Source organism: Cajanus cajan, chromosome 10 (assembly GCF_000230855.2).
Source record: "Cajanus cajan strain Asha chromosome 10, NIPB_CcT2T_4, whole genome shotgun sequence".
Taxonomy (NCBI): Eukaryota; Viridiplantae; Streptophyta; class Magnoliopsida; order Fabales; family Fabaceae; genus Cajanus; species Cajanus cajan.
The window spans coordinates 34,453,975-34,595,620 of NC_138526.1; the positions used below are offsets into that span (position 1 = coordinate 34,453,975).

General features: G+C 32.1%; 9 protein-coding genes across 11 annotated transcripts; 5 read left to right on the forward strand and 4 right to left on the reverse strand.

Annotated features, from left to right (window-relative positions):
- Nucleotides 1–19,755: 19,755 nt before the first annotated feature.
- Nucleotides 19,756–20,483, reverse strand: LOC145949193 (uncharacterized). Its single transcript, XM_020378024.3, has one exon. The coding sequence runs from the start codon at nt 20,360–20,362 to the stop codon at nt 19,922–19,924; it is 441 nt and encodes a 146-aa protein (XP_020233613.1). The 5' UTR covers nt 20,363–20,483; the 3' UTR covers nt 19,756–19,921.
- A 4,249-nt stretch (nt 20,484–24,732) lies between these two features.
- On the forward strand, nt 24,733–25,482 carry LOC109813770 (uncharacterized). Its single transcript, XM_020378027.2, has one exon. The coding sequence runs from the start codon at nt 24,851–24,853 to the stop codon at nt 25,274–25,276; it is 426 nt and encodes a 141-aa protein (XP_020233616.1). The 5' UTR covers nt 24,733–24,850; the 3' UTR covers nt 25,277–25,482.
- A 220-nt stretch (nt 25,483–25,702) lies between these two features.
- Nucleotides 25,703–30,265, reverse strand: LOC109813750 (Tetratricopeptide repeat (TPR)-like superfamily protein). 2 transcript variants are annotated; one of them, XM_083065433.1, is made up of 2 exons: nt 26,588–30,265; nt 25,703–26,112 (listed from the first exon to the last, which is right to left on the reverse strand). In XM_083065433.1, the coding sequence occupies exon 1, from the start codon at nt 30,077–30,079 to the stop codon at nt 27,941–27,943; it is 2,139 nt and encodes a 712-aa protein (XP_082921559.1). In that variant the 5' UTR covers nt 30,080–30,265; the 3' UTR covers nt 25,703–26,112; nt 26,588–27,940. The 2 variants fall into 2 exon arrangements, with proteins under 2 accessions (XP_082921559.1, XP_020233590.1); XM_020378001.3 differs by having other exon boundaries at nt 25,703–26,502.
- Nucleotides 30,266–62,040: 31,775 nt separating this feature from the next.
- GSL04 (glucan synthase-like 4) lies at nt 62,041–76,865 on the forward strand. The gene is made up of 41 exons (XM_020378000.3): nt 62,041–62,497; nt 63,401–63,501; nt 63,708–63,823; nt 63,934–64,021; nt 64,167–64,265; nt 64,381–64,500; nt 64,639–64,731; nt 64,814–64,905; nt 65,116–65,242; nt 65,698–65,835; nt 65,910–65,986; nt 66,081–66,243; nt 66,694–66,810; nt 66,900–67,017; nt 67,957–68,285; nt 68,714–68,766; nt 68,870–68,930; nt 69,028–69,109; nt 69,187–69,236; nt 69,477–69,563; nt 69,648–69,779; nt 69,862–69,953; nt 70,032–70,116; nt 70,221–70,381; nt 70,556–70,679; nt 70,782–70,873; nt 70,950–71,118; nt 71,290–71,441; nt 71,776–71,882; nt 71,966–72,088; nt 72,170–72,238; nt 72,355–72,523; nt 72,612–72,723; nt 72,803–72,922; nt 73,014–73,129; nt 73,537–73,620; nt 74,175–74,287; nt 74,382–74,611; nt 74,781–75,626; nt 75,730–75,915; nt 76,342–76,865. Exons 1-41 carry the CDS (start codon nt 62,239–62,241, stop codon nt 76,576–76,578), a joined length of 5,889 nt encoding a protein of 1,962 aa, XP_020233589.1. The 5' UTR covers nt 62,041–62,238; the 3' UTR covers nt 76,579–76,865.
- Nucleotides 76,866–80,771: 3,906 nt separating this feature from the next.
- Nucleotides 80,772–88,087, reverse strand: NTMC2T6.2 (Calcium-dependent lipid-binding (CaLB domain) family protein). Of its 2 annotated transcripts, none has more exons than XM_083065070.1 (12): nt 87,848–88,087; nt 87,136–87,210; nt 86,088–86,231; nt 85,790–85,882; nt 85,555–85,686; nt 84,495–84,647; nt 84,359–84,400; nt 84,163–84,211; nt 83,507–83,599; nt 83,242–83,425; nt 82,173–82,296; nt 80,772–82,033 (listed from the first exon to the last, which is right to left on the reverse strand). In XM_083065070.1, the coding sequence occupies exons 3-12, from the start codon at nt 86,163–86,165 to the stop codon at nt 81,014–81,016; spliced, it is 1,968 nt and encodes a 655-aa protein (XP_082921196.1). In that variant the 5' UTR covers nt 86,166–86,231; nt 87,136–87,210; nt 87,848–88,087; the 3' UTR covers nt 80,772–81,013. The 2 variants fall into 2 exon arrangements, with proteins under 2 accessions (XP_082921196.1, XP_020233597.2); XM_020378008.3 differs by having other exon boundaries at nt 87,463–88,086.
- A 12,638-nt stretch (nt 88,088–100,725) lies between these two features.
- GLY3 (glyoxalase II 3) lies at nt 100,726–104,886 on the forward strand. Its single transcript, XM_020378031.3, has 9 exons — nt 100,726–101,120; nt 101,793–101,921; nt 102,415–102,522; nt 103,115–103,249; nt 103,445–103,486; nt 103,623–103,682; nt 103,753–103,806; nt 104,408–104,432; nt 104,541–104,886. The coding sequence occupies exons 1-9, from the start codon at nt 100,926–100,928 to the stop codon at nt 104,621–104,623; spliced, it is 831 nt and encodes a 276-aa protein (XP_020233620.1). The 5' UTR covers nt 100,726–100,925; the 3' UTR covers nt 104,624–104,886.
- A 4,149-nt stretch (nt 104,887–109,035) lies between these two features.
- Nucleotides 109,036–109,530, forward strand: LOC145952454 (uncharacterized). The gene has a single exon (XM_083064818.1). The coding sequence runs from the start codon at nt 109,036–109,038 to the stop codon at nt 109,528–109,530; it is 495 nt and encodes a 164-aa protein (XP_082920944.1).
- Nucleotides 109,531–120,054: 10,524 nt separating this feature from the next.
- LOC109813776 (large ribosomal subunit protein eL20z) lies at nt 120,055–123,550 on the forward strand. Its single transcript, XM_020378032.3, has 4 exons — nt 120,055–120,389; nt 121,333–121,408; nt 122,777–122,891; nt 123,213–123,550. The coding sequence occupies exons 1-4, from the start codon at nt 120,146–120,148 to the stop codon at nt 123,270–123,272; spliced, it is 495 nt and encodes a 164-aa protein (XP_020233621.2). The 5' UTR covers nt 120,055–120,145; the 3' UTR covers nt 123,273–123,550.
- Nucleotides 123,551–130,822: 7,272 nt separating this feature from the next.
- On the reverse strand, nt 130,823–134,952 carry LOC109813753 (11-oxo-beta-amyrin 30-oxidase). Its single transcript, XM_020378006.3, has 5 exons — nt 134,647–134,952; nt 133,653–133,870; nt 132,360–132,601; nt 131,791–132,178; nt 130,823–131,396 (listed from the first exon to the last, which is right to left on the reverse strand). The coding sequence occupies exons 1-5, from the start codon at nt 134,933–134,935 to the stop codon at nt 130,971–130,973; spliced, it is 1,563 nt and encodes a 520-aa protein (XP_020233595.1). The 5' UTR covers nt 134,936–134,952; the 3' UTR covers nt 130,823–130,970.
- Between the last annotated feature and the right edge of the window lie 6,694 nt (nt 134,953–141,646).

Sequence of the window (141,646 nt, forward strand, 5' to 3'; positions counted from 1 at the left end):
TCTCTCCCCTATCTTTCCTCTTTTCCCGCTCTTTCACTCGTACACCACAACCATTCATCTTTTTCCTCCCTCCTTGGTCACCTTGCTCCACCTAACTACACTTTTGCATTTCAATTACCTTTTGTGAAGAGGGAAATGTTGGGATAAAATTTCTTAAGGCAAATAGAAATTTTCCATTAATCAATATTAAGAACCGTTGTCTCAGATTACAGAGTTAATGTTAATAATACGTACCTGTATCCATTGACGTTGATCAAAAGGTTGCAGCGGAATAGTCTTTTGGTGCAATGATCTTCCTCAGCCAAATCACTGGATTCCTTGATGGGACTTGATGTTACTCTTTTGATGGGGAGACAGAGACGTGTGTTTCTGATTTGGCATATTGGGGACCATGACCATCTTTATGATTTTAAACCTATTAGGGTTCTCATTAACCCCTAATGGGCCAAATCTGGTTTCCACTTATTTGGACCCATATCAATTTTTTTCTGTTGGCAGTCTAAAGGCTCACTAAAATTAGATCACTTTTATTGAGCCCAACTAAATGTAAATAACTAATATAAATACTACAAATAATATATGTAGCCCACAATAATTATTAGAAATAAAATTTCTAACAATCTCCCACTTGGGCTTTATATTCATTTAAGTATTTATATCACAAAAAATCTTTAGGCGCGCAACCGTATGTTATTTATTTTTAGACTCCCCTTAAACAATCTGGTCCATCTCGTACAACAACAGGGAACCACTACAGCTTTCATCACTATCTAATGTGACTAAACCATAATGATCACCACAATTGTATGCACTCAATGACATAAATCAAATATGGATAAGTGGCATAGAAATTACATGCAACGTGATCTTAGTCATGTCTATTTCCAACTGGTCCAAACTTTATTCTTTATAGAGATCCATTCAAAACGCAACATATATATATTGCACAAAAACAAGTTCAGAATAAAATTATAAACATCAACTTTATTTCTGTAGAAAATCCAAATAATACAAATATATGGAAAAAATAAAAATAAAGAAGACACAACATAAATGAGACTCCCACTAAACTAAGGTACTATAAGGAATTACACCCATATGAGCAGTGTGTTCATGAAAGACTTTAGGCACCAAACCTTTAGTAAGTGGATCAGCTAGCTAGCATAAAATTAGTCCCTATATGTTCTATAGAAATTTGCTTATTCTGAACTCTTTCCTTAACAATCAGAAACTTTATATCAATGAATTTTGACTTGGTTGTACTCCTATTATTATTGGAATAAAGAACTGCAGAGTTATTATCACAATAGATTTTCAATGGTCTTTCAATGCCATTAACCACACGTAAATTAGTGATAAAATTTCGCAGTCATATCCCATGGTTGGATGTCTCAAAACAAGCAATGAACTCCGCAGCCATGGTTGATGAAGCTATAATAGTCTGTTTAACAGACTTCCAAGAGATAGCTCCTCCAGCCAACATAAAGATGTATCCAGATGTGGAGCGTTTACTGTCTTAACATCCGGCAAAATCAGAGTCTAAGTATCCAATGCTCTCTAAACTGTCAGACTTTTGATAAGTGAGCATACACTACAAGAAAAATGATAAATTGCGACGGACAAATTGCGACGGTTATCTAGAAACCGTCGTCGCTTTGATATTGCGACCCTTCATACGACGGTTTTTCAAAACCGTCGCAAAATTGTTCAACATTGCGACGGTTTATCGTAAACCGTCGCAAAATTTGTTTAACATTGCGACGGTTTATCATAAACTGTCGCAAAATTTGTTTAACATTGCGACGGTTTATGATAAACCGTCGCAAGTTTAACATTGCGACAGTTAATCATAACCGTCGCAAATTTAACATTGCGACAGTTAGTCATAAACCGTCGTAAAATTTTCAGCATTTTTTTTATTAGACTTTAAAAGTTTTTTTTTTAAGTATTATGTATATTATCTTAACGAACTTATATTTTATTAACAATTTTATATATACTTTCTTTAAAAATATAAAAATAAATATGTTAAAATTTATAAAAATCCAGTTTAATTTATTTATGATATAAATATGTTTTTAATATCTAATATATATTTTTAGATGATAATTTATTTTAAAATATATCTTATAATAACAATTCTAAATGGAACATAAATCTTCTGATTTTTCTTAGTTTGATTTTTTTAATCAATATATATAATTTTACTATTTTGATTTTTTCAATCAACGTATACAATAAAGAAAAAACACAAAAGATAAACATGCATAGTAAAAATTTTATTTTATCAAAAAACTTTTTATTTTAATATATTACATTATATATGTGAATATTAAGACATATATATATACATATATATATATATATTATAATTAAACTTTTTTAAAAAATTAATTCATTATTAAGAAAAAAAAATTTATTACATGAGAATTAATTTCTTTCAAAAATTTGATAGATATAAAATAAATAAACATTTTTTCTGAATCTATATTTTTATTTTATTAGAATATAATTTTTATTTTTTAAAATATATTATTTTTTTAGATAAAAAATTATGTATATGTCAAATAGTAGTGGGGCAAGTGCCCACTATTCCAAATGTACATCCGTCCCTATATATATATATATATAATATAGGGGGTTATAATTATACCAATGTAACTTTTATTAAGTATTATGTTGTTCAATAACTTTATATTAAATGTGTATTTTGTAAATCCAACCGTTAAATTGAAAGTTCATATCACTTTATAAGTGTATATCAAATTTTGTTAAAATTGAACAACAACTGGAAGGTAATCAAATTGTTTATATTTTAGTGTATTTTAAAATGAATATATGACATCAATTTTGTTTTATAAAAATGAAGTATCAAACCATCTTGGATTAATATAAAGTTTTGTATATATAATCTTTGAGAGATATGAACTTTCAATCTAACAGTTGGATTTACCAAATTCACATTTAATATAAAGTTATTGAGCGGTGTAATACTTAGTAAAAGTCACATTTAATATATATATATATATATATATATATATATATATATATATATATATATATATATATATATATGAGAGGGTTTATAATTACATCAGTGTAAATTTTACTAAGTGTTACACAACTCAATAATTTTATATTAAATGTGAATTTTGTAAATTTAACCGTTAAATTGAAAATCTTTTACTGTTAAATCATATATACAAAATGTTAAATTAATCGAAGATGATTTCTTATAAAAACAAAATTAAATCTGTCAGAAAATTTATATTTTTGATGAGAAAATTTTTGTAGGAAAAACTATATTATTGATGAAATATTTTAGAAAAATTTATATTTGTCGAAAATGTAAGAACTGGTTTTAAATTTGATATGAAAATATTATGATATAATTAGATAAGATTTTAAGTTAGTATTTTATTAATGGTTGATAATTAAAAAATAAAACAAGGATAAATATATTTTTTGAATTTTATATGTTTGATTTAAGATAACTTACAAAATAACTCTTGGTAAAGTTATTCCGCTCAATAACTCATCGTGTGTGTTGAATTTTATTGATCCAATTAATTGTTAATTTAAAAATTATTAAATTTTACTAATAATTAATATAAAAAAATTAATTAGTTTTGGAATAAATTATTTTCTAATTAACAATATAATTAAAACATTAATTATTTTAAATTATTTAACTAAAAGCTTATTGACAATTTACTATATGATCTTAATATTTTTGTATAACTAATACTTGGTTTTAAATTTGATATGAGAATATTATATATAATTAGATAAGATTTTAAGTTAGTATTTTATTAATAGTTGATAATTAGAAAATAAAACAAGGATAAATACATTTTTTTTTGAATTTTATATGTTTGATTTAAGGTAAATAAATATATTAAATTAATTAATAATTTATTTAAAATATTAAAATAATTTATAAGTATGTAATAAATAAATATTTATAATTTTATAAATTATATTATCATTATAAATTAAAAAATTTAAATAATTTAAATTATAATTTTAAATCGAAATAAGTAGATGTTAATTATAAAAGTAAGTACATATAAATAAAGAATAACTAAATATATTATTATTATTATTATTATTATTATTATTATTTGTAATATAAAATTATTATATATTATTATTATAATACAGATATGAGATTGTATATTTGAGGATGACTTAAATGAATTAATCTGTACAAGTTATACTGACAACATACATATACATTTCGGTAGCTTACTCATCAGAACTTCACAGTTAAGCTTGCTTGACCTGGAGTAGTACAAGGATGGGTGACCTTCTGGGAAGTTTCCCAGAAATTGCACAAGTAAGGATAAAACATGCTAAACAGTGAAATATCGTGAAATAAAATCCTTGAAAGGCCAAATATGAGGATTGTTACATTAATAAATTTATTAAAATAAAAAAAAATTATAATTTTTGACTGTTAAAAAAAGGATTGTAATATTAATTTAGAGGCAGTTGGTGCGACAGTTGATGAAAGGGTCGCAATATTAATATAGAGGCATTTGGTGCGACAGTTGATGAAACGGTCGCAATTCCAATTTTGCGACGGTTTGTGCAACGGTTCTGATAACCGTCGCAAAATTGCCTGGTGACGGACGACTCTGCAACGGTTCCCAAACCGTCGCAATGTTGTCTTTGCGGCAGTTATAACCGTCGCAATGTAGGTCATATAACCGTCGCAAAATCGTCATTTTCTTGTAGTGATATATCCTTTTGTTCTCTTCAAATAGCACATTACACGCTTTACTGCTTTCCAATGCTGCATCCCAGGATTACTTAAGTATCTGCCCAAAACTCCCACTATAAATGCAATATCGGGACGAGTACAAACTTGAGCATACATTAGACTTCCCACAGTTGAAGCATAGGGAATCTTTTGCATCTCATTTCTTTCAAGGTCATTATTAGGGCATTGTTTGAGGCTAAATTTGTCTCCCTTGGCTATAGGGGTATCTCCTGGTTTACTATCTTTCATGCCGAATCTATCTAAAACTTTATCGATATAGTTCTCTTGTGATAACCTTATGATACCATGAGAACGATCTCTTAGTATCTTAATACCTAATACAAAAGAGGCTTCACCAAGATCTTTCATTTCAAAGTTCTTTGTTAAAAATCTCTTGGTTTTGTGCAATAAGCCTATATCGTTGCTGGCAAGCAGTATATCATCGACATATAACACCAAGAATATATATTTACTCCCACTAAACTTATGATAAACACAATCATCAACTATATTTGCCTCAAAACCATATGAGGTAATAACTTGATGGAACTTGTGATACCATTGATGGGAAGCTTGTTTGAGACCATAGATGGATTTCTTTAGTTTGCATACCATGGACTTTGAGTCACCAGACACAAAATTTTCTGGTTGCATCATATAAATCGTTTCTTCAATGTCACCATTTAGAAACGCAGTTTTAACATCCATTTGATGGAGCTCTAAATCATAATGAGCTACGAGTGCCATTATTATTCTAAAAGAATCCTTTGAAGAAACCGAAGAAAAGGTTTCTTTGTAATCAATACTTTCCTTTTGAGTGAAACCTTTAGCAATTAAACGAGCCTTATATCTCTCGATATTACCTTTTGAATCCCTCTTGGTTTTAAATATCCATTTACAACCAATAGGTTTCACACTTTCAGGTAATTCAACGAGATCCTAAACATCATTGTCTTGCATAGATTTCATCTCATCCTTCATGGCATCAATCCACTTTTGAGAGCTAGAACTTTGCATAGCTTGACAGGAGTTGATTGGATCATCCTCTGTTAAACCAATGCCATCCTCATGTTCTTGAAGAAACACAATGTAATCATATGGAATTGCACTTTTCCTTTCTCTAGTGGATCTCCTTAATGGCACTTCTTGAGGTTGTTGAGCTTGCTCTATAGGTATTTGAGGGAGAACCTCAATATTGTCCTGTGTTGGGACAATGTCAGGAATAACTCCATGATTGTCACCTATTACTAGGGTAGGTACTGGAATAGTAATAGGCACGAGGACTTGATCACTGTCAATGACAAGTTTTTCCTCAAAGACAACATTTCTTATGTTCTCTTCCTTCCCAAACTCAACATCCTCAAGGAATCTCGCATTCCCCGTCTCAAAGAATGATCTAGTAGTGGGATTGTAAAATTTATAGCCCCGAGAGCGTTCAGGATAACCAACAAAATAACATCTAACAGTCCTTGACTCCAGCTTGCTTTCATGTAGCCTATAAGGACGCGCTTCAGCCGGATAATCCCAAATGTGTAAATGTTTTAGACTTGGCCTTTTACTCGTCCATAGCTCATAAGGAGTTTTGTTAACTGCTTTACTTGGTACCCTATTTAGGATGTAGACTGCAGTCTTAAGCGCTTCTCCCCACAATGACTCTGGTAAGGAAGAATGACTAATCATACTTCTCACCACTTAAGAGTCCTGTTTCTACGTCTGCAACACCGTTCATGCTTGGTTTCCCAAGCATAGTATACTGAGGAACGATGCCACATTCCCTTAGGAAAAACGCAAAAGGCCCTGGACGTTGTTCACCTGATCCATCATATCTACTGTAATATTCACCACCACGATCAGATTTGACGGCCTTAATTTTCTTTCCAAGTTGAAGCTCAACTTCAGCTTTAAAAGATTTGAAAACATCTAGGGATTGGGACTTCTCATGAATTAAAAATAGGTAGCCGTACCTTGAATAATCATCTATGAACGTAATGAAATATTGTTGTCCATTCCAAGATGCCGTAGGGAATGGTCCACAAATATCTGTGTGAACTAATTCCAAAACGTCCTTAGCCCTTTCGGCACCTAATTTTCTAGAATTTGTTTGTTTACCCTTAATACATTCAACGCAAACCTCAAAGTCTAACAAGTTAAAGGGTTCAAGAATCTCATCCGACACAAGCCTATGAATTCTTTGTTTAGAGATATGGCCTAAATGCTTATGCCATAAGGTGGCTGAGTTCTCATTTATTTTACGCTTTGTACCACGAGAATCAATGTTAAAATTTTCTTTATTGGAACTAACTACATCTAGTAAGTATAAATTATCAATTAAAGAACCAGAACCGACAACATTTAAATTTTGATAGAGGCTAAATTTATTATTTCCAAATGAACAAGAAAAACCAAATTTGTCCAAACTAGAAATAGAAATTAAATTCCGCCTAAAAGACGGTACAACAAAAGTCTCAAATAAATCCAAATGAAATCCAGTTTTTAACTGTAATCTAAATGTTCCAATAGCCTCCACTGTGACCTTGTTGCCATCACCCACATATATAAATCTTTCATTATCACTTGGCGGTCGGCTCCAAAGGCAACCCTACATGGATACACTAATGTGAGTAGTAGCACCAGAACAAACAAAAGAGAGAAAATTACCTTTCTTTACACGCCAAGAGGCGTACTTGGGACACTCTTTTTTCATGTGCCCAGGCTTCTTGCAGAAGAAGCAAGTAGGTGTGTTCTCATTCTTTTTGACTTTCTTTTGCTGAGAAGTCCTTTCTACAACATCCTTATTATTCTTTCTCTTCCTATTCTGAGAGCTTGACACTAAATGAGCACTTTCAGTCTTTTCTCTTTGTTGCCTTTCCTCCTCTTGCACACAGTGAGAAATCAATTCATTCAAGGTCCATTTATCACTACAAAAAAAGTCAATTTAGCCACCGAAATTAGCGACCGATTTTTTTTCGTCGCTAATAGCGACATAATTAGCAACCGAATTTGATTTGGTTGCAAATTTTATTTAGCGACCGAATTTTTTACTGGCGAAAATCGGTCGCTAAATCGATCGCTAAAATAATAATTATTGATTAAAATAGCAACGGAATGGTTTCGGTTGCTAAAAAAATAAAAAAATTATTATTTATAATAATTTTAGCGACCAAATTAAAATCGGTCGCTAAAAAAATAAAAAATATTATTATTTATAAAAATTTTAGCAACTAAATTAAAATCGGTCGCTAAAAAAATAAAATATTATTATTTATAATAATTTTAGCGACCAAATTAAAATCGGTCGCTAAAAAAATAAAAAAATATTTATTATTTATAATAATTTTAGCGACCAAATCAAAATCAGTCGCTAAAAAAATAAATAAATAAATATTATTTATAATAATTTTAGCGATCAAATTAGAATCGGTCGCTAAAAAAATAAAATATTATTATTTATAATAATTTTAGCGATCAAATTAAAATCGGTCGCTAAAAAAATAAAAAAATAATTATTATTTATAATAATTTTAGCGATCAAATTAAAATCGGTCGCTAAAAAAATAAAATATTATTATTTATAATAATTTTAGTGACCAAATTAAAATCGGTCGCTAAAAAAATAAAAAAAAAATATTATTATATAATAATTTTAGCGACTAAATTAAAATTGGTCGCTAAAAAAATAAAAATATTATTATTTATAATAATTTTAGCGACCAAATTAAAATCGGTAACTAAATATAAATTTTTTAAAAAATTTAGAAATATATTTCTTTTAAATGAAAAAAAATATAAAAATATAAAATATTATTTTTATAATGATAAAAATATTATTGATAAGAAATAAAAATCAATACCCTCCCAATAAAATTAATTTGATTTTTAAAATAATACAAATTATATAATTTAAAATAGATAACTAATATATCATGATGTATTAAAAAATGAGAAACATAATGCTATAAATGAAAATTAAATAATAATCTTTTTAATTGAATCTTTTTTAAAAAAATAGACTAATTTAAATAATAATTTATCTAGAAAATTTATTTATTTTTCTCTTGAGAAATTTATTTCTCTTTTACTATGCTTAATATTTTATTACATTATTAGATAATATGAAAATACATAATTTATTGTGCTTTCCAATTTTGTTAAGATAAATAAATTTTTTTTCATAAATCTTATTTTATTTTCATTATTATTTTTAAAATTGACTTAAACATCTAGTTCAATTGATATAAACACGTTAGTTCCATTAAATTAAAATAATTGGCTTATATAAGGATTAATAAAAATTTATCAAACAAATCTAAAATTGATAAAATATAATTAATGTTCCATTAGTTTAATAAATAAAAATTATAAAATAAATTATATATATAAAAATATACACCAATAACACATGAGATCAATTACTTAAAATACGTTATATCATCTATCTTCGATTATGCTTGTAGTACTTTGGGGTAGATATCGCTTCTTTGAGGAGACATGATTCTATTATTATATATGAATATGATCCCACCATGGGAAACTGATTCAACAACAACCATATTTTGAAATATTTTTATTTTGTTTAATGATAAATTAATTTAATATAGAAATATTTATTTAAAATATATCTAATTATACATATATATTTTAAAATTATATTAAATAAATATGTATATAATAGTTTATCTTAAAAATAAATTCATTTAGATATTATAAAATATTTTATTTTAAACATCAATTAAATAATACCTTGCTACTTATAATTTATTTAAATATTTATAAATGAATATTACATTAACTCCATTGATTATTTTAATCCTTGTCTTTAATTTTATTATATATAAAAATTATTTACCTAATATATTTTGAAATTATTTTCATGAATCTTATTTTATTTCAATTGTTATTTTAAAAGTTAGGCTTAATCATTCAATTCAATTGATATAATCGTGCTAGTTTTATTGTTTAAAAGCAATTGACTTATACAAAAATTAGTAAGAATTTATGAAACAATTATAAAATGAAATATTTTTTAGTAATTTAAAAAAATTATTATCCTTTGATTTTAATTTACTCATAGATGTTCATAGTATTTAACTTATGATATATACACCTCCTTTTTATTACAATTACACCTGCTTTGTTTAAAAAGGCTAAAATTGCTGACAGTAGAGCTCGAATCCATACACATACTTACATGGAGAAAATCTTAAGTCTTCCCCCTTAACTAATTGGGCAAACCACCCTCTGGTTCTTTTTGATCAGTTTTTAATACATCACAATGCGTTTCCTTGCTTTTTTCTCTATCAAATAGAATACGTGACTGTTTTAATAGAGTTTTTTTTTATTCGCACATTTATTTTAAAGTTTCATGTATAAAATTTCAATGCAAATTAACATATTTTATAACTAATATATGGTTTTAAACTTGATATGAAAATATTATGATATAACTTAATAAGATTTTAAATTAGTATTTTATTAATGGTTGATAATTAGAAAATAAAACAAGGATAAATACATTTTCTGAATTTTATATCTTAGATTTAAGATGAATAAATATATTAAGTTAATTAATAATTTATTTAAAATGTTAAAATTTAATTTATAAAAATAATATTTTAAAAGAGAAGTGTTATAATAACACAGGTGTAACTTTTACTAAATATTACATCGCTCAATAACTTTATATTAAATGTGAATTTTATAAATTCAACCGTTAGATTGAAATTTTTTTACTCTTAGATCGTATATACAAAATTTTATATGAATTCAAGATGATTTGATACTTCATTTTTGTAAAATAAAATTGACGTAACATATACATTTCAAAATATATTAAAATATGAGCACTTTGATTACCTTCAAGTTATTGTTGAATTTTAACAAAACTTGATATAAACATATAAAGTGATATGAACTTTCAATTTAACGGTTGGATTTACAAAATTCACATTTAATATAAAGTTATTGAACAATGTAATACTTAGTAAAAGTTATACCAGTGTTATTATAACCCTTCTCATTTTAAAATATAAAAATTATTATTTAAAATTTTAAATTTATAATAGATAATTTAAATTGTATCATAATATTAATTTTAAATAGAAATAAGTAGATTGTTAATTATAAAAATAAATAAATATAAATAAAGATTAATTAAATATAATATAATTATTATTGGTAATATAACTATTAGATATATTATTATATTTTTATAACGGTTCGGATACACCGAAATGAGAGGGATCCAAAGACAGTATAAGTATGAGATTGTATATTTGAAGATGACTTAAATGAATTAATTTGTACTACCTATACTGACAATATGCATATGCCTTTCTGTAGCTTATCTCATAAGAACTCCACAGTTAAGCGTGTTTGACTTAGAGTAATATAGGGATGGGTGACCTTCTGGGAAGTTTCCCAAAAATTGTGTAATTAAGGACAAAATATGCTGAAAAGTGAAGTATTGTGAAATAGAATCCTTGAGAGGCCAAATATGAGTATTTCGTAGCGACCGAATTTGCAATGTCTATAAAATTTAATAAAATAAAAAATAAATTTTTAGCGACCTATTTAGTGACCAATTTATTCGGTCACTAATTTGGTCCCCATACACATTAGCGACCAAAATTATTGCAACCATTTTGCGACCGATTTTAGCAATTTAGCGACCGATTTTGGTGGTCGCTAAATCCAATTTTTTTTGTAGTGATATCTTTCTGAGTATTATAACTCACCTTGAATTGTCCAAAGTGTGTAGGAAGAGAAATCAAAACTAGATGCACGAGCAAGTCATCAGACAACTCTAACTTTAGTGCTTTTAGTTTTGACGCGAGATTAGACATTTCCATAATGTACTCCCTTATGTTTCCTTTACCTTTGTATCTCATAGAGATAAGTTTAGCAAGCAAATTGCTTGCATCAGCTTTCTCATTACTGGTGAAATACTGCTCAACGGCATCAAGGAAACCTTTAGCATTGTGGCTCTCAGAAATAGAGCCCCGAAAAACTTCTGGAATAGATCGCTTCATGATCATCACACATTTGGTTTGAGCGTTCCCACTTTTCAACCTTATCCTCATCCGGGTTTTCCGGATTTGGAGTGGGTTTCTCAGCCCGAAGTGCAAGATCAAGACCATGCAGCCAAGAATTATCTCAACTGCTTCCTTCGAGGCCTTAAAGTTTGTCCCATTAAGCATAGGTATACAATTAATTTGAGCAGATAAGTTAACAGCACTAGCAACAGCAACTGTAATAGAACAGAAAAAAAAATTAATTTAATTACATGCTCACAGTAAAATAAAATAAATAAAACATGCAGATTATTTACATAATAGACCCATTACAAGATACCGAGCACAACATTAATTCTTTGTCTTTGGACATACAAATCAACTTGTTAGTGGTACTCTCAATGCAACGATCAAATATTGACAATTAATTCTGTCAAATAATAGCCTTTCTTTGGACCGACTATTATTCACATGATTGTAACTTTATAATTGTCACATATTTATCATCACAAGCATGTTATTATTTGACCAAATTGTGTCTTCCTTTGGGATGAACACAAATCGCATAAATAATCTCATACTAACATCTATTGTAATTTTTAATCAAATTAATTTCTATAATAGGGATTGCTTTGGCAATATATTACATCAATTTAAATAATTAAAAATTACCTGATAAATTAATTAATAAAGAGGGTCTATAATCTGCCAACATTCGCACTCAAATTTGATATATATAAAAAAAATATCAATTTAAATTTGAACATAATATCAATCAAATTTCAAGAAAATAATTCTTACGCGAATGCCATTAAAAATTCGATAATGTGGAATTCAATATATTAATCATATAATTTTCCCAAATATCATTTAATATAACAACAATGATTTTGACAAAAACAAAAAAAAAATCTCACTTCTGGTGGTACTCAAAAGATCAAACATAATATTATTTTCCCATTTCTGGTGAGAAAAATATTCTTTTATTTCATTGTTGCACAATTAACTCACTTCTGGTGAGAAAATATTTCTTTATTGCATTGTTGCACAATTAACTCACTTCTGGTGAGAAAATATTTCTTTATTGCATTGTTGCACAATTAACTCACTTCTAATGAGAAAATATTCATTTATTGCATTGTTGCACAATTATCTCACTTCCGGTGAGAAAATTAAAAATTCAAAAAATTTCTTCATTTGACAATGTCTTCAGGATCATTGCAAAATTGTTACATATACAAATACATAACATTCACAGAAAAATCTCTTTAATTAAAAATTCAATTTTTAATCGATCTCTTTATCTGTATAATCAATTAAACCAAATTGAAGCAAAAAAATGACCAACGCATTCAAATAAACGTATTATCAATGAAGAGAGAAAATTTTTTTGTAACAATACGCTTTAGAACCCCATAACCTAATAACAACGGCAGCTCTGATACCACTTGTTGGGATAAAATTTTTTAAGCCAAATAGAAATTTTCCATTAATCAATATTAAGAACCGTTGTCTTAGATTACAGAGTTAATGTTAATAATACGTACCTGTATCCATTGATGTTGATCAAAAGGTTGTAGCGGAATAGTCTTTTGGTGCAATGATCTTCCTCAGCCAAATCACTGGATTCCTTGATGGGACTTGATGTTACTCTTCTGATGGGGAGACAAAGACGTGTGTTTCTGATTTGACATATTGGGGACCATGACCATCTTTATGATTTTAAACCTATTAGGGTTCCCATTAACCCCTAACAAGCCAAATCTGGTTTCCACTTATTTGGGCCCATATCAGTTTTTTTCTGTTGGCAGTCTAAAGGCTCACTAAAATTAGATCACTTTTATTGAGCCCAACTAAATGTAAATAACTAATATAAATATTACAAATAATATATGTAGCCCACAATAATTATTAGAAATAAAATTTCTAACAGGAAACAGTAGTTGCGAAGGGGGTGTGAATTGCCTTAAACATGATCACTACCAAATTGCCTTAAACATACATGAGCTGCTAAATAAATATCGTAGGCCTAAATGTGAGTCAAATATTAAATCAATCATGTCAAAAACTTCTTGAGTAATTAACAATTCACCATTGATTATATTGTTGCTCCACCTTTGAGAATAAAAAGTTTACTTCACCCCCATAATGAGCGGCTTAACCATTATTATTATGTGAGTTAGAGTTTTAGTTTTCTAATAATAATAATAAAAATAAAAATAATAATAATAATAATAATAATAATAATAATAATTATTATTATTATTATTATTATGTAATGCTTATAAAAGGAAACATATGCAAATGTATACTAAAACAAGTGAATGAATTGATCAAATTGAATGAAATCAGAATTAATTTATAAAACTCTTCCTCCCTCTATCTCTCGATTTTGCTACGTGAGTTTGTTATCTCACCCATAACAATTGGCATTAGAGCTTGAGAACCTGGCATGGTGATAGTGTGAGTGAAAATAAATATTTGAGTGTGTGAAGAACAAGAGAGTTCTCACTTTATAAAAAAAATAGTTATTATATTTTTGAGAGAGATATGACTATTAGTTACAATGATATTTGGTCTAGTCCCAAGCTAGACAAAAAAATTAGATTATAGCTATTGAAAAACTTTGATGACTACACATTTGAGAGCTCACATTATTTGGATTTTTGTTGTATTGAGATTAGTAGAAGGAGTTGATGATACCACTAGGAGGGGAAACAAGTTGGCACTATCATAGATTCATCAAGGAGTAGATTATTTTATTTTTGAAAAAACTATAAATGCTAGAACTGTCAAAAAAGCATGGAATATTTTGAAGTTTTCATACAAAAGAGTAGAGAAGGCTCAAAAATCCAAGTTACAATCTCTACGTATAGAAGTGTTGGGGGTTATTTTATGATATTTGTTTGAGGAGATATTTTATGAGGGTTATTTTTTATAATGTTATTATACAAGCATACTCCATAATGATGACATATTGTCTGCTTTGGGCCTAAGCTCTCACGGTTTTGCTTTTAGTCATCACCCAAAAGGCCTTTCGATCATTGAGGTATGTTTATGCTATATAAATTATTATTTGTTGTCTTATTTTATCGATGTGAGACTCACTACAAAAAATATGCAATTTATTAGCGACCACCAAAATCGGTCGCTAAATTGCAAAAATCGGTCGCTAAACTTTAATCAGTCGCTAAAACCCTGGTCGCTAAGCTATTTAGCGACTGAAAAATTTTCGGTCGCTAAATGGTTGAAATGATTTTGGTCGCTGAAGTGTATGAGACCAAATTAGTGACCGAATAAATCGGTCGCTAAACCGGTAGCTAAATATTTATTTTTTGTTTTATTAAATTTTATAGACGTCGCAAATTTGGTCGCTATGAACCACTCATATTTGGCCTCTTAAGAATTTTATTTCACAATACTTAAGTTTTTAGCATGTTTTGTCCTTAATTACACAATTTTTGGAAACTTCCCAGAAGGTCACCCATCCCTACATTACTTCAAGTCAAGCACGCTTAACTGTGAAGTTCTTATGAGATAAGCTACCGAAAAGCAAATGCATGTTGTTAGTATAAGTAGTACAAATTATTTCATTTAAGTCATCCTCAACTATCCAATCTCATACTTATATTATTTTTGGATCCTTATTATTTTGGTATATCCGGACCGTTATAAATATATAATAATATATATATATAATAATTATAATACTAATAATAATAATTATATTATATTTAATTAATCTTTATTTATATATATATATATATACTTACTTTTATAATTAAAAATCTACTTATTTCTATTTAAAATTAATTTTATGATACAATTTAAATTATTTATTATAAATTTAAAAGTTTAAGTAATAATTTATATATTTTAAAATCAGAAGGGTTATAATAACACTGGTATAACTTTTATACTAAGTATTACACCACTCAATAAATTTATATTAAATGTGAATTTTGTAAATCCAACCGATAGATTGAAAGTTCATATCACTTTATATGTTTATATCAATTTTTGTTAAAATTAAACAACAACTTAAAAGCAATCAAAGTGCTCATATTTTATTTGAAATGAATATATTAAGTCAATTTTGTTTTACAAGAATGAAGTATCAAATCATCTTGAATTCATATAAGATTCTGTATATATGATCTAAGAATAAAAAACTTTCAATCTAATGGTTGAATTTATAAAATTCACATTTAATATAAAGTTATTGAGCGATGTAATACTTAGTAAAAGTTACACCGATGTTATTATAACCATTCTCTTTTAAAATATTATTTTTATAAATTAAATTTTAACATTTTAAATAAATTTTTAATTAACTTAATATATTTATTCATCTTAAATCTAAGATATAAAATTCAAAAAAAGTATTTATCCTTGTTTTATTTTCTAATTATCAACCATTAATAAAATACTAATTTAAAATTTAAATATAAAAATTCATTTAAAAATAAAGTTATCATAAGTTAGAAATATATATTATAAATATGGATCAAAATAAATAAGAAATTTTAAAATTCATATACTCTAATTAAAAAACAGCCTAAAAATTCAATCATAAAAAAAAATCTCTAAATATTTTTTCACATAAATAACTATTGGTATTAATTATGTAGGAGTGCATATAAATATTTTTTTAATATAAATTAATGACTTTCTCTTACAAAAAAAAGAAAATGGGATTGATACTCAACAAAAATATTATCATCACTTTTAAGCAATTTATAAATTTTTTTAAGTTTTACTTAATGACCGAATAAAATTTCGTCGCTAACTTTAACTAATATTTAGCTACCGAATAGAATTTTGTTGCTAATTTTAACTAATATTTAGCAACCGAATAGAATTACATGGCTAATTGTAACTAATATTTAGCAATTGAATTTAATTCGGTCGCTAAAAAAATCAAAATTTCTTATTTAGAGACCGAATTCAATTCCGTCACTAATTTTAACTAATATTTAGCGACCGAATTAAATTTCTTCACTAAATTTAACTACTATTTAGCGACCGAATTCAATTTCGTCACTAAATTTAATTACTATTTAGCGATCGAATTCAATTCCGTCGCTAAAAAATCAAAATTTCTAATTTAGCGACCGAAATAGCGACCGAATTCAATTTGGTTGCTAATTTTAACTAATACTTGGTGACCGAATTCAATTTTGTCGCTAAATTTAACTACTATTTAGCTACCGAATTCAATTTCGTCGCTAATTTTAACTATTATTTAGCGACCGAATTAAATTTCGTCGCTAAAAAAAATCAAAATTTATAACTTAGTAACCGAATTCAATTCTGTCGCTAAATTTAACTACTATTTAGCGACCGAATTCAATTCCGTCACTAAAAAAAATCAAAATTTATAATTTAGCGACCGAAATAGCGATCGAATTTAACTCCGTCGCTAAATTTAACTACTATTTAGCGACCGAATTCAATTCTGTCACTAATTTTAATTACTATTTAGCGACCGAATTCAATTCTGTCACTAATTTTAATTACTATTTAGCGACCGAATTAAATTTCGTCGTTAAAAAAATCAAAATTTATAATTTTGCGACCGAATTCAATTCTGTCGCTAAATTTAACTACTATTTAGCGATCGAATTCAATCCCGTCGCTAATTTTAACATATATTTAGTGACCGAATTAAATTTCGTCGCTAAAAAAATCAAAATTTATAATTTAGCGACTGAAATAGAGACCGAATTTAATTTTGTCGCTAAAAAAAATCAAAATTTATAATTTAGCGACCGAAATAGTGACCGAATTTAATTTCGTTGCTAAAAATAAAAATAAAAATATTTAGCGACCGAAATAGCGACCGATTTTCTAGCGACGACTTATTTTGGTCGCTAAATCGGTCGCTAAATCAGTCGCTAAATAGCGACTGATAAATTTTAGTCGCTAATTTCGGTCGCTATTTTGCAATTTTCTAGTAGTACAAACCCAACAAGAGGGAATATGAAAGATACGAAATTAATGTCCAATTCTGTATTTGTGGAACAATACTTTTCATGTGTTACAAATCTCGTCAATAAGATGAGTGTATGAAGAAGATATTCTTAATAGTAAAGTGGTGGAGAAAATTCTTAATTAGAATGATGTCGATAAAGTTTGATCATGTGGTGACTATGATAATTGAGTCTTGTGACATATGCACTATGATTGTAGAGAGTTATTGTAGGGAAGCATTGAAAGTCATGTGACAAGAATTTTGGAGGAGACGAAAAAAGTAAATGAAGAAGCTTTAAAAAGTCAAGTAAATCTCAACAATGTAATGAATATTCATAATAATGTATGTGAGATGTGTAAGATTAAAAAGAAGCATAGAGGATCGATCATTCTAAACTAGAGTATCTTGGGGGGCAAATTATGGCTATTAGAGATAATTCATTTAGATTTGTGTAGGATTGAGATCCCAACTCCAATATTTTCGTACTTTCGTTGATGACTTTAATATAAAGACATGTATATTTTTTTGAAAAAAAATCAGAAGCATGTGATGTTGTTAAAATGTTTTAAGACATCTATAAAGAAGTAAAGTGGTTACAAAATCAAAATGTGAGCATAGACTTCAAAATTAACTTGCAGAATCTAGGGTATAAATAATTTGAGATGCAATAATTCCTAAGAAATAGTGAAACTAAATTACCTTAATGGCAAGAATTCCAAGCATGAAAAAATTCACTTTCTCGACCCTCGTGCTTAAATGGCAATTATGACCTTTAGATATGGTCAATTTCGGATAGAGGAGGCATTTGAAGATGCTTAATTAACCAAAGCTTGAATGGTACCTCCTTCAACGATCACGTTCACAATTTCCTCTACAAACAAACACGCACATCGAATGGAACACATGCGTTGTTGTACAAAAACACCAAAGCAAAAATAAAGAAAGTGAGAGGAGATAGATTTATCGTTTTTGACGAGATCAGTAAGGGTGTGTGTGGTGTACTTGGCAGTGGGGTCAGAGAAAGTTGAATCAATGACAAATTTAAAACCTGCTCCTCAACATTAGAGTGGAGGGCATTGCAAGCGTTGTCAGTCGAAAGCACGTAGATCTGTCACTCCTCCTTGAGCTTCCTCTTCTACCCTTTCCTCTTTGAAAGGCATTGGTCTGGTCGCCTTTGAAGCTCTATCGATGAGAGAAGAACGAGAAGAGGAACTAGATGAATAAGAAGGTAGTCCTTCTCTCTCTCACACACATGACACTGTTCAAAATTGAGGTGTCCATAAGTTTCCTTAGTTTTTAAAATAGGGTTTTCAAGAAATGATTTTATAGATAATATATAAAATCGCTTATTTTTGGAACCGATTTTGAACATAACATAAAAATAATCGATTTTAACTGTAAAATTAGATATCACTTAATGGAAACTGCCACCTTATTCACCCTCCCTGAATTCTTTCAACCCCCCTCGGTTCTACAAACCTAACAACCTACGCTCCTAAACTCACTGTTTTGAACAACCACACCAACACCCTACACACCAGATCAAAGATCACCGACAATGTCAACAACCTGACCTTAGAATTCACGTTCCTCTCGGATCCATCGAACGCGTGAAGCACTATTGCCTCCGTTCGACAAGGTGGAGCATGTTTCTATGAGTCACGTGGCGGGCCACACCACAAATTAAGGTGGTGTTGTATGAACGGTGAAGGATGAGCTTTAGGGCTAATACAAAGAAAGAAAACTGATGAGTATAAAACTGATTAAGTATATTAGTTTACTTTTTAAAAATGCTGGCTCTCCAGGGATCAGTTGCAAAATTAGTTTGAGTTAGTTATAACTTTTCATACAGAAAAGCAATTATAAGTTTAATAAAACTAAAAATAAAAAAGTAATAATTAAGTCACTAAGAATTAACTAATGATGTGAGTTTGTGTAATTTTTGGAAGTTCATAAGTTCAGTTATTCATATCAGTACAATTTCTTATAGTATATGCAAGTATAAATGAGAAACCCAGGAAAATCCATTCTAATTAATTTTCAGCTAGGTATATAATTAATTACATGAGAAAAAGTAAAATAAAATTAAAAGGTCTTGGCAATAATATGTAAGGACATCTTCACAAGTTTTTCTAACAAAGTAATCCATGTTCTCTTCTGTTTCCATGTATATTAATTAATTTCAGAATACTTCATTTGGCTCTCTTGTGCCAAATAATTCTCTCTATATTGTTGCTCCAAGAAAACTCCATAACACAGTTGAAACTCATCAATTTCATAATTTCCAGCTTCATATGCCATTGCTGCATGCTCCATCATTTCATCTCTACAAGGGATCCATGCATTCATCTCATCAAACGGCAAGGAAGAGATCAATTCCATGTCACCCCAATGATCATCTAGGCCACTGTCTGACGTGGAGCAATCCTGATCATCCACGTGTCCCATCTCAGTGTCACTGATCTCTGCCTCCAATGACTGAATCATGCTCACAAGTCTATCATCGCCATAGTACTCTTCTTCTTGTGTTTCTTCCAATAGAGACATGAGAAGAACATTGTTGGCGTCCGAGAACTCAAATCCTAATTCAAACACACCCTCTGAGGAAGACATGTTACAATGCAAAAAAAGGAGTGACCTTTTTCCTTTTGTTTATGAAAATTGTTAAACAAAGAGAACTAGAAGCAATTATAGAGCAATAGAAGATGCAGGCTAGGATGGCTTTGAAAGATGAAGAAAGGTCCTTTATATAGGCAAATCAAAGGTACATTAATTAATTAATACAAGGTGGGGTTGCTTTTGCTTGCTATGTACTGTAAGCCAATGAACAATAAACTATGTAATGAAAGATAAGATTCGTATAATTGAGCAAAGAAAATATTCAAATACGGACCATATTCACATATCAAGAAGAATATTGATTGACTCAAGTAATTACAATTTATATTTTTTAACTAAGTTGTTTATAGTTTAAATCTTAATTTAGAATATGAAATAGATTTTATTGAAAGACAAATACTCGTATTGTGAATCATTATAATTTTTTTTATGAAAACTCGTAATCATGAATAATAATAATAAAAAAAATCATAGTTGTGATGGAAATAAATTATTAATGGTTTGACCCATTGATGTCTAATTGTCGAGCAACAGATGGAGGCATTCCAGGTGGGCAATATATGATGATATTATAGGGTAGCCATAATGCTCCCACTAATTAATGGTTGCAACCGTGGGGCATCATAAGCCAGACAATATGGCCACCTAATGACCCATAATTAATTAACCCAAGTTCGAAAGGAATTTGTAGGAGCCATCCATAATTAATAATTTGTATGAGTGTCGGCTATGTTTTGGAAACCACAATGTGATGATGCTAGGAAAGAGTGGTGAAATGATTTTATTCTTGATTAATATAATATAAGATATTTCAATGTCAAATAGCTAGTTCCCGGAAGAATTAAGTCATATGTAATTTTCTTTTTAAGTGGACCTCATGCACCTAAGAGGGACCTCTATGATATAATAATACAAGTGGAGGATTGTGACATTAGAAAATGTAAAAGGAGTATATCGAATTGAATACCCCACTCAACCATATTAAGTACCCTCGACCATAAACACCTATATGCGATACCCATGCAAGACTTTCGGTTGAATTGAATTGGAATGGACCAGCACTAGAATTCAAAGTCACAATTAATAGATTTGAATAAAGAGTATATATCTTTAGATATAAGCTTAAAAGTATTTTTGAATTTTTTTTTTATAAAAAATATTATTTATTTTTAATAAAAAATTCTCAAGAAAACTTAATTTGTATCTAAATAAATTCTAATTAAGTATTTAAATTGTTTGTAAAGTTGATCTTGAGAATTTGAAGTCTGAACTCAATAACAAAATTGAAAAGTTTTTCAAGATATTTTAAATAAAATTATTAACTTGTTTTTTTTTAAATTAACTTTATTTTATAATAAATATGCATGGTGTACCATCGAAAGTTAGGGCTTGAATTCTCATTTTTCAGAGAAATATCACATTTAATTTGTCTCACATTTGGAAGAGGATATATGCATGCCAGAAAAAAAAAATGTGTTTACTGATTATACCTATTTCTCTTAATAATGCGTGTCTGGTGTTAACCTTGATTTATCTCTCTTAAATAATATCTTTTGGAGTTTATGTCATGAAACACTATATATATTTATTCTTTTAAGAGCTCAACACCCAAAAAAAAAAAACACTATATATCAATCGCAATGTATATTGATAACTATTTATGCTGACCATGATTTAATGTTGATATATGACTTATTAAAATAGGATCTAGCATTGTAATATGATATGTCAAGTGGTTTACAATGCATGGTGGCAAAATAATTGATGTGGTGTCTAAATCTCTTGATTTTTGAAAGCTTCATTGAAGATGCGTCCTATACACATATTGAACCACCGGCAAGCACACAAGGCACGTATGTGTATAGTAGTTTCTGAGCACGTGGCACCCACGTGGATAGGTTCAACTTTACAGATTCCATGTTTGTTTGGTATGAAACCGAAACTTGCACGATTAGTCCCATCTGTATATGCATGCATGTTACATAATAATTAGTTTTATATATTTATATTCCTGTTTTAGGGATAGAGAAAGTCTTTAATTATTTGTAGAGCTAGCTACGTGCATGTTGTTGTCCTTATTATGCATGCACGCGAATTTAGGTGTCTGTACAAATTTATCTCGAGTAATGAATGATATATCAACGTCTACATATACATTCAATAATAGGAAATTGATATTTGGTACGGAATTTTGAGATAGGAAAAATTATAAACGCTAAGCTTTATTATGCACTTGTGATTGATTAGTTTAAAATTTGTCTATTTTCGTGCAAACGCTTTTCACACTATATAGTTTCTTATTTTATGAGTTTTGAGTTGAGAAAAATATGGTCAAATTGAATCGAAGTCCACTCAGTTCAACTCATTTTCAACCCTACCTTGCATGATCAAGTGGGAATCACATGTATTTATAGGTTGTGCTCTTTAACTGATATCGTACCCACCTTTTTTCAGAGAGTGGTGTGGATATATGCTGCATTTTTCACATGCCAAGGACGAAATGTGCCTTTGTTATGCACATGCCAAGGCATAAGTGATGTTTGATAGACTTACCTGAAATAGTCAACTAAAAAAAAGGCATAAACACTTGTTATGTATAGTGCCTACTGCCTAGTACCCCAAACAATCCAATACTTATGCAAGTTAGCTCAGATATGCATATTTTAAATTATTGTTTTAGAGCTCAAATGGTGTTTGACAATTCTATATACGAAAAACAAAGTTATTTATATTTATAGATGCTTAAATAACTTTGACAGAGAACCTTCTTCTCACTAGTGCAAGGAGACCTTTCTACATAAACTATTTTTGACATTTTACATTAATTGTGGAACTTCTTGTTGTTCCTATCGATGATGAAAAGAGAAAATTTCATTAATTATAATACAATCGTCAATTGATTCTAGAAATTCTTTTAAAAAAATGATTTATTTTTTACTATCTCAAACCTGTAAACAAGTTCCGGACAGACTATTTATCATTAATGGTTGAAAATGCAAATGAAAGTAAAACAAAATTTAAAGAAAAACTACAAATAAAATTAACAATGTGAAATGAAAACGAAAAATGAAACCAATAATGGAAAAAAATGACATACCTGATAGTAGTGAGGTCTAGACTTGGAGAACAAAGGGATGGAGATCGAAAGCAAGCTTGACAAGGGAAGAGTGACAAAATGAGGGAAAAAAAATGAAGTAAAAACAAAATTGAAAATGACACAAGAATGAAATGGTGAAATGGTGTACATGGTGAATGTCCTTGGAAGTCGTGGATGATGATGAAATCGCAAGAAAAGCTAGTCAAAGATCGTTTTAGACCATCATCGACAATGTTGGAGAAGATTCAAATAAGATTTGAGGAAGAGAAATAGGAGTGCACAAAAGTCAAAAATATGATTTTGCAAATGATTTCAAAGACTCCTTTACATCGGTTATAGAATATTGAACCAATTTACATTAGTTATTAAATCTATAACCAATATAAAAAGACGACATTTTATATTGATTCTATTATAATAGATACAGAAAAGTTATTAAAAAATTCAAGGGAAGTCAATATTATTTTAAGTTTTAAATGACTAATATATTTGGTTTAATAAAAAGAAGCTAACTAATCCCCTTTGGAATGGCGAATCATATTTGGAAGAATAACCTCTTATAATTAGTTTCCGATTGTGTTTTTAACAGGTTTATTATATGTGAAATGTGATTAGAAACCGAATTTTTTTTTATAAAATATGTTTTTAGACCAAAATGTTGATAATAGTCTTGTCAAACAATAAAATGATGATGTCCATCAAGAAGCTATATATTAAGCCTAAAATAGCTAAAAGAGAGTTAGCTAAGACAACTAGTTGAACAAATTCATAAAGTTAAGATGGGTTTAGAAGTTATTAATGGACATGTTTAGCTAATACAATATGCTTTATCATGTCACTCATTTATATCTTTGTGAAAACATTTTGGTTAATTACATTATTCCGTTCAAACTTTTCTTTATTTTTTCAATTTCTTGTGTTAATCATTGATCTTTTAAGTGGGCATATTGTGATGCCCCACTGTTGCAAACCTTAGTGGGTGCCTTATGGTATGGGTAGCCTAACTAATACCATATATTGCTCACCTGGAATGCCTTGATCTGTTGCTCGACAAGTAGACATCAATGGGTCAAATCTTTCATATATTTTTTTTCCCATAAAAAATATATGAAGAATATTATCCTAATTAGCACAATTATATGAATCTTATCTTTCATCACATAATTCATGATTGATTGGCCTAGTACAGTAGCAAAAAAGCAAAAGCAACCCCACCTCGTATTAATTAGTGTACCATGCATTTGCCTATATAAAGGTCCCTTCTTCATCCTTCAAAGCCATCCTAGTCTGCATCTTCTATTGCCTTAATTTCTTCTAGTTTTCTCTCTTTCACCATTTTCACTAACCAAAGAAAAAAGGGTCACTACTTTTTAACATATTGTAACATGTCTTCCTCAGAGTTTGAATTAGGAATTGAGTTCTCAGAGGCCAACAATGTTCTTCTCATGTCTCTATTGGAAGAAACACAGGAAGAAGAGTATTATGGCGATGATAGACTTGTGAGCATGATTCAGTCATTGGAAGCAGAGATCGGTGACACTGAGATGGGACACGTGGATGATCAAGATTGCTCCACGTCAGACAGTGGCACTGATGATCATTGGGGTGACATGGAATTGATCTCTTCCTTGCCGTTTGATGAGATGAATGCATGGATCCCCTGTGGAGATGAGATCATGGAGCATGCAGCAATGGAATTTCAAGTTGGAAATTATGAGATTGATGATTTCCAATCGTGTTATGGGGTTTTCTTGGAGCAACAATATAGAGAGAATTATTTGGCACAAGGGCCAAGTGATGCTGTATTCTGAGATTAATATATATTAGTATTATACAAGGAAACAACTGAGAACATGAATCACTTTGTTATATTATGTACATGTTATTGCCAAACTTTAATTTTATTTTAACCTTTGTTTACTTTTTCATCCATGTAATTACCCAGCTGGAAATTAATTAGAATCACTTCCTCAATCGTACTTGAATATAAGAAATAGTGCTCATAATTATTTCTCAAGTAGTATGTTTTTTCTTTGTACATGCAATATGTGATCGACTGAATTTATAACCTTCTACAAATTACATAACGATCCGTCTCATTAGTTAATTCTAAAATGACTTATTACTTTTTTATTTTTAGTTTTCTTAAAATTATAATTCGGTTTTTCTCTATGAGAAAATAGAATTAACTCTAACTAATTAACTTTACAACCGAGCATTTAAGAAGAAAAAAAACGTACTTTGCAATTCAGACTTCTCTATTTTACAATATTTTTATGACTCAAAGTCAAAATACTCAATTGCATACTCACAATAATACAATATTTGCATCTCCTTATCCATATTCAATGTTGTGGTATTTATCTCTTCAGTATTCCCATGTGATTGATCCCCAGCAAGAAACTGAAGAACCTTATCTTTCATAGTAATTCAACAACAACCTGGATTATTTTTTATTCCATTTAAATTCTGGGCCTTTCTAAGTGCCCTTCAGTCTTTTTCCCCACAGCAGAGAAGTTGGATAATAGAACATAAGGCGTTGCATTTATAGCCTCCAGCTCAATAATGTTTTGTGCCAAAAGATTTCCAAGGTCAAAACACAACACTGTCACATTCTTGATAATTACAAAAGGCCAATTCACCAAGACTGCGTCATGACACAAACAAAACCTGACTTAGGCATCTGGCATCATGTCTTCACGTATAACACAACCAAGTGGTAACCTCATCTTTTGAAGTTAGGATTCTCTTTAGCAATGTAATTAGATCACACATATAACAACTGATTTCTGTACTGATGTTACATAGACACAATTACAACAGGACAAGAAAAAGAAATCACATCTCAGATAGTAACATTAGGTTCAAATATTTAAATAAATGGATAGTGAAGAAAGTTAAAAACAGTAAGTGTTTATGTTGATGGCATGCATGGAAGAGACGGAAGCATGATAATCTATTGGCTTGGCAAATGGCAAGGACTGGTTGGTTTATAGGCAAGCCTGGGGTGTCTATGATTCAAAATCAAAGCCCGCACCTCCAAGAAAGATAGTAAGGAAAATTATACATGATCCATTGGAGTAAATTGGAGTGTGAAAGTAAAACAAAGTTTAGGTGCAAACCTGGAATCCAAATCAACTATATGTTGCAGAAGCGATTAATGTCTTCCATATTGTTAATTTCACTGACAAACTTCTATGCAAACACCAGAAGCGGTTAGGATTCAGTATTTTTGTAATCTTAAGAGGTGACTCATATAGCATCCTAGAAAACATGGAAAAAGGTTTTGGCTTCATATATGAACCTAACTAGCAAGACTAATAATGATCAGCTGCTAGTTCTAGGCTCTATGAAAAAAATTGTCCCACCTCCTTGAAGTCTTCCAACTGCAGGACCCAATCTACAGGAACAATTGAAATAAAATCTTCATCAACTTCTCCAAACCTCTTCATAAAATAAAGAAAAAGCCTAATCACAGACTTGGGTAAACAGAAGCAGAAGTGTATGTTCCTGTGTGGATTCATAGCATATAATATAAGAAAAAATGGAATAAAATAGACGGTCAAATGCATAAGGTTATTTGATTGTTTGAGGAGAGGCGGTCAGGGGGGAAGAAAAAAAGAAATGATCTTGATTCTGGTGTGGTATCGGTGTTTCTCATCAAGTGGTCACTGGCATCAGGACCTTATGGACCGTTAACCTTTCCCTAGCTTCAAATTCAATTTAATGAATCCCTTTCCTGTTATGTTGGCAGTAGCCTAATACCATTTTTACAAGTTGCACCTGCAAATAATCATCAGTGTTTATTAGCTGCCAAAACTAGAAAGCACAGAAAGATCATGGTACAATGAAGTTTCAATTAAAACAGGTGTTATTTTGTAGATTAAAGACAAAGTAAAATGTGTAAAATTGGATGCAACTTAAAACTGCCAACATGCATATTCAACTACCTAGAAGCTGAGCTGTTTTTAACAAAAAAAATGAATATTCTAAAAGTTATTTTAGTCATAATAAGTATATAGAATGGAAAACCGGTGTCCTTATTATGAGTAGAGGGTTACATGTTTGAAAAACAGCAAAAGTTTTATCGAAATAGAAAAACCTTTGTTATCACAAAGGTGAGCCCAAGTAAATTAATAAAATATTCAAATGGCATTGTTAATAGCAGCAACAACCACAAAATTCGTATACAACGTACAATACATGCACAAGTGAATTAGTGGAGACTGGAAAGTCTGAAATTCAACAAAGAAGTTACTTTGATTAAGCTTCATTCTTTTTAATATATGTGTAATCAAACAGAATATATCTACATGATAGGCATTCTAACAGATGGTTAGGGACGAGAATGTTTCACAAGGTGTATCCAAGAATCTGTCGATTGAAAAGAAGCCTCATAGCTTAGGCAATGATGACACTGCAGCAGCACAGAAGCTATGTTTGTAACTGAAAGAAACAAGACTTTCAGTCAGCAGTTAGCACCCACAATGATACAACCATTGCATCTCCTTATCCATAGTCAGTATTGTGGCTTTTATCTCTTTAATATTTCCATGTGACTGATCCCCTGCAAGAAACAGATGAACCTTATCTTTCATTGTAATCCAACTACAACCAGGACTTTTTTTTATTCCTTTTAAATTCTTGGTCTTTCTTACTAAGTCACCGTCAATCTTTTTCCCGGCAGCAGAATACAAGTTGGATAATACTACATAAGGAGTTGCATTTTTAGGCTCTAGTTCAGTTATGTGTTGAGCTGCAAGCTTAGCAAGGTCAAGACGTAGGTGGTTCTGACTTGCACCAAGAATAGCCCCCCAAACCCCAGAATGGGGCTTAAATGGCATTGATCGGATTAAATCAATCGCTTCATCTAGCAAACCAGCACGGCCAAGGAGATCAACAATACAAGCATAATGATCAACTTCTGGCTCAATTCCATAACGTGATTTCATGGTGTTAAATAAGTTCCATCCCTCTTCAACTAGTCCTGCATGAGTACAGGCCGAAAGAACAGCAAGGAAAGTAACATGGTTGGGTTCATGGCCTTCACTCTGCATTTTTCTATAGATACTGAGAGCCTCTTCGCCAAAGCCATTCTGTGCAAACCCATTGATGATTGAGTTATAAGAGATAACATTTGGTTCAATGACATCCAAGAAAATCCTATAGGCATCAATTACATTCCCAGACTTAGAGTAAAATGATATTAGAGAGTTTTGTATAGACAGATCATACTCTAGGTTCATTTTCAGAATACAAGTATGAATCTGAAGCCCTTCATTCAGTGCCACCAAAGCAGCTGCAGCTGCTAGAACACTGCTAATAGTTAAAGGATTAGGCCTGCACCCTTCCCAAACCATCCGAGCATACCAATGCAAAGCTTCCTCATAATCCTTATTATTCACAAACCCAGATATAATAGCCGTCCAAACAAAATCATCCTTCTGAGGCAACATATTAAAAAGCTCTATAGCATTTTCAATTCTTCCACTCTTGGTAAAGCCCACAATCATGGCTGTCCAAGAAATCAAGTCTTTCTCCGGCATCCTCTCAAAAACCCTAAAAGCAGCTTCCACTTCATTGTTATGAATATACCCTGAAATTAAAGAATTCCAAGTAACTATGTCCTTGTTGCTCACGGTACAAAATACTTTATCTGCCATGTCTGTGCAACCAAGCATGCAGTACATAGTAATAACAGAATTACTCAAAACATTGTCAAATTCAAATCCCATTCGTGAAACCAACCCATGTATCTGCATGCCCTCTGGCATCCTACCACAATTTCCACAAGCTTTAAACATTATAGTCACTGTAGTGGAATTAACCTGAACCAGACCTTCCCTCCTCATGTCCATAAACAAACAAAACCCCTCTCGAAACAAACCTTTCCCCATATACCCATCAATCATTGCACTCCAGGAAACCACATTTCTCTCAGGAATCCTGTCAAACAGGTCCCTAGCAGCAGCAACCCTCCCATCCCTGCACAACCCATCAACCATGGCAGTCCAAGAAACCACATCCCTCTCAGCCATGTTCTCAAAAACCCGCATCGCCTCGTTAACCTCACCCATCTTCAAATACCCATTTATCAACGCATTTGAGCAAGCAGGGTCCCGGAACTCATGTGGGGCCTCACGGTACAGCTCCTCAGCCATGTGGAACTTCCCTGCCTTCACAAAACCCGTGATCATGGCAGCATATGACACCAAGTTGCGCTCAGCCAACACTGAAAACAGCTCATAAGCTTTGCCTACATTGCAACCGTTGCGGATATAAGCAGAGATCATTGCATTATATGAGACAGTGGTTCGTTGCGGCATTTCGTCGAACACTTTTCGGGCATTTTTTATTTGACCGTTTTGAGCATAGGCAGTGAGCATGGCAGTCCAAGAAGCTGTGTTCTTTATGGGCATCTTGTGGAATATTGATTCTGCTTCTTTGACGTTGCCGTTTCGTCCATTTTCTGCGATCTGAGTGTTGCATTGAATCAAAAACTTGCTAGAACTACCACCATTTTTTACGTAGTTATTATGTTTCTGATTAAGTTTGAATTGGCAGAGATTGAACTTGGAGATTTGTTGGTGTAAGGCTCTGGAGTGCTGCTTCATATTATGGAAGGAGATTAAAGCAAAATATACGCTAAATTTAGGTTTTTTATTTTTTCACAGTATCCTCTTTCGTGGTGTTGCATTTTCTGGAAGGAAAAGTTTTTCACTATTCACCTGCCATCATGAATTCTTAACTATGATTGTAAGACAAATTCTAACGCCACATATCTTCCACCATCATCAACAAATTTCAACGATATATTACTTTTTTTTTAAAATGCATGGTTATTGGTTAAATTAAATCTTTAATTTTCTTTTATTTTTATCTCTTTCTTTCCATGAGAAGGGTAGATTGAAAAACTATAAAAATAGACAAAAATGAAAATCACATTATATAATTTAGTTTAACAAGTGTCATCAATGTAAATCATATTTATCTTCATCTCTTCCGATAGATACATTATTTACACTTTTTATATTAAAATATTAAATAAATTATATTTTTCTCTCTTAAAAATTTAAGTATTATATTATTATTTTTATATTATATTAACTTAACATCATTAAAAAATAATTGATTTAAAAAATACTAAAGTATTTTATTATTCATAAAAGGTTATACTTTTAATTTAATTATTCATAAAAATATACTTTTAATTAAAATATATTTTAAAATATTTTTATCACAAATGCAATTCCTCTGGTTTTTGCCATCCCGCAGTTTGTATCATGCATATGTTCATAGTTTCTACTGTGCTTGCTAGAAGTGACTCTGAAGGAAAAGTACGATTGGATGATTTATTGCTACTTTGGACAATGATGAAAAACAGATAACAGAAGATAAATTCTAGGGGGCATCTTGCACAACAATTTCAGAGTATATCCAACACTAGCTTAGGATACTTAATTAATGGAGGTTTAATCACAGCAATTGCCAATGGCTTAGGATATGAACCTCTTTTGAACCAACTTGATGCACTTCCAAGGACCAGGAGCATTAATTTTGTTACCTGTTCTACAATGAATTGCATTTCCTTAGATGATAATGAGAGATACTATTTTGTGATTTCCCAAACTGGAGTTCACCATCCTCTGTCAAACCCTCACTACATAGTGAAGAACCCAAAAACATGAAAATTTCCATTGGAGGGACCAGAGGGGATACCCCAAGAAAAAGCTGAGCAAGAACACCATTCCCCTCCTCAAAACCCAAATGATGAAGAAGTGGATAATGCAGCTATTTTAGCGGCTATTCATGACATGGATAACCACTTTGCAATAAATGGATGACAGTTAACAACACTGCAATTACATGGTGGATATGATGTATAATTGGCACTTCTGATGATTTCCTTCCACAGTGAGATCTTTCTTTTCAATTAAGATTCAATGCTTAGGGGCAAGCAATTGTTTAAGCTTAGGATTGTAAGGGTCATGCATTTAGATGCTTATTCATGCTTGTTTTTGTTCTTCCCATGCATTCATGCAAATCTCAATTTGAACTTAGAGCTCGATAAATTTTGATAAACAAGCTATCCACTTAGGAAACTAGTCTCATACAATAAGGTAGGCAGATTGATAGAATCTTGAGGTCTCAACAAAAAATGTTCTAAACCTTAAAAAACTAAATAAAAAGAAAAAAAATATGGCTTGATTAGCTAGTGGGGAAATGTTTGGTATGTAGCCTTGAACCCCTTTAAAGCTATCGGTTCAAAAAAAAAAATTTCTTTCATTCTGATTAGCTAGTAGAGAAATGTTTTGGTTGAAAAAAAAATAAAATAAATAAATAATCTATTCATATTTTTTCCCTGTTACATTGCAAAAGTATTGAGTAATGTCTAAATTCATTTGCCTATTCATATTTATAAATGTTTTCTTAACATAATTTTGAAAGAATGGTTCCAAGTGAGAAAAAGAGACCCAAAACTAGTCTTAGAAACTTAAGACGCTAATTGGACTTTAATGACCATAAAGAATTTAGTTGGATAATTTGCTTATATATTGCTAATAATGTCTCCTACGTGGATTAACTCAAATATTATGATTATTGATTAAGGATAAGTAAAAGTTTAACTTTGAGCAGGTTATTTGATGTTTTGAATTTTTTTTATTATGTTTTTGTTTTAAGTTTTTAAATAAATAGAAGTACATTCATGCATCATATAATGTAGTTATTATAGGAATTGCTTTTAAACTCAAATTTTCTTTTTATGCTCATTACATTTCTATTTTACTTTGTTATTTACATATATTAAGTAAAGATATGATTTCTCATCAAAGACCAATGAAGAAAGATAAGAGAATAAGAGAAAAAGACAAGTAAAAATAGAATTACAGTCGTGATTAGAGGGTCACACCCGTGATTGCCTTGAAAGCTAGTAAAAGAAACAAGATAGGAAAGTTTAGGATCGTGACCAGTGAGTCACACTTATGACCAACCCAACAACACAAAAAAGAAAAAACATCAAAGATTGAACGTGTCACAACCGTGACTCACCCATTATACTCATAACAAGATCCAATTGTTACACATTATTTTTAAGGATATCTTGTTTTATTTTCATTAGGACCTCGTTTTTGACTTATCTTTATTTTTTTCTAAGTTATAAATTAGACTATTAGAATTAGGAAGAGAACTTTTGATTTAATGCTTTTATAAAGAGATTGAAGAGGAGGAATTAATTCATGTTGGTATTTCTCTAATTCTTAGGTTTGTTTCTTTTTATATCATTTTTCTTTTCCTTTGGGAGAACTACTATGAACATAGGCAAGTAGTTTCTCTTTTCTTTTTTTGGGATTGGAGTTAGCCCTTGAGAACCCTAATGTTTTTATGAATTATTCGATTATTTATTTTGTTCTCTTCTTGATCTTATTTCTTTACAATTTATATATGCAAAACGATCAATCTTTATTTTCATAATTCTATATATTTAGGGAAGTATTGAGAGGTGAACTTAAATATTGGAACTTAAAGAAATAGACTAGGACTTTAAACCATGAGTGTAGGTTTAATCCTTCTAGGATAAACTAAATTAACATAAATGTTAAAGGGTTTAATTGAACATAGCCATCACGGGAGTAGGAGCCAATTCAATTAAATACAACTTTTGTATCTTGAGAGGAAATGAAGAATGTCTTAGATTAATTTACCTTCAAGTAGAATAGATAAATATTTGAGTAAAACATTTAAATATATAAGAACTCATTGAATGAACCCTAAATCTTGAAAATTTCGCTTGTATTTGAACTTTGTTATTATTATTTTTTATTTCTAAATTTTAATTACGATCAATTTTAGAATTACACTCAACATTGACCTTTAAAGTATTTTTAAATTTTATTTGTTCAATTTAATTAAATATTAATAATTACATGATCAACCACGTAATTCATGTGGATTCAATAATTTATTACTTAACAACAATCATACATTTGAAGTCTTCTCACATTAAGTACCTTTTTAAGACTTGTTTCATTGATGTGATGGAAATGTGAGTCCTCTATCTACGAAATATGTTTAACTAGATTTATTTTGTCATTTTATCAAAAGGGTTTTAATTATTTGAATAATTTTTTTAGCACACTGCAACAAAATTGTCATACAGTGACACACACCCTATAATGACACTATATATGTCACAAAAAATTACTTTTACCCACACAATAACTATAATATATGTTAATATGTTATTAAAAAGTGTGGATATAGACTATAGTGACACACAAAATATATTGTTAAATCTCATTTAAAATCAACACTAAAATTGTGTGTAACTATATGTCAAATAGACATATACCTACATATATTATACCTATAATGACACTTTTTATATGTCACTACATGTAATATTTCTTATAGTGGTATTTATTAAATGTATTAACTAGAAGGTACCACAAAAATAAATATGTAATTGATTAAAATATACAAACCTTTATTTTAACAGATCATAACAAGTATATCGTAATCGATTAAAAAAATTGTAATCAATTAAAATAAGTTTTCCTTTTCACAAAACAAATTAAGAAAACTTCTTGTAATCGATTACACTAAAATTGTAATCAATTAAAATAGGAAGTTTTCTTTTCAACAAAACAGGGCAAGTTTCTTTACAAACCTTTTGTAATCTATTAAAACAAAGACACCTGTACTTTTTTAAAAACACCTTTTAACTACCGTAATTGATTAATTATTTTATGTAATTTATTACCCTGTTTCAAAAGCCATATGTTTGTTTACGAAAACCTTTTTTCTTTGCATCACTTGTGCTTGGTTGATTTTAGCTTTTGTAAATAATTTTATTACTTTGATTAGCTAAGTTTTAACAAGGTATATAAACAATCTTTTGCTTCAAGCACTAGCACACCCATCTAACCTATCTAAGCCAAAGGAAGTAGCACACTGCTATTAAATTTGAAACATATATGAAGGAAATGATATCCATGATCAAGTTAAAACTAAGTCTCTTTAAACTTCATAACCTTTTCTTCATTCTTCATTAGTGCTATAAAAATAGCCCCTACACCAAAAAAACTCGAGGTTTCGTTAAATGGATATTTATGAATTTTGTTAATACTTATATATGAATATATATGAATATTTGTAATTTTTTAAATTAAAAAAAATAAAATAGATAAATTAAAAATAATTTTGAATTTGTGTTCCAAATTTTAATTCTTTTAGAGGTGTATTTTTATTTGACTTTATTTTACTATTTCACAAAAAAAAAAAAAACTTAAGATTTTATCAAATAAAAAAATCAATTATTGAATCAAAATATACCAAATTATCAATTGATCAACACAAGTATAAAAATAAATAATTGTAACTCAACAAAATATGAACTTACTACTTAACACAAGTAAAGATAAAAAAATAATTTAAAAACAATTAAGTAATATTACACAGCAGATACCTATTTACAAACAAGTAAAAACAACCCCATTTTAATTAATTACTCAGGGATACTCATTTAAGTTATTCAAGTATTATATCCATGTCAAAGTGTATTGACGAGTCGCGATTTTTTTTTTTTATCATCTCTTGATAAAAACACTCTTTGTTGATTTAATGGATTAAAGACAAAATTTTAAATAGTTAATTAAAAATAATCATAGTTAGAAAAATAAAATGTATAGTTCTTCCATTTAATTTATAAGAAATACAAAAAAATAAAAAATAATTGAATCAAATGAGTTTTCTCCTTTTCTTTTAGTTTTCTAAACATATTTTGAAACAAAATTTACTAAACAAAGTTTTTATTCCTCATCTCTAACACGATTTTCAAAGAAAATTTAAATTATCAAACGTATGTTTTTCTTCTTTTAAAAAACAGTTCCTAAAACTGGTTTACAAAATAATTTTCAAAACCAAAAAAGAAAAGTCAACCAAATTAGCAGAACAAGAAAACAAATGTTTCTTTTACTTGTAAAATAAACATAATTAATAACACATTGGAATTGAAGAATTAAATTATTTATTATTTATATATTTTTTTAATGTTTTGTGGGGGATACATAACTATATGTTTGACCAAGGAATGAAAATACAACTAATAATTAGGACCAATGCAAGAGTTGGCATATGCTTCAGCTTACTCATGCCAGCAAGGCAGCCTTTAAAATAAAAGTAGGGGACATTATTCATACAATTACATTACTTACATGTTGCTCAAGTAGACATGAATGGGAAATTAAGAAACAACTATATATTATATATTTATGTTTATACTATTACATTATTCACATGTTGCTGAGGTTTGACCTGAAACACAAGAGAAGGAGTGAAACGGAAAGTTAGTATATATAGAGAAAGATCCGAGGGACATTTTCTGCTTAGAGCAATACATGCAGACGCATATTTAGAATTGAGGTTATTTTTCTTTCCTGCATATGCTTCTCTTAATCTTTCACTCCAAATTAGAGCTTCATTTCCCTTCTATATATATATTATTAAAACCTATTGTGTGTTGCATCATGAATGTTTCAGCAGGATACAGATCGACCAAGAGATAAAGCTTATTTGTGTATTGCCTCTTTCACATTATCTACCACCAACTGAACATATATATATATATAACAGGTATTATATTCACATATCTATCCTATGTACCTCCTTTAACAAATTTATCTGATGGCTTTAATATCTTATATATCATTAATTTTCTTAAAGATCTCTTAACTTCGTTCACTTCTTTGGGACTTGCATATAGTTGCGTTAATAAACTTATTAGTTACATTGAGATCGAATTTAAGTTCTCATGCATGTTATTACTTTTCTAATTTCTTCTGCCACAATTACTACGTTGACCCTATATCGATTTAACTGATCTTATTTTTAAAAAGTTAAGTTCAGATTTTTCTGGATCCATTTGGTTCAGGTTAGTATTTATTGGATTGGTTCAATTTTTTTCACTCTTTTTCTCACATGTTTGCTAGTTGTGTAGTTGATCACGTTCATGCTCTGATAACCTCCAACCCACACACACCTTGTTTTTTGTCATAAACTATGTAATAATTAGAATCTTCAGAATATTTACATAGGAAGTGAATCATTTGATAATTTCAAGTCTAAAAAAAATGAATCTGAACTACCTAATTGAAATAGGAGGTTAAGATTAAAACTGTGATCTGAATATTCTTAATCTATGATACAAATTACTCCTCTCATGCACCTTTTAGCAGGTACACGTCTATTTATCTTTTATAATTATAATTTTAACAAGGTACATAGGCTATTACCTTTAAGATCTATAATTTCATACCTTGTATATAGTTCAATTAAAAATATAACATTTATCAGCTACTTGGTTATATTTTTAATACTGTTATGCATTTTTTAAATTTGAAAGTATTGTCCAAATTAATTTAATTTCCCATAATCATCTAGGATTGAGACTTCTCATTCTCATGTATCATGTATTGTCGTATCTAGATATGAACATAATGAAATATTATATTCCATGAAGCTTTTAGGGAAAAGACCACAAATGTCTACATGTATTAGTTCTAATATTTCTTTAGATCTTTAGTAGGTAATTTTCTTATGTTTGTTTGTTTTTCCTTGATACTCTTAACACATACTTAACAATGATAAATTCAAGGGTGTAAGCATTTCATTTGACACATAAGTATTTAGATTCTATATTTAGAGATATGACCCAAGTGTTTGTGACACAATGTGGCTGAATTCTCATTTAATTTTCATTTTGGATCACGTGAAGTTGTTTCTAGTATTTCATTATTGAAACCAATAAAATGAAAAGAAAAAAAAAACAAACAAACAAAATCAATGACATTTGAATTTTGGTAAACTAACTTTATTATTTTCAAATGAACAAAAAATAAAACTCAACTAGCTTTAAAACCATCCCATGGCATTGAGATATTATTTACTTTGGTAGAAACATTCACAACACTAACATTATTAATAGAGGTTTGAAAAAGAGAAAAATATTTAAAACGTGTTCACAAATACCAAACAAGACATACAATATACAAATAATCAAGCACAATTAATTCACCTAATAGATCCATGATACTTAGTATACCCTTAATTCTTATTCTTTGATACTTCATTTGGCATGCGAGATATTTTTACTTTACTGAAATGAGAATCTTAAATTGGAAATCTCAAATTTTCATGTTTGGTAGTTATTTAAAAAAAAAAAGATTTTCAAGAAAATAATTTTTTAAAAACCATTTTTATCTCACTTTCTCACAAAAACATTCCAATGAGAGGAGTGAGAATCCAACTTTTCGAGTTAGGAGGAAAGCTTATGTATATAAAAGACCATATCATCCCTTTTTAAAACAGAAAGTCTCCCTCTTTTTCTCTCTCTCTTTTCTTTTATTTTTCTTTCTCCTTCTCTTTCTCCCTCTCTTTTCTTTTATTACTCTTAGAGTAACTTATCGCCACAAGATCAACTTTAAAATTTTTGGTGTCTTGAATGAATCGATAAAATGATGTCCACTACAAGAAAAATGCAAATTACAGATGGATACAAATTTGTCAGAAAATTTATATTTCCGACAAATTTTACTGACGAAAAAAAAATCCGTCAAAAAATTTATATTTTTGACGGATATATCCGTCACTAATTTCCGACGAATACAAATTCGTCATAAAAATTATATTTCCAATGGATACAAATCCTTCGAAAAATTTATATTTCTGACGGATATATCCGTCGATAATATAAATTAAAATTTACTAAATTTTACTAATAATTAATATAGAAAAAGTAGGTTAACTTTGGAATCAAATATTTGTACACAATATAGTTGAAAAATTAATTATTTTAAATTATTTAACTAAAATCTTATTGACAATTTACTATATGATCTTGATATTTTTGTATAACTAATATCTAGTTTTAAATTTGATATGGAAATATTATGATATAATTAGATAAGATTTTAAATTAGTATTTTATAAATGGTTGATAATTAGAAAATAAAACAAGGATAAATACATTTTTTAAATTTTATATCTTAGATTTAAGATGAATAAATATATTAAGTTAATTAACAATTTATTTAAAATGTTAAAATTTAATTTATAAAAAAAATCTTTTATAAATTCAACCGTTAGATTGAAAGTTTTTTACGATCTTAGATCATATATACAAAATTTTATATTAATTCAAGATGATTTGATACTTCGTTCTTGTAAAATAAAATTGACGTAATATATACATTTCAAAATATGCTAAAATATGAACACTTTGATTACCTTTAAGTTGTTGTTCAATTTTAACAAAATTTGATATAAACATATAAAGTGATATGAATTTTCAATCTAACGGTTGAATTTACAAAATTCACATTTGATATAAAGCTATTGAGCGGTGTAAGACTTAGTAAAAGTTATACCAGTGTTTATTATAACCCTTCTCGTTTTAAAATATATAAATTATTAATTAAACTTTTAAATTTATAATAAATAATTTAAATTGTATCATAATATTAATTTTAAATAGAAATAAGTAGATTGTTAATTATAAAAGTAAGTATATATATAAATAAAGAATAATTAAATATAATATAATAATTATTATTGGTAATATAATTATTATATATATTATTATATTTTTATATTGGTCTGGATACACCGAAATAAGAGGGGTCCAAAGATAATATAAGTATGAGATTGTATAGTTGAGGATGATTTAAATGAATTAATTTGTACTACCTATACTGACAATATGCATCTATCTTTCGGTAACTTATCTCATCAAAACTCTAGAGTTAAACGTGCTTGACTTGGAGTAATATAGGGATGGGTGACCTTCTAGGAAGTCTTCCAGAAATTGTGCAATAAGGGCAAAACACGCTGAAAAGTGAAGTGTCGTGAAATAGAATCCTTGAGAGGCCAAATATGAGAGTTGTTACATATAAAGATTTTCGACGGATTAAATTTTTTCCAACGGATTTTTTTTCGACGCCTATTTTTTTGACGGATTTGCATCCGTCAAAAATCTGTCAAAAATAGAGAATTTTCGATGGATTTTCCTGCTTGTAGTGGTCCTCTCTCAATCATTTAAAAAAATTGGCATTTTTTTTACAAAACACTTAATAATTCATTCATGGTCAAGACTTTGTAAAAAACTATTATTTATAAAATTTAAAACAAGACTATTTCATCTACTTGTGGCTAAGGATGGCAAGAATACCTGCACCTGCAGATATCTGTGGATAAAATCCTCTACGGATAATAAATGGATAGGCTAATTGGGTACCCGCGGATAATGGGGACGGATAATTTTTTACCCGTTTATAAACAAGACGGGGCAGGTATGATGATATCCATACCCTCAGGTACCCGTTTAATAATATTTATTAAATATCGTAATTATCTTTGTACCACATAACCCTAAAACTACACTCTCTCATCTTATTTTCTTACAAAAGTGAGGTTGATGAAGTTACCAACATGTGTTAAGTATGTTATAGAATTATGTTGGATCAAATTTGATTAATTTTCTAGCTTTGATTGGAGCAATAAGATTTATTTATTTTAAGTTGTTTACTTTCATTTAGAATTATGAGATTGAATTATTGTAGCTTTGTGATATGAGACTTTCACTTACTTGTTAGATTGATGTATTTTAAGTTATTGATTATCTTGCATTTTTATTATTATTTCAACAAAATTAACGTTAAATACAAGTTCAAAATTAACATTTAACTTTTATTTTTGATATTTCAATGACATTAAATATAAACTTAAAATTATTTGTAATATAATTTTTTTAATTTCTTAAAAAATTTATAAATATCCATGGATATCCGTGGATGTTCAAGAAATTCATGGATACCCGCTTAATGGATACCCGCGTGGATATGGAGTGAGTATGAGACCAATTTTCATCTAGTGGGGCGGGGACGAGTTTACTATTACCCGCCCCCACGGGGCCCATTGCCATCCCTACTTGTGGCATAGTTGACCACAAATAAGTTTTTAACAATTTCAATTTCAAAAAACTTTTTTAAGCATATGTAATAGTTACATGAGCAATTAATGATATTTTATAAGTTGTACATGCATTAGAAAAAAAAAAATGAATGATTTCAAATAACTTAATATCACAAAGTTTAGTTTTGACTCAACATTGTTAAAATCCCTTTAATGACTTTTTTTTTATAATCATGTTATTTATGCAAAGTATTCATAAGTTTTATTGATGACTAATTTCTGTTGAGAAACTTGGTTTAACCATCTTTAGTGGGGTCTATGTAACACTCTCAAATTTGACGTCTTATTAGTTAATGACTTTATTCTACAACATTTCACATGATGATACTTGACATAATTCCTCATTGATGAGAGAACCTTCACTAGTCAGAACCTTTCGTGGATAGTCTTTTTCAAGATGTTTGTCTGCCTTTAGAGTCAACAAATATCCCCACAAACTAATACAAGACTTTTTAGTGTGTTTTATTCTCACTCGCGTGTTTTTTTTGGAAAATTTCTCAAAAAGTCACTCATCCTTAAATTTCTTAAAGTTAAGCACATTTAACTGTAGAGTTCTTAAGTGATGAGTTACTGAAAAGTAAATGCATCATGTTGGTATAGATAGTATAAATTAACTCATTTTAGTCATCCTCAATTTCACAATCTCACATCTATACAAATATATGAATCTCTCTTATTCTTGTGTGTCCAAGCTATTACAAGCCTATCAACTTCTACTTGATTTATCCTCGACACACACCGTATAAGGGGGGAGGATTTGCTCTAATATTACTTGTAACACCTCTTTAGATTTGACGTCTCAACGGCTTTACTCAATGAAACTTCACACATTGACACAATTCCTTGTTGGTCAAAACCCTTCGTGGATAGTCGTTTTCGACATGTTTAGTTTCCTTTTGGATCAATGATTGTTCCCATAAACTAATACAAGACTTTTTAGCATATTTTGTCCTCACTTGCACGTTTGTTGTGAAACTTCTCAAAAAGTCACTCATTCCTAAATTGTTCAAAGTTAAGCACACTTAACTGTAGAGTTTTTAACTGATGAGATGTCGAAAAGTGAATGTATCATATTAGTATATGTAGTACAAATTAATTCTTTGAAGTCATCTTCAACTTCACAATCTCACACCTATACAAATATATGAATATTCTCTCTCATTTTGGTGTGTTCGAGTTGTTACAAGTTTACTAGCTTTTGCTTGATTCATCCCCAAAACATATTGCACTAGGAGAGAGGACATGCTCTGATACCATTGTAACACCTCCTTAGATTTGACGTTTCAACGACTTCACTCCATGACACTTACACAACTCTTCATTGGTTAGAACCCTTCGTGGGTAACTCTTTTCAAGATGTTTGGCTGCCTTTAAGATTAAGGACTGTCCCCACAAACAAACACAAAATTTTAGAATATTTTGTCCTCACCCACATGCTTTCTAGAAAACTTCTCAAAAAGTCACTCATACCTAAATTGCTTAAAGTCAAGTATGCTTAGCCGTAGAGTTCTTAAGTGAAGAGCTTTTGAAAAGTAAATGCATCTTGTTAGTATATATAGTACAAATTATTTCATTTATGTTATCCTTAATTTCACAATGTCTCACTTGTACAAATCTCTAAACCCGACCCCTCTCATTATTCTAGAGTATCCAGGCTATTACAGTCTACTCTCTCAACCATTTTTTTTTTCATCTATAAGACTTGAACTTGAAACCTTATTAAAAAAGATCAAGTACAGTTTAAGGGATCAACTCCACTACTTCTAGCTTAGACAAATGGCGTATAGTTCTTTATACTACTCAAATCTTCTATTAAGTTAGTTAATTATTTGATTTACAAATATATAAAAAATAATACATTCTGAAAGACTCTCAAATAGACTCAAAATGTTTGATTGTGCACATATAGAGAGATTTTCACCATAGGACTTTTCAATTTCTTCATTCCAAATATTTTCGGCAGTAACAATAAGATTTGCAGATACAAATTGTCTATAATTTTCCAAATGCTTAATCAATTACCTTTTATATACCCACATCAAAACACATGTCTTTTGTTTGCAAACTTTTCCTAATTTTGTTGACGGTAGTTACCAACTCAACTCAAATAAGCGTAGCTAATAAACTCAAAGTTCTCAATTTTGTTAAATTAAGATTCAGTTCCACTCTATTAATTTTTGATCGATATCTTGTTTAACTAAATAAAATAGTTTCTCGTATGTTCGAAGCTTGAGATTTAATTTCATATACACTATTCACATGATTTTTACAACGTGTGTTACCAAGGGTTTAAAACTTCAAAAATACCTTGTAGTACTCCATTTGTTTTTTTTAGGTTTTTACAATAATTTACAATATCATAAAGTATCAAATAAGTTAAAGTTTTAACAACCACAAATTTGAGAGAAATCAAAGTAGGGTGTTCATCTGATTAGATAATCTGATAAATTTCACAATTCAAACTAAACTAACTAAATTGAATTGGATATATTTCTTATCGAATTATAATGAAATTTGACTTTTATTCATTCAATTAATGAATTTAAACTTTGTAAATCCGTTAATCCAAGAAACGAACGAAACAGCTACTAACTTATATTTTATTTTGTTTTATATATTTTGTTTTATCATTAATTTAATTATAAGAAATGTTACATATATAAATATTATATATGTGTACAAATCTATTTAATATATATTTACATATAATTTTAATATTAATTTTAGATAAAATTCAACCATATATACTAAATCAGTATAATGTATATTTATATTTTTTAACTATATATCAACATATATTATATCTATAATGTTGATAAAAGTAATTTATAATGACAAATATTATATTATGATAGAGTGTGTATTATACAACATAATTTTTTTTAGTTTAGTAATTAAAAATTACAAAAATGTTAAACAAAAGTTCAAAAATAGTAAGTTTAAGTAGTGTATGTTGTAACCATATTACCCAACCCTATGCAACTCTGACATTTTCAATTGAATATGTTATTTACATTCGTTTAATGTATATTTAAATTTAAATTTTGAGATAAAATCATGTATTTTTAATGTTCTAAAAAATAGAAGCATGCATTTTTATCTTCAAAAAATTCAATTAACCAAGATCAAATCAACATGATATTAATCAGATTGGTTTGATTTGAATTACTGATTTTTTTTATTTATAAATTCGGTCTAAACCAAATGAATTAAGATTGATTGGTTTGAAATTTATTATTTTAATCTAAATTCAAATCAAACCCCACCATAAATATCCCTGGATTAAAGTTGTCGTCCTCTTTCTCAAATTTACTGCCATTGTACAAGTGGGTTTCTATATAATATCTTATCTCAATAGCCACTAATATCACAATTGATGTCTCTTTGCATTTTGCACCCAACTACTCAGGCCCACATTTATGTTGCTACAATAGTGAGAATCTCATTTTTAGAGTCTACACCTTTTATGTTGGTCAAAGACTTGATATAGAAAGTAAAGTTTTTTATGTCAATTAACACTTAATAACTGACATAGAATATGTGCAACGTTTGGTGTGATAGATACTTGTGATACCCCTTATTTTTATATAAAAAATTATTTTTTTCTATTTCTATGTTATATAACCATACTAACTTTAGGTTTTAACCTATTAAAGTCTTCATTATTTCTAATGGGCCAAACTGAATTTTTATTAAGCTCGTATTAATTTCCTGTCATGAGGTCACTAAAAAGTATTACTAATATTGAACCCATTTATGTTAATAGCTAATATAATTAAATGTTAAAATTAATAAAATATGAGGCCCACATTAACTAATGAATGAGAAATTATAAAATTCCACATTAACTAATGAATGAGAAATTATAAAATTCCTAACATAATAAATATTATTTGAATGTCTTTTTAGAGAGATTTGTGATCACACCGTTCGAGTATTCTTCTAAAATATATTTTGTTTCAATCTATTAAACCTTTTTTTAAACATTTTAATTAATTAAACTATTGTACTCAATGTTCTTTATTTAGAGATTAATTATTAAAGATTAGTAAAAGTGGTTGTGCTCCTTAATTAAGGACCAAGATTCAATCCCTAATTTGAGTATGGAGTCGTGGTTGAAGGTATTTATTTTACTTTTATAGGATTTTACCTAATATGAAGAAGTTATACCTCCTTATTAAATAAAAAATTAGGTTAACTATTTTTTTCTTAATAAAAATAAAAATTTTTAGGTTGTTGAGTAATAAAACCTTGAGAAACTCACTCATTATTTATTTTCGAAACTTATTCTTTGCTAGTGTAAGTGAAACTAAACTCAATCCCCTTAAATAAGGTCTCATGTTCAAGTTTTGTGAATAAAAAAATATGTAATTTGTTGAAAGGAAAGATCCACTAAAGATGTCTAGTTAGATTCTCCAACATGAGTATTTCACATTAATAACATGGTTAACTAGAAAACATTATTGGTTAAAATTAAATATCAATTCTATATTAGAAAAATAGAATATTTGAATATATTCATGAAATAGTACAAAACTATCACTTAACATATAATTAACTAATTATTGATTATATTTGTTGGTTTTTCTTTGCAATTCACAACTAGTGCTAGGAGTGGCGATGGATATTATTGTCTCAGTTGCTTCTCCAATTGCTAAGCATCAAATTGGTTACATAATCTCTTATCAAGAGAACCTTTAAAAGCTTAAAATTGTTATTCGAAGGTTAGAGGGAACTAAAACCAATGTGCAACACTCTGTTGTAGAGGGTGAAAGGAATGGAGAAATGATTGAAGCTAATGTACAAGATTATTTGAAGGAAGTTAATGACATCATTGTTGAGGCAAATAAACTTGTTGACATTAAGGGGATGCAGAAGACGAATGTTGTATGGGACTATTTCCCAATCCATGGACAAGAAGCCAGCTAAGCAAGAGATTTGAAGAAGTGACAGAAATTTTTTTTGAAGGCATGAAAAATGGAAAATTTGATAGAATTTCTTATCGTGTTCCTTTTGAAGTTATTAGTTCTCCATCTGATAGAGGTTATGAAGCATTGAACTCTAGAACATCAGTCCTAAATGAGATTAAGGAAGCATTGCAGGACCCTAAAAAATTCATGATTAGGGTGTATGGGATGGGAGGTGTGGGTAAAACTACATTTATGAATGAGTTAGCATGGAAAGTAAGGAAAGATAACTCATTTGGTGTTGTGGCTATTACGCCCATAACCCTTTTTCCAGATGTGAAAAAAATTCAAGACCAAATTGTTGAAGCGATAGTGAGTCAAAAACTTGAACAACAAGCAAATAAAGAATTAAGAAAAAGAGAATTGTGTGAAATGATACGAGCAAAGAAGAAAAGAGTTCTCATTATTTTAGATGACGTTTGGAGTGAACTTGATTTGATAGAAGTGGGAATTCCTTTTGGTGATGAACTTGATAGCTGCAAATTAGTGGTGACTTCTAGAGATCTTAATTTGTGTTGACAAAAATGGGAACTCAAAAAGAAATTAATCTTGGAGATTTACAAGAGAATGATAGTTGGATTTTGTTCCAGAAAATGGCAGGTGATGTTGTTAAAAATGATGAAATAAAGCCAATTGCAAAACAAGTGGCCAAATGTTGTGCTGGTTTGCCCCTTTATATCTCTGTTGTTGTAAAAGGTTTGAGAAAAAAAGATGTTCGTGCTTGGACGGTTGGCCTGATTCAACTAAAGGAATTTAATCACAAAGAGCTAGAGAATAATGTCCCCCTTGCCTTAAAGTTAAGTTATGATTCTTTAGATAAAGATGAATTAAAGTCACTATTCTTATTCATTAGTTCATTTGGAATAAATGAGATTCACACCAAAGATTTGTTTTTTATGTTGTTGGGGGTTAGGTTTTTATGAGGACAAGCAAACATTGATTGAGGCAAGAGACATACATTACACATTAATAAATGACCTTCGAGCCTCTTCATTGTTGCTTGAAGGTAAACCTGAGTGGGTTCAAATGCATGATGTTGTGCGTGACTTGGCTAAATCAATTGCATTTACATCTGATTTCATTTGGCCTATGCAATCCAAAGGTTAACTAGAATGGAAGAATGGCCTAAGATAGATGAGCCTCAAAAGTTCCACTATATTATCATTCATTCGTTTTATAATATTCAAGAACTTCCTGAGAAGTTGGAGTGCCCAAAGTTGAAGTTACTTCTATTTCGTTATAAAGGATTGGGACAAAATTTAAAAGTAATTGATAACTTTTTCTTTGGGATGAAAGGATTGAGAACTTTGAAATTATATAGAATGGCATTTTCCCCTTCTATACCTTCTTCTCTCTATTTCTTGATAAACCTCCATTCATTGAATTTAAGTGGATGTGATTTAGGAGACACAAGGATAGTTGCAAAGCTCACAAATTTAGAAATTCTCATCTTAGGAAGGTCTAGTATTAAAGATCTCCCAGAAGACATAAGCCATCTAACTCATCTACGGTTGCTAAATGTATCACATTGCTATGAACTAAAAGTCATTCCTGCAAATATTATCTCAAGTTTGAGGTGCTTAGAAGAATTATACATGAGGGATTGTTATATCCAATGGGAGGTTGAAGGAAGAAGAAATCGAAGCAATAATGCAAATTTAAGTAAGCTACAAAAACTGGACCAATTGACAACTTTAGAGATATCAATTGAAGATGCTTCAGTTTTTCCATGGGACTTGCAATTCTCTACAAATTTGGAAAGATACAACATAATACTTGGTGTTATGTGGAGATTCCAAGCACAAAAGTCTGGTGATGCTCCTGAAACTTCAAGAACACTTAAGCTCATAGGCTCAGGGTGGACAATCATATCATTGAGTACAATCAAGGACTTGATTTGCTGAATTAGATAATGTTAAGGATGGGTTATCTGAATTTAATGTTGAAGGTTTTCCACAATTAAAGCATCTTTATATTGAAAATAGTGATAAATTGTTGTACATCATTAACTCATCAATAGGGTTGGTGAATCCCCATTTTGCATTTCCCAAGTTGGAGTCTTTGGTTCTTGAATGTCTAGTGTAACGTCTAGTTGTATAAATATTAATCCTAATATTATACGTGTCTATATATATATATATATATATTGAAAACACAAGTATATTATTATTAATATTATACGTGATAACAAAGAAAGATTTTTTTTTTGAACTCATATACATATAATATTTACAATGACGTACATAATTATAACTTCTTTATTACATATTATTCTAAAAATATTTACAATATGTGCCTATTTACATACCATAGTTTCTTTTCTACTTCTACTATAATATTTACATGGTTGGTTAAAATAAATTTACAATTGGATTGACATGATTAGCGGGTGGTAAAAAGAAAGTGACTATTATTGAGTCGTTTATCACTGTAGGGACTTCTTGGTTTGGAGAGAAGGTAAAAGATGACACCACCACCCCATTGAATGTGACTGCATTTACTACCGCATCTACACTCCATGTAGTTCCAAAAAATACTACGGATATCACTGAGGGAAAAGGTCCTGGAATGGCTGGCACATCCATCTATATGTATATATATTTGTTTTCTATATAAACTAATTACAAATTTTAAACAAGAAACAAAAGGAGTGGGAACAAATTTTCAATAAATATAAATAATTACACAACATGCATAAAATATTTAATACTAGTTAATATATTAATTTTTCTTAATATAAAAATTTTAGTTATACTTGCAGTGACTAGTCATGATAAATGAGCATTATAATAACATATAACTAAATATTATTTCACTTTAAATTTTTACTCATTTAAATCTCCAAGGTAAACCTCTAACTACAAATTAATTCAAACTTTCATTTTTATGGCCATAGGATAATTTTTATCTTTATAAATGCATGAAGAAATAACAACAAGACAAGTTAAAGATATTTTAATAAAACTATATTATAGTTAATTATAAAAATAATTATGCTAAATAAATTTGAATACTTATCATTAAAATAATTTTTACGTAAATGAAATATATTAAGAGCACTAATCAAGTAAATGACAATAATAATCATTATAAAATAATTAAACAACATAAACTATGAACACTTTATTAATTATTATGAGTAAAAATTATCATAGATTAAGCAAATAAATGAGGTTAGAGACACCTCACAAAATAAATACACAAAATATAACATAATTTTATAAACATAGTAGCATATAAAATTTTAAAAAGATAAAGTTCTCCTCCCCCTTACTTTAATAGAAGACTAGTATTTCTTTTTGAGATAGCTATGATTGTTTACCACAATTTTTTCTTCTCTCTCTCTTCTTTCTCTTAGTCTCCTTCTACGTTCACTCTTCTCTTCTTCCTTCCACACTTCTTTCAATTTCTCAAGCTTATTTATAGGGGTCTTAATAATGATTACTTAGTTGCAAATTCATGGTAAATTAGTTCCAATTAGCCTAGTTTTACTTCCATTAGCTTTTTCTAGTTTCTTATAGATAATATGAAATCAATTGGAGATAAGAATTATGAATCGATGATAAGGAGCTGCATCCATTATCCGTGCATTTAATGCAATAGATTTTTTTTCATTTTTTTAGCCCTCCAATATATTTATAACTATTTATAGTTTAGAATGAGAATATTACTACAAAAATATTATAAATAGAATATAATTAAATCTTATTATTTCTAGTTTAATTTGTTCGGAAAAAAAATCCAAATATATCGAAATAAAACATTTATAAGGTAACTAAAAAGTAAAAGAAATATTATTTTAAGAAGAAGATCATGATAAGAAAATTTATAATATTGTATCAAGTTTCAGAATATTACATCTAGATAGTATGGAAGAAATATGCCATGGTTCACTTCCATCTCAATCTTTTGCAAGGCTTAAAGCTATAAAAGTTAACGGTTGTCATAGGTTGAGAATCTATTTTCTTATTCCATGGAAAGAAACCTTTCTCAACTTCATGAGATGAAAATTTTTCATTGTGAAGATATGATGGAGATCACAGCAAGTGAAAAACAAGAGGATGAGCAAGAAGTTCCCAATGTTGTTCTCCCTGAATTACATTCTCTCAAATTAAGTGGATTACCCATGCTTTTGAGTTTCTATTTGCCACTAACAATTGATCAGGCTAATCTATCTATTAAGAGCACTCCTATTACACTGCTTAATCAACAGGTAAACTCACTATTTGTATTATCTTTTGTAACTTATAAATTATTCAATGCTCAAGTTTTTTCTTAACAACGCACAATGTGCTTTGGGTATGTAGGGATAAACTTCTCCACAAACTCATATAGGAGTGTTAAGTCTCAATTTTACCTCTTTTTGGATGAGACTTATTGAATAAATTCCACTCATCCTTTGAACCATTGCAATATAATTGTTCTCTTTTTGGTTCATTTTGCGTGCAGATATAACTAACCCAAATTCAGCTAACAATACCTTAATACACCTCATTTTTTGTGCAGGTATTGAGCTAGAGATTTGAGGATTGAAGATCTTTGGGATTGGAAACATAAGGAGCCAAGGAGCAGAGCAGAGTGGATGCGCCGGGCGCAAGATGACGCCGCGCCGGGCTTGAGAAGAACAGAGCAGTGGACTTCTGGAAGTCATACATGCGCCGGGCGCGAGACTCCACCACGCCGGGCGTAATCGAGGCAGAGAGTACCTCAAAACTCTCTGGAACGAATTGCGCCGGGCTTAATAGAGAATTGCGCCGGGCGTAAAAAGTAATTGCGCCGGGCTTATAATGAGGCAGAAAGTGCTCAGAAGACGCTGTGCCAGGCGCGAAGACTTATGCGTCGGGCGCGAAACCCTAATCTGATCTCCCAGGCTCGTATTTGAAGCCATTTTCGAGGGTTTCTCCCTCATTCTCACATTGGGCGCCTCCAGGAGCTGCGGAAGGGATTCCCAGGGCTTGGGATCGTTCGTGTGCGGATCTTTCCTTCAGTTCTTCATCCTCCTTTCATCTCTATTTTGTATTTGCCCTCTTTGTTGAGTGGTTTCACCCATTTTGTGGGGTTAGATGTAGCCAACATACTCTATTGTAATCCTTACGTTTTCAATGATATATATATTTGTTGTTTTATTCATTGTTGTGTTTGTTTCTTTGCTTAATGCTTGCTTTGGATTGATCACCCTTTGCATGATTTAAGGTTCCATTGAGTATTGGGAAATACCTTTGAAATTAGTTCTGGAACATATGCCTAGTGGAGATTGTATCTAGGGATAGAGCTTGACCCATTAGTAGTCTTAAACCCTAGCCCGTAATGCGGGTGTAGGTATTGGGTACTCAAGGGATTGATATTCAATATCCGCACCTAGGCTCTTTCTCTAAGGGATTAGGTTTGAGTAAACTTATGGGTTGACTAAGCAATGAATTTAACAAGAGATTAAGGATACATTAGTGTTACGTTCGGTGAAATCTGACCCCCACAGCCTCACAATACCATTATCCCATTTCTACTCTTTCCCATTCTAAAACTAATCTTTTTATAGTTTTAACATTCCAATAGTCATGTTCTTCATCTCACATTTACATGACAAACTATAAATTGGAATTATTCTTTAGTCACGAATAGTCAATAAATGCTTATTTTACCTTCTAATCCCTGTGGATACAATATTTTTACTACTTGAACGGCCGGTATACTTGTCGTGTTTGAGACCGTTGATGGAATTAAACTGATTTACAATTATAATAAAAGTACTTCAACGGAAATCTCAACAAGGAGAGAAAGAAAAAAAAAAAGAAATTAACTTTTCCATAAGATAAGTTTTACTTATAATACATAAGTTAAGAAACTTATTTTGGAGAAGCTAATATTAGATACCTTCTCATAAGCTAATATTAGCCGATACATTAGCTTTTGGAGTTAATTATTTCATTTTTCCTTTTGATTTTCTTCTTTTAGAAGTATTAGTGGAGAAATTTATCCAAACATATTATTTATCTTAGCTATTTTCCACAAATTTCAATGAGTGTATGTGCATAATGTTTTGTTTTACCTACTATTAATGATAGCTAGATAACCTACATACTATTAGTGTATGTCATTGCCATTTATTTGACAATATTGTGCATTTCTATAGGTTGTGACGCCTAAACTTGAAACATTGGAGTTGCATTACATGGATACATGCAAGATATGGGATGATAAGTTTCCAGTCTATTCTTGCATTCAAAATTTGACGCATTTAATAGTTAGTGGTTGTGATAGATTAACAAGTTTGTTCTCGTTCTAGATGGCTAGAGTACTGGTCAAATTACAACTTCTTAAGGTTTCCCAATTCTCTATGTTGAAAGAGATATTTGTCCAAGAAGGAGAGGTAAACATTGCATATTGATCACAACTTTATAACTATATATAGATGTATTTTGATTTCCAAATTAGATATGTCAATTACGTATTAAATGGAATATGTAATGTAGGAACAATTTCCGAATCTAGAGACATTGTATATCATACAAATAAAAGATTTAAAGTCAATATGGTCAAATCAAGTGGCTCCGAATTCCTTTTGCAAGCTGAAGGAAATTCACATTGAAAATTGTGAAAGCCTAAATTATGTCTTTCCAATCTCTTTGGCTAAGGAGCTTCAACAACTCCAAGATATTACAATAAACGATTGTGCCATAAAAAGTATTGTTGAAAAAAGTGATAGCAGTGAAGTGACGCAGGTTCACCTTGAAAAATTAAGCGTGTGGAATTGTCATAGTATGAAGACCATAATCTCATCCTTTGTGCAATTTCAAACTTTGGTTCAATTAGAGGTGTACTGCTGTGATGGAATGATAAATATTATAACTCCATCAACGACAATAGTTTACCAAAACTCCGCATTTTAAGCATAAGTGGTTTTCATGAGTTAGAGGAAATTTATGGAAGCAGGAATGAGAGTATTGTACCACTAGGTGAGATTGCTTTTATGAAATTGAAGGAAATGAGATTGGAAAACTTACCGAGACTCACAAGCTTTTGCCAGGAAAGTTACGACTTCAAGTTTGGATCACTACAAATGGTATATTTGATTCAATGCCCCATGATGGACACTTTCTACCATGGAAACTTAACCACACCAAATCACACAAAGTTGCACTACGGATGATAAAAAAAAATCTACAAGAGGATAGTGATGTCGACCTTATCATTACTACTAGAACATTTTTCACTGAAAAGGTAAAAACAAAAATAAACCAATCTTCACAATCCCAACTCTAATTCTTACTGCAACTATTGAAGTTAGGAATTTAATGTCATTTTATTGTTGAGTATCTAGGATACAAACAAGATTAAAGTTCATCATCAAAATCTAAAGATGAGTGGACGTTTGATTTACATGCTTTTGCAACATGTATGTTGATTTGGATTTTTAGGTTTGCACCTAAATTGTGTGTTTTACTTTCAAACTACAATTTACTACAATGGATGATATATGCAATCTAATTTCATTATTATTGCTAAAAAAAAGTCCTAACTCCAAAAGATGAGATTCCTCACTTAGTTATGTTAAGCACATGTGAAATCATAATGCATATCTCATTACATTATGTTTGTGTAGCTACTTACCATGATGTCTTTTGTGATTGACCTTGGATATCTTGCAAATCAACATATTATCCAATTGGATCCTAGAAATGCAAACTCCCTTCTCTTTATGTGCTATTATCCGACTCATTTGTTGTTGGTCAAAAAAAATTCAAGGTGGATTGCAAGCTTTGAAGTAATTTTCATCTTTATAACCCTATTGCACTTTGCACAAGAACCGTTTAGAGGAATTAATGGAGCGAGAATGATAGTCCACCCTCCCTAAAGTTTATTCTCCACTCCTTTGCTATTATTAGATGTTATGAATTTGTTCGTAGCCAAAAAAATTTCATTGTTATAATTAAATATTTTAAAGTCTTTGTAATTTTTTGTTTTGTTTGTAATTAAGTTTCGTTAAAGGTTGCTTATATTTAGAAAAAATAAGTTGTGCAAGCATATGATGTTTGCCTGTTAGCTTAATCATATTTTGTTGTTTGTTTTATCCAATCAAGGGTTAGTCAATTTTAGTAATTAAGTACTTACCGTAAACATTTTCCATGTATGCAAAACTGAGTTCAAAACTCAAATATATCATATAGTTTATGCCCTTTTTTATATGTGTGATGTTATAGATTTTCTTATCTAAATCTCTATTTTGTTTAGTCATACACCTCTATTTTTTCATGTTCTATTTTTAACATGGTATCAAAATCTTCGTTGATCTTTAAGGGTCGGTGAGATAGAAGAAAGAGAGAGAGAACCAACAAAAAAAATGGCTTCTGACAATAGTTCTTTACCCCCCCCCCCCCCACTTCCTATATTTGCTAGTGAAAAATTTCACTTGTGGGTTATGAAAATGAGGACTTATCTCAAAGCTCAAATTTTGTAGGTTATAGTGGAAAATGGAAGTAATCCACCTCCATTACCATAAAATCCAACAATAGCTCAAATAAGGAGTCATAGTGTTGAAGTGGCAAAAGAAAGAAGAACTTTTACCATTATACAAGAAGCAATACATGACGATGTATTTATCAAAATTCCAACTCTTGAGACAACAAAAGAGGCATGACATAAGTTGCAGGAGGAATTTCAAGGGAGTGAAAGAATGAAAAGAATGCAGGTGTTGAACTTAAGGAAGGATCAATTAGGACCAAGGATTCTAGATTTTAAAATCTTCTTCTACTTCATTATTTTTGTACATGTAGATGGCTCTCGTTACTATGAGTAGCTAATCCATTTTTTTTTTAGATTGAATTTAATCCATCAAAAATCTTATGTAAGTCTTATATATATATATATGATCATCTGTTATTTAGTATTAGCGATTTGATTTTTTTTTAATGCTTAAGGTGGATTGATCGCTCATCTTTTGATCTTTGATTTGAATTATTATTAGAAAATATTTTCTAAACCTATTTTGAATCAATTCACCTAATGATTCTAAAGACTAGCTAGGACTAGATTTAGAGATATTAGTTGAGAAAGTTCTTGGACTTAATGTAAGGATTTTGATTTAATGAACTGAGGAATTATTTATTAAATTAGTATCCTTAGAATTTTTAAAATAAGGAATTGGCTTAGAAGGAATTTAGAGAATCCAATGACACTGAGTGATAAGAATTATATATAGATAATCTTAGGAGAATATAGGAGTTAGATAGATGAAATTCAATATCAACAACTTTTATCATTGATATCTTTCAAATTGACAATGTTTCTTTGATATGTTCTTTGCAAACTTAAATCTTTAAAATGCAAACAATATGTTCATATTCTAGTGTACATCGTTTTATTGTGAGTTTTAGTTATGATATTAGAAATTATAAAAATCTTCCAAGTCTCTATGATTTGATAACCCATATATACTCAAATTATATTACAACAAACTTGGTACACTTTCTCGATAATGTTAAATTTTACTTATAATTATTGGTCATTTATATTAATAAAATCAACTATTCTCTAGCTTTTAACTAGCTTAGTCCTTCTTTTGATGATTTTTTGTAATTAATTGGATATTGGTTACTGTAACGACCCAGCTAGTCACTACACTCTGCACAACACACTAGAAACACCACACAGAAAGGAACAAGTGTATATATATAGGGTCTAGAATATATACATATACATGATCTAAGTCTGGATACAGTTAAAGTGTACAAAATACATCAAAAGCTACTACACAAAGTAGCTAAAACAACAAAACATCCTACAAGATTAGCTCCAACTGCCAGCTGAAGACTCACCACCAGCCACCAACCTATCCCTGCTCTGCTCCCATACATAGTATGATCATCGCAGTCCAAACATCATGGAGACAACAAAGGGTAAGCTAGTGAAAAGAAATCAACATGCATATAAAGCAATATGAATGGTAAACAGCTACAGCTATCATCACACCAGCACAGCTTATACTACACCACAACATTCAGCAATATCAGCACCGCAAAGCGACAATATCAGCACCACTCTAGTGGCTATAACAGCACCGCCTTAGCGACTATAACAGCACCACAATAGTGGCTAATAACAGCACCGACATAGCGGTTAGAACAGCACCACAATAGTGGCTAATGATCAACATACAGCTCAGCTAACACAGCTCACAACACAGCACAACAAGATCAGCATACAGCACAGCTAAGTAGTATTCAACACAGCTTACCACTCACAATTCAGCTCATCATTTTATAATATAGCAATATCATAAGTCAGCATTGTAAATCATCAATAACAGCTCAACTCAGCACGGCAATATACATCCATTACAGCTTAACATCATTTTTCAGCATTAACATCTAGTCAGCACAGCATATTCATCAATTACAGCTTAGTTCAGCATTAAACAACATCTATCAATAATTTCAGCAAAATTTAACAGCTATCATCATATAAGTCATCATCATCATATGCGCCCGGCGCACTCATGGTCGCGCCCGACGTGGCACAATCAGAGAGCACCAGGGGCCAACGAGCCTGACGCAAGAGTACTCGCGCCCGGCGTGACCCAACCAGAGAGCCCAAGGCTCTCACGCGCCTGGCGCAATTCAACTTTGCGCCTAGCGCATGCCTAGGCAGACACTCTAAGGAGTCTCACGCGCCCAGCGTGGCCTAACCCGCACCCAGCGTGGGGAAGGCAGAGACCTACCAAGGTCTCGCGCCCAGTGCAATTCGAATTGCACACGGCGCCCCCATGGCAGAGACTCCCAAGGAGCCTCCGCGCCCAGCGCGACAATGGTCGCGCCCGGCACAGCACCAGAAAGCCCAAAATCATATCACCCACTAATAGCGCGTCCGGCACGGTCCGAGTCACGCTCGGCGTGGGCCATCCAGAGGCTCACCTTCTCAAGTTTGCCCGGCGCACACATCCTTGCGCCCGGCGAGCTTGCCTAAAAGGAGCTTCCAGGTGGTCTCGCGCCCGGCGCGAAGAACAGCGCCCAACGCGCAACTCATCTACAACCCACCAAGTACAAAAATTTGATGAAAACCTAAAAAAATCAACAGAAAATCCACATGCAAACGGTTCAAAATACCACATTTTCAACCAACAGCTCAAAAATACCATCTTTTTGCACATGCAACAACAAATCAAGAATTTCCCAAAATTTTCTCAAAGACCCCGAAAACCCCAAACTCCAATCTTAGAAACTCTCAGCCAAAACTCATCAATCCTCAGCAATCAAATGAGTTTCTAGACTCATCTTCAGCCAAAACACAGCAAAAATCTAACTTCCCTTACCTCGGTACAAGGATGCCGAGCTTCGGGAAGAAGAAACAGAGGGGAAAGACGAAGGAGAGCTTGAACAAACTCGAAAGAAGAAGAGAGAACTCTGAAAACCAGCTAGCAACTCAAGCTCACTCAGCACTACCACCTTGAGACAGTAAGAAAAGGGGAAGAATGTAAGGAGAGCAAATGGGGCAGCCAAAGGAAAAGAGAGAGTGAAGGTCAAAAGTAAATTGCGGAAGGAATGGGGTCTCACAGTTACTATCATCTAATTATACCATTGATCCCGTTTTTGTTTAACAATTGATCAGGAAGTACAATTGGAGTAAGCCAAGCAAGAAAGGATACATAGAAGTGAAGAATGAAGAGTTTCCGAAAACTTTTCCTTGAAAAGCAACAACATCAAGCGCTACACTACCCACACTATAGTGCGACCTTGATAGAAACCTCTTCTTTTGCATTCTAGTGTTTGCGTTTGGCATGGGTTAGCCTACACCAGACGCTATTTTTATGTTCTGACATTTTTGGTTCATTTTTCCCTCTCTTTGATGGATTCGGAACATTCTTTGACTTGGACACATTTGAGACAAGTATTAAAGCTCTTTGGGTGTTGTCAAAGTTTCCTTGAAGACTTTTATTCTTCTCCTTGGCTCTCCATCTTCTATGATTCATCTTATTTTCTTTTTTGTGTTCTTCATGATAATGAGGAGCTAAATCCATTCTTGTTAGGGTTAGAGGTAATCAACTAAACTCTCATTTAATTTGTACTGTTCATATATATATATATATGTGTGTGTGCGTGTGTGTGTGTGTGTGTATCTTTCCATTTTAATGTTAGTATTTTATTTCTACTCTTAATGCTTATTTTGGATTGATCAATCATATATTAATATTTGATTCATTAGGTATGTGAGAATGTCTTTTGTAATCTAGAATTGAAACAAAATACCTAATGGAGCTTGTATTTAGGGATAAAACATGACCCATTAGATTTCTTAAACCTTTGTTATTAATGCAATCTTGTTTATTAATTAAGTATTCAAGGGATTAATGCTTAATAAGGGAATTTGGGCTCCTTTCTTTAAGGAATTATGGTTTAACCTTGTGAAAGTAACACTTCACAAAGAGAGAACATATTTCATACAAGATGTAAAATTTTAAAACAAACTTGTTCTCTCATTATTGGTAGTAGTTTGAGTCCTAATTGTTATAGCACAAGGTTGATTGCTAAGTTAACCCTCACTACCATTCCTCATCCAAATCCTTAAAAACTTCAATGGCTTAATGAAAAGGAGGATATGGTAGTGAATCAACAAATGTAGGACAAGTTTCTTTTGGGAATTTATAAGGACAAAGCCTTATATGATGTAATTCCCATGGAAGCTTGTCATATTTTGTTAAGAAGGCCATGACAATTTGATAGAAAATCCATAAATAATGGTCTTACTAATGAAATTCCTTACTCACAAAGATAAGAAATTTGCATTACATCCTCTTACACCTACTCAAATGGAAGAAGATGAAATACAAATGAAACTTATGAGGGAAAAAATGAGAAAATAAAAGAGAAAGTAAAACAACTCCTAGATGGCAAGAGGAGTGAAAAGGAGGAAAATATTTCTTTTCAAGTGATTGCTAAGAAAAATACTCATTTTTCTATAAAAAGTCAAATTAAAAGAACTCTCTATCTTAAACAATCCTATATTACCCACTCAATGAATTGGTAAAGAACAATTTTCCTTCCTTTTACGATGGAAAGCTTGAGTAGGCTTTTCAACCTTGACAAGATGAACTCTCCAATGCATATACTCTAGCTCTTCCAAACATTTCTAAAACTTTTGAGCTAGAATATTTTGCATATGGATTAGGTGTAGGAGTTGTTTTGTTGAAGGATGGACACCCTATTACTTCTTTAAAGATAATTACTTTTGGTGTCACTCTCAACTACCCCATCTATAACCAAGAGTTCAATGCTTTTTTCAAGCCTTCAAATATTGGGGACAATACTTTGTTCCTAAGAAGTTTCTTACTCATAGTGACTCTAGATCACCTCAATCTTTAAGAAGACAATAAAATGTAGTTGTTGATAGCTTAGTTTTTAGGAGTCTAGGTGATCATATAGGACACCCAAGACAAGTTTTTTTAGAAATTAGTAATAAACATCCTTTAGAAACATTTAAAAAATATAGTTTGTGTATAGATAGTATAGTAGAACTTATAGGGGTCCAAGAGGACCCCAAGAAAATAAAAATCCTTAAGAATAGACCTATCCCACACTTAGAGAGGATAAATAGGTTAACTCTTTTTAATAATAAAGAAAACAACACTTCTAATGCTTGCATTTTACTTTCTTTTGCATGTATTAAATAAAAAGAAGGAGCTTGTGATTGGAGGACAAATCTTCTTGCAGAGGAAGGGGATGATGACACCATGCTTAAGGGCCAAATCTTAAAGGAGTCAAGAGGAGTGAGCTAGATTTGAAGGAAGAAGACCCAAACTTTTAATGAGCTTTGGGTCCCTTTTTAGTAGTTTACTTTATCTTCTTTGTGTATAATTTCCTTTCTAAATATTTTCCTTATGTTTGATCTTGTATTTTAGGTCAAGTAATCTATGAATTTATGTCCTTATATTTTTATTTTAGGGGTGCAACTAGAAAAGGTTATTTGGTCTTGTTGTACTTGCATGTCCTAAGAAAGTCTTTCTTTGGACCATGTGGATGTCCATTTGCTTGTGCAAGTGACTTGGACATCCAAAACATGGTGGGGACAAGATGTTCCTGAGCCATTCAAGAAGCCAACATGTCACATGGTCTTGTTTAGTCACACCAAACACACCATGTCACATGACAACCTCCCATTATCTATTCTAAATTATGGTGACATAAGTCACACTTTCCTTACCTTCCCACATGGCAAGCTCTCATTTATCATTCTAGATCTAAGATAGTGACATATGAAGAAGGTGTGGATGAAATTGGTTAGCTAGACTAGGGTTACTAGTCTTGAGTTCAAGTTAACTTAACTTAGGTTATTTTTAACCTAGGTTAACCTAACTTACATCACAAGCTACAAAACCATATATATAGGTTCACCCTTGTATTGGACGAAAACTTTTGAATCATTTTGAGATTTCTCTTCCCAAAGTTTTAATTCTCTCTTTTAGAGAAACTTTTGCTTAAAGAACTTTATCAAGAATTTCCTCCCACTAGTGGAAAACGAGGCTTTTACGTCACCTCTTTCTCATCGGACTTAACAAAAATCGACGTAAAAAAGATGCGGTAGCATTTTTGTAATTTTTGCGAACTTTTTTACGTTGGACCCTATCAGGTCCGACGTAAAAAAAGTAGCGAAAGCGAATAAAAAGAGTGCATGGGAGGCACACACACGCACGCACGCACGCACTCACTCAGATCTCATTACTTTTCTAGACTATTCTCTGTATAAACCCTCTCTCTCTCCTTTGTTGCTAAATCATTTCTTCTATCTTCTGCAGAGTGGGGTGAACTCTTCGTTACTCATTCGCACATTGTTGCAGCTCAGGTATGAATCGCTAACACCTTTTTGCTTCGCATTGTTATTGTGACTATTTGTTCTATTCGGTCTCTATGTTGTTCTATTTGTTTGGGTTGTTGGCCTTTTCTTTTGGGATGTTCTATCAAGTAGAACGGCCCGTTCTCCAAGCAGAACGGCCCGTTCTACTTGCACTCGTTATGTTTTTTTTTTGTTTACAACTTTTTTATGTCGGATCTTGGCAATATCCGACGTAAATTTACGTCAGATTTCACAATCGACGTAAATTTACGTCTCTCGCTTTAACATCGGACTTTTTTCTGATGTAAAAAACTTAAAATAACCGACGTAAATTACCTCTTTTATACTAGTGTCCTTGTGACAAGTTCAACACTCTTGCTTATCTTTCCCTTGGAAGTGAGCCACCTCATTCCTCTCCTTCTCCACCATTTGCATCTTGTTTTGATATTTTTGGAAACCGTGAAAGAAGATTGGGAGTACTAGAAGCTAGTTGAAGAGATTCTCCAACCATCTCTAAGCTAGTTTCATCATGTTGGATATCATGTATATGGAACGTTTGAAGACAAAATGGAAGAATCAACCAGCTTCGAATTCTTTTTGCAAGTTGAAGAAAATAAAAATTAAGGCATGTGATGCCCTGTTTTGTGTATTTCCAATTGTTATGGCTAATGAACTTCGACAGCTCCAAGTGCTTGAAATAAGTTGGTCACGTTATATAGATTGCACTATTTTGGAGAGAGTAATAATCCAGGTGAAGCTCCATGAAAGATAGTTTTTATGAAACTAGAAGAGTTGCAATTGGATAACTTGCCAAAACTTACAAGCTTTTGCAGTGCAATTGAATGCAACTTGGTGTTTCCGACACTTCAAAAAGTACGTGTGATTGAATGTCCCAACTCCCAAGTGATGGAAATTTAATCACACCAAGCCTCTCAAAAGTACAATATGGAAGGAATTCAGAATATCATCGTTGGGATGGTGACCTTAATACCACCCTGAAAAGGTAATTAACAATTCAACCAATTGTAATGAATCTCCATTTTTTATTCCAACTTCTAGGCTTTATTATACTAATGCTCTATTTTTGTCTAGTGTTCAGAATAGCAGAAAGAAATTGAGTTTATCTACAAAATCTGAAGTGAGGAAACTAATATTTGCTCACTAGAAATATCTAGGTAAGGTGTTTTGCGTTTTGATTTTTATACCCTTGATTTTTTTAATCATTCACCTCATTTTCTTTCAGCTTTTACCCTCGATTGTGATGTTAATATGTTTGATACTTTTTGTAAATGTCATGCTCAATTTAATGGACCGCTGATCTCTGATTACATAACAATTTATAAAGTTGGCGGATTACAATTACACTAACAAAAAGTTCTGGGCAACTTTTTTCTTTATGAATTCAATATTTTAAATTTCATGTACCTTACTTTCTTAAGCATTAAGAAATTTGTTATAGCAAAGCATGTTACGTTACAGGACCTTGGCCATTATTATATTCACATCTAACTACTCGTGTTTGTGGTCTCTGTAGTTGTGACCATGCAATATTTGGAGGAAGTCTTCACAATTTTAGTAGAGAAAGCAATGAGTCAGGAACACGTGCCTTTGTTTATGTTTTTTTTTTTTTTCCCTTCTTCTCATCTTAGAGGGAAAGAAAGCCAATACCAAAACAAAAACAGCTCCAAAAGTAAAAGCAAAAGAAGGCATTAACTAAGCTTTCCAATCAGTGCACAAAGCAAAGCGCATAGACACACTCTAAAGCTAAAACAAAATCAAAAACAGATTCAAAAGCAAAAGCAAAAGAATGCATTCAACTTTCCATTCAGTCCACAAAGCCACATTCACTCTAAAGTGCACCAAAGCTTACCTCACTAAGCAAACACAATGGAGAAGATTCAACATATATACTATGCATCCGTGTCATCACCCTTTTGCTGGTTTCTTAGCTCAGAGCAATGTCAGAGATTGTGCCTGCAGAACCCATTGAAGGGATCTATTTTGAGCGAGGAGAGACATCAACAGCATCAGCATCAGCATCAGTATCCGACATACCCCATGTCACATTGGCCATTACCAATGGCAGCAACAACGATGAATATGTTCCAGAACCCTTTGACAGTGAAAGGTTACCGACTGTTTTTGCTTCTGAAATCCAAAGGTTCCTTCGAGTGGCTAACATGCTTGGAAAAGAGGAGCCTCGTGTTGCTTATCTTTGTGAGTCCTTTTCGCTATCTTGGTCTAACTCTTTATTTTTTTCATCTGTTGGTTGATTGTTGGGAAAACAGTCTCTTCTGAAATTGGTGTATAGCTTGGAGGTCCTCTGCTAGTTTTTTATTTTCTTTTCTAAAAATGTTTATCAGGGACTAAAACTAGTAAATAAAATTTTTAAATATAGGAACTAAAATAAACAATTGGGAGACAAAAAACATATTTGAATATTTGAGTTTTTCCGTGTTTATTTTACTTTTTGGGATGTTTAGAGTGAAGAATTATTGGGTAGAAGGTGTTTTGTAAAGTGAGCTGTTTTAATATACATTGAAAGAAGTGATGATTGATTAGTGGGACATAGGTATCTATGAGGCCACAGCTCACAGCAACTGCAAGGGGTTGTTATGTAAGTTGAATGGATTGTTTCATAATGGATGATGATTAATTAATGCATTTTCCACTGAAGGCTATTTTTGCTAACTCTTGTAATATTTGTAAAAGTAAGTTGAAGCTAGAAATAAAGGAGGCTCAATTTATCCAATTACCTTAATCTCATTCCAGGAATTGGACTAAATATCTCAATAATAGGGAGAGGAGAATTGCATTCATGCAATTCAATTTCCAGATATTATTATATTGTCTATACCATTCTTCAACAGGCAAACAGTTGTACCATGCACAGTTCAGCTTTTAGGTGTTGGGCATTTTACTTTGGTTGAAATCCACAAATTAGAATCATGTATACATACAGAATTTTAGAAGTTATAACCCATGAAGCCTCTCACTAGAATTTGATGTATTTCTGCTTTATAGGTAGTCCTATACTTACCAAAAATGATATTCTCTTTTCACTATTATCAGTTTATCAATATATGCATTTCACATTCTCCCAGTAAACCTAATTTGCAGGCCGTGTTCACGCCTTTGTGATTGCACACAACTTGGACAAAAATTCTAGTGGAAGGGGTGTTAGACAATTCAAAACTGCACTACTTCATCGACTTGAACAGGTAAACAATTATGTTGTTCACACGGTACATAAATGTAAAATTAAGAATGACTTCTCTTCTAAATAAAAAGCCACTGAATTTTTAAGTCATGATCTATTTAAGCTTTCCGGTTGAGAAAAACAAGTGAGATTGATACTTGATGCATTGTCTTGCTAAAGTTAGGAAAGTTAATCTTTGCATGTTTTTGTGTGAATTGTGACATCCAGGATGAGCATGTCACAAAAAAGAGGGGAACAAGTGACATTCGTGTACTTAAGAATGTTTACCGTGCCTACAGGGATTATTACATTAGACATGATAAAGCGTTTGATCTAGAACAAAGGTTACTAACTACGCTTAGACTTATAAATGCATCATTTTCCCTTTGAACACAAATTTGCAAACACCTTTATGGCCTATTAAACCAACTCATGTGATGTTATATCTAAACAGTCGAAGAGAGAAATTGATAAACGCACGAAATATTGCTTCTGATCTTTTTGAGGTGCTAAAGACAGTTACTGATCCAGCTAGTTCTCAGGTGATCCCTTTTACCTCTTCCTTTTCATATATAGTGTACTTCCTTTCCTAGTTATTTCATGCATCTTCTTAGAGAGAAATAAGCAGATTTTTAATATACCTAGTATTGGTTTTCCTTATAGAGTTTCTCATTTTTCCAAATATAGGCACTTATCCAAGGAAATGCAATCCATAAAAATTCTGAATATAACATTCTTCCACTTGAGCAAGGAGGCATTCAGCATGCAATTATGCAGAAGACTGAGGTCTGATATTTCTTTAATGATTCACATTTTCCCATTTCATTGATGTCTTGTGTCCAAGTCACAGAAGACTAACTTGCAATATGATGAACTGAGTGTACTAACAAAATTGATACAGATTAAGGCTGCCATTGCAGTTATTCGCAATGTTCGTGGTTTACCCCCAGCCCAAGATTTCAACAAGCATGGAGCCTTTGTGGATCTATTCGATTTTCTTCAGCATTGTTTTGGATTCCAGGTCAGTTATCCTAGTTAAATTGCACTCAAACTTTCCCTTTCATTCTGTATATATAATTCTGATTATTGCGTAGTATGGTCAGCATTGCTCTAACTAGTCTTTCATGATCTTTCATTCTTAATATTGTGTCTGACTTAGGAAGCCAATGTGGCCAACCAAAGGGAACATTTGATTCTGCTCCTAGCCAACATGCAGACTCGTCAAACTCACAACCAGACATCTGTTTTGAAGGTGCATTCACTGTTTAAAATGTATCTTCTGGCTATACTTTGTCATATTTGGCTATGTAAACTGTTTCTTTTTTACATATCAGTTAGGGGAAGGAGGCGTGGATGAATTGATGAGAAAGTTTTTCAAAAACTATACAAACTGGTGCAAGTTTTTGGAAAGGAAAAGCAATATACGGTATGTTTATTGATCTAATTCTATTGTAACATTCAATAATTCATACAAAACCCTATATATATATATACTGTCATTATGCTGAATATTCTTCATTCCTTTCAAGCTTTCTTTCTGTTTTGCTTATTGAATTTAAACCACCATTTATTTTGTTGGAACATTCTCTGTTTTATGACTCTGTTTTACTTGGTATGCCTGTTACTTGTGTTGCAGTTTACCTTTCGTGAAACAGGAAGCCCAACAATATAAAATATTATACATTGGGCTTTACCTGCTCATATGGGGGGAGGCAGCTAATTTGCGGTTCATGCCAGAATGTCTTTGCTATATTTTTCATCATGTACGTTGAAACTCATCAAATTCTTTATTTATTTTTATTTTTTAAATAAAAGAAAAATATGTTAGACTCCCCGGGTGTCTATTAGTTTAAAAAATAACTTGTGCTTTTTTATGTGACACTAGAATGCCATGTGGAATTTTAAACATTTCCTAAGCAAAGATTATGCAATAAAATTTGATTCATAAATAGAATCTTGAATCCTTGATTGAAAATAGAACATTATAGCATTGTTTGATCCATGTAATTGACCTTGTTGATAGAATCTTAATAAGTCTAAAAATTTTATTCTTTTTATCTCAAAGTGAAAACTGGGCTGGCATATATTATGAAGTTACATAAATGCTAGATGGAGTCACTCACGAGACCCCTATTTCAAAACTGATTGAAATTTCTAATAACCTTACGTCATATGATTATTCTCTAATTTATTTTCATCTTTTTTGTTTGTTTTGAAGATGGCATATGAATTGCATGGAATTTTAAGTGGTGCTATCAGCTTAACAACATGGGAAAAGGTCATGCCTGCATATGGAGGAGAACCTGAGTCTTTCCTTAACAATGTTGTCACCCCAATATACAAAGTTATAGAAAAGGTACAATCTAATCTATCCTCTCTTTTGTTCTGGATTACGTTCTTCAATATAACTAATTTCTGTTTAAATCAAAGGAAGTTGTCAATAGCAAAGGTGGGGCAGCTGATCATTCTGTATGGAGAAACTATGATGATCTGAATGAGTATTTCTGGTCAGTATCACTTTTAGACTAAGATTTCTCCAGTTGTTTCTGCATTGCATTCTTTCCATATAACCAGCTCCTTACTGTAGTTCAATATCTGCAGGTCTCCTGATTGTTTCAAAATTGGTTGGCCCATGCGTCCGGAACATTACTTTTTCTATGTAAAAGAACCTCCAAATAAGCCAAAACCAGATGACAAGATTGTAACACCTAGTAAAATAGAAGATAAGAAAAAGAGTGAAAAGAGTGACGAAAAAGAACCAGAGGTGATTCTCAATTGCTTTGGACTTCAGATTTTGTATTAGTGATATTTGACGCATTTAACTAAAGCTATATGAAATTTTATGTTATTTCATCACATGTTGCTACTTACCGGTTATCACCATATCTAGTACTCACTATTCAGTAACTCAAGGTTCTTATTGGGTAGACGTATCTTTCGATAGTGCTGCTTATCAACTTTTGTATGAAGTGAAATTTGCTTTAGAAATTTGTTTGAATGATAGGATTTAAATGTCAAGTGACTGTTAGATTAGTTAGTGCTAACACCAATGAAGTTTACTAGAGAGTATGATACAACTACTAAGAATTGAGTCTTTTATACTCACATTTGATATATGATTAAATGTTAACTGCTACTTAGTTCTACTACCTGTAAGAGACTACCATTCTATGCTAACATAACATACCTGATTTTATTTATTTTCATGGTACAGGAGGAAAACCATGAGCGACAATGGCTGGGAAAGACAAATTTTGTAGAGATTCGTTCATTCTGGCAAATTTTTAGATGCTTTGATAGAATGTGGAGCTTTTTTATTCTTTCCCTTCAGGTTTACACAAAATCTAATCTAGATAATTTACAAATTTCTGCTTCTTTTAATAGATAATCTAGAAATTTGAATTTTGTGTTGGTTCTCAGGCCATAATAATCATTGCTTGTCATGACTTGGGATCTCCACTACAATTGTTTGATGCCGTAGTATTTGAGGACATAATTAGCATCTTCATTACCTCTGCAATTCTTAAACTTATTCAAGGTATATATTTAATTGGCATTGAAGTTTGTTTAATCTGATGAAACAAATAGAAGTTAACTTGTTAATATGGTATCACTGTTAAAAATTTTCATTGGCCGCGTTTTAAGGAAGAGGAAAGCTGTCCAAAACGGTTTCCCTTCCTTGTGGGACCAGACTATAAATTATAATGAGAATGGCATACCCCAGAATTGTTGCACTGCTAATCCAGTGACTGCTTCCAGTCACTTGAGTCCTTGGACATTTATCTTCTTGGAGTATTTGTGTTGGGAGGTTGATTTCTCTTAGAATTTGGGTTTAAGTCTAATTCAACATTGCAAAACTGACTTTAAAGTGTATGTCTTGCCTTTAGTATTGAAATTCCTTTTTCTTTTCCTTGTTTGTCTTCCAAATTGAATAATAGAATCTCGACAGTCGACACTTGATTGGTCTAGTCTGTTTCCCTGTAAATCCATTTTCCATTTTCCATTTTCCATTTTCCATTTCCTTTAACTATTATTCACATTCAAATAAAGAGAAATTCCTTTTTGATAAATTCCTTTTGAAATACAAAATTCCATCTCTTGTTAAGCATTTTGTTTGGGCAGTAGTACTTTACAAAATTAGTACAGATGGTGTTACAAATTCAATATCTGATAGAATTTATTGTGTACTCATGGCTAATGTTTTGGGCGAACATTTATTTACCAGAGTCTTTATGCTTGAAGCTTGATGGTAGGTTACACTTAGCACTGTATTATTCAACTCCATCTTAACGATGAACAAATGGTCAAGAAAAACAGAACAGCCTCATGCTAATCTTCGATTCTATATTATTATTTTTTTTCAATTTCCCTATTAACATTCTAGATCTAGACGTTATATATCGATAGTGTGCCCCTTGTTCTTCCTCTCATAAAATCACGATAACAAAGGTTCCCATGTTTTTTTTTTTTTTCACAGCAATTTTAGACATTGCTTTTATGTGGAAAGCAAGATATACCATGGAATATTCTCAAAAGGTGAAACTTGTGATGAAGCTGGTCTTAGCCATGATATGGACTATTGTTCTTCCTGTATGCTATGCTAATTCGAGAAGAAAATATACTTGTTATTCCACGAAGTATGGAAACTTGGTTGAGGAATGGTGCTTTACTTCCTATATGGTTGCAGCAGCAATATACCTGACAACTAATGCAGTTGAAGTTGTGTTATTTTTTGTCCCTGCTGTTGCCAAGTATATTGAGGTCTCTAATTACAAGATATGCAGAGTTTTGTCTTGGTGGACTCAGGTAAGTTCATCTTATTTGTTGCTATATTTCCCACCACCCGCATGTTAACTTCGCAGAATTGCTAGACTAATTTGCCATTTGAATGAACTTTTGATACAATTACCCACCAGATCTTAATAATCATTCCAGTATCTACTTAAGTAAGTTTCTTGTTTGAAAGAGTCCATGTACTGGGTAATGTGATAGTTTTGGACATCCTCTCAGTAATATCATTATACTTGCATTATCATTTACTGAAATGAATGTTTCTTTTGGTCAAAACTATTCTTTCTATTCCTTTATTTGGGAGGACTTTATCTGTTAGATGTGTTGATTTTTCATTGTTAGTCAGTAAGCTTTAGAATTTACAAGTATAAATTATTTTCCTGTTGATTTATATGTGCTTGTAATTGAGTGTAACTTGAATGTCACATTTATTTATCATACAGCCTAGAATCTATGTTGGCCGGGGGATGCAAGAAGATCAGGTTTCAGTTTTAAAGTATATCCTATTACCTTTTTGGCTTGTGCTGATTGTTTACAATTAATTGATTTAATATATCCATCCTAATATATATAAATATGTTGAATTTCTTCCGATATAGGTACACATTGTTTTGGATATTGGTGTTATCATGTAAATTTCTGTTTAGCTACAGTTTTGAGGTAATAATAACAGAATATCAATTATGGGGCTACATTAATTTCGTTTCATTATTTAGAAACTTAATCTTAGTGGGCAATGCAATATCAATATATGCAGATAAAACCACTCATAGCACCTACCAGACAGATTATGAAAATTGGTGTAAAGAAGTATGATTGGCATGAGCTTTTTCCCAAAGGTATGGTGCATTTGTAATTGTTTTCGTCACATAAGGGATAAGTTAATGTCTCTGATAATGGTTTGATTGTGCTGCAGTCAAAAGTAATGCTGGTGCAATTGTGGCTGTATGGAGCCCAGTAGTGATTGTGAGTCTGAATCACTGCTCTGACATACACACTTATTTGCTTTTAATTTTGAAATCGTCATTATATGTATCCTTATATTGAAGTTATACGAAAAAACAAACATGCTCTACTGACCGAAGTATAAATCTTTATCAATGAAGTGTACATGTGTTTAGATAAAATTCCCTATGTAATGATTCTTTCTTTGAGAAAACCATATTGGTGGATGGTTAACAACATTCCATTCTATGTTTATTACAGGTATATTTTATGGACACACAAATTTGGTATTCTGTTTTCTGTACAATAATTGGTGGACTTTATGGCATTTTGCATCACCTTGGTGAGGTAAGCTGTGATTTTTATTTTCTTCTTTCTTTCTCTTCCCAAAGAAAAAATAAATGGTCATCTCACCTCTCTTATTGAAAATAGATAAGGACACTTGGAATGCTGAGAAGTAGATTTGACTCCTTACCTTCAGCATTTAATGTCTGTCTGATACCACCATCTTCCAAACGTGGTAAAAGGAAAAGAAAAGGTCTTCTCAGCAATATATTTCAAAAGGTGTGTTCTGAATTAGCAATAGTAAGATAAGATTATGTTAGCATATCTGTTCTCTAATGTTGACCACTAATCTGTGATGCAGTTGCCAGAAGAAAAAAATGCCACTGCCAAATTTGTTGTAGTGTGGAATCAAATTGTAAATCATCTTCGTCTTGAAGACTTAATCAGTAACAGGTGATGTTTGTTGTAACTTTCCTGCACGGGTGCTTTGCTATGTCTTACTCAACACCTGACAATGATTTTTTTCAACAGAGAGATGGATTTGATGATGATGCCTGTGTCTTCAGAGTTGTTTTCCGACAAGGTTCGTTGGCCTGTTTTCCTGTTGGCAAATAAGGTAATGTACATTTAACCAAGGACCAAAATATTATGAAATTACGGTCTTAGATTAAATTTACATCTTTTAATTCCTTAACAAGCCCTTCTTGCTGCATATTCTAGTTTTCTACAGCTTTGACCATTGCTAAAGATTTCGAGGGAAAGGAAGAGATTCTTGTCAAGAAAATTACAAAAGACAAATACATGTTTTATGCTGTAAGAGAGTGTTACCAGTCACTAAAATACGTGCTCGAAATTCTTGTTGTGGGTAGCATGGAGAAAAGGTAAAAAATAAAAATAAAAAAAAATTGGAATTTTTATCTAGATACAATATTCCTTCTTCAACTACTGTTGGGTTCTTATAATGTTATCTTTTTTCTCCTAGTGTGTTTGACTTTACTTGTTACCTACAAATTTTTACATGGTTTTTGATATGGTGGTTATTTTTGTATATTTAGGATCATATGCGATATACTAAGCGAAATTGAAAAGAATATCCAAGAAACAAGTCTTCTAAAGAACTTTAACATGAAAGTTCTCCCAGCTCTTCATGCTACGGTCGTTGAGCTAGCTGAACTTCTGGTAATTGTTTCCTAGACCTAAACTAAAGGCTAATTACTTATGTTGACAAATGTTTAGATCGGTAACTTTGAGTCCTAATAACTTTGATGTAAATGTCATAAGATGGAGGGAGATAAAGACCATCATCACAAAGTTTTGAAAGCCTTGCTAGATATGTTTGAACTGGTAACAAATGACATGATGGTTGATTCCAGGTATTGTTTCTTAAGGGTCTTTTCCTTTACTATATTACAATGCTTCGGTATCTAATTAATTACTAAATTTGTACAGTATATTGGATATGTTACCCTTTCCTGAACAGAACGAGTGCGGCTTTGTCTATTTTAGAAATGATGATCAACTATTTGACAGTGTGGAAATAAATAGAGATTTCTATCCATTTTCCAATGAAAATTCCATTCATTTTCCATTGCCAGAAAGTGGTCCTCTGATAGAAAAGGTGATGTTTATTGCCACTATAATGTTTTCTTGTCGTTCTCCTTCATCAGGGACTAGTTCATTTATAAATACAGGCACGTATATATAGTAATGACTAATGAGAATTGCCATCTTAAAACTATGTCTGAAATCAAATCATGTTATACTGATATAATCAGCCTGTTCATGGCAGATCAAGCGTTTTCATTTGTTGCTTACAGTCAAAGATAAGGCAATGGATGTGCCTGCAAACTTAGATGCTCGTAGACGCATATCATTCTTTGCTACTTCTCTGTTTACAGATATGCCTGATGCTCCAAAAGTGCACAATATGATGCCATTCAGGTAATAATATATGTCCTTGATGAGCATTGCATTTATGTTGATAGTTTGGCACTCTTTATGATACATTCTGTTCTTGAAGTGGTACTCATGCCACTTCTCTCTTAATTACTATTTACTATTTAATTTGAACTCGCCAACCTTGTTATCCATCAATCATAAATGACATAATGAGAATTTCTTTATTCAATAACAGACACTTCAAACTAAGAATCAAACTTTCAGTACTGATAAATCACACAATGAGTTTAAACTTGTACAAAAGCATTCAGTGAACATTATTCTAGTCCTTTAGTTCAATCAAAGAACTCTCTCTGATATGCAACGTGATTGGTAGTGTTATAACTCCACATTACATCGAGGACATTAATTTTTCACTTAAGGAGCTTGGTTCCGATAAAGATGAGGACTCTATCATCTTCTACATGCAAAAGATATATCCAGGTTGCTATACATATGAGTTTATTTATTTTTCTTAAACATTCTATTTGAATTCATCTCATAGATTGTTACACCAATTTAAATAGATGAATGGACAAACTTTTTGGAACGTATGGGTTGTGAAAACCGTCAGAGTTTAGAAGATGAACACATGACAGAAGATCTTAGATTGTGGGCCTCATTTCGGGGTCAGACACTAAGCAGAACAGGTAAAGCTTTTTTGCAACTCTCATTTGGATATTCATTCAATTATTAGGCATTGTGTAACCATTGCATCATATTTGTAACAGTTAGAGGGATGATGTACTACAGAGAAGCCTTAAAATTACAAGCATTTCTTGACATGGCTGAAGAAGAAGGTTAGCAACCCAGTATAAGTGATATTATCCACCAGTATTTTCCTATGGTGCAAAGAAATATACAAATATAAATTAAACAAAATCAAGTCATTACATTTCTTCTTCTATTAAAACAGATATCCTTGAGGGTTATGAGACTGCTGAAAAAGGTAACCGTGCACTGTTTGCTCGTCTAGAAGCACTAGCAGACATGAAATACACCTATGTCATTTCCTGTCAATCATTTGCATCACAAAAGGCTTCGAATGATCCACGTTATCAAGATATGATCGACTTGATGACAAGGTAAGCTTTGACGAGAAAAGAGAAAGATGCCTTGCTTCTTGATATGAAATAAGTAGACAATAACCCATACATGCATGTATTCCTGCAGGTATCCATCTCTTCGTGTTGCTTATGTTGAGGAAAAAGAGGAGATAGTGCAGGGTAGACATCACAAAGTATACACATCTAAACTGGTTAAAGTTGTCAATGGTTTTGAACAGGTACGTTTTTACCACATGAAATAAGTAGTTATTCAGATGCGTCATTATTGACTTCATAAGAGTGTTGATTCTTTTGTAGACAATATATGAAATAAAACTACCAGGTGCACCACATCTTGGAGAAGGGAAGCCTGAAAACCAAAACAATGCAATAATATTCACTCGTGGTGAAGCCCTCCAAACAATTGATATGAACCAAGTAGGCCTAATTTTTGTTTACATTTTTACGATTAACTATTTACTATCATTATATATAAAACTTGATCATTTCTATTATGTTCTTATCACAGGATAATTACTTGGAAGAAGCTCTGAAAATGAGAAACCTTCTCCAAGAATTTCTTCGACGCCAAGGAAGGCGTCCTCCTACAATACTTGGTTTAAGGGAACACATTTTCACAGGAAGGTTAGCCCTCTGTATCCCATAGGGGAAACTGAGAAAGATTCCTTTCATTAAAAAAATATACATATTCTTATTATGCATAATGTTCATCACATTCCTTGAATGCATGAACATTGTCCAAGCCTAAGAAAGCATTCCATGCTATATAGGCTGGCCCTAAATGTGAGAAATGTATAAAATTAAACGTCACTAGAATAGATTATTGTGTGCTACCTGAGGATAATACATAATACATGATACTATGATATCTCTTATACTTTCTCTCTTTCTTCCATCATTTTCTGTTTTACAATCACAATTTTTTTCTTCTATACTCGCTTTTTCCCCTTAATCATAAATGTCTTTTACATTAACATTACTATGGTGTTTAATATACTAATAGGATGTCTTCTATGCCCTTTTAACTTCAGTGTGTCTTCTCTGGCATGGTTCATGTCATATCAAGAGAGCAGCTTTGTCACTATCGGTCAAAGGCTTTTGGCTAATCCTCTCAGGTAATAATGTAAAACGTCATTCTGAAAACTAAGCAACTAAGATAGGAAAAGTTCATTGAGTGTCCAAGGGTAAACCTACAATGATTTTGAATTGATACTTTTATATACTTAATTATTTTTTAGTTGTATAAACAACTAAAAAAAGCAGTAGTATTGCAAATTGTCATCATTGTTAGACTTGTGATTTGGCTTTATGCAATCAAAAGAGTTACGTTTTGACTTCAAATAACTCATTGACTGTTTTCCAGGATAATATTTTGTAATCTAATTTCTCTTGAGTAAATTAGTGTTGATCTGTATTTTCTGAAAGTCATGTACTCCCATCAGTAAATTGGACATTTTGTATCTTATATAAAACTCGCATATATAAATGCATGAAGCCTGATCAAGTATTTTTCCCTCATTCCATTTTTTTTTTATATTTTGTTCATCTTAAAAAGGCTCTTGCTCCTCTGGATAACAACTTTCATCTCACCACATCATCATTTCTTTTAATGATATGCTTGAACTCTATTATTGCTTATTTATTATTTCTAATGTATTCTCTTGCTCAGGGTGCGGTTCCACTATGGCCATCCAGATGTATTTGATAGAGTTTTTCACATCACAAGAGGAGGAGTAAGCAAAGCATCTAAAACAATTAACTTGAGTGAGGATGTTTTTGCTGGTAGGAATTGGTGACTTTAAAATTATATTCTGACCACATGTTGTTTATGATAATGGATACAAGTACAAATGTCAAATGCATTTATGTCATGCAGGATTTAATTCAACTTTAAGACGAGGATGTATTTCCTACCATGAATACTTACAAGTTGGCAAAGGTCGTGATGTAGGACTAAACCAGATCTCAAAATTTGAAGCCAAGGTAGCAAATGGAAACAGTGAGCAAACTATAAGTCGTGACATGTTCCGCCTTGGGCGGCAATTCGATTTTTTCAGGATGCTATCTTGTTATTTCACTACAATTGGATTTTACTTCAGCAGCTTGGTAATTTTATTGAACCATCAAATTCTTTTTTCTCTCACAATAAGAAATTATTCATAGGCCATTCCCCAAATTCAAAACTAACATCAGCTTTTCTGATGCTTTATATACCATAAATGAAAGTGCCATCAGGTTTGACTAATCTAAAAATTTCTATTGAATTTCTCCACAGATTTCAGTGATAGGAATATATGTATTTCTCTACGGGCAGCTATACCTTGTGCTTAGTGGGTTGGAAAGAGCACTTATCATTGAGGCTCGAATCAAGAATGTACAGTCCTTAGAAACAGCTCTTGCCTCTCAGTCATTTATACAACTTGGACTTCTGACAGGCTTGCCAATGGTGATGGAAATAGGACTTGAGAAAGGTTTCCTCACAGCTCTAAAGGACTTTGTCCTTATGCAATTGCAGCTGGCTGCTGTTTTCTTCACTTTCGCCCTTGGAACGAAAACGCATTACTATGGTCGAACGCTTTTGCATGGCGGAGCAAAGTACAGACCAACAGGACGAAAAGTTGTCTTCCATGCTAGCTTCACTGAGAATTACAGATTGTATTCAAGAAGCCACTTTGTTAAGGCATTTGAGCTATTGCTGCTGTTGATTGTTTACAACATGTTCAGGAAGTCTTACCAAAGTAACATGGCATATGTGTTGATAACATATGCCATTTGGTTCATGTCATTGACTTGGTTGTGTGCACCTTTTCTTTTTAACCCAGCTGGGTTCAGTTGGACCAAGACAGTAGATGACTGGAAAGAGTGGAACAAATGGATCAGGCAACAGGGTGGTATAGGAATTCAACAAGATAAAAGTTGGCATTCTTGGTGGCATGATGAGCAAACTCATCTTCGTTTGTCAGGTCTTGGTTCTAGGTTCAGTGAAATATTGCTTTCTCTTCGTTTTTTCATCTATCAATATGGTCTAGTCTATCACCTAGACATCTCTCAGCATAGCAAAAACTTTCTGGTATATGTCCTTTCATGGATTGTGATTGTTGCAATTTTCCTCTTGGTGAAGGTAACTTCTCTATGGCCTCTCCCTTACTCTTTTAAGAAACTTATTCAGCAAAGTGCACCAAATACCATTGCATGTTAACAACATAATCTAAACATCCATGCAGGCTGTTAACATGGGAAGGCAACTACTTAGTGCTAAGTATCAGCTTGGATTCAGATTTTTCAAAGCATTCCTGTTCATTGCTGTTATTTCCATCATTGTCACTCTTTCAGTTATATGCCAATTGTCAATGACCGACCTTTTCGTTTGCTGTCTAGCATTCATGCCAACTGCGTGGGGATTGATACTGGTAATAATCTTTAGAGTAAACTACAATTTTGGTCCATCATTGAAATTTTTTATTTCAATTTGGATTCCTAAATTTTAAGTTTTACTCTGGTTCCTTCATGTGTGTCTCATAGACCAAAATGATCTTTCTGTCGGTTGTTTGCATTTATGGTGTTAATTTTGGTTAACATGGACATGGAATCTCTTACAGTTTGTCACGTGTCACCAAATTGATCAAGTTAGTGTGGTAAACTAACATAAAGACCAACTTAGCTTAAGAGAGAAACTTCGAAGAAACACACAAACTTTTTAAATTTAGAAAAGATAAGGAACCAAATTTATATTTTAGCCTAATTGTAAGCAACCTTGCTTGAGAACTGTCACATTTTCAATTTGTTTGGAATGATTTCTCCTGGATTTGGTTCATAAAACATTTTTGTTGGTTCAGATTGCACAAGCTGCAAGGCCAATGATAGAGCATACAGGGTTGTGGGACTTCACACGTGCACTTGCAAGAGAATTTGATTATGGAATGGGGATAGTTCTTTTCACACCAATAGCTATCTTGGCGTGGTTACCAATCATTAAAGCCTTCCATGCTCGTTTTCTTTTCAATGAGGCATTCAAAAGGCACTTGCAAATCCAACCAATTATATCAGGCAAAAAGAAAAGGCACCAACCTTGATCATGATTCTAGCACTTGTTTTTGTACAGTCAAGCCACGATATCTTGATATTCTATCGGAAAACTTTAGAAACTAGATAAACGTTACAACATGTACAGCTGCATTTGTATTAGTATACATAGTTATTAATGTACAGTAGAGGAAATTATTGTTTCTCAATGCATACTTGAATAAGTTGTAGGAAAGGGAATTAAGACAGTATTTGCTTCATGCAAAGATCATTATTCTGTACTAAAAATACTACATACCATACAAAATTTGCTACCATTATCATCACCATTTTACCATTGTTTTCCATCTAAAGTGGGTTTGTCTGTTTCTAATTCAGTAAACTGTATTAAGATCTTAGCTTGCTAAAAATACTTGAGAGGATATATTCTTGCTTAAAAAAATATTTGGAGTAATTTTTACGAGATTTTAAATTCAAATTTTATTATCAATATTATAATTTTTTATTGATAAAAAATTGTTTTTATAATTAAAATTAAAATATTTTTTTAGTATTTATAGTTTTACTTACGTTACATTTTATTCTTTATAATTTAAAATAAACTTTTTTAATCTTTATACTTAAGATAGATTTTTATAGTTCTTATACTTGCTTTAATCCTTTTAGTCTAAATCTTTGTCAGTTAATTTTTTTTTGGTAATATTGTTTCTTTAGTATTAATGTGATCGAGATGTTATTTTAACTTTGTGTGTTTGATGTCGAATTTATTTTACTAAATTAGGCCTCTCAACACTTCTTGTACCTTCATATGTAATGACCATTGTTAAGACACATTTTATTTATCCTCACAAAATTAAAGACCTCTACACTTCATCAAAATAGACAATGTCATTAAAAAAAGAAAAAAAAAAGTTAATGAAAAGAACTAAAATAATTAAAAAATTATAGGTATAAAGATTAAAAAAAATTATCTTAAATTATTAAGACTAAAAATGATTGAAAAAGATAAGTACAAAGATAATCATTCTTTAAAATTATAGAGACTAAAAAGTAAAGTAAGTGAAATTATAAGAATTAAAAGAGTATTTAAACCTATAAATAAAAAACAAAAATTTTAAAAAAAAAAAAACTTGTACTTATTTTCTAAAATATTGTTTAAAATAAAGTTAACGAATAAGGTATCATAAATAAAATTAGGAGAATATTATTATGAAGAATTTGTAGTTATGTCTACGCTAATCATAAATAAAGTTAGAAAAGTGTGATATAAGTTAAGCAGATGTCATGTAAGTTAGTAATAAAGGGGTTATCTCAAACATTAAAGATGTGATTTTATATTAATTTTATAAAAAAATAAAGAGTACTTTTTAATAATAAAAAAATTGTTAAAAAGATTGTATCCAAAGATTGTATCCATAAACCAACAACAAAAGATGATCCGAAGAGCAGGAACAGGAAGGCTAGGTGGTGTGAGGTTGTTCTCCCAACTGTCCCCTCCCACAGACACCGACGGCACCATTCTGTCACGTCTCAAACACAAAGACTGGCTCACACCAAAAGAAGCCACCAAACTCCTAACCTCTCTCACACACCCATCCTCCACCCTCTCCTTCTTCCACCTCTACACCTCTCGCAAGGATTTTCACCCCACCGAGCCTCTCTGCACCGCCCTCGTAACCAAGCTGGCCCAGGCCCACCACCTCGGCCCAATCCTCTCCCTCCACCAAGCCCTCACCCAAACGCACCGTTTCTCCGACAATTTCTTCTACACCCTCGTCAAGTCCTACGCGCACCCCTTCCGCCGCGTCGACATGTCCCTCAGCACGCTCCTCCGAATGCCCTTCCCCCCCTCAGCGCGCACCTTCAACTTCGTCCTCAACCTCCTCGTCGCCGCGCGCCTCCACGACGCCGCGCGCGACCTCTTCCTCCGCGCGCCGGCGCTGGGGGTGGCGCCGGACGCCTGCACGCTCAACATCCTCGTCAAGGGGCTGTGCGCGCGCGGCGAGGTGGACGCGGCGTTTAGGGTTTTGGGGGAGTTTGGGAATTTGGGGTGTGCGGCGAACGCGTGGACCTACGCGGCGCTGATGAAGGGGTTGTGCGAGGAGGGGAGGGTGGCGGAGGCGGTGGGGATGTTGGAGAGGATGGAGGAGGGAGGGGTGGAGGCTGACGTGGCGGTGTTTAATGTGGTGGTTGGGGGGTTGAGGAGGGAGGGGAGGGTGGAGGAGGGGTGGGGGTTGTTGGAGGGGATGGTGGAGAGAGGGGTGTGTCCCAATGAGGGGACTTATAATGAGGTGGTGTGTGGGTTGGTGGAGGGGGGGAGGGTGGAGGAGGCTAGGGGGGTGGTGGAGAGGATGGGGAAGGAGGGGTTTGTGCCTAGCTTTGGGGCTTATAAGGGGTTGGTTAAGGGGTTTTGTGAGGGGGGGATGGTGGAGGGGGTTGAGTGGGTTTTGGGGGATATGGTGAGGAAGGGGTTTGTGCCTAGGATGGGGATGTGGAGGTTGGTTGTGAAGTGTGTTGTTGATAGGGAGAATAATGGATGGGTGGGTGGTGCTATTGATGGTGTTTTGGAGGATTAGTTAACAAGAGGAGGAAAGTTGCATGCAATTTTGTGAATGATGTTTGTGTTGTTTTATGATCAGAATTGGAGTTTTATCTCGATTATTTGCAGAATGGAGATTTGTTGTATTAAAGATTATCAAGGTGAAATTTTGAATTTGGAGAACAGGAGAAAGAATGATTGGTGAGGATGGGGTTTTTGCCCAGGATGGGGATGGGTATGGGGGGTATGTTGTGATGTATGTTGTTGAAAGGGGAGGGAGTTCTGGGTGGGTGGCTGGTTGTATTGATGGTATTTTGGAGGATTAACCACCCCCTCATGATGCAAGCTAACTCACCACCATCTGTTAGTCCTGAGAGATGGGAAACTTTCAGGGACAAATGTGATGGGCTTTGATTAGTCAGTCTGCTTGTTTTACTCATCATCTGCAAATTTTCTGAAGTGCGGTTATGGGATATTACAAGGTTTTAAAATGTGGCAGCAGTTATTCTTTCGACACAAATCTTCTTGTTGGTGAAAATTCTTGCTGATAAACGTAAGACTACAACTGCAGTTGTGTGGTTCCAAAAATTTTGAAAGTGCGGCTGAAATCGCAGTTGGGATTTTTTTGTTAAACCTTGGGTGTTACTTAGTTGAAAGCCATAGAAAAAGTTGGGCTGCTATTATGCATGGAACGAGTTGTGAATTCGTCAATTGAAAACCTGGTGCCACATTAAGTGTACTGTGATTCTGATGGGCTCGGTTCATGAGTGAGAAAATTGGAGAATATGTTTCGGTTGGGAATATGTTGCTATATTGATGTTGTTTTGGAGGATTAACAGCATACTTATCTATATGTAGTCCTGAAAGATTTTCAGGACTAATTTATATGGCGGGGTGCTTGTTCTAGGGACCAATGTGATAAATTTTTATGTTCCGAGACTGTTATGATTGATTGTATATCTTTCAAGGATTAATCTTTATACTTTAGTCATCATATGCAAATACTCATGACTGCGGTTTTTGGGATACTGCTCGTAACGAGTGTGTTTGGATAGGTGTCACATAGCCCTGGACGGCCATCACTCCCAAAGGAACTAAAAATTGCTTTTGCGTTACTTGTGAAATTGGATGTGAATTTTACAAGAACATGGCTGCGAAGACACAGCCAAATACTTACTTGGGACTTAGTTAGGAGGTCCAAAGAAAGTTGAAGTGCCACTCACTATATGCATGGAACAAATTGTGAATTCTTCAACTAGGCACATCAAGGGTACCATGATTCTGCCCTGGCTTAGTTCACGTGAGAACTTGGGTTCCCACTAACAGTTGCATTGGAACGCATGTGAGAATGTAGCATCTAGCAACTCAGTCCAATTTGTTCTTTTTATCTTTCAGAGGGGATTTTTATTACTGTAGTGTTCTGAAATGTATTATTATGGTGAATAAAACATAGACACTTGACCATTTAAAAATTGGTATCAGCTCTCTTGAGTGCACTATATACGAAGGCAAAATCAGATTGTAGATTTTTTATCCGTTTTCCATTTTTCCTTGCATATATAATGCATGTGAGAATACAGGCGTCTAACAATTCAATCCAATTTGTTCTTTTAGTATTTCAGTGGGTATTTTTATTACTAGTGTTCAGAAATGTATTATTAAGGTGAATTAAACACACTTGACCATATATACACGAAAGCAAAATCAGAATAACAATTTTTATCCTTTTTACTTGTATAGTTATTTACATGCTTACAAACTAGAGCACCTTGAACACAAACATGTTTATGCAACGATAATAACCAAAACTATAACTGCAATCAAAATCTGCCTAATACTGTAGAAACACTCACTCGCCTTGAAGACTATACAAACGGGTAATGAAATGCAAGACAAAATATGCTCGCTGAGACATTCTTCAATGAAACAAACTAATAAAATATCTTTTATCTTTCTCCCATTTCCTCTTTATCATGCTCCAGCACAGCAGGTTTCACAAATTCTTCACTAGACCTGTCAGGGGAGCGTGCCTTCTCTGGGTCGTCTTTTACATTTGTGATCTTCATTGGGGCTTCATTGTCCACATTAGTGTTATTAGATGGAACTATTTGAACCTCATTCACCATGAAATTAGGGGAACCATTGCTGCCTGGGGCCATAGCATTAACTGGAGTTCTTTCATCTATGGGAGACAGATTTGTTAGAGATTCATCATCAGAAGAGTCAAATTCCTTCTCTCTTTCTGGAACAGTTGGAGACTCAGCTTTAGATTTCCTTGATTTACAAGAAAGAACATGCTTCAAGCCACGAGCTGACTTTTCGGCATGTTTCAAAATATTCTTTGCCATATCCTTTACCTTGGCAGGGCTCTCAGGACCACTCCCTTCTGGTGATCCCCCTTCTGCCTGAGGCTTACCAGTTGGAAAACCAGAAATGTGGTCATCCACGACTAACTTCACACCAATCATCCCCTTTGCAGACACAGACCTAATGTTATCACGTGGAGATGGAAACTCCTCTCCAACAGAACCCGACAGTTCCTCCCTTCTCTTACCCCGGTTGAATACTGAACCAATCTTGTGCAGGCCCTTCCTAACTGTTCTCATTCGGTGCTTGTCAGGATTATTATCAGGACTGCTGCTGTCGTCATTGAAGGATTCAGATACAGTTGAATTACCACTTCCAACTGAATCATTAGGCTCCCCACGAATTTCGGTATCAAGGCGCCGATTCTTTCCTTTCCTAGGTTCCCACTTTTGGCAAACTTCACTTCCTGGATGATGAACCCAAATCCCAGTCTCCTTTTGCCCTTTGATGTCTATAGGCTCATAGTTATCTGCCAGCTTCTGTGATTTTTCAGATGTAACAGATGAGAAGGAATTTTTATCTGTAGTCTCATTTTCAAAGAAGTTGCTTTGTTCTTCAGTGTCCATTGTTTCCTGGTCACACGTAGTAATATCAACTCCCTGTAAAGATCAAATTCAAGACTGAAATCAAACACCAACCACATGCTATTTTTTCATTTTCATTTATATTCTGTTCATATCAGAATGCTTCACTTTATTCAATATTGGTAAGTACCAATATATTTGAGAGGGAAATTACCTTTCCATTAACTTCATGAATAGTTATTGCCAAACGCAGCCTCCCAATTTTCATGTTCTGAAGTGGCAGCCACATAATATGTCTCTGCCCATCCCTAAGATCATTGATGCTCACAGAACAGTCCCTGAAAGTAGTACAACATTCCATTATTCCGATGAATACAGCAGTGACAGAATAAGTGGCAGGAAATCATAGGAAATACATACAATGAATAAAGGATAGCAAGACAATCAATGATCAAAACAAGGCGGTAACAAGATATATAGAGACATATTGTCAAATTCATCGGAAATTGAAACATTCAAATTGAGAATTTTGACTCAGTAAATCAATCTATGAAAGATTGAAAAAATAGTCAGGGGCACAAACAGACTGAAATTCTGGGAATCTAAACTAATAATAAAAGGATACCACTTTTTGGTGTCAACAATTTATTTTCCAATTTTATTCTTTTATTAACTGCCTTAAAAAAAACTATATATGACTCAAAAAGAAAACTACTCATTAATTAACTGTTAAAAAAAACTGTTATTCTCGATGCATGGAGTGCCTTTCATCCTACTAGTAGTTATAGTCAAGAAGCCTAACTTAAGCCAAAATATAGGGAATACGGGAATGAGACAAATGTGGCATATGCATGAATCGTTGTTATTAAGCACAAATAATAAACAAGGCCCATATCCCAGTATGCAACCACGCATACTTGTTACATGCACGTACTCAATGTTAATAAGACATACATAATTGTTACAAGCATGTACTCGATAATAAAATTGATATTGAAGTCGATTCACATAACAAAAAATTAAAATTAAAATATATATATCTTGCTAACAAGTGGGCACTGGTTAAGCAGTATTTAATACAGCATCAAGTGCTTTCATTTACTTCAAAAAAAAAATCTAAATGATTATTGTGTTTTCAATATAAAGTGTTTTCCTTTTCATTAAATACTTTCTCCTGTCGTTCTTTTAACTGGTCTTGAAGGCAATTGTTACAATTAACCGTGAACATACAAACACACAAAAACATATTTTACAAGATACGAAGTTTATAAAATGGAACAAACCCAAGGATATCATCATAGAAATGGTCCTTATCACGAACTGCAAGAGACAGTATATTATTATACTCCCATGTTATGATGGGAATTTTAAATTCCTCGTGCCATTTTGGAGAAAGTGTTTTCCTTTGTGTCTTTGTCCTGAATCTGTATACACCCATTTGACCTTTAACATAAGGATCCGCTAATCCTGAAACACGCTATATTTTGTTACGCACAAATAAAAATTGTATGAAAAGATCGTAAAAAATTATCACGTGTAAGGGATAACCATTTAGATCTGATGGCTTCAAGTCACATGCTTCAATAACTTCAACTTTTGCATAAGCAACAGGCTCCTTCTCATCCACAGAGAACCAAGACCCTAACATTAAGATTCACAGACAGATGAGTAAACAATAATACGAAACAAAAACATAAAAAGCATAGCACATCCAATCTAATATGAACTCCAGAGTTACAACTAAAAGATTTATATAATATGATTCTAGAGACGGTTATGGAAATGTTCTTTATTCACTATATATGTGTGATGAGAAGATTAATCGCTAGAATTTTATGACAACCATAACTTTCTACAAAATTTCCACAACTGAAACCCTCTAATAATGAAACCATGAGTTATTCTGCGACCCAAATGTTACATAAAAAGTTGACACCCTCAAATTCATATGCATGAGGCTTGTTATAGCAAACTTTCTGAGCTCAAATAGGTAGTATAGATTTTAGATTGGCAACACAGACCAGTAAAACTGAAATATTTTATACTTAATTTGCACAATAATTGATTGCCAGAAATGGAAGCCTAAATGTGCATGTTATGTTGATGACCAGAATACCGAATGGTTTATTTAAAAAAAGAATCACCAAGGCTACCAAGTAATTTGATTATTGCAAAAGTCTTTGAAAAGTGTGACATATGTTTACCTGACTCTGGTGAAACAAATTTCTCAATATCAACAACCAGCATATTCGGCTGCAAAAATTCAAAACATGTAAATATAGAAAAATTAAAAAGCTACAACAGTTTTCTGGCATCAGAAACAACTAAAGGTGCGATCCAACACATTTGATATTTTTATTGCATTATTCCAATACCCCAAGAAGCCAAACATGAGATTACCTCAACAAGGGTCTGTTCAAAAGCAATAGACAGTAGCTTATCCTGATAATAGAAAGCATTATGGTAACACAAATTACTTACAGCATGAGCAAATAAAAATGAACGGAGATTTTGCCTAAATTCAAGCTTTACTTACTAGCCACCCAGCAATGCCTGGAAGTTCAGTCACATCAAGCCCATGAGTAAATATAGGTTTGACTGTCATTTGAAAATATGGGGGTTCAACAAAGCATACACGCAAACGGCCAAGAAAAGGCCATGCTGGGAGAAACTTTATCCCAACTAATACCTACAAAATAGACAAGTAAAATAATATTAATAATAATTTAAATTTTATTTCATTCCCTTTTCTCTCCCAACTTCCTGGGAAAACACTCAAAAAATCTGCAATTAGAATTAGTTATATGAAATTAGCTTTGAACTATACAAATCTAATAAGAAACTATTCACCAAGTCTTTCATCAATACTACTAACTAAGGAATGATAAAGGTGAAAGTAACTTCATAACTTGGAACCATACAGAAGAGAAAAATAACTTAATAAATGTAACCTTTGTGTTAAGACTTGAAGAAGGGTGTTTAATTAAATATAAAAAAAAACTTGGGGCATGTTTAGTTTGAACAAATATTTCTAGTTTTCAATTTTATGTGTTCCCAATTAATTACAAAAAAAAATCCAGTTTCACTTAGAAATATTTGAATAAAGACTTTCAATTTTCATTCTTTTGTATTCACAAATAAGTAAAAAAAAAAATGCTTTCACTTTGTTTCCTACTTACAAATATTTGAACAGGATAAATCTTCAAAAACAGCAACAAAGTGGAAACAAAAGAGAAAATTTAGTAGTTACATTTAAAAACAGAATTAAACAACAAACATTTTTGCAAACTAACATGTAACTTCCTCTCCCATCCTGTTAATTCTTCTTTTTAATTAGAATTACTAGATTATTTTAAGGTTAACTACTAACAAACAAAGTGCAACACCACCGCCATCCCCACACAATACACCCCTATCAACTCTTTCTTCCAAAGGATAGTTTGTAAGAATCAAACTACATGTGAGAGTATTGGGAATTTCAGTTAAAAAATGTTGGGCACATGCACATTCCTGAATCCAAGCTTGTATCCAAAAACTTGTAAAAAAATAATATTCAACAAACGAATCACGGTAAAATCAAAATCTCATCATCATACCTTCCCTTCAATATGCATTCCTGTAATGTGAAGTTTTGTCCACATTCCAAAGCCCAGTCTTTTTCTTAGTTTCACAGCAAGTATTGCACTCATATCATCAGCCGTGAGAAAATTCATTCCTAACTCCAGAACCTGCATAGATTACACCATAATATCTAAATCAGACCGAACAAAATGTCATTCACAGATGCAGAATGGGACATTCTCTTGATATGCTGCTTTAAATATCACATACCAAGTGATCATCATCACTCTGGCGAAGAACCCTCATTTCAGTAAACAAAGGTGGATTTCTTCCCAAGTATAGATTCTGAACAACAGCTTCTTTCTGCAAAATATAGTACAGAGATATCAAACTCTGATACACCAAAAGTCAAGATATCAATTTTATATTCACAAAAACTGCATCTTTCTTGATAAATGTTGAATAGAGAATATGAAATTCATATCACATAATTTTCAAGAAAATGGTCAAAATTCATATTATGATCAACCACAATCAAAGACAAATAACCGAACAGTACGAGTCATACAGCAGTCCAAGGTTTGTATTTCTCTAAGAACCACGGTATGATAGGGAGTAAAATATTCTGAGAGGCAATCTTTTCCATACATATGGGCCATATGTTTTCAACTGCATGGTTCAACCACCGGACTGTTTCAGAATCCGAAAGCACCTAGTACAAAAGAAAAAAGGACACTGCCAGTTATATCAGAAAATCATCATAGAACAATCCTTTGCAATTAGAATATGAGCATGTTTAGATACAAGTCTAGATGAGCTTTTAAGAGCTTCTATACTAAAAAATACTCTTTATTGAGCTCTCAAAAATTTGTTTAAATTGTATCCAAACAGAGTCTATGACATCTCAAATTTAAACTTTCAATGATAAAATAAAATATACCTAAATGAACTGATATTAATTTACAAATATATATATATATATATATATATATGGAGCATATCAAGTGAGAAGGAATTTATTATGAGAGATGAGAGGGTTAAAATATAACCCTTAGATTAATCAAGTGAGAGAAAATTTGGGGTTTAATCAAGTGAGAGGAAATTAATCTAAGGGTTATATTTTAACCCTCTCATCTCTCATAATAAATTCTCTCTCACTTGATATATTCTCACATATATATATATATATATATATATATATATATATATATATTAACTACTGGGGAATATTTTTTTCTTATTACTACAGTTTTAATCATTTCTTCATTTAATTAAGTCATAATTTTATTTTCATCATCAAAATGAAAGCATTTTTTTTCAAAGACATCAAAAAGAAAACTAATTAGCTTATCACTCAATAGAATCTTATTGATAAGTAATATTGTAATAATCCATTCATGGATGTGGATTCTAACTTCCTCTCTAAGGATCACTTTCAGTTTCAAGTTAAGGGAACAGTTAAACTTCAAAGAAGAATTTATTCAGACATTAGTTTGTTTTCTTCATTCACCACTGCTTAGTGTTTATACACTTAAAAAACTCATTAAGCTACTATTTTCCCCTAAAACTTCATGATGCACAAAATCAAATAACCTCACTAAAACCAGTAGAATTACCCTTCTTTGGTTGGCTTGCTTCCTCTCCTCAAACTGCAACTTCTTCCGCAGCCTCGTAACATAACGCTCATGAACCTTACCGGAAAAAAAAAAAAAAAAAAAATAGATCAAAGTCAGAAACATAATAATATTCCCCATCCTTTTCTCTTGCCTTTAAACAAACACTACAAAGCAGAAAAAATCCAAAACACGATTCCAGTACCAAGCCCCTTATTGTTTATTTTCTTTCCACATCATCAAGAATGCAAAAACAAATATAAAAGGCAAAGAAAGCAAATAAAGAATATCCAGAGAAAAGTTGCCAAAATCGCCGACCATGATCCTCACCAGGTAAAGATATATCAAAGCTACAAAATAAACAATCGGGTGGCACCAATTGAATGCAGAGAGGAGCCATATCCCAATAAGCACAATCGCCACATGATGCAAAATTGAAGCTTCCGTTATATCCATCGCCTTCAAAATCCCAAAAAACTTAAGAAAACTACAAAACCACCCCTTAACTGAAATCACCACTCCTTGCACCAAAGTTCCAAACTTTATACACACCCATTGATCCAAATCCAATTCTGAGCCTGATAACACGCGAAATGCGTGCCCATGAGGGAACCCCAAATCTTGTGCATTAAAAAACTCAATCCAGGGCCCCCCAACACCACTCTCCAAAGGGTATAAATAATTGAATATTCAAATCCAAAAGACGATACGGTACCTTGGTGACATCAACAAGGAAGAACAGGAATTTGCGTCAAAAATAGGAAGAAACTCATATTAAAAAAATGGTTGCAGAAAGTGAAGAGGTAAAGTTTGAACAAGGGTGTCCCAATAATGGGTCCAGGGGGATTGAATGGTTTGAATAGTGTGCTGATCTTGAAGGAGTGAAACGGTACCGTATTGGGGAAGTAACGCGGCCAATAGAAAGAAGAGTAGGAGTATGATTTAGTAGCTACAAAGAAACACAAGGTGGCAAGACAAGAACTTGCATGAACCATACCCATTATTTATTGTAATACGTGAGAATATTTCTAAATTTTTTTTTCCTCAAATATTACTGTCTATAACAGTCACTAATCTTCTTTTTAAGAAGAAAATACTTTAAAAAATGAGATAGTTGGTCCCAAGATTTAACACGACTGCATATAATTCTAAAATTTAATACAATTACATATATAAAATAAGATTTGAACTCTGATCTTATTTAAATTGGATCAACTTTTACTATTAAATCACATGCTTGAAGTTTCTAAATTTTTAAAATAACACTTTTTAATATATATGTATATGAGAGATATAATAATTTATTAAAAATAAAAATTAAAAGCAGTTACATATCAGTATCTCTTTTATAATATATATAGGTTTATTAGACATTATAAAATTAAAAATATATTAAAAATATTTTTTTTATAAAACTCATAAAAGTACTTTTGTAAGAAATGTAATTTAATTCATTTAACTAAGATTTTTTTTTTAAGTTATATGTGAAATTGATATTATCATTTATATAAATTATTATAGATTATATATATTTATATATTAAATATGAAGAAAAATATGTAAAATACTATATAAAAATGAAAAAGAATTACTGGTATTAATTAATTGAAGTACTAAATAAAGATATGTATAAATGTATGACAAAAAAAAAGTTGTTTACAAAGAGTGTATAAAGTTTGAAAGCAGGTTGAACCGTTGGATACCACGTGTTAATTCAGTGTATACGTGCTTCAATCTTCTAACCTTGAATACCAACGAGTCAGCATTGGAATTTTTTTTTTTTTTTTTCTGATAATTTGTCGGCACTTGGCTTTTGAGTTTTGATTGATAGTGAGTTTCCATGTTTAAAGTACCAACTAATTTTTAAAAAATATATATATATAACTAAGTCCAAATCTTTTACTACCATTAATTGTAACTTTTTTATCTTTTAAATTAATCACAATATATAAAATACGAAAAGTTATTTTGCCGACACTTTACTTTTTGTATTTTTTATATTTATCTTAATTGAAATTTTAATATTTTAAATAAAGTATCAATAATTATAAATAATATTATGCTATAATTCATTTTATGTAATTAATATAATATTAATTTATTATGCATTTTAATTTTATATAAAAACATTTAAGGTATATACTCACGGTTAAAATACTATTGACTAGTATGAGAGGTTGAAATAATATCTCATTATTAAATGTTTATACTTTATACATATAAATATTTTTTTTAAAAAAAGTGCTTTTATATAGTTTGATATTAAATGATATTTATAAAATGATTATATTTTTAGTTTAAGAAAATATAAAATAAAGAGGAGAAATATTTATAATTAAATATAGCCCAATAATTAAAATGATTTATTTAAAAGTAATAAGTTTAAATAATAAGAAAATGGTATATTACATTTTAAATAACATATCTAAAAATATCATGCCTCATTAATAACTTAATATAATTAGAGTGTATATTGGAGTAAAGAAAATGAGTGGATATTATCATATTAAAATTGAAAGATTTTATCCTCTCTTTTTCAATCAATAGAGGCAAAAGATATTGAGTTTTGAAGATAAGTATAAAATAACATCTTAGCCAAAAGATATTCATGAACAAGAGCACAATTAACACAACAAAAAAAAAAAAAAAAAAAAAAGTACACAGGGGAACCGTGTCTGAATCGTGGTATATTAATGGATGGGTAATTTCGTAATTGTACAGCAAGATAAACATCTTCTCTTGCCATGAATAATAATATTATAATTATAATTATAGTTATAAATTCAAATTTTTATAATATTAAAGTCAACATTGAAATTGACCGGTGGGTCCCCCAAATTAATGTTTAAATAAATAACAACGACATTAACATTTTTGCCTGATCATGATATTGACTTTTGACACGAATTATAAAGTGTCGACGATTTCGTTAATTTAATTTTTTACATGGGATAAAAAACCATTTTGGTTATTTGAAAAGAGAAATAAACTTGTACATTAAATTATAGATTAAACTTTATTATTAAGAGAGAGAGAGAGAAAGAGAGTAAAATTTGAAATGTAATAAAAAAAATTGGAGAGTGAAATGAATTTTGAATTGGCCTGAGTAGTATTTTATATTTTTAAAGAATTTTTTTGAATTTTATAATTTTAAGAATTAAAGTGCCGTACTAAAGATCTAAATGATGTTTACCTCTTTTTACATGTAAATATCTATTTTAAAAGTTATAGAACAAATTAAAGTTTAATTAGTATTTGAATTAAGAAAAAATAGGATTTGTACTTATATTATCATCTCATTACAAACTATATTAAACATGATTTTAAATAACTATCCTAAAATTTATATATTTAATTAGTTGATATTAAAATTTAAAAATTTTAGAACATTATATCTTAATGTGTATTTCTTATTATAATTTCAAATACCAAGTTTCAATTATGATTGTTAATATTAAACTCTATGGGAACGAGAGTATTCACCAAAATTAGTTATTGGGCACTACGATTTTTCATAATTGGCAATTAAAGTAGGTTACGCCTTTATGGTAGACTAGTAGGGGAAAAATACTTCATACCTATTAAATTTTTAAAAATTAAGATTTAAAAAAATGATGGAATAAATAATTGTGGATGGTTATTTATAGAGAATATGAAAAGTTTTATTTTTTTAATACTTAAGAGGTATAATGGCCCATTAAAAAGTGAATATCAAAAATAGTTACACACTTTAATATCCTTTTTATAATAGGTATAGATGAGGCAGTGGTGCTAGCCAATTTCGTAGTGGAGATTTTGAAGAGGAATAGTAGTGTTATGAGTAAAGTTTCTATTTTCCTCGTTTCTTCTTAAAGTTTTGAAAGAATAAATGTCATTGTCTTTAAAGGATGTATCATCTTCATTTTATTTATTTTTTTAAAAAAATTAGAAAATAAAATAAGTAAACACAAAAAGAAAATGAAGAGGATCCAAATTCATGTTAAACAATGTGTGTTTGGAGAGTGAAAATTTATAATAACGTGCTAGGTTAACAACCAAATTGGAATACTTATCCTTAACAACATAGTTTTTCAGATGTTGTCACTTAAATTATAAAGTTTAGTATTCTTGTCATGATATAATAATTCGACTATGAGTTTATCACAACATTAACTTACAACATTAAGTCCTATGTGGAATTAATCCATTAACTATTCTCTAAATATTATGTCATTCTAGTACTCAATTAGAGACTAAGTCTTTGACCTTATACTTTATTCAGTTAGTCATTTTATACATGCATCTCTTGACCTTGTCTACATACAAATCAATATTGATCACTTATAAACAATATAAATCGATCTAACCTCTATATTGTGGTCACTTATAGCTGGTGTCTCAACTTGACCCACATACTACATCATTGCTGATATAAGAGCTAATGCTATTGAAGATTAGGTGGTCATGCTCTTGTTTTGAGAGTAAAAAACTTAAAAGTCTCATAATACTTTTGGATGTTATGTAATAATAGATGATCAATATTGAGTTTGGATGAAAAGAGGACTTAAATAAAATATTTTTGTTCTTTCTTACATATTTTCTTTTACTTTGACTATTGTACTACATAGATGAGGATGACCGTGTTGTGGTGATGACTATTTATATTTATTTTAATATTATTATATTATTCATGAGGATAAAATTTAGATATATAGCTTGATAAGATATTTTTTTAATGTTGTTTTCAAATCACAATTAAAATGATATGCTGGAATTCCGATTATTTTTTTTTGGAACAAGCTCAAGCCTAATCTTTAATTATCTTTTTAATAAAATAGACTCGAATATTCCAGCTTCAATATTAATAATAAGTTACAATTAGCCTCATTTTTTTACCTTCAATAATAATAAACTTGATTCATCTTTTTATATAATCACTCAATATTTACAATAGAATCAATCCTTCCAAGCCATAAGCAAGCCGGCATGAGGTGCGAAGTAGTCTAATAAACTCATAGAACATGTATAGTTTGGTTTACAAGTTACCTTTTGCTTAGTGAGGCAATTTATACTTATATATTTTATCTAAAAATTTTAATAAAATAAAAAAAATTGAGATTAAATAATAAAATAGATAATTAATAATTTGAGATGATTAATATTACAAGTTACCATATTTTAATTTCTTTTAAAATTATTTTCTTTGCTGGACATGACGCCAGGTGAGCTTTATAATTAATAATTAATTCCTTAATAGATAAGGAGTTGTTGGCCACAGGATATACTCACATGAGGACGTGGCTTAGTGACCTAGTCGTTTTCCAAAAAGAACACGTAAATGCTTAGAACTATACTTTTATACACTAGTGCAAAACGATTGAAAGTTTTTTAAAAGTACAAGCTAGTTAGTGATTGGATCAAACGATATCAGTAATAATGGTAGGAGGAATAATACATTAGAAGCCAATTAATAACTTCAAAACTCAAATTCTCGTGTTGACTTCACATGGTTTGTTTAAACTCAAAGATGCAAACTATTTTTTATTTTTATTTTTTGATTCCATGTTTGTCCTTATGGTATTTCATATTTGCACAAATAGAACATTACATTATTATTATGTCTTAATTTACTTTGATACACCGAATGATGCTGGCCATGCACGTTGCCGTAACATTACCACGTTACACTTGTCGCGTTTTCTGACGTTTCCAGAAAGCACTTTTAGTTAAGAAAATAACGACACGCATGAGACGTATGGGTCTTTAGATGAATCTGGCCAACACGATTGCAGGGTTACACCACGTGTCATTAATAGATTATTCACATACAATATTGTATGGTATCATAAGCAATTCAATGACAAAATTACGAGATAACTTCACAATGTGATTCCTTGTCCGCGTTCCTATTTGAAGCACTTAGACTGTGATGCATTACTTTACATGACCCTATCTTTCGGTAGAAATCAATATTGAATCGAAAGTGACATTTGTAAGTTAAAGTTACACTACAATACAAGAAAATTGTCAGACACACTTTATAATGATACAATACGTGTTACCGTATAATAAATATAATATATATTGGTATATTGTTAAAAAGTGTAGGTATAGATTATGATGGCACACAAAATATGTTGTTAACTTTCATTCAAAATTAACACTAAAATTGTATGTAGCTATATGTCAAATAGGTATATACCTACATATATTATACCTATAATGACACTTTTTGTATGTCACTACATGAAACATTTTTTGTAATATTAATATATATCAAATATTCACAAATGTATATATATATATATATATATATATGAGTTAATCATTCATACACTGGTAGTGTAAAAATTTTTACACTGGCAACCAATCATATATTTTAAAGTTGCTTATTTTATTATTATTTCATTAAATAAACAATAGACATGTCACTATTAAAAGATATGATTAGTTGCCAGTATAAAAAAACTTTACACTGACAGTGTATATGTGATTAACTATATATATATATATATATATATATATTATAACGACTTGGTTGATCATGATATTAATTATAATCCAATTTCTACACAATAAAAGACTAAAATAACATACATCAAAATTAGAATTTATCACATAAAACCTAACCACCTCCACCGTGACTAACTGTCAACCACACAATTTATCATGTTAATCCTATCTTACTCTTGTATCAGGTATGATTATTTCACTTTTAACCACAAGGAAGGCATAAGATAAACTTGTGAAAAAAATTCAACATAAATAACTTATAAACAACACCATCATAGCAAAATATGACAACTTACAACAGGACAACAACATTAGCATGACAACTTAAACAACTTGTAGCACATTCAACATATCAATATATATATATATATATATATATATATATATATATATATATTATTGATGTATCGTCATGCATATCAACTATATAGATCTCCTACAATACATGGTAAGCAGTTTAAGTGGTTAGACCCTATCAAACCACAACATGTGACCTATCTCTACCACAATATTAGCTTGCATCATCACTAAGTTACTTATGAGATTATATATCCCTTGAGTACTAGGTTAAAGATTAAGTCCTCGACTTGATACCTTACTTAGTTGGTTATTTTATATATGTGTATCTCGAACTTTCTACACACGATATCACATAAAACCTAAAGGAGACAACTGAACACAACTTATCCATTCAGAGACCAACTTACCCACTAAAGAGTTTTCAACTAAACTCTCGAAGCACCACAATGTATATCTACACAATGGGATATTCAACTTTCAAAAATAACTTTACTCCCCTCTCGTGTTTATGTATCATAATTAAGACATGTATCTCACCCACATGCCTGTGGCTTATCAACTTAACAGCTTGAACAATTTAAACATCATACATTTATGCAATATGAGCAACTTTAATAAAATGATAACGACAATTAGCTTAGGCAACTTAAAACAACTTGTAACTTTACAACATATTTAACTTACAACACATCAGTACCCATACATCTTACTTATCACCAATCAGTTACAAAAACAACTTTAAATAATCAATTTCCATCGTGAAACTCATGCCCAATGTTGCTCATTGGACGTCCGGTGCAATTAAACCAGAGGGCACTTTGTCTCATCCACGCTCAACGCAACACCACACATGCCTGGTGTGATTGAGGCAAAGAGTCTCACTCTCTCACGCTTTGCATGGCAACACCTACGCCTAGCCCAATCAAGCAGAGAGCTTTATGCTTGACTCACGCCCACTATAAGAAAAATGCAAATTACCAATGAATAATTTTCGACGGATACAAATCTGTCGAAAAATTTATATTTTCGACGGATTTTACCGACGGATAAAAAATTTGTCATAAAATTATATTTTCGACATATAATTTTTGACGGATACAAATCTGTCGAAAAATTTATATTTCTGACAGATATATCCGTTAGTAGCTTTCGACGGATTTATGAATACAAATCCTTCAGAAAATTTATATTTCTGACGGATAATTTCTTACGGATATAAATCCGTTGAAAAATTTATATTTATATTTCTGACGGATTTATCCATCGATAATTTTTTACAGATATAAATCTATCAGAAAATTTATATTTCTGATGGAAAAAAATTTCGTAAAAAAAGTTATATTACTGATGGAATATTTTCAACAAATTTATATTTGTCGAAAATGTAAAAAAATTTGACAAAAATTGACAATCATATATATTAAAAAAAACATCAATAAAATTATATATATATATATATATATATATATAGCGAGCGAGAGAGGAGGAGGAGGAGGAGGAATCAAATGACTCACAAAGTAACTCTTAGTAAAGTTAATTATTCCGCTCAATAACTCATGGTGTATGTTGAATTTCATCGATCCAATTATTAAATTAAAAGTTATTAAATTTTACTAATAATTAATATAGGAAAAATTGATTAGCTTTGGAATAAATTATTTGCAATATAAAAAATTTAATTATTTTAAATTATTTTACTAGAATCTTATTGACAATTTACTATATGATCTTGATATTTTTGTATAACTAATATCTGGTTTTAAATTTGATATGAAAATATTATGATATAATTAGATAAGATTTTAAATTAGTATTTTATTAATGGTTGATAATTAGAAAATAAAACAAAGATAAATACATTTTTTGAATTTTATATCTTAGATTTAAGATGAATATAAATATATTAAGTTAATTAATAATTTATTTAACATGTTAAAATTTAATTTATAAAAATAATATTTTTAAAAAGAATGGTTATAATAACATCGGTGTAACTTTTACTAAGTATTACACCACTCAATAACTTTATATTAAATGTGAATTTTATAAATTCAACTGTTAGATTGAAAGTTTTTTACTCTTAGATCATATATACAAAATTTTATATTAATTCAAGATGATTTTATACTTCATTCTTATAAAACAAAATTGACGTAATATATATATTTCAAAATATACTAAAATATGAACACTTTGATTACCTTCAAGTTGTTGTTCAATTTTAACAAAATTTGATATAAACATATAAAGTGATATGAACTTTCAATCTAACGGTTGGATTTACAAAATTCACATTTAATATAAAGTTATTGAGCGGTGTAATACTTAGTAAAAGTTACACCAGTATTATTATAACCCTTCTCATTTTAAAATATATAAATTATTATTTAAACATTTAAATTTATAATAAATAATTTAAATTGTATAATAATATTAATTTTAAATAGAAATAAGTAGATTGTTAATTATAAAAGTAAGTATATATATAAATAAAGATTAATTAAATATAATATAATTATTATTATTGACAATATAATTATTATTATTGATAATATAATTATTATATATATTATTATATTTTTATAACAGTCCGGATACACTGAAATGAGAGGGATCCAAAGATAGTATAAGTATGAAATTGTATAGTTGAGTATGAAATTTGTACTATCTATACTGACAACATGTATCTGCCTTTTGGTAGCTTATTTCACTATAACTCCACAGTTACGCGTGCTTGACTTGGAATAATATAGGAATGAGTGACCTTCTGGGAAGTTTCCCAGAAATTGTGCAATAAGGGCAAAACACATTGAAAAGTGAAGTGTCTTGAAATAAAATTCTTGAGAGGCTAAATATGAGGGTTGTTACATTAATAAATTTATTAAAATTAAACAAAAAATTTTGCAACGGATTTATCTGTCGGAATCATATAAAGATTTTCAAATAATTTCTGACAAATGTATCCATCGATAATTTCTGACGGATGATTACCTACGGATTAAATTTTTTTCGACGAATTTTTTTTTCTTCTGACGCCCAATTTTCCAACGGATTTGCATCCGTCGAAAATAGAGAATTTCCGACGAATTTTCCTTCTTTCCAACGGATTATGTCCATCGGAAATTTGCGTTTTTCTTATAGTGGCCTAATGTTATAGACAACGTGAACGCCAAATATAGACGAATCTCTCTCCCCTCGTTCGACACCATTCAACCCACGCTCGACACGATTCTAGCCCGAGATGAATCTCTCCTCACATCCAATGCCTCCAATCCTACGCTCGACGTGAATAAGACAAAGACCTCTCTTTGGAGTCACATCTAGTGCCTTGAAGGCATGCCTAGCACGATATCAATTTTCGCACTTATAAAAAAATAATTTAGGCCAATCTACCTAAAATTTAGCAACCCCAACAACATGCATAATGCAATAAGCAACATATATACAACATGTACAACACAATTTCATCATCACAAGCAACATGCAAATGAAATCAATCAAGAATCAACTCAATTTCTCATACTCCACTCCAAGCTACAACAACTTCAAAATTTCCTCATTTTCATCACACAAGAATTTGAAATCATAGCTTCTATTAGAATCAATCCACAAGAGTAGAAGGGAAAAAAGATAACTCTGTACACCGTCTACTTGAAGTTCCAAAATTGGAAGCTCGAATTCTTCACTACCACTAACTTGAATCAATTGAGAAAGGGAGAAAAGAAAAGGTTCTTAGTGAGAATGAGGAAGAAAGAAGAAGAAGAAAGAGAGAATCTCTGTCTAGCTTCTCTCTACAAATTTTGAAAACTTGCATTATGAGGTTTATAACTGAAAAACTCTCTTTTATACTTTTCTAAGTTGATTCCTCTTATTTCTAGTACTGCCCTTCAAAGACCAGCTTACTCTGAGGATCTCCCGATTCCAAAACTCTCAATAGCATCTATCAATTCAACAACAAAAGTTAGAAATCCACAATATTAAATATATAATTTTACAAGTTTAATTAATACACATTTCAATAGAGATTGTTATCTATAATGATTTTTTTTCTTCATAATTTTATAATAAAAACTTTTAAATTATTGTTAGAGTAGTTTTAAATTATTTGTCAATATATTTTTTTATTGATAGTACATAAAAATTAAATTCTTCTTTTAATTTTTACTCCCCATTCGTAATATAAAGCAAATCTAGGGGATAAATCCCCAAAATCGTCAATATTTACTTCTAGCGTGAATATAATTAATAATAGCTTAATTTAAGACTTGGAATACTTAACAATCCTAAACCTACTACTGTGTCAAAAACTTTTAATTTATTTTACAGAAAAAAAAAGAGTTTTAAGTTTATCATAAAAAAAATGATGAAAGAAAAATTCCACAAAGCAAAATAAAAATAAAAATTAACACATGAAAGCAAAAGAAAATGGTAATACTTAATAAATGGGAATTTTCATAAAATTAGAAAGCACCATTAATCTTTAAATGTAACTAAAATATAGAAAATTAAAATTAAAATATAATTTGGAAGATTATTTTTATTAACAAAAATATTTTTAGTAATAATTCATAAATATTCTATATGTATTATTGACTGTAAAATCAAACAATACTTTAAAGTGACGTGAAAATTCATCAAATACAATTTATTTATAATTAAATTAGTAATAATTAAATACTATATAATGTCTCGTATTAACATTCATTATCTTACAAGACTAATGTTACACAAATACTATCTGAATATCCACCGAAGTCCATAAGACAAATTCTTTGTACGGAGTTTTCTTGCTAATGCTTAGATGTCATAATATCTAGAAACAGACAAACATGAATTGCATGCATATTAAGTTACTATCTTCATTTGTTTGATTGAGCAAGTTTGTGTGAATATGTAATGCCCCCTAGTGACATGTTGTGATCACAAATGGTTGTATTTTCACCCTAATATGATTGTAAACTCTTAAAAATCATTTTTATAAGTTTTTTAAAATAGTATTGTAAATGTTGTGATTACAAGTTGTTATAAATCCTATATCCTAAATCCTAAATTCTTACAAATTTACATATATGATATTTTGTGATTGAATAATGTTGTAAAAAAAAAAAAACTTCTTTTAATGCATATTATTTATTCATAGGGTAGAAGTTTAACATGTGGACACTTCCTAATTATTTTTTTTACAATATTAGCTAATCAAATAATCTTTTATATAATTTTTTAATAAGTTTAAATAAATTTTAGCTCTCAAATTTAAATTATTATTTTTATTTCCTGTAATTTTTATAAATCTTGTTTTAATTTTTTATATTGTCAATAACATATATGAAATGGATATATTAAAACATTTATGTATTATCAGCTAAGTTTAATGAGATAGTTTTATTAATAGAGATATCGGTACATATATTTTATGCGACAATAATTTACAGATTCCTTAATAAAATTTGAATATAAGAAATAAAATAGTATTTTTGAAATTATATGACTTAAAAGACTAATATTAAATTTAAAGACAAATAAAATTATCTTAAATTTGAAAAATAAAAAATATATTTAAATTTTTTAAATATAATTATCATATTCCTAAAAAATAATTATTTTAAAATTAATAACTTATTATAAATAGCCATTTATATTGAGTCAAAAACAATAAATTAAAATATGATAAACTATATTATCTTATCTTAAATATCAAACAAGCCCATAAGATGCATTGATGTTTGATTAAAAAAAATGTATTGTATCAAACAAACCCACAATGCATCGTTGTTTGATTAAAATAAAAGGCATCAATGTACCTTGAAAGTTGAATCCATCATGCGAATGCGATTCATGTTTCTGATGTGGCAATGATTCATGATTGGATGGAGCGGGTGCTGTCCATGACTTTGGTTAAAATTTCATATATATTTTTTCAACTCAGGTATGTTTTTACTTCTTTAATTTTAGGATAAATTTATTTATTTTTCTTAAATTTAAAATTTATTTTTTCAGTTTCTAAATATTTTAAAAAATCCTTATTTTTAATATTTTAGAACCATATGCAGCCACCTCATGTGTACGGTGAACATAAACTTAAATATATAAATTTAAAATTTATATCATATCAATATTAATAATAAGAGTCAATCATCTATATATTATTATTATAAATTTTTTTATACTAATAATTAATTATATTTTTTAAATTATTTTATTTTATTTTTATTTTTATTAAATAAGTAACTGATATAACACTATTAAAAGATATGATTGGTTGTTGGTGTAAAATTTTTTTATAGATGATTAATTCTAATAATAAATATTTGTATTTTCTCTGGACCTATTCGTGGAAAAATGGTGCCAGAACTTCGTTTGCGTCCCGACATGTCCTCCCAAATCATGTCGCCGCCGTTCTCCGCCGCATGATTGCGGCCTTTCACGGAGACGAAGGTACCTATTCGTAATTTTATTTTTCAAAATTATTTACTAACCTATAAGAAAATAATATCATGGTGATATTCGCTTTAGCCTTTCTTTATCTTGATTTGAAAATATGTTTCGATGTCACAATTTTGTCCTTGATATTTCAATGAAATCTTTAATTTCGATTCCTAAATGATATTTTTTTAAATATATATGAAAATAGATAGTGATTTTAATTTTTTTATTTATTGCATATATAAGACTAGATTCGAATCTTTAATTTTATTTAAGCGTGGATCAATTCCTACCGCTGAACCACATGATTTAGAATTTTGTTTCATCTTAACCAAACGAAGTGGTGGTAGTGGAAAAGGCAGAATGTAAGAAGAAAAGAAGAAATATAAAATTAGAGGTAAGAATAAGACGAAATAGCAATAGCTAGGAATCCATATGCATCGAACGTGACATCCACAATTCCAATGGCGTCCTCATCTATGCCCTCTTGATCGTAATAACCGTCGTCATTTCTTTCTTTATTCTATTCACAACCACACCTTCCTTCTCCAAGTTCCATTCTCAACCAACCCCTATTTATGGTAACAAAAATGTTGCGATTCCACTTCACCACACTCAAACCCTCGCATTTTCCCCACCCCACCAGGCTCAGATCGCAAATGGCTTCTTTCTCCACTTCCTCCACCCTCTTGTTCCGCCAGCTTTTCGAGAAGGAATCTTCCACCTACACCTACCTTCTCGCTGATGCATCTCACCCACAAAAACCAGCACTTGTAAGATTCTCTCTATTTTCTCCCCAATTTTCTCTCACTCCTTCTTCTTTAAATTGGAAAATGCTTGCCAGGTACCGGTTAGAGAATCGAAGTCAAGAGTTTTTATTCAAAACTATATGACCGTGTTCTCGTGTAATTTTATTGTACTTTTGACTTTAAATCAAAGTTAATTCCTTAATTGTTGACTTTTAAATAGGAAAACGCTACCCAGTACATTTTGGATAATGATTAAGAAATCAGAAGCAATTTTTTATTTTATTTTTTTTATTGAAAAGTATATTTCTGCTTATTTTCTGTGTAATTTTATTGTAGTTTTCAGTGAAAACTTTTTAGATATTAATTCCTTAATCAGTTACCTTATAACAATGGTCATCAATACCCTTTTAAATATTGAATTTTAATAATTAGTGAATTTAGTCTCTCATTCTGCTGTCCTAAGTTTTACAAAGAGGGAATTCACCCGTTATCGAAGATACAAGGACCAAAGTTATTGTTTTTAAAGTACACGGACTAAACAATTTTGATAAAGAGAGTGATGTACCCGAAATTAAATTTTGAAGTGTGTGATTGAATATTTGCGGGATTTATTTATGTGGGTGGAAGTCTTTTGGATTGGATGCTTAATTTTCCTTTTTTTTGGTGATTAATAGAAAAAGTTTATTGGAATTTCAGTTGATTGACCCAGTAGATAGGACAGTAGATAGGGACTTGTCCCTTATTGAGCAACTGGGGTTGAAGCTTGTGTATGCCATGAACACACATGTACATGCGGATCATGTCACCGGGACTGGCCTTATCAAGGTGTGTACCACCTGAGTTATTACTTCCTTCTTATCCTTTGTGCATCCAGTTTGTAAATGTTTTCTCTAAAATGGGTGCGAAATGGTTTACCCTACTTAATTTAATGTAAAGTATGGTGTGATGTTAATCGTGTATGTTCTTTTTGAATGAATTTCTCTAAACATTTTTGGGAGAAGAAATAAGAAGGTAAAGTGAGTTGTACTTTGTTAATAAGTTAAAATTCACTTATAACTTTTGGAGATGTTAGATGAGAGAATTTTTATAGAAGTTAAAGTGTGTAATTTTAACTAATGAGAAAAAACTGAATTTATTTTACCTTCTTATTTTTTCTTTTTTCTCTTTTAAGTGTTTATGGATACGTTTATCCAAACAAAGCCTAAATTATTTGAGGATAGATACACCCTTCAGTTCATTTTAGAGAAGACTTTTCCAATCTTTGTGATGACTTTTCTGTGATGTTAACTTGGGGTGTTTTTGTAATCCACTTATACAGAGCAAAGTTCCTGATGTAAAATCTGTTATTTCAAAAGCAAGTGGTGCAACGGCAGATCTTTATGTGGAGCCAGGTGACAAGGTCCATTTTGGTGATCTTTTTCTTGAGGTAAGACTGCAGCTGCTTGCCTAGTAAATATGTTGCCTCTTGTTTTGTAATCCCTGGTTATCAGTGTTATATAGGGAATTATCAAAGGTACCTTATATTTCATCAAGTCCTAATAAGGGAGTGAGGGGTTCTATGCTTGAACTGTCTATTTTTTCAGTGTTTGATAAATGAATGTTGGTCTACAAAACTCTAAACTTAGGAAGACAATGATAAAATATAATTAGATGCAGCTTCTAGTATTTCGACATCATTTAAGACATTGCTACCACATTTCTAGTGAAGGACTCTGATTAATCAAGCTGATGGATAGATCATTGATATGTCTATAGTTGCAGAAAGCTTAAATCATAAACTAAATTATGGCAGCGTTGAAAGCTGGCTTGTTATGACTGTAATTTCACCAGAGAAATATAAGTAATACCTATTCAGGATTACTCTGTTTTTGTTATCAAGGATCTTCTCTTTGCATTTATTTGTCAAATGCATCTTATTTTCTGTTTGGCATGGTGTGGAATTGTGGATGGCTCATTAAATGGTTATTGTATCATACTATCATCTACTCTAATACATATTATTGTCTTTATTGCTGCAGGTTCGTGCAACTCCTGGTCATACCAAGGGTTGTGTTACCTATGTTACTGGAGATACACCTGGACAACCCCAACCGAGGATGGCATTCACTGGAGATACTCTATTAATACGTGGATGTGGAAGGACAGATTTTCAGGTATATATTGTTTTCCCATTTTCTTAAGTTATGCTTCTCAAGGGTGTTCAAAGTTGTATCTGAACAAACAATATGTTACCTCAACTTTATTGAATGACATATTGACATTGGACTTGGGTCTTGGGTCTTGGTTCTACTGGCTATTTTTCAACATCATCTGAAAAACTATCCACTGTCCCATTAATTATTATGCAGGGTGGAAGTTCAGAGCAGCTTTACAAATCAATTCATTCACAGGCAAGAACTTGACAGTGATTATGTTAAATAGAAACTTAGAAAATTAGGCTAATAAGTAAAAGAGATGAGATGTTTCTGGTTGATTAAATTTGGATATTAATACTTAATCAATCATTCACATCTTTTTTGGAAACAGATTTTTACATTGCCCAAGAGTACGCTAATCTTTCCGGCTCATGACTACAAAGGATTCACTGTAAGGACACCCTTAAGCTTTTTTCTTACCAAATTTGTTGTGAGTTGCTTAAACAAATTACTGATTGTAGGTAAGCACTGTTGGAGAGGAGATGCAATACAATCCACGCCTAACAAAGGATGAGGTAACGTTTGATGATATCTTTATTTTATGAGCTCAATCCACTAAATGAAACTTAAAAGTGGTTAATTAGGAGAAAAGACTCTTGTAGAGATCCTAATGGAAGATTATACACGTTATTATGATTTAAATGTTTAAAACAGAAACCAATTTACATCACGGCTGCTACCATACCCAGTAATATCTATACTCTCATAATAGAAAAAACATTACATCTGAATTGGTAGATAGAACTGAGCCTAATCAGTAGCTAAATTTGTTTTTAGTTTACTTGTAGTTGATATCTAATTGGCAATTTCTCTGCATTATTAAGTGAGTAATGGACTTTAGTATTATATGTTCATATATCACTCATTCAACTATCTGCTAGGAGATACTGTTTGGTCAAATATGTTCATGAAATGTGAAAGCATTTTTTCCTTTTTCTATTATTCCTGCAATGAGATTTTTAAAAGTAGACCTTCTAATTTTGATGAGAATTTGGATTTATAACAACTAGCTAAAATAAGTTTTAATATGTATAAGTTACAATTTTATTCTATTATTGGCTAGCCCCAACTAGTGTAGTATCTCACAATTGAAAATCTTGGACCCTTTTTTTCCAGGAAACTTTCAAGAACATTATGGCAAGTAAGTGGTAGCAAATTTTTATAAAACCTTAGTCAAATTATTTTTTTCACATGCATTGTTTCAAAGACCACTGTGCTAATTATGGTAAGTTGATTTGTGCAACAACAGATCTTAACCTGTCATATCCTAAAATGATTGACGTAGCTGTCCCAGCTAATATGGTTTGCGGAATCCAATCCAAAGCAAGTTGAGCCATTATAAACCTTATCTGAGAGTGACACGGTGATGTTGTACAAGGAAAGACCGTGCAAGCAAAGGGAGAGAAAGTGTTGTAGCCCTTTGAATTGAAGAGAAAATAGAAATTGTAAATAAATAAAATGTAAATGGTTTGTACGACCAATATAATCTATAAATAGGCTCCAGTGATTATGTTGTGTTTTCTTGTATTTGATTATTGATGCTAAACTTCTTATGCTTTGAAGTAAATTTTAAAGGAAAGTTGATGGAACGTAAATGGTGGCTTTTCATCAAGCATCTCTTATGGACTAGGTTTCACTTTTGCTGGCTAACTTTACAGTGAAGGATAAATTATCATTAATTTAGTGCAATATTGTGTTACTGTGTAATATTTAGATGTCATGTGACTAAAAACAGCATTTTTCTTTTCTAAAAAAATAATGACTTTGAAAGAACTTTTGTAAAGATTCTTATCATTTTTTATATAAAAATTACTACTAGCAAAATTAATTTCTCAAACAATTTTTTTATATCGCCACGTTTGTCCTTTATAATGACATTTTAGGTTATCCAGAGATAAAATTTAAAGGATAGTTTTGAGGTAAGCTTTCAATAGATTAATTTTTTGTTTATAAGTGTACCGTCCAGGTCGTAGCCCGACCTGGTTTCTCATTCGGAAATAAGGCGAGTAAAACCACCTTCTCGGCATTAACCCGACTGGGGTCCAGTACATACCTAGTCGGTCATAGCCCGACTTGACCCGTTAGACTCGGTTTCTCTTGCCTACAAGGGAGCTGCTCGGCACTTATCCTGCTCGACCCTTAGTATGGGCCTGGTCGGTCGGATTCCGATTACGCTTGTTCCCGCTAATCCCGCGCCATCGTGATAAGAACGGTTAGGGAAATCCCTCAATCCTTGGGGCCCAAGAGGCCCATGAACGACGTACTATAAAACCCAAAACCCTAGAGTTGAGAAGGTAGATTACACTTTTGAATGCTCTGGCTTTGAGGCTTGACCTAGGCAGAAACCCTAGTCCATCCCTTGGCCGGAACATTTTGGCGCCCACCGTGGGGCTACGGTGAAACTCTTACTACGCCCCAAGAAACACAAAAAACCTACACTTTACCATGGCGAGAGGCGGCAACAACAACAACAACTCGCAACCACCAACCATGGAGGAGATGATGGCCATGATCAATGGCTTAAGGGAGGAGAATGCGCGATCCAGGGAGAGAGAGGAGGTCATTCAATGAGAAAACGAGGAGATCAGGAGACGAGCGGATGAGATGCAGGCCAGAATAGCAGCTAGTACCAGGACTGTGGAGGAGGACATCATGCTAGAGGTCCCTAGAGACTTTCGACCATTCTCGGAAGCCATAGAGGCCGAGATGATCCCTAGGGATCATCGGATACCAAAGGTCGAACCCTTTGATGGAACGCAGGACCCCAGTCAACATTTGACGGACTTCCGGGCTCAAATGTTGATCTGTGGAGGAAGCATGGAAGTCCGCTGCAAGTTGTTCATGGGCACACTCAAGAAGGCGGCGCTTGATTGGTTTAGTGGCCTCCCCGATCGATCCATCACCGACTTTGACGTCTTCAGTCGGCTGTTTATGGCTCAATTTGCTGCCAATAAGAAGAAGCCACCGATCACGTCGGATTTATTTGATCTTAAGCAGCAACGGGAGGAGTCATTGAAGGATTTTCTGCAGAGATTCAATGAGGTTGCTCTAAGGATAGCATCGGTGGATGAGAGAATGGCGGTCATCGCGTTTCAGAAAGGTTTGAGGTCCGGAGCCTTCGACATTGCACTCGAAAGGGCGAATTGCCAAACAATGTCGGAGGTGAGGGCTTTCGCCTTGAGCCACATCAAGACGGAGGAGAACCAAATCATTAAAAGGACAACTGAGAACCGAGAAGCCGGGGGTAGCAATAAGGAGGGGAACAAGCATCTTCGACCGCGATCAGACTGGAACAAACGACGAGACCGGTACAACGTGAAGGACGACAATTACAGGCAGGTCGATCACGGTGGTCGGTCAAGGGGCGAGTGGACGCGCAACAATGAAGAAGATAAGTTCACTCCACTCACTGTACCTAGGCGACAGATACTCCACGATGTCAATAGCGCATCGTTGTTTGAGTTCCCGGCGGCGACAGAGCGTCAGTTGGGCCCTTTCAAAACCGATTGGTGTGAGTTCCATAGGGCTCACGGGCACTCAACTGAAAATTGTTTTGTTTTGGGAAGACAGATCGAGCGCTTGATCAAGGAGGGACGACTGAAGGAGTTTATGGCGAGAAATCAGGAGGGAAGCTCGTCAGATAGGCGACCCAGGTGCACGCAAGATGACACCAGGAGGGATAGGCGTAGAGAGAGAACTCCTCCTAGAGACGCACCAGCAAAGGTGTCGGAAGCCCATCAGCAACCCATCCATGGGGATTTCAACACCATCGTAGGAGGCTTCGCCGGTAGGGGAACTACCTCGGCAGCCCGAAAAAGGTACACTCGGTCAGTGTTGATGGTGTCGGAGTTCAGGCGACCATCTCAGCCTGAGATTTCGTTCTCAGACGCGGATTACGAAGGAGTAGCCCCTCATGAGGATGACCCCGTCGTCGTATCGGCGATTGTCATGGGGTACAATGTGAAGCGCGTGTTGATTGACTAGGGAAGTTCCGCAGACATTTTATTCTGGGAAACCTTTGAGGGGATGAAAATACCTAACGACCGACTAATTCCTTATGCAGGGACTCTAGTTGGTTTTGCAGGAGACCAGGTCATCGCAAGGGGATACGCCGATCTGGAGACGACCTTCGGCCAAGGAGCTCAGATGAAGACGGTGCTCGTTCGGTATTTGGTGGTCGATGCTCAGTCATCGTACAGTATACTGATCGGCAGGCCGACTCTGAACAAGCTGAGATCAATAGTGTCTACTCCCCATCTGAAGGTAAAGTACCCGTTGCCGAGTGGCGCTGTGGGGGTTCTCAGGGTGGACTAGGAGGTTGCTCGGAAATGCTACGAGGATAGTTTAAAGGCGCGAAGGCGACTGTACACTAAGCGGGTAGAGAAGGAGGTCCACTCTGTCGAACTGGATCCTAGAATGGGTCAGTTCGACCACCGACCCGCCCCAGCAGAAGACGTCAAAGAAGTGGAGATAATGGAAGGGAGAAACGTGAAGATAGGTACCTCTTTGACTCCCGAAGACGAAGAGAAATTGGTGAGGGTCCTAAAGGACAATGTGTCGGCATTCGCATGGCACTCCAGCGACATGCCTGGAATTGATCCAAATTTCTTATGCCACAAGCTAGCCATAGACCCTAGCGCGAAGGCAGTGATCCAGAAGAGAAGGAAGTTTGGCGAGGAAAAACGAAGGGCTATCGCGGAAGAGACGCAGAAGTTAGTGATGGCAGGACACGTCCGAGAAATCCAATATCCGACCTGGTTGGCAAACGTAGTCATGGTGCGCAAGAGCAGCGGGAAGTGGAGAATGTGTACGGACTTCACCAACCTTAACAAGGCCTGCCCAAAAGACTCGTACCCGCTGCCGAACATAGACTGCTTGGTGGATGGGGCATCGGGATACGAGTTGCTAAGCTTCATGTATGCCTACTCGGGGTACAACCAAATCCGAATGCATCCCGCAGACGAGGATAAGACCGCTTTTATAGCCGATCAAGCCAATTTCTGCTACAGGGTTATGCCGTTCGGTCTGAAGAACGCAGGGGCGACTTATCAGCGACTGATGGACAAAGTCCTTGTGAATCAACTAGGGCGGAATGTGGAAGCTTATGTAGATGACATGGTGGTGAAGTCGGAAAGCGTCAGTCGGCACTTTGGCGACTTGCAGGAATTGTTTGACACCATTGGCAAGTACCAACTCAAACTGAATCCTGAGAAGTGCTCTTTCGGTGTCCAGGCGGGAAAGTTCCTCGGTTTCCTACTGACTCATCGCGGCATTGAGGCGAACCCCGACAACTGTTCGGCCATCATCAACATGAGGAGCCCATCCACCGTAAAGGAAGTCCAACAGCTAACTGGAAGAATGGCATCGCTATCCCGATTTCTGTCTCGATCGCAGATAAAGCTTTGCCCCTCTTCCAGTGTCTGAAAAAGAATGACCGTTTTGCTTGGACAGTCGAGTGTGAAGAAGCTTTCACGGAGCTCAAAGAATCCCTAGCGTCGCCCTCGATTCTAACAAAGCCGAGACTGAACCTCCCGTTGCTGATCTATATATCGGCCTCTGCCCGAGCAGTCAGTTTCGTTCTTGTACAAGAGCGGGAAGGCTCCCAAACTCCTATCTATTTTGTAAGCAGGGTATTACAGGGAGCCGATACGAGATACCAGAGGATTGAAAAGCTAGCCCTAGCAATACTGATAACGGCGACGAAATTGAGACATTATTTCCAGAGTCATGAGGTTGTCATCCGGATGGACTATCCGATTCGCCAAGTACTACAAAAACCCGATCTGGCTGGCCGAATGATGAAGTGGTCAGTCGAGTTATCAGAGTTCGCCATCAAGTATGAACCGAGAGGAGCAATCAAAGCTCAAGCATTAGCCGACTTCCTGATAGAATTGACCCCTCCAGCCGAGGAAGGCGCGATCACCGAAACCCAGTGGATTCTATCGGTGGACGGTGCTTCAAATCTAGGAGGAAGTGGAGCCGGGATAGTCTTAGAGGGACCGGGAGGAATACTATTAGAACAGTCACTGCGTTTTGAGTTCCGAGCAAGCAACAACCAAGCCGAGTATGAGGCATTGCTAGCGGGGATGAGTCTGGCAAAGGAGATGGGGGCAACAAGTCTATCGGCTAGAAGCGATTCACAGTTGATCACCGGGCAGGTAGCGGGCACTTTCCAAGCGAAGGACCCTCAACTAGCCAAATACTTGGAAAAAGTTAAGCTTCTATCGGAGAATTTCTGAGAGTTCTCGCTCAACCACGTGCTGCGGGAGCAAAACTTGAGGGCCGATCTGCTCTCCAAGCTGGCCAGCACGAAGAAGCCGGGAGCCACTCAGTCGGTCATCCAAGAGACCTTAACACAGCCGAGTATTAACGAGCCACAGAGGAATGTTCTCTTCATCCAAGAGGAACTTGATTCATGGATGGGACCCTACATTGCGTACCTGACTCGGTGGGAATTGCCAGAAGACAAGAAAGAGGCCTCATTGATACAGAGGGAGTCAGCCAGATTCGTGGTTATCAACGAGAGGTTGTATCGAAGAGGCTTCAGCTCTCCCCTTTTAAGGTGCTTGACCATGTCACAAGCGCAAAGAGTGATGGAGGAGATACACAGTGGAATGTGTGGAAGTCACATCGGGGGACGAGCGTTAGTATACAAAGTGGCGAGGGCAGGCTACTTTTGGCCGAGTCTGAGAAATGATTGTGTCAATTGGGTCCAGAAATGTGATGGATGCCAAAGGCATGGTACCCTGCACCATTCCCCGGCTGAACGACTCCACTCAATTCTGTCTCCTTGGCCATTCAACAAGTGGGGTATTGACATCCTCGGCCCGTTTCCGATAGCTATAAGGCAGCTGAAGTTCTTGTTAGTGGCAGTGGACTACTTCAGCAAATGGATCGAAGCGGAGCCCGTGGCGACCATTTCAGCGGAGAAGGTAAAGGCGTTCTTATGGAAGAGCATAGTATGCAGATACGGGGTTCCCCAGGTGATCGTGTCGGATAACGGGACACAATTTGCAAGTACGAGAGTCCACGAATTCTGTCGCGGGGTCGGAATCCGAATGACGTTCACTTCAGTCGAGCATCCCCAATCTAACGGTCAGGCAGAGTCGGCCAACAAGATAATCCTCGCTGGGCTAAAGAAGCGTGTCCAAGACTCAGACGCTTCATGGGTAGAGGAGCTTCCCCGGGTTCTATGGTCATACCACACAACAGTTCATTCATCAACCCGGGAAACTCCATTCAATTTGGTATATGGGACAGATGCCATGATCCCGATTGAAATCGCGAAACCCTCAGTGCGTACCATAGCTTTTTCTGAAGAGGAATCCGACCAAGGTAGACGAGTAGACTTGGACCTGATCGCCGAAACAAGGGAGAGAGCAAGGATAAACCAAGTGGCAGCCCACAGAAGAGCGGCTTTCAAGTACAACACAAAGGTCGTTCCGAGAGACTTCGTTGTGGGAGACCTCGTTTTGAAGCGGGCTCAGCTAACACAAATGAGGAACAAGTTATCACCTAAGTGGGTCGGCCCCTACAAAATTGATGACGTGGTCGGCAAAGGGGCTTACCGACTGAGGACCTTGGATGGAGGCATGATACCAAGAACGTGGAATGCTGCAAGTTTGCGTTCTTACTATAGCTAGTCTCTTTATCCATTTGTATTAGGTGCACTCTTTTCCTAACTTAGTATTTTGTCCCCGTAAAAATATGGGGTTTTTGCTGAGAAGGTTTTTAATGAGGCACCGATCTTTCAATTCCAATAAAATGTTATCTCACTGTTTTCTATCATGACTCCTAACATATGTTATTTTAAAGGCACTGAAACTCGTGATTGTCGGCAAAAGTTCGACTGGGCGAGTATAAATAACTCGAAGACAAACTCGTGATTGTCGGCAAAAGTCCGACTGGGCGAGTATAAACAACTCGAAGACAAACTCGTGATTGTCGGCAAAAGTCCGACTGGGCGAGTATAAATAACTCGAAGACAAACTCGTGATTGTCGGCAAAAGTCCGACTGGGCGAGTATAAACAACTCGAAGACAAACTCGTGATTGTCGGCAAAAGTCCGACTGGGCGAGTATAAACAACTCGAAGACAAACTCGTGATTGTCGGCAAAAGTCCGACTGGGCGAGTATAAACAACTCGAAGACAAACTCGTGATTGTCGGCAAAAGTCCGACAAAAGTCCGACTGGGCGAGTATAAACAACTCGAAGACGATTCAAAGGCCATTAAATTAATTTCTTCCATACTCGGTATTGGGGCGATTAGCTACGGCAATAAGAAACATTTTTATATTGAAGGAGTCGGCGCTTGACCGATTCTAATCTTGTTTTAAACATGGAAAGAATGTCCATATCAAGAGAATCGGCTTTCGGCCGACCAGGCCGCCAACTCCCATTTAAGCAAGAAACTTCCACATTATTGTGAGCCGGCATTTGGCCGACCACCAAGCTAAGTCGTCCTAAACTTAAAAAATTATCCACTTCATTTGGAGTCGGCATTCTGGCCGCTATTGAATTCAGATTTTTGACGCTCATGCGGCTACGTTTTAAATTTAAAAGTTTATTCGGAATCTAGGCGAATTCCTCTCGAAGGAATTTGACCGAATATGTTGGGAAAAACGATCATATAACTTAGAAAATTTTTAGTTCAATTTTAAACTCGGAATTTAACCGAGTACGATTGAAAAACGTTCATATAACAATTTTTCAGTTCAATTTTGAACTCGGAGTTTTACCGAGTACGCTTGGAAAATGTTCGTATAATATAAATTTAGTTCAATTTTAAACTCGGAATTTGACCGAGCACGATTGAAAAACGTTCATATAACAGAATTTTTTCAGTTCAACGGAATTTGACCGAGTACATTTGGAAAATGTTCATTTAACAAAAATTTCTAATTCAATTTTGAACTCGGAATTTGCCCGAGTGCGTTTGGAAAATGTTCATTTAACTTAGAAATTTAATTCAATTTTGAACTCGGAATTTGACCAAGTACATTCGGAAAATGTTCATTTTAACAAAAATTCTCTAGTATGATTTTCTAACTCGGAATTTGACCGAGTACATATGGAAAATGTTCATTTAACATAGAAATTTTCTAATTCAATTTTGAACTTGGAATTTGACCGAGTACATTTGGAAAATGTTAATTTAACAGATTTTCTAATTCAATTTCTAATTCGGAATTTGACCGAGTATGCTTGGAAAATGCTAGTTTAACTTAGAAGTTTTTCAATTCAATTTTGAACTCGGAGTTTTACCGAGTATGCTTGGAAGATGTTCATTTAACTAAGAGAATCGGCTTTCGGCCGACCAGGCCGCCAACTCCCATTTAAGCAAGAAACTTCCACATTATTGTGAGCCGGCATTTGGCCGACCACCAAGCTAAGTCGTCCTAAACTTAGAAAATTATCCACTTCATTTGGAGTCGGCATTCTGGCCGCTATTGAATTCAGATTTTTGACGCTCATGCGGCTACGTTTTAAATTTAAAAGTTTATTCGGAATCTAGGTGAATTCCTCTCGAAGGAATTTGACCGAATATGTTGGGAAAAACGATCATATAACTTAGAAAATTTTTAGTTCAATTTTGAACTCGGAATTTTACCGAGTACGCTTGGAAGATGTTCATTTAACTTAGAAATATTTTCTAGTTCACTTTTGAATCCTCTGGATTTTAACCGTTTAGGTCTGGAACATAATCATTTAAATTGGAAAATTTCTTAGCCTAGAAAGTCTTTTCTTATAACAGGAAGACGAGAGCGAATCCTTATAGAAGGTAAATACCAAACAGACAACACTTCATAGATGTCTTAAAACAAGGTCAACAATTACCAAAGGAAACACCACAAAAATTAAAAACATAAAGGCAACTTCAGACTCTTGAAGAGCAAAAACTAATCATCCTCGGGAGGATCCACCAACTCCCCGTTCACAATCTCTTTGAAGTAACCGATAGCCTCAAGATCCAGATCGGCGTGGAGAAACTTCATTTGCATTCTCGTGGCGTCAAAACCCTGCATAAATTTCTTCAAGGAGTCCATCCGGGTAGTATGGAGATCGGCTTGCAACTTTGCAATCTCCGCCTTCGCCGAGGATAAATCATTCTCAAAGACAAGAGCGGCATCGACACTTTTATCCCGCGCCAAGCGAGTCTCCTCGAGATCCTTTTCTAGGGCGGACTTCTCGGCCATCAAAGTACTCCTTTCCTCATCAAAAGCGCACCGGCCCTCAAGCAATTTGTCGCGCTCGGACGCTACCCATTGGAGATCGGCTTTCCCTTTCTTCACGCTCTCCTCAAGGGAATTAATCTTCTTCCCTTGAAGCTTGGTCTCTCGGACCAACTCGCGTATTTTGTCTTCATTGATGAGTGAAAGTGCAGATAGCCGATTAGTCAGTGACTCAACCCCTTTTGCGATCGAAAAGGCACTCATTTTCTCCAAGTCGCCCTTATCCCCGTCAAGCAGGTCGATTTGCCGAATATGGGATGAGTGATTAAACTTCTCGTCCCAGAAGGACGCTCCTTCACCACGCTCGACGCCACGATCCACCGGATCCCAATTATCGCCGAGACACACACTCAAAGTTCTCTCAGCCGATTGGACCTCCGTATCACCTTTATCCACCTCGGTAGCTACGAGGGTTTCCAGATTGACCACCGAGATGGACTTCTCGGTCTCTCGACGACGTTTGTGCGAAGTTTCACCGACCCCTTGCACTATCGCCATCGGCCTCTCGGTCTCACCAACCTTCTCGGTGGCCGATTCGTCAACCCCAGCAGCCTGCGAAGCCTTCTGTTGTTTCCACAACTTCATCATTTCTCGAGTGCCCAAACTAGCCATCCTTTCTGCAGAAAACACATCAAGTTATAGTAAGAGTAAAAGACAAAACGAGGGGAAAAAGGTAACAATTAATACAATGCAATACCTATGTATATTTTCAACTCGTCGGGCCTATTCTCTAGATCTAAGAGTTTTGCGGTGTTGAAAAGGGTTTTAAGTTCCTCCAATTTTTTAACGTCTTCTCGATCGCGTTCGGGGAGTGACTCAGGACTCAGCCCACCAAAGGAGGTCGACTCTTTATTCCAGAAAAGAGGGTACCCCTCAAATACGCCCTCATTACCAGGCAAGCACCGAATTCGAAAAAAAGATTTCTTAAAGTCCTTATAAGACGATTGAAAAAGAGACAACAACCCCCACCCCGACACGCTACTTACGGATACCCAGCTACTCCGTTTGCTAACTCGCCCTTCAAAGAAATAAAAAAACTTACTAGAAGTCGCCGTTATTCCGAGCCCGGCACATAGGATCTCGAAACCCCTCACAAAGGCCCAACTATTTGGGTGAAATTGGGTTGGGGCTACATTCAAGGCACTAAGAACTCCTTTCTCGCACTCGGTGAGAGGCCACCTCACTTTAAGCTTAGAAATAAGGGTCGCATAACAGAATGTAAAATGCTCATAAGAAGAACCTATACACACGGGCTCCCTATCTACGCAAGGTTCACAAACAAGAATGTTGTCAACCCCTCGGGCCACTACATGCTCACTATTGAAACTCTCCATAACAGCCCAAGTGTTTATGCAATACTCACACTTTAAGACGTCATCTTTCACCCAGTTTTAAACATCGTTATAACTTAGTAACGCCATGGATTCCAAGGACCTAGTGATGGAGGACCATCCAAGGAAGAGGAATACATGAAGGCCATTGGACCTTTGACAAGGTCCATGGTAAGGAAGCTAGAAGAGACATCTAAGGAGGAGGTGCTTCTTAGACCCTTGCTCACCATGAGCATTGTGTACTTTTCTCCTTAGTAGTATCTTGAGTAGTCCCATTGTATATATTGTATATAGTAGACTTTGTATAGGATTGTTTTGCCTTTGTATTTTGGAGGCACCTTTTTCTTTTTAGAGGTAGGCATAGGAGTGGCATTAGAAGACTAAAGTGTGCTCCTAGCATTTTAGCCAAATGTGGCCTTAGGATAAAGGTTTTACATATTGGACTCATTTAACTCCTAATTTTTCATAGATTTGATTTAGCTAGGTACCATTCACATTGAATGAACCTAACTAAACCAAATGAACCATTTTCAAACCGGGTGGAGTTAAATGGAACCAATCAAAACCGTCCACATCTTTGTGTTCACACCTTGTGTTCACATTGGTGCACACTTGGCCAAATGCTTGGACCTCCTTTCTCTCCTACACAAGGGCGGTTTAGGAAGGCTCAACCATGGTTCTTAGTGAACCATGGTCTAGTCTTTTCTTGCTCCCTAAGTTGGACGGACCCAACCATGGTTCCTAGTGAACCATGGTCTAGTCTAGCTTAACCCCTAGGTGGCCACGCCTATATAGCTTCAAAATTTCACTTGTATAACACTTTTGGAATTAATGAGAATTGAGTGTTCAGATTAGAGATCAGAATTCTCTCCTCCCAAAGGTCCTAAATCTCTTTGTGCAAAACCAATCTCTTATCACTTTTCCAAAGACAAGTGTGGCGGATTGAAGAGTGCTTATCCCTTCACCAAGAGTGGCGCATTCTTGAGAGGTTTCCCCCACCATCTTAAGGTGGCCGTGAGGTTCCTTCCTCCATTGGAGCCTTACACAAGCATTGGAAGGATTCTAGGAGTACAAAGATCTAGGGAAAGACTTGAAGGAAGCTACATCAATCCGGCCTCCTCCAAAGTTCTTCCATCACCTAGATACACTAAGCAACTAAAATGATGCACAAATAGCAACTACCAAACACAATAAATATGTACGCGTACCTAGGGTCCCACAAACACCACCTTTTCTCACAAAACACCACAAGAACCACCGCGAGAAGGCGCAGAAAAGGGAGAAAACTCGCCAGAGACGAAGCACGGAAAAGAGAGGAAATGGGGGCAAAAAACACTTTCCCTCCGCCAAGGGCGTGTATTTATAGATTTGAAAGGGCGCGAGTGGGAAGGCGTGAAGGCACAATGCGCGTGAAGCGCCACGCCTCTGCGACCCCAAGGGCCCCACACACTAAAGTCACACGAAACGCCCGACACGTGGCACAGTAATAATGTGCCTACTGCAGTGACGGCGCTACAATAAATGGGTGTCTCTTCAAGGGTAAGGTGAAGAGACAAGGCATACGTGACTTTTCGCGTACAACAATCTGAGCCCACAATCAACCTATTGGAATCCGGCAGACCCTCTACGGCGGAGATGTTTTTACAGCTACAAGATATTTAGATCTGACTCGCCCAAAATCCGAACTTAGTGTATTCGCTCGGCTAATTGCCGAATTTCTCAAGAGGTATAGTCGCTTTAGCCTTTTCGCCTCCTAGGCTCAAGGCTGGAAGGCAAGTGTACCGTCTAGGTAAAAATTCGATCTGATTTCTACTCGGCAAAAAACCGACTAGGTTTCCAGGCCACAAGCCCTTTCGCCTTATCGGCTCAGGGCTGGAAGGCAAGTGTACCGTCCAGGTAAAAATCCGATCTGATTTCTACTCGGCAAAAACCCGACTAGGTTTCCAGGCCACAAGCCCTTTCGCCTTATCGGCTCAGGGCTGGAAGGCAAGTGTACCGTCCAGGTAAAAATCCGATCTGATTTCTACTCGGCAAAAACCTGACTAGGTTTCCAGGCCACAAGCCCTTTCGCCTTATCGGCTCAGGGCTGGAAGGCAAGTGTACCGTCCAGGTCGTAGCCCGACCTGGTTTCTCATTCGGAAATAAGGCGAGTAAAACCACCTTCTCGACATTAACCCGACTGGGATCCAGTACATACCTAGTCGGTCATAGCCCGACTTGACCCGTTAGACTCGGTTTCCCTTGCCTACAAGGGAGCTGCTCGGCACTTATCCTGCTCGACCCTTAGTATGGGCCCGGTCGGTCGGATTCCGATTACGCTTGTTCCCGCTAATCCCGCGCCATCGTGATAAGAACGGTTAGGGAAATCCCTCAATCCTCGGGGCCCAAGAGGCCCATGAACGACGTACTATAAAACCCAAAACCCTAGAGTTGAGAAGGCAGATTACACTTTTGAATGCTCTGGCTTTGAGGCTTGACCTAGGTAGAAACCCTAGTCCATCCCTTGGCCGGAACAATAAGGCTTTTTGTTTTTGTGGAAAATCAATTATAGATATATGTTGTTGTTAACTAATTCTTTTAATAAGTTAAAACTTTGGAAAAATTATTTATTTTAGGTTAAAGATACAATTTAACTTTTATACATGTCATAATTTCTCAATTTGATTCTTGTATATGAAGAAAAAACTTATTAAATTAATTTTTAGAGGAGAGATCCGTTTACTCCAAGAGTAAGTCTATCTAGATTTGTTTTGTTTAATAACTTATATTTTACATCAAATTTTATCGATCTAATTATTGAATTTAAAGTTCTTAATGTATAGATTAAATATGCAAATTTTTAGAAAATTTGAAAATTATTTGATACTTCATTTCATTAATTTAAATTGACGGATAATCATAAAATTATTTTATATATTGGTTTGAATTAATGAAACAAAGTATCAAATGATTTTTAATTTTTTTTAAAATTTATAAATTTAATCTATGCATTAAAAATTTTAAATTCAATTGTTAGATCGTTAAAATTTGATATAAAACATAAATTATTGAACATAATAAATCTAGATAGACTTACTCTTAGAATAAACGAATTCCTCCTCTAATCTTTATACGTGAAATAAAGACATTTGGAATGTCTAACTTTTTAAATGAATTAAGATATATGTAGTTGTTAACTATTTCTTTTAATAAGTCATAACTTTGAAAAATTTATTTATTTTAGGTTAAAATATAATTTAACTCTTATATATGTCGTAATTTCTCAATTTTTGGTTCTTGTTATTAAATTAATCTGTATACATGAAATAAAGGTATTTGAAACATCCAACTCTTTAAATGAGTTGAGCTGTGTTTGGGTATCTATTTACATTGATGCAAACAAAAATTTATATATTCCAATATACCAAATTAAAAAGTAAGAATTTTTATCTCTTTCGTTTAACATAAATTTGTAGATTTTGAATGGGAAACAAAACATGCACTTAATTTTGAATTTTGATGATAACAAAAATTTATATTTTAATAATTTAACAAATTTATTTAAAATGTACATTATATTCATTGTCCAATAAGGAAAGTTAGGTACAAATGTTCTATCCTTAACAAAAACGTGAAATTAAGTTTTTACAAATAACATTCAAAATATTTTTTATATGTCCAAGAGTTTTAATTGGAAATGGGTCCAACACCTATAAACTCTTGTATGAAAAAGGATATATCAAACATCTAATATTTTATACACAATACTAGCTTTGGAACAAAAAAAATATAATCATAAACATCCAACTTTTACATTGATTTCAAAGGTCACTTGAAAAAGTTAGAAAATTGTCCTTGGTATTATCAAACATTGTGAATATGTTAGCATTATATGAGAAACGCGTTTTCTAATTGATAAATACATCATCTGATAAAAAATAAGCACAATTATCAAGGTAAATGAAAAAAAAAATGTAAATAAAAAATCAAGCTTCAAAGAACAAAATCAACATTTTAATAACGAATTAACAATCAAACAACTCTCTTTTCCTAAAGTCAGAATGAAGACTCCACAAAGATAATATGAAGAGTCTTTCATGACTTTAATGAAGATCAACGAAAAGATTATAAGTGTCTATTTCCTTCAACAATACATTAACAAAGACACTATAAATATAAGATGTGAAGAATGAGTAAGGGTTGATATTATGTAGGTACATTGTTAAGGAAAATAAGCTTAGATCCCTCTATTATGAACTCACTCATATTCGTCTATTAAACAAATTATTGTACTAATAATATACAAATTCATTTTTTGCTTTACAAAGTTGTTTTATAATCCTTGCTTTGCAATGACAATATTAGAGGATCTAGATCTGTCATCATTTTAAGAGGAAGAAAATGAAGAATCAAATATTTGGTCCAAAATTTTGAAAAGTCTACTACTGATTGCGTCGAGTAATCCATTTTGACAAGTCTATTAAAAAAGTATTTTCGTCTTTAATTTAGAGTTAATCTTTTCTTTATAATTTGTTATATATGTGCATTATTGTATAGTAATCATCTTTTTTTTTGGTAACTATAATACTATTATGAATTATCCACACTAAAGAATAGTGATTAATCTTCTTTGAAGACTGTAAATGTACATAATGTGAATATTTTACTTCTAACAAAATTTATTTTATATTTAAGATTAAGATCCAAATTTTAGACAATTAATAAAAAAATACAAATTATTAACATTTATATCAACCAACATAAGTATCGTGTAAAATCGAATGATTCTTTAAACTTTTAAAATAAAATGAAAATTTTAAGGTGGACAAATTACACAACATAACTTATTTTACTAAGTTTTACTTAAGAAAACACATACATAGAATCTTAATTTTTTTTTAAATACATCCTTAAACTATAAAATTCGAAATTGAGTTGTTAATTTTTATAATTAGATCTCTGGGTAAAAGATAAATATAAAATATTTTGTGAAAGTTAACTATTTGTATTCATACTATTAACCTCAATTACCTATTTTTTTTTTAATTTTTATTAATGACCTAGTTAAAAAGATTGAAAAAGTTACTATCAACCTTTGAAAATGGGAAATTCTACTTTTCAGAAACACTTAAAAATGCAGACTTTCCCTTAAACTCTTGCTACAGAAATAAGTTTGTGTGATTGTGGTGTGGTGTGGGTCCAAAACACAATAAATAAATCACAATCATTCCCACAAATACAAACAATTGAACCATTTCTCTGCCACTATCCATCCAACCTTCACCACTAGTCAATAACTCTTTCAACAAATATGACTGACGAAGACAAACCTAAAGCCTTCTCCGCCGACCACCACCACCACCACCACCCTCCGCCGCCGCCGCAACCCTATCCAGCCGCCCAGTACGGCACCTTCCAAGGCGTCTCCAACTACCCTCCGCCGCCGCCGCAGCAGCACCCCGCCATCGGCTTTCCTCAGCCCGTTCCGCCGCCCGGCGTCGGCGACTCCTCCGCCCCTCCTCCGCCCTATTACTCCGGGTACCAAGCAGTTCCCGGTATCACCCTGCCCTTCTGACTTTTTTTTTTAAAAAAAGTTAATTTTTTTATTAATTTTTAATTTTAGTTTTTGGGTTTGGTTTTTGATTGGAAATGAAGAGGGCAAAATTTAATTTTGGAATGATGTGTTGAGTGATGATTTGTGATTTTGTGTGATGGGTTGGATCGAAGTTTGGAACTTTTCATGACGGGTTTGGCTGTTTGTACTGCGAGAGAGTGATAGGTCAAGTGTTTGTCTGTGTGGAATTTTGGGTTTTGGGGAAGAATTTCTGTTCTTGGGTTGACTTGATTTTTGTGTGAGTATTTGGTTTGTTTTTCTTTTCTCAATCTGTTTGGTTGTTGGAGGTTGAGAATGGGTCTGACTGTGGTGATGGGAGTGATTTTGGAAAATGGTGTTGGCAGTTTGAAGTTGTAGAATCCGATGAAAATTTTGTGGCTGGAGATGGTGATTCAGTGTTTTGGCTTAATCATGGTTTGTCTGTGATTATTTCTTATCCTTATCCCTTTCCATCATGTTTTTTAAGTTTTAATTATCTATGAGTAAATGGTTTGCCTATGATCGGAGTGGCTGGGTTAAGTAAAGTTATAGAATGATTTGGCAGGTTGATAGACTGCTAGGACTAGATCTACTCTCTTTGATAATTTTACACTTCTCATTGAGATTTCTATACGCTGTTTTGGTCGTTAGTCACGGTGGTGTGTGCAATATGTGTTGTTGCATTAAAATAAATGAATAAATTAATAAGAAATCATGCAACACTAATTTGGTGGAAGCAAAGCTGGTTATTTAGGAGACTATTATGAGCAATTGTTTTCTTTTTAATATATAAGAATCCAATGGATGCGAGTTTGATGATGATATTGACATCTCTTTGTGGTGCCACAGACTTCATTTTCCAACCTGCTAGATTTTGATATGGTTTCCTGTTTTAACTGATTTAGGTTATGCTGTTGCTGAAGGAAGACCTGTAAGAGAACCCCGCCTTGGTTGCTGTGGCATTGGTTGCGGCTGGTGTCTGTAAGTAAATTTCCTGCATGGTGGCATATTACTTGTCAGCAATGACTTGTAGATAACTATATTTGAGGAGCTTGACTTGTCTGTTTGTGTGTGTTCAAAAAGCTATATTTATGTAACATACAATCCAAAGCCAAGCTATAATTCCTAACCTGTTCTGTTGGTGAAGATTGCTAAATCTATGTAACTTGAGAAGTCTCTCTTTTCTATTTGTGGTAGCGTATGTCATTAATAATCTTTCTTTGATTTGTGTTGACCTCAGTTTTTTTTGATAATTGCTTCAAGTTATCTTAATTTTCTATCACTAATCACCATTAACATTTTCACTGGCAAAGTTGATTTTATATTTTGCTGAAAACTTAAATGTCGAATTTGACTATTGTGCATGAGGAAAATACTCTTTGATTTTTAGTGTTGTTAACTTCTTTTATTTATGATTTTATTGAATGAGGGTATATGCTCCTATAAAATATTGAAATCGTAGATGCATTCTTATTTTGAGCTGTGCTGGTGAGTCCACTTAATGTAATATTTAGCAGAGAAAGTAGGCAATATAATATTTTGATAGTAAATTTGCTTACTGGGAGTGGAATATCATAGCTTTCTTTTTATGCTTGCATTTAAAAAGGCTGGGCTATGAAATTTATTACAGCTTGAGAGGGAGAGAAGAGGGGATTGGCATAGGATTTGCCATTTCATGAGAACCTTCTCGAATATCAACTCATTTGACATTTTTTTTGAAAATGGTCACCTTCTGGACAAGCTGCTTTGAATTTCCAGCAGTTTGTGTGTATTGGTGTCTACACCTTTTCTTTATTATTGATACTCCCCTTCCCACCTCTTCCCCCCTTGCCATTCCAAGGAAAATGATTGAAGCCATTATTATGATTTTCACCTGTGTATTATCAGGTTGGACTCATAATTTTTTCCCTTGATATTTTACGGTATGGCCAACATTTTGCCATTTATTATTATCATTGTACATCAAAGTTGACATACATACTTATTACAATGTGAAACAAGTAGGCTGTTGACATGGTCTGCCATGCCTTTCTTTAATTTTCGTTGGAGATTATGTCAGTTCACCCAGGTTAATAACATCTCATTCATAGAAAGTATTGATACTTCCTTGGTTAGATTTTTTTTCCTTTATAGTGCCGAGGAACTTGAACCTGGTGATGGTTCATACATGCTTCCATTCACCTTATAAAAATGCTGGAACCATTTGGGTTGTTTCCTTTTATATTATCCAGTGTTAATAATTCTCATACATGTTATTTTCCTTTCTTTTTCCATGTGTTGATATCAGACACTTACTACCAAAGTTAATATTGGCTTGTTGATTTCCAATTTTTTTTTGTTGTTGTGAAGGTTTATATTAGGCTTCTTTCTTGCTGGTATTCCATGGTATGTCGGAGCAATAATTATGCTTTGTTCCAGAGTAGACTATCGGGAGAAACCTGGATATGTTGCTTGTATAGTTGCTGTAAGTGATTCCATCCTTTCGTCTTTTCTATAAAAGCCTATTTCAGTTCTTAAGTTATTATATTCTTTTAGTTGTACCACTACTTGTTTGAATTTTGTCATATGTTCCTGAGGGGAATTGCGTGGTGTTAATAGGTTTATTGCACCAACTCTCTTTTATTTTTATCTCCACATTTTCTTGTTAGTTGCTTGTAGCACTGTCAAACTTATGATGGCCTTGTAATTCATAATTAGATTGCTTGAAGTTGTTGTGTTCACTTGTATCAAATTGTTCCATAATGCATGAGAAGGTAACACTAACTTTGTGTGACTACTTTTGCAGGCTGTTCTGGCTACAATTGCGATTATTTTTGGTGTGACAAAGGGTGCAGAGGACTGGTAGTCTTCATGTTAAGAGTTGTAAAGTTTGCTAGACAAATGCATGTAAAGTAAATCAGTTGCTGGAAATCATGTCCGAGTGCGATTTATGTATTCATTGAAAACTGCTACCATATGTAATCTGGATTGTTTGATTTATTACATGGTTCACCTGGTCCTGACTAAAGATATGATGAAGCAAGACTTTATGTGCTTTATCAATATTTATAGGAAACATTGTTATAGTGAGTTAACAATTATAGCATATACCACCCCCTCTTTAAATAAGGATCATGTTTGTTACTTGCTTTTTCCCTCGGATTGCAATGTTTGGCTCTCATAAAGACTACACTCACAAAAAAAATGGTAGTATTATGCCACAAGCCCGCAGCTAATGGTTGCCCTATTGGCTAAGGATTGGTAGTTTGGTAGCAATCCATAGATTTATTAACAGCTCTGCTACTGTGAGTAACGGTCCAACTTAAGGATTTCAAAACTAATTTAAGTAAACCCACCAGGAAATTAGATTCAAACTCGGTTGTTGTCATTGTGCTTATTATGAATAAAAAAACTCATGAGGGTACTAGACTATGTGAATGTATTATGACTCCCTTATGCATTTACATTCAACAATTGCTATTCTAAAGGACTGGACTTCAATTTTGTGTGCAAAGAAATTGATCCCTGGCGTTGCTCACAGCAGATCAAATGGTTCTACATGTGGAATTTTTCACTAAAATAGAATTTTTTAAAAATTTTTTTACCAAAAAAGCACCTGTACCAATTTATTTATCCAAGTAACACCTTTCACTGTTTACGTTCAGAATTCGATTTTTAGGGAACCGAATTCTGAGCTGTTAAATTTTTTTTTAATATATTTTCTTTTGCGTTTTAGATCTGAGCATGGTGTAAAAATGGATCTAGAATGGCCCGTTCTTGCAAAACGGCCTGTTCTCCTTTCAAAACGGGCCGTTCCAGATGCAAAAATACACACATGAAGAATGGATCAAAACGGGCCGTTTTGCTTGGACGTTTCAGTTTCAAAATTATCAGACTACGCGTGCAAGCAGAACGACTCGTTCTGCTTGGAGAACGAGCCATTCCAGTTGCAATATTAACACACAACCTGAACTACAAACAGAAAAGGAAAAAAAAATTTAAACACTACTCAGAATTCGGTTATCCGGGAACCGAATTCTGAGCAAAAAAAGAAAACAAAAAAAAAATTAAAGTTCAGAATTCGGTTTCCCGGGAACCGAATTCTGAGTGTGAACAGTAAAATGTGCTACTTCTGTAAATAAATTGAAATAGGGGCTGTTTTGGTAAAAAAAATTAAATTTTTTTTTATTTCAGTAAAAAATTCTCTGCATGTGATCCTTACACAAGGCAAAGTAATCCATGGCTTTCCACTGGTATGGGCATTTGTTAATTTTATTTTTATAAAATGTCCACCAGGATAATAAATATTGTGAATGTCTCTTGCAGTGCAAGGGTTATTTAAGATTTAAAAGAGCAACATAAGAAATTATATTAATATAAAATTTAATGTAAAATTAAAAGAATAGAAATTAAATAAAATGTTAGGGTAAACAATTGAAGACACTACAAATAAACACGTTTTAATTAAGTAGATAAGCATATGATAAGTAAAAACAGTTGGAGTCGGCAAAGCATTGAGCAGAGAAGAGTTTAATAGGATAGAAAGGTCTAGCGGTCTTTCTGTCTCTGTCATCATGTCATGGCCCCACTAACATACCCTATCAAGTATCAAGAGGCGGATTATGCATCTCCAGCTTAGCCCAAGAAAAGATGCCATAAGCAGAATTTGTAGGCCATCAAACACATGGCTGCTAAATTTGGGATTTTTTTTAGATATAGTTCTAATAGTACAAAATATTTTCTGAATTAATTGAATTTGAAAAATTTTGTTTTTTTTTGTCTTTAGTGTATTTTCCATTTTAATTATATATATATATATATATATATAGAATTTTTCTAAAAAAAAATTACAAAAATAAACCCCTTACACGTAAAGTAGACCCCTTTACTCTTGCAAGACAAAATTCGATTCCTAGAAAATCAAATTCCAATCTGGCTACAGTGATCTCCCCACACTTTTTTTTTCGTCTATAATTTTTAAACCATTAGAAACCACTATAGTCAGGTTAGAATTTGGCTCTTTGAGGACCGAATTTTGAACTTACTACAGTAAAGTGGTCTATTTTTGTAAATAAAGTGTGGAAAGATTTATTTTTGTAATTTTTTTAAAATTCTAGAACAGTAAAAAATTCTATATATATATATATATATATATTCAATTTACAAAACTTGAATATGAGACTTTATTTAAGGGGTCTTGAAATTAATGACATGTTAGTTGTTAAATTAGGACTTTAAGATAGGTTTTATGGTTTTCTCTTATTTTCCCATTCAACTTCTAAAATTTTGCATATTTTTTTCTCAATTAATTGTTTATTTGATGATGTTAGTTGATTATTGATGCAATATATTAATTAATTATATCACATATTTGACCATTAGAATATATCGATAATATGATATATAAATGATGACGTAATGTATTATGTTAATAGTTAACATAGATTAATGATATGATACAAAATAATATAACATGATATAAAATTTCACGTCAACGGTGAACTTGTGTTTTTATGCATGTGTACATGTATGAAAATATATATTTTTCCATTTGCAAAATAAAAAAATAAGTTTTAAAACTACAACTCATTACTTTAATTTCATATTTTAGAAAAAAAGGTTTTGACTCAAACAATCGTACCAGTCTTCTAAATGAAATCTAAAGACTACTAGAATTTTTCTTATTATATGCGACTTTTCTTGCGAATTTTTCATAAAAATTCGCAAGAAACGTTGTTCCTACAAATTTTTTTGGCGAAATTTTATTTGCAGGTAATACCTTCGTAGATAATATACTTTTGCGAATTTTAAAATTCGTAGGAAATTTTCCTGCGAAATTTCTTGCAAAAAAGAATTTGCAGGAAAGCTTCCTGCAAAAAAAAAAATCGCAGTAAAGTTTCTTGCAAATTTTTTCGCAAGAAATTCTACAGGAATATTTTTTATGAAAAAATTAAAAAAATTACTATAAATTTTATCAATAATTTTTCAACTTTCAAATGCTCACAATGAATTCATCTAAAACATTTGTTTCCATGTCTCCAACATATGATACATAATCTTTTAAATTTTAAGATTGTAGATTATAAGCCTAACACTCAACCGTACAAATCAACTTGTTGTAAGGTAAGTGTTGTCCCAACTTATATACTCTTTAATTATTTTATTTTCAATCAATGTGCGACTTGAATTTTTTTTTTAAAATATTAAATTTATAAATTTAAATATTTTTTTTATATTTTTCTTGCGGATTAAAATTTGCAGGAAAATCAGCAAGAAAAGTTACCTACAAAAGTTTTCTACCATTTAGTAAACATTATTTGCGAATTTATTTTTGCAAGAAAATCTGCAAGAAACAAAATAAAATTCTTATAATATTTTCTGCAAATTTTTACCATGGAAAAAAATTTCTATGATTATTAAAATTGTAGCAAAATTTGTAAGAAATATCTGTAAATTATTTTTCCCAAATAAATTTGTAAAAAATTTCTACGAATATTTTTTTGCAGGAAAATTTGTAAAAAATTTCTGCAAATATTTTTTTACACGAAAATTCGTAAGAAAATGACTTTTCTAGTAGTGAAAGAAAATTATATCTTATAAGGGCTTAGAAATGATACCAATATAAACAAAGTGATAATCCCAACCCCAGTACCACAATATTAGAGCTGACATGATATATCATAGATCGAGACAAAGTGGTGTCCTGGAAATGGTTCTTGGCTAGATCTACTAATGTTTTCTTCTATACCCGGAATGCAGTATAGGTGAAAGGATATAAGTATAACCTATTATAAATTTATAATTAAACAAAGCTATGGTTAGACCTTTCAAACCTTTCACTTGCTAAAGAAAAACCGAGAGACATGTTATATCATTGAAAACCGAGAGTCATGTCACCAAAGTGTTCCTTCAAGAGTCTAAAAGCAAAGTATGTTATACCTGTAAATTCCTTTTTCTTTATCCAAATTGAGAATGAAATCAGAAGGAGTACCTTCAGTTGTGGTGAGCCTTGCTAAAGGGTATATCATGTGTTTCATATCAAAATCAAGGTAAGTGGTTTGCTTGCACATAGACCTCCATTTCTTTGAAAGGATGCTAGTCCTCACACAACTTCATCAATTGGAAGCAAAGAGAGGATGGAGCATAAGATATTGTTAGGAAGAGAAGTGTAGAGATATGAGAAATCCTCCTTATTGTGATCTACTATCATGATGGCCTTCTTTGTTTCTTTCTCCATATCATCTATCACTTGTTTGTTTCTTCCCCCCAAACCAGTTGTGTGGATGGGGCTTTTAGAGCAATTGTGAGTGTGTATTGATATATAAGTGGATGATAGATGAGTGTATGAAAGCTTCTTTTTTTCCCCTATCTTTTTAATAGTATCTAATTTTGTTAGTAGAATAAAATCATTATAAGTGATAAAATTCATAATTCGAATTATTCAATATAATCAGAGACTATAATTTAAGATCATTGATTAAATTGCCTGCAACTAAATGTAAGTTAATATATATATATATATATATATATATGTTTATTAATTACGTGTTGTAAAAAAATAAATAATTAATTATAAATAATATATAATCAGAACTAAAATTAATGATATTCATCTTGATATTATAAATCATATTTTTTTTTTCGTTTTTAGGATATATGTATTTCTTTTCTTAGTAGGACATGTGATTTCTTCATTAAGTATCTCATCTTTTTGTTTTAATTAAAATTAAAAATAATAATATAAAATCAAAATAAAAATTAATGATATTCATCTTGATATTTTTTTTACCCTTTGATATTAAGACATGTGATTTCTTTCTTCATTAACTGTCTCATCTTTAATTTTTTTTTAATTATATATATAATATATATATATATATATATATATATATATATATATTATTTTCTTACTTTTCAAACTGTATGATGGATGATAAAATGGATTAAATTTGAGAAGTCAATCCACCTTGATGAGATTTAAACTAAACTTGTCTTAATAATATTTGATTCAGCTTATTACTTGACTTGAGTTTGACATGAATTTTTATTTTAAACTTGAAATCAGTTCAAGTTTGTTAGTTTGAATCACACAAACCAAATTAATTTTTTTTTAATTTTATATATTTTAAAATTTTAATTTAATAATAGATTTTAAATAAAATAATTATTTTTTAAAGGACAAAACAAAACTTATTTTATTAGTTTTTCAAGTTTTCAAGGTATGCCTCAAAATAATTAACAACTAATATAAGTGAAAACTACATCACCTTGTATAAAATAATAGAAAATCTCAACAACAACAACAATAACAATAATAATAATAAAGTTTTGAATATTCTTTCAAATTTTAATAAGATAAAATTAAATAGTTAATTATATATTTATTTGTTGAACCAATTTATAAATTTAATGAGTCAAAGTATATATAACTCAAGTTTGACTAATTTATTTATGAAATTTAATCTTTAACTCAAATTGATTCATAAATTAAGTTCAATAAGTTAATCATCAAATATAATTTCAAAATATTTTTAAGTTGGTTTAGTTCATTGTTTCTCCTAATAACTACTAACCCACTTTGACTCTCCTTTACTTACTTGCCAACCTATTTTTTATATTATAACATTTAAATAAAATAGTAGTATTAATTTTTTATCCTTTTGAACTTATGTTTAATATTATAGTATATATAATTATATATAAACACATTTATTAAGTGTAAATAGACCTATTTATTATTTTTATAATTTTTTATTTTATTTATTGTATCTAAAATAAAAATTATTAAAAAATTAAGTTAAGTTATTTAATTTCTAAAAATATATTACATATATAAAGTAAAAATTATCTTTTAGAAATTATTAAGAAGATTGACCCATCAAATTATGGGTAAATAAGATAAGTTAAATTTTTAAAGTCACTTTAATAGTAGAATGTGACAGACTTACCTGCATTTTGACTGGTCGGCAGCAGGTTGGGGCGGTGCAGTGGCCCGTTTTGCTGCCAGTAAATTATGTCAATTACGATTAGCGAATCTCAGTTTAATCTCAAGTTAAATTTTAAATCTTGATAAAACATCTCAAATTCAAAAAATACCTCTTACTTATTATGCATACCAGTATTTTGAATCTATAATTTTTCATTTGGTAATTATTTCTGTTCCTCAATCTATTGCATACACATTATAATTTATGAAAAATAAATCCAAATTTCTTTACACATTAATCAAATTCATTACAATTTATTAGTTGTAAGTGAGAAAAATAGATTATAAACATGTTTTCTTTTATCATTATGATATTGGTCTAAAATATGGCCGATAATTTATAATCTTTTCCAAACTCTGTGTGTGTGTGTGAGATAAATAATATTCAGAAGGTCAGAATTGTTTTAATATTAAATTAATGATTAACTCAAATGAATATGTTTTTATTCGTTTGGAAACGACATGAATAGATATTATACTTTGTGAGTATCAGTAAGTAGGACTGTGTTTAATATTCTGAAAAGTTCTTCAAGAGTAGGGATGCTCTCTGCAACCCTCAAAGGTAAATAGTCAGAGAAATATTTGGAGTAAGTGACTTCAAAGTAGATGAGAGATTATTAATCTATGTCATCACTTGAGTGGTAACATTCAAAGGAAACAACAATATCCAAATTTCTGAGGATGATTTGGCATTTATTCATGGCCTGAAAGAGGGGTATACAAATTGACTGGCAGTTGGCCTTGATGGAGTCAATGCTGAAGATTAGGAAGCTTATATGAAAGCTAAATGTTCTCATGCTACTTTGGATTTAAGGTTCATTATTGACCATTTCATGGTCAATGAGACTTCACTAAGGGATGACATGTTTTTAAGATTACACCCTTTTTAAGTTGTCTTTGGCTAAATCTGAGGAAGGATGGGTGACTAAGAGATATTAGAGGACTTTCTTGATTTGTTCATGTGGTAATCAAAAGTTGTAATAACATTTATTATTCTTAACAGATATTAAATCTTGTATTCCTTTTCTTTTTCTATCTTTTATATTTGAGTGTTCATATCGATCATATAGTATAATATGTCATTTGTATTCATCAACATTGATCAATATTACAATAATCCTTTAGTAATTGGTTTTCAAATTTATCTAAATTAAATCAATTAATTTTAGAAAAATGAGTTTCTTTAATTGATTAAATATAGAGCTTGTTAGTTTAAATTTAAAAAGAAGTCTTTTTAAACAAATGTTTTTTTTTATAAAAGAAAATAATTCTTTAAAAAATAGATATGAGTTGCTTCTTAAAAAAATAGAAAATTGTTTATTTTAAAAAAATTTAGACAAACACATAAAACAATAAATAAAATACTTATTTTTATTAAAAAAAACATTTTTATATAAAAAAAAAAGTTTAAACAAACATACCCATAGAAATTAAAACAATATAAGATCTTGCATGTTAGGAATTACAAGTAGTAGCATTCAATATATTTAGAAGAGGTATCCCTCTATAATTAAATAGAAGATATTATAACATAAAACTAAATGGGGATGAGTTTGCCAAGTCTAAAAAAGTATGAAACTACAACTTGCGTAAGATGATATGAGCCCCATGTTTTGGATGAAGAGTGAGCACAGTGGCTGGAGCATGTGTATAGGCCGGAGAAAGCTCAAATGAGAACCGTTGTAGAAGTAATGACAAAACCAATTTTGCTTCTAATAGAGCAAAATTTTGGCCTATGCACACTCTAGGACCCCATCCAAATGGGAAAAAAGTGACTTGGCCCTTTGTTGCCTTTGCAACTCCTTCAGAAAATCTTTCTGGTTTGAACTCAGTAGCATCATCACCCCAGATATCACGATCATGGTGGATCAACAAGATTGGTATGGAAACTTGCACTCCTGCTGGTAGAGAAAGGTTTCCAAGTTTCACATCCCTTGAGATGGCTCGACTGAAATAAACTACAGGTGGGTACAACCTTAAAACCTCGTATAAAATCATGGTTACCTAAAACAAAGAGAGATATATTCATTAAGAGTAAACACCAAAACACCAAAAAAGAAGTGAAAAAACAATTTATATGTAATTTTAAAGGAAATATCACTAAATTTTTGTGTCTCCAAAATTCATGAGAAAAAAATTCATCACTAAATTTAGTTACAAATTTATTGAGTTTTTCTATTTAAAGCATTTGGCATATTAATATAAACTTTTGTGATCTGCACAATTGCATCACAACATAAAGAATTTTAGTTTTATTGTAATCGCATGGCGACTGCAATTGCAGCCACACGAACCATATTTTTTTTTTTTTTGGCAATTTTATGCTATATTGAGAACTATATTGCAATCACAATTTAGAATCATATCAATCACTAAAGTAAAACTATGTGATACTTACAATTTTGAGGTGACTTAGCCCATTATAGTCTGGTTTTTGGTTACCAAAAACTTCCAATACTTCATCCCTAGCACGTGCTTGCCAATCAGGATGCCTACTCAGCAATATCATTGTCCAAACCAGCAAAACTGATGTGGTTTCTTGTCCTGCTATGTAGAATGCATTGCATTCTTCGATTACTTCTTGGTTAGTCATTGCAAGGTTCTTATTGTTTCCATGTTCTTGTGATTCCATACGATTTGATTCCAAAAGCATGCCCAATAAGTCATTGTTCAAGACTTCACCGGCCTTCATTGCTTCCTCTCGTTTGTTGATGATACCTTTAAGTGATGCTCGTATTTCAGTATCAATTTGTTTAATTCTCCTATGTGTAGTTGTTGGTAGCAACCTACAAATAGATCATATATATGATTACTTTTTCAAATCATGTTACATGCATGTACACAAAGGTTTATAGTTGCATAGCCATTTTTATTTTGTGAGAAATCTGTTTAATCTCAGAGTTAACAAAGGTACTACACACCAAAAGAAAGAAATAGAATGCTTAATTTTGATGCCATTAGTCTTACCACCATCCTGGAATGTAAACGCTGCGTGATTTCATAATAAGTCCACCTTGCTCTTTCAGAAGTTCAAATATTCTTTTTCCTTCTTCATAACTGCTTCCAAATGCTGTTCTAGAAATAATATCACAGGTCAAACTTTGAAGGTAAGGCCATACATCAATCTCACATTTGTCATCTGAAGATAACATCTCTTCCCATTTGGAAACCATATCATCGCAACATCTTGAAAATATTGGTAACATAACCTGCAGGGTGATGAAAATATAATTGGTTTCATATATGGAGAAAAACATGCCAGGAAATTGCCTAACAAAAACATGAACAATATGTGAGTATATATCATTCTCTCTTATATACATTTCTCAAATATATTCTTTATTTTTAGCCAAAATCATTAGAAATAACAATATACCGAATAAATGATTAGAAGCATTGTTATATTAGTCTCTATCACTTAAACTATGCCAAATAAGTCTCTCAAAATGCAAATTCACAATGAACAAAATTTAAGTACACTACTATAGTGTTGTTTTCTAATTAAAATTAAAATATAAATGTACCTAAGTACCTATATAATACCTATGGTACTATATTTATAATATAATCCAATAATAGAATCAGCTGTACGTATGACACTGTATCTAATTTTTGTTCATTTACAATTGCATTAGTAAAAAATTTAAGAAAATGTGATAAAAGTGATAATATTAATATATTCAGAGACCAAAAAGTAATTAGGTTTTGGGACTCATGATAAAGAGTTATTATTTCTTAGTTTCAAGAATCAATATGACAAGGCTCACTACTTAGAGACCAAAATATTATTTACTCAAAAGAAGAGTTTCACTTCTTATTTAATGATAAAAATTTGAAATAGTCGGTATAAATAAGATTTTAGATTCAAGCTCTGTTACTCTCATAATAATTTCTAAACACATATAGAAGGGATCTACTTGGTAGACTTACATCATTTTCAATAACTCTTATTTTATATTAAATTTTAATAATCTAATCTTTAAATTAAAAGTTTTTAATGGATAAATCAAGTTTACTAATTTTTTTTTAAATTAAAAGTTATTTAATATTTTATTCCATTAATTTAAATTGATTGATGATCATAAAAATATTTTATGATTATCATATGTTTTCAAATTGAAGTTTTATTTGGTTTTTAATTTTTTTAAAAAATATTTACAAACTTAATCTATATATTTTTAAAAATAAGTAGATATTTTCCCATATTAATGTGTTATTACATCGCACCTAAACAAAATATATTATTAAGTATATACCCACCTTGAGTTTTTCTAAATGGAAAGCAGGATTGATAATCTTTCGGTGCATCCGCCATGTGTCGCCTTCTAAATTTGCAAGTCCAGTACCTAACAACTTGAAAATGGGGCTCAATTTGGGCTTCCCAAAGTCTTGCATCTTGTTGAAGATTTCTTTGATATGCTCAGGCTCTGTGATGATCACTTTTGGTGTAGGACCTTCCCATGAAAATGATTTTTTCCCTGCAAATCATGTAATTAATTAATATAAATTCAATTTTTAAACCATATCCCTCATTATTTAATGATATGACTCGCATTCTAAAACAACATGTTATACAAAATGTCTAAACATGTATATCATGTATCAATAAACGGTGATACGATTTTTTTTTTCAATTTTTTTAAAAATTTATAATAAAAATCACAGAAAATAAAATGAAAATTGTAATACTCATGTATATTAAATCCTTTTCAAGAAAGTATAACTTAATTAGTTAAATAATGAAAGTTGTTGTAAGTCTACTGCATTCAAGTTCTCGAAGGTAACAGGAAAAGAGAGAAAAAATGATTATTTAAATATTGTTTTTAATCTCTCAAATTTAAGATAAATTTATTTTTGGTCCCTTGAATTTAAAATTATTATTTTTAGTTCTTGTAATTTTTAAAAATTTTATTTTAATTCCTTAAATCACTAATAACATATATGAAAATAATAAATTAAGACGATTATACAATATTAATTGAATTTAATGTAATATTTTCACTCACATAAATATCAATAGATAAATTTTATGAAATAATATTTAATAAATTTTTTAATAAAATTTGAATATAAAAATTAAAATAAAATTTTTTGATATTACAAGAATTAAAAATATCAATTTTAAATTTAAGAGATAAAAAATAAATTTATTTTACAGAGACTAAAAACATATTTAAGTAAAAAAAGAATTTATATGTAAATTGAATTATTTGTTATGTTTTTGAAAGCATGAAGGTGGGAAGAGAATACATACCGAATTTGTTGACGATGTGATGGTTAAAGGTTGTGAGATGCGGTGCTACGTCGTTGTGATCGGAGAGAAAATTAGTGGGTTTTTGAGATTTTGCAGCTTGCAGGAGCACCCTGTACATTTCCCTTGTGTCCCCAATCAAAACCCTATAGGGGTTGCCATCGAAGCCTTGCGTTCTCAACACCTTTTCCACCCTCTTTGGCCTCACCCACACCCACTCCACCACCCTCCACACCACCACCACCACCACACCCACCACTGCCACCAACCACGTTGCACTTGTGGCACTCATCACTCTTTCTCTTTCCGGGAGAAATGATGTACAAACAAAGGGAAAGTCTGCATCTTCACTGCCTATCACTAAACTGCCTTTTATAACTCCCAAAATAATGGTGCCTTACTTATTTTTTTATTTATGAGTTAATTATTTATATATTGTTAGTGTAAAATTTTTTTATACTGACAATTAATTAGATTTATTAATAGTGTCATGTCATTTGTTCATTTAATTAAATTAAAATAAAAAGTACTATTAACAAATCTGATTGGTTGTCAGCGTAAAATTTTTTATACTGCAGTGTATAGAGATTAATTCTTTATTTATATGAGGTTAAAGAATTAATCTCGTGTAAAATTTTTTTATATTAACAACTAATCATATTTTTTAATAGTATCATGTTAATTACTTATTTAATGAAATAATAATAAAATAAAATAATTTAAAAGATATGATTAATTGTCAATATAAAATTTTTTATAATAATAATATATAGATAATTAATTCTTTTTTAAATATTAAAAAATTTAGTTTTTTTTTATATTTTCTTTAGATAATTATTTACAACTATTGTAATAGTTGTAAGTTGTAACTAATAAATGTATTGATGTAAGCTTTTGAATCAAGTAGATTCATATTTGAAGAATGTTGATAATAAATTCTTTTAAAATAGTTTATTTATCCCTTTTATAGAGGTGTTTCAAAAATATCTACAATCGAGTAAATAGTTTTAGAAACAATTGGATTAGATCGAATGAAAAAATGAAAAGATTTGTATAAATTTTATCATTTAGTTACTTTGTAAAAATCGTTAAATATTAATATGTTATATATATATATATAATTTGATTGGTGAAATAATAAAATGTCTCAACTTCTCAAATTGAAATAACTTAAATACTCATATCACATAGAACACAATTAAAAGAAAAAAATAAAATACATTATTCGTTCACTCTAAAGATTACACACAGATATCTCATTTTTTCTATTCCTTTACTAACTACTATTAATTGTTTAAAGAAAAATTCTATAAACTCCGAAAACATGTTCTGAAATACATTTCGAATCTTTAAAAAATTAATTTAAATTATAAAATACTAAATTAAATAATTATTTAATAGTAAAATTATTACAAAATATTAATATTTTAAATTTTTGGAGGTTGTTTCGGATCCTTTTCGGAGGATATAACACTCCTCTTGTTTAAAATATTATGACACTGTCACTTTTTTTTGTCCCACAAAATATTTACTCTTTTTTATTTTTATTTTAAGAAAGTGATAACAATTTGTCTTGGAAAATATCAGAAATTTACAAATACCACGATCTGATCGTTGAACAACTCGTTACCCCATCAATATTGTACATTATTGCTCCTTAAAGAGAACGTTGAACAACTCGTTAGCACTAGCCCCGATCAATATTATACATTATTGCTGATTACATTATAGTCTTAATTATTCAAAATACTATCGCATTAAAAATGTTGCTGCAAATGTTAAAAGAAGAGAAACATGGAATTTGGCGTAATCGAGTAATACTTTAGTTTATTGAAAAAACTGATTACGTTCCTTTGTCGTGGCTACGAAGGAAGGTGCGTTCATATTGTCTTTCTTTTGGATGTGATGCGACTCACAGATTCCTCCATAACGTTTTTTTTTATCGTTTGAAAACGACAGCGTGTGGGACCCACGTCGTAATCAATGTCACTTGCATATTCGGAAAGATGATTGTTATATTATCCGAAACAGTGTCTGAAATTTTAAAATACTTATATTTTTTAAGAAATTTATTATAAAATAATTATTTAATTTAATATTTTATAATTTAAATAATTTTTTTTAATTATTTGGATCATTTTTCGAAATGTTATTTCGGTGTTTCTAGAATTTTTCATTCGTAAAGCCACCAATTATTGGACACGGCATCTAAACGTGAACCGTATTTATGGTCCATTAATCTATACTTTTATATATATATATATATATATATATATATATATGAAAGAATATATCAGTTTGTACTTTTTTTTATCTTTATATTCTTTTAGATGATTTTATTTTTAAAATTTTAAATAATAAAAAATAATATTACAATTATTTTTATTCTTATCAGTCAAATAAATGAGTTACTTATAATTAATCAAATAATTCAAATTATTAATAACTTATTTTATTTTAAATTTATAAATAAAATATAAAGATACGAATTAACTCAACACCACTGATAATATATAATATAGTAACAATTATGTAGGGTTAGCAAGCATACATTAGAAACTACAATTCATGTTTGTTAATTGTTCGTATTTTGACTGCGATTCATGTTTGTTTGTTCGTTAACTCGCATGATATTATGCGAATACTCGCCCTAATGTTAGGAAGTTAGAATATATAGTACTACATCTTCTTTAAATTTTATTAGTCTTCGTAATCTTTTATATTAATGAAAAATTAATATTATGAATAACAAAATACTGAAACACGCTGAGGGAGAGTTTTTAACGTGATTATTAAGCAAATTTTAGTCTTAATATTTTTTATTTATAAGAATTACAATGACGATAATAAGTTTTAACATAAAAAATTTTGTGTATATTATCTCCGACCATTCATGACTCCTCATAATTGTTTTAAGTAATCTTAAGACCTTGAGCATTTAAGTGAGCATTTAAAATTTTATTGTGTTATAAAATTATTCTTTCCATAATTCATAAGATTTAAAAAAAAAAAAGAATAAATTTTACTTTTGCTTCCTCTATAATATCAAACCTATAATTTTGGTGTTTCTATTTAAAATTATGCAATTTTAATTCTCTAATTTTATAAAATTCAATTTTGATTTCCTTGTTGAATGTTCGTGTGTTAATCTTTGAAATTGTATTGATGGTCATGATTTAACATTAAACACATAGCATAACTATTAATATTTAATAATAGTCAAACTAAAATTCACTTTTCATTCTCATTTTTATCTTATAAAGGTAGTAAAAAGAGATTAAAAAATATGATAAAAATGAGAACTAAAAGTGTAATTTGTAACATCTTTGGGTAATCCCTTTTTGAGATGTTTGATTGTCTTTAAAATCAATAACTATACCCACAAATCAACATAACACTTTATAGTGTATTTTATCTTCACACGTACACTTTCTAGGAAGACTTCTTAGAATATCACCCATTCCTAAATCACTCCAAGTTAAACATGTATAGTTGTTCAATTCTTAAGTGATAAACTACTAAAAAATAAATGCATCTTATTAATATAGGTAGTAAAAATTAATTATTTTAAGTAATCATCAACTGCATAGTCTCACACCTCTAGACATTTTTGGATCCTTCTCATTTCGTTGTGTATGAGCTATTACATAATTTAACCAAAATTTTATTAAATATTAATTATCATGTCATTTGTCAAATGTCAAATAATGTCTAATATTACAATTTTAACTATTAACTTACAAACATTCAACAAGGAGGCTAAAATTATGGATTTTAAAAATTGAGGGACTAAAATTGTATAATTTAAAATAAAAAGAGCATTTAATTCTTAATTTTTAGAGTAGTTTCAAATAAATCTTAATTTATGAAAATAATTATATATACTAGTAGGAAACTTAAATCTTGACAATCAATTTTATTTATCAACTTCTATAACATTAATAAAATTAAAGAAGTAAAAATTTCATCAATCATAGATACGCTTAAATAGAGCCAAAATGTTATTGTTGTATGAGTAATAAGGAGATATAACTCATTTTCCATATTGATTCTGTAACACTATGTGTTTTAGATGTTGTAATTTAATTATATATGATATATGATTAAATTTTGTTATATTGTTGTTTGATTGTTTTTGAGCTTTGGGGTAAAGGGACTTTAAAAAGCTAAGTTGCCTCTAAGATAATCTTAGGTATAGTTAAGTTGGTTTAGCCTAGGAAAGGTATATAAGATTTTCTTAATATGCAAAGTTCATGAGTTCATGTTTTCAAAAATTTTAGAGAGAAGCTAGTGAGAAGTTCTCTAGAGCTTGAGTGATCTTCTCCACCTTTCTAAACTAAAACCATTCTCTTCTCCCTTTCTTGTAGTTGAATCACTTAACTAGGAGGAGATTCAAAGCTTGTGGAGTTGAGGATCTCAGGTTAGAACCATGTAGAGAGTTTCTTCTTTTTCCTCTTCTCTTCTCTTTGGAGCAATTAGAGGTAAGGAAAGCTTTGTGATTTGATTTACTATGTTGAATGCTTACTATTATTGCCTGGATTTGTCACTTGTATGATTGAATTGGTGAAGGTTATGAATTTAAGTGTTGTTGAGGGGTGCTCTTAAATTGGTGTTCTTGAGTGACCTGGATGATTCTTGTAACACCTCGATTTTTAAAGTCCAATAAGGGTAATTTAGTAGCCTAGAACGGGTCGTTCCTGAACTAGAACGGGTCGTTCCAAACTACTAAAAAGGCTTATAAACCCTAGTTGGGAGCAGACTGTTCCCTACTGGAACGGGGCGTTCCAAATCACCAAATAGGCTTGTAACCCTAGTTAGGAATAGGCCGTTCTAGTTTAAGAACAGGTCATTCCAAACATAGTTATGGGTTAAAATGCAATCCCAGAATGGACTGTTCTGGTTTGACAACAGGCCGTTCTGGATGTGAATTTTACACATGACGAATGAGTCCAGAACGAGTCTTTCCGGATCCGAAACGGGCTATTCTGGCCACTCCTGATATCTATAAATAGCACACTCTGGCACTCCCAAAAGCACATTTTTTTTTCACTTATGACTTCTTTTCCTTCTACACTCTTTGAAGGCCGAGGGGAACTCAGAGGAGGAGACCAACCAGATCCTGCTTTAGTTTCAACTATTGCTTATCGAGGTACGGGAGAAAATGGAATTATTTGTATGCAAAGTTACATGAGGGAATTGGGTAGAAGAGGAATTTCGTAGGATTATGGGTAATTTTATAATTATTTATGTTTGAAGAATCGATGATTCCCTTAGATTTTGCATGTATTGAGGATTAGGAATATGTAAATAATTTGTTAAAATGATGAGTTGGAAGAGAGAACGAAATCGTAGAAAAGTGTCTGTGAGTTAGATTTTGGAAAAATTGAGGGTTTACTATTTGAGTTAAGATTCCATTAAATTGGTGATTTAGTCGGGTTTTATATTAATTTATAAATGTTATTGTTATATTATTTGGTAAAAATTGATGATCTAGATGTGGATTCATGGTGAATTGCTTGAGGGGTATGTGAACCACTATTTTGTGTGGACTTATCTATTTTGTGTATGTGATGTGGAATTGAGTTATGGAATGTAGTGTGATGTCTTGGCACAAATGTATATATTATATCTACTGATTTAGTATTAAATTGATAACATGATGTGATGAATGATATGTTATGACTTAATTGTTCAATTAATTATGATGTCAGTATGTTGACATGAAATGAGATGTGGGTGGAATGTGAATGTGATATGATCGTGGTTCCTCACACTTATGTCAGGGGTGGCACAACCTTGGGCAAGAGATGCTATAGGGGTGGCGTGACCTTGGCATAGTGTGGGATGTGTGAGGCAATTAACACTTATGTCAGGGGTGACACAACCTTGGGCAAGAGATGCTACAAGGGTGGTGTGACCTTGGCATAACGTTAATTGCAAGATTTGTGATGAATGTGAATGAAATGTGATTGTGGTTCCTCACACCTATGTTAGGGATGGAACGACCTTCAGCAAAAGATGCTATAGGGGTGGCGTGACCTTGACATAGTGTGAGATGTGTGAGGCAATTAACACTTATGTAAGGGGTGTCAAAGAATTGGGGAAACTAAAAATATCATGCGGCACTACAATTATTAAGTATACAGTTGTCAAAGAATATAATACTTTTATTGACAAAATCAAATCATGACTCAATGAAAGAGGTAAGAGAAATAATAGCTAAAAACCAAAATTAAAACTTTAATAAACCTTGGAATGTATAGCAAATGAATCCACGAACCACGCACGTCTACGAAGCTGTGAAATTGATTTGTTACAGCCGCTCGTAAACAATTGCATATATAGTTATTCTCTCAAAAGAAAACTCCTTTTCTTTGTATACTCTCTAGATAGGCATAAAAAAAATCCACCTCCCTAACAATGCGAGTCCCTTTTTATAATCCATTTTGTTTGCAACCGTTACCCATTATTTGCAATCTTTCCATCTTTTTCATTAACAAAATTTATCCATAGTCTCCATATCACTCTCTCTTTAACTAACTGAACTTATCCTTCTCTTTCTCTTTACTTTACCCACTTAACTGTTTAATATTTTTTAATGTTCTTAGCTTTAAAATTTGTATTCACAAGGGGTAGATGGTGTCACACTGTTTGAGTGGCATCGAACATGAATTAAGTAGAAATTTTCTGCTTGAGTGAGGCTGGGCGTGAATTTTTTCATGTTAAGCATGATAGACTCAGAGGTTTTCTACTTCATCCACATTGGGCACTTGTGGATTGACGTCGGTGTGGCTGAGACAGAAAACCCCCTATCTTGATAATGTCGGGCATGCAAAGAATGGTGACAGGCGTGATATGTTGAAAGGAAGTATGAAGTTTTAATTTTTTTACATGTTGAAGTATGATGAATTGTTTATTTGAATGGTGATATATTATGACGTTTGAAGTTGTCTATGATGAGTATTAATGGAAGCTGATTAAGTTGTAAGATGTTGATGTTTTA

What these genes read in the sequence shown, in the direction of transcription:
- LOC109813776 (XM_020378032.3), top strand. Translation starts at nt 120,146, where the DNA reads ATGACTGACGAAGACAAACCTAAAGCCTTCTCCGCCGACCACCACCAC. An exon ending in CGGGTACCAAGCAGTTCCCG is followed by an intron (nt 120,390 to 121,332) that starts GTATCACCCTGC and finishes TAACTGATTTAG; the next exon opens with GTTATGCTGTTGCTGAAGGA. An exon ending in ATGTTGCTTGTATAGTTGCT is followed by an intron (nt 122,892 to 123,212) that starts GTAAGTGATTCC and finishes CTACTTTTGCAG; the next exon opens with GCTGTTCTGGCTACAATTGC.
- GLY3 (XM_020378031.3), top strand. Translation starts at nt 100,926, where the DNA reads ATGGTAACAAAAATGTTGCGATTCCACTTCACCACACTCAAACCCTCG. An exon ending in ACCCACAAAAACCAGCACTT is followed by an intron (nt 101,121 to 101,792) that starts GTAAGATTCTCT and finishes TTGGAATTTCAG; the next exon opens with TTGATTGACCCAGTAGATAG. An exon ending in ATGACTACAAAGGATTCACT is followed by an intron (nt 103,683 to 103,752) that starts GTAAGGACACCC and finishes TACTGATTGTAG; the next exon opens with GTAAGCACTGTTGGAGAGGA.
- GSL04 (XM_020378000.3), top strand. Translation starts at nt 62,239, where the DNA reads ATGTCAGAGATTGTGCCTGCAGAACCCATTGAAGGGATCTATTTTGAG. An exon ending in AATTCTTAAACTTATTCAAG is followed by an intron (nt 67,018 to 67,956) that starts GTATATATTTAA and finishes TTTTTTTCACAG; the next exon opens with CAATTTTAGACATTGCTTTT. An exon ending in AAACAATTGATATGAACCAA is followed by an intron (nt 72,923 to 73,013) that starts GTAGGCCTAATT and finishes TTCTTATCACAG; the next exon opens with GATAATTACTTGGAAGAAGC.
- LOC109813770 (XM_020378027.2), top strand. Translation starts at nt 24,851, where the DNA reads ATGTCTTCCTCAGAGTTTGAATTAGGAATTGAGTTCTCAGAGGCCAAC.
- LOC145952454 (XM_083064818.1), top strand. Translation starts at nt 109,036, where the DNA reads ATGGACTATCCGATTCGCCAAGTACTACAAAAACCCGATCTGGCTGGC.
- LOC109813753 (XM_020378006.3), bottom strand. Translation starts at nt 134,935, where the DNA reads ATGAGTGCCACAAGTGCAACGTGGTTGGTGGCAGTGGTGGGTGTGGTG. An exon ending in TCCATTTAGAAAAACTCAAG is followed by an intron (nt 132,602 to 133,652) that starts GTGGGTATATAC and finishes ATCACCCTGCAG; the next exon opens with GTTATGTTACCAATATTTTC. An exon ending in GGCTAAGTCACCTCAAAATT is followed by an intron (nt 131,397 to 131,790) that starts GTAAGTATCACA and finishes TCTTTGTTTTAG; the next exon opens with GTAACCATGATTTTATACGA.
- NTMC2T6.2 (XM_020378008.3), bottom strand. Translation starts at nt 87,588, where the DNA reads ATGGATATAACGGAAGCTTCAATTTTGCATCATGTGGCGATTGTGCTT. An exon ending in AGAGTGATGATGATCACTTG is followed by an intron (nt 85,687 to 85,789) that starts GTATGTGATATT and finishes TAATCTATGCAG; the next exon opens with GTTCTGGAGTTAGGAATGAA. An exon ending in TTCTATGATGATATCCTTGG is followed by an intron (nt 82,297 to 83,241) that starts GTTTGTTCCATT and finishes TACTACTTTCAG; the next exon opens with GGACTGTTCTGTGAGCATCA.
- LOC145949193 (XM_020378024.3), bottom strand. Translation starts at nt 20,362, where the DNA reads ATGTCTTCCTCAGAGGGTGTGTTTGAATTAGGATTTGAGTTCTCGGAC.
- LOC109813750 (XM_083065433.1), bottom strand. Translation starts at nt 30,079, where the DNA reads ATGAAGCAGCACTCCAGAGCCTTACACCAACAAATCTCCAAGTTCAAT.